The 144,179-nt window shown below is 38.2% G+C and overlaps 2 protein-coding genes across 2 annotated transcripts; both read left to right on the top strand.

The window, feature by feature from the left end:
• The first annotated feature begins 44,456 nt into the window (after nt 1-44,456).
• LOC128357166 (E3 ubiquitin/ISG15 ligase TRIM25-like) lies at nt 44,457-47,836 on the top strand. Its single transcript, XM_053317419.1, has 4 exons — nt 44,457-45,149; nt 45,765-45,904; nt 46,761-46,928; nt 47,054-47,836. Exons 1-4 carry the CDS (start codon nt 44,532-44,534, stop codon nt 47,760-47,762), a joined length of 1,635 nt encoding a protein of 544 aa, XP_053173394.1. The 5' UTR covers nt 44,457-44,531; the 3' UTR covers nt 47,763-47,836.
• An 878-nt stretch (nt 47,837-48,714) lies between these two features.
• chchd6a (coiled-coil-helix-coiled-coil-helix domain containing 6a) lies at nt 48,715-142,107 on the top strand. Its single transcript, XM_053317420.1, has 8 exons — nt 48,715-48,887; nt 50,729-50,855; nt 51,593-51,713; nt 52,612-52,738; nt 95,099-95,182; nt 106,052-106,122; nt 119,009-119,144; nt 141,318-142,107. Exons 1-8 carry the CDS (start codon nt 48,804-48,806, stop codon nt 141,339-141,341), a joined length of 774 nt encoding a protein of 257 aa, XP_053173395.1. The 5' UTR covers nt 48,715-48,803; the 3' UTR covers nt 141,342-142,107.
• The last annotated feature ends 2,072 nt before the right edge of the window (nt 142,108-144,179 follow it).

Here is a 144,179-nt window from a genome sequence, read left to right as displayed (position 1 = left end):
ACATGCACACACATGCACACACACACAGATGTGGCAGGTACTGAGTCTACATGTTAACACACATGTTCAAAGAGAGCAGAATGGACTTTTATTGTATACAAAATTAAAATGAGCATTAGTTGGTCACTGAAGTGGACATCTTCTGGACATCTGGACTCAAAAAGCACAATGGTGATGCCTAATTAAGAAATTAAGAATAATTCAGCAGAGAATGGTGTGAAATATTCAAAAGAAGAAATATTCAACAATATTCACTGGTTTCACTATACACTGGTTCCCACTGCACCAGCCTGCTCACCTGTTACCAACCACTCCCTAATTGTCCTCACCTTCCTGTTACCTGCCTGTCTTGTCCTGTCTTGAAGTAGCTCATACGTGACAGAAAAAGATTGTTTCATTTTTTGCTTTTACTTTTCCATGTTTCATCCTGCTGTCCTTGAAGTTCTATTCTTTTGTTCAAATTTGGAGAAATACAGTGAAAATCCAACACCTGAATCTGCTGTCATCTTGATGATGTTCATGCAAAGCTTCAATACTCCAACAAGGAAATATCTTAGCTATCATCAACCAAAGGCAACTGTCTGCCAAAAACATGTCACACTTTCTTTGTGTAATGAGTCTGATTTCTTTCTCATAGGCTGTTGTCATGGTGATAAGACTAATGCTATTTTAATACATATTTGTTTAAGGTATGTTAGGGTTAGGGTTAGGGTTATGATTTCTTTGCACTCTATGGATATTTTCAATAAAAATACAGTCACTAATCAGGAAACAACAGGATTAAATTGATAATGTTGGTATCAATGATTCAAGGCTAATTTAATCTCCGTAATAGATGTAGACATCTGCATCTGCAGTGCAGCTCCTGTCCAAAGACTGCGTCCAGATTGTCTGTGAAAGAAACTGTACCATTCATACTCTATGATCTATATCATCACCACATCAGTATACATTAAGAAAAATTCAGCAGAGAATGGATGTGTTTTCTTTCCTTCTGCAGACTCTCTTTTAAATATTCAAAAGAAGAAATATTCAACAATATTCAACCAAATCTGTTCCATAGACTTTGCCATTCTCCACCTGTCCACCAGATGGCCCCATACTCTAATGCCTGGTTCCCAGTATACCAGCCTGCTCACCTGTTACCACTCCCTAATTGTCCTCACCTGCTGTATATATATACCAGTCAACTGTGATTCACTCCCTGCCAGTTTGTCTGTATAGCTTTGATGTAGACGAGCAGTCCAACCACCATGTAGCATGTTCTTGTTCTTCTTGTATCTGTTACCTGTTTTTCTTTGGTGTCTGCAATTGGTTCCTTTTCCTGTTTGCCCCATGCACACACCCGTGACACTCACTCACTCACTGTCTGATTGGTTCATCATATATGAAGTAGTTCACAGATGACAGAAAAAGGTTAGTTCTTGTTTCATTTTCCTCTTTTCTAATGCAGCATAAAAATGAAATAAGATATTATACATTATAATAATATATACACATAACACTAATAAGCACACGCACAAGCCAAGCACATCTCACCAATACTCATGACCACATACACATTCATACCCACACAGATGAACAATCTGATCAGTTTCTACAGAGACTGAACTACAGATTATGGGATTATGGTTGTTGTTGTTTGTGATGTTTTGGATTCTTTACTGAGACACAGTGAGAAATGCTGATGTTCAGGTTCTGAGATGTGGGCTCTTATGAAAGATAACTTTCAGTAACTTCTAGTTCATCACACAGTAGCTGTACTGCAGAGTAACGAGAGCTTTTGACCAGGACTTCGCAAACATTCACTTTAATAGCTATGAAACCTGTTTCTGTGTGAGGCACACAGTGACTAATTATATGGAATTTATATCATTTGTGGATTGAGATGATGGCACAGACTCAGAGTGGTAAGTCAACAAGAAAATGATTTATAGATGATCTCAGAGCACCAGTAATTGTTGAAAACGATCTTTAGTTTTTTTACACTTATTTGACATATAGCTTTAACCAACATGACCTGTACTTTCAAAGAATTATCAAGAAAGATTCACCAACATCTTCACCTGCTTTACAGCTACAGAAACACCAGAGCTTCATCAGTCTGCCATGGAAGAGGACTCAGTGAATCAATCATTTAACAGGTAAGATCAGGAATCTTTATTTAACACATTTATCATACATACAGTATATGCACCAAACAGATTTAAGTTATTATGAGAACAGTATTGTCAGTTTTAGTTTACCTTTGCTATAAATCATTTAAACATGCTTCACTCATCCTTTTTCTTCTTCATTTGTTAATTCCAGTCGTGTGAGGACCCTTTTTTCTTCAGGTAAGATGATTAATTTAATAATGTTTCACTATGTTAAAAAAAATGGCGACATTTACATGAAGTATGTTTTATGTTACATCTTCAAACATAACAATACTGTATGAATACGTAATAAATATCAAACAATCACTAGATTAAAAACTATTGTTGTAGTTTGTGGTAATGTAACACATAGTTTTAAAGGAGCAGTCAGAAAAAAAGAGTCAGAGTAGTGATGGAAAGATTTGAGATGGTAAACAGCTCAAAGAAATGCTGAAACTTCTCAACACAGATGTGACTGAGCTGACTGATAAAACTACTCTACTGATGGCTTCACAGACTGGTTTTGGCTGCTTGTAGAAGATAGATATCGATCATTGTATGAGAGCATTCACTGTGATGTTACATCTTTGCAAATTCATATTTTATATTGAACATGTAACATCTCAAATGTAACCTCCATTTAGGTTGAATAAAATGAAAGAACTACATTGAACGTATTAACTTATATACTTGTATTCATTGTTTATTTATAGCAAAACAAACTATTTATCTGTAAATCTGCATAGCACCTGTTGGCTTTTATTCAGAGTGAGAATGAACTTATATTGCTGAACTTTATATTAATATATTAAAGCTTAATATAAAATTATTTCACATCATATAATATTATAATGTTTTATATGTATTTATTTATATATCTATAATTGGTTAAGTTTAGACATAATTCTAGTGTTTCATCTATGTAAACAGGGAAAATCTACAATCCAAAGAGCATTTGACCTCAGTTCCAAATTCACTTTGTCTTGTGTACTACGACTCTTTTTTTCTGTCAGTCTGGATATCTTTCATTGGAGCTTTAACTGGGATGGTATGTGGAGCTCCAGGAGGACTTCTACTGGGATCACTGGAAGTAGCCACACTCACCTGCCTGGAAAGCAACAACAGTCTGATTCAGCCGTTACCTGAAGATGTTATAGTTGGACTAACAGGAACATTGTACAACTGTATAGTGATTCTGTCATCAGCTTTTGGGATCATTGCAGGAATAATTACCTATGGAGTACTGACTTCAATAAAAGGAGAAGGAGCTGCTGATGAGGCTTTGGCTATATCTGCACCAGTTAGTCTGATGGTTGTCACTGTAACCGGGGCAAGACTCGGAGCCATCCTGTTTAGAGATACATGGATTTGGATTTATATGGTAAATGGGTCTATAATTGCACTGGTTTTAGTATTTTTTACACATATTATTTTTATCTACCTTGAGAGCTGCAAACGATCTTCATCAGTCCCACGAATGTATCCTTTAATCACAGAGGCAGTTTTATTTATCCTATTTAGCTTCATGTGTTCGTCATGTATACGTTTTCAGTCCCACAATCAAACTCTAACACTCCTGCTATCTACAATAATCATAACTATTTTATACCAATCTTTTTCTGTTGTCAAGTTTTTGAGAGCTGATCGAAGTGTACATCTTGAAATAATATCTGTGTACATCATGTTTTTTATCACTGAAACATTACTTACAGTGATTAAACCAGTGACAGCCTTTGACACCGCTGCATCAACGTTCACTGTCATAGCAGAGTTTAATCCAGTTTTTACCTCTCAGCTGTTAATGGTTATTCTTGGGATGTCATTATTCAAGATGTGTCAAACAGATGGTGCAGATAAAGTTTGTTTTGCTGCAGCATTTTCTGGTGGTGCAGCAGTTTTAGGTATCATAAAGGAGGCTCAACCTCTGCTGGGTCCGGCTCCCTTTATTGGAGCTCTGATGGGGGTGGCAGGGGCAGTAGGGGTTTCTCTTGCTGCAGCTGGGGCAGCAGCAGACCGCTATGGATGTGGAGGAAGGTTGGGGGTAGGAGTGGGGGCAGCTGTGGGGGGTTTTGTAGCTTCATATGCCCACAGTGGGCTGTCAGGGGTGTTCATAGGTTTATGTGCAGCTATGATCTCTTTTGTACATGATTGTGAATGTGTTGCTATAATCTGCTACGATTTTTTTCGCCAAAGGCATCACAACAATAATCACTGTTCCATAGTTTTAAAATGTATAATTTCAGAAGCGTTCTATCAGTGGTTACTTTATACAAATGCTATAACGATATGTGATGTGGCAGAGTGAAGATTTTTAGACCTGCTTGAAGCTCAGAAAATATTTCTAAAATAAAAAGAAATAGTTTAACAATTTGTAAGATGTAAAAGGCTGACTTCTTTATTACAAACTGTTGTCATGGTGATTAAGCTATTGCTATTTCAAAGTTAAGCTAATGGAAGTTAACCTTTTTAGATTTTTACACTGTGTATACATTGTCAAGGAAACTGCAGTAACTAATAATGTAAATACAGGGTTATACTGATAACACTATTAATGATTCAACAAAGGAAATGTTTTCCTACAAGGACTGTACTGCAGATTATGATATTTTGTTGTTGTTTGTACAGATACATCAATATTGATACTGATATCCAGTATTGATCTCTGACTCAAATAGCTGGGTTGAGTATCATGACTGCTGTCAGATACCATTATTTTAATAAATAACACTCCAGTAAATTTATATCTGTTGTTGTTATCTGTCTCAACTAGGAATAATGGCCTCACTATGGAGCACCATTTGTTGGATCTAGAGAATCATGGTCTCGCTAAGAGGACCTTAAAATTGTATGGATTTAGTAATGACTAGAAATAATGAACTCACTGCTGAGCACCAAAAGTAAGAATTAGCTCCACTAAGGAGGGACTACTATAATGTTGGTGATAGCTTTGCTACAAGGCTACCATACATGTAAAAGTAGTTGGTTATTACTGTATTAATGACTAAGCCCTTGTTGTTTGTGATGTTTTGGATGCCATACTGGGGCAGAGTCTGAAATGTTGTTGTTCAGGTTCTGAGATGTGGGCAGTTTATGAAAAATCCTTCCAGTAACTTCCAGTTCATCACACAGTAGCTGTACTGTAGAGTGAAAAGAGAGCTTTTTATGAGGACTTATAACGCTTGTCAATTGAGGCAATGGCACGGACTCAGAGTGGTAAGTCATTAAAATAACAACAAGAAAATTCTTTATAGATAATCAGAGCACCATGAATTATGGAGAACATTATGCTCAATCAGTTAATTTGACATAACCAACATTATGACCTATTCACCAACATCTTCACCTGTATTACAGGTACAGAAACACCAGCGCTTCATCAGTCTGCCATGGAGGAGGGTTTATTGAGAGACTCGCCCCATTTTTCAGGTAAGTTGATTATTTTTACTCCAATTGTACTTAAGGCCTCATTTAGGGACCATAACGGCACAAAGAAGCTTAAAGATCAGCAATTGTTATTATTATTATTATCATCATTATTATTATTATTATTATTATTATTATTATGGATGTTCAGTCTTATCAGTCTTTAATCTTTTACAACAAAATATATGAACAAAATATTTTTAATAATATTCACTACTTAACAATATAGTATAAATAAGCAAGAAATTACAGACGACACTAGATTAAAAACTGTTGTTGTGGTTTGTGGTAATGTAACACAGTTTTAAAGGAGCAATCAGAAAAAGTGGAAGTCAGAGCAGTGACAGATATACACCATTGTCTGAGAGTATTCACTGTGTTGTTACATCTTCCCAAATTAATATTTTGTATTATGTGGGAAACATGTAACATCTTAAATATAACCTAATTTAAATAGAAGAAAATGAAAGAAATACATTTAATGTATTAACTTATATACTTGTATTCGATTTTTATTTTAAGCAAAATTATCTATCTGTAAATCTGTACAGCACTTGTTGGTTTTTATTCTGGGTAATTGAGAATGAGCTTATATTATTTAACTTTATATAATATAATATGGCTTAATATAAAATTATATAATATCATATACTATTATAATATTATATTTAATTGTTAAACTTCTCAGCCGTTACCTGAAGATGTTATGGTTGGACTAACAGGAACATTGTACAACTGTATAGTGATACTGTCATCAGCTGTTGGGATCATGGCAGGAATAATTACCTATGGAGTACTGACTTCAATAAAAGGAGAAGGAGCTGCTGATGAGGCTTTGGCTATATCTGCACCAGTTAGTCTGATGGTTGTCACTGTAACCGGTGCAAGACTCAGAGCCATCCTGTTTAGAGATACATGGATTTGGATTTATATAGTATATGGGTCTGTACAGGGCCGTTTCAAGGAATTTGTGGGCCCCAAGCAAAATGGACTTGGAGGCCCCCCCACCACCACCGCCCGCCGACCACAGCAAAAAAACCTACGCCTCACCATCCCATCCCGCCCGCCCAAAGCCTACAGGAACCACAGCATAGACACACTGTTGAAGTTCAACCACACATTATATCAATAAAATATTTCTTAACAGTGCAAATACTGCTTACAAATGTTGCATATAGGCTACTGCACACATAGTATGTTTACTTATTTTATTTGAACATTTGCAAATTCGGTATTAAATATAAAATCCAACATAGATAAAAGTACACACACACATATAAGATTAACCTTTAAAAAATATGCATAATATCTAAATCTGCTGTTTGCGAGCCTTGGCTTCAGCAAAGGCAACCACAATGTCCTCCATGTCCAAAGACCTGCGAACATCACGCTCATTGACGTAACGGTCAGTCCTGTGAGCCTCTCTTGGCTCATGCTGGACCTCATGTATGTCTTTACAGTGTTGCCAACTCCTCAGTAAGAAAAGTAGCTATTGGCTGTCCTAAAAGTCGCTAGAAGTCGCTAAATGACGTCATCGTCTAATTTGCATAATTATCATGTGCATGTTATTGTAATGGACGATGTAGGAGAGAGGAATAACGTCTTGGGAGAGACAAAAAGTGAGTTAAAAAACCCTAAATATGTTAAAAACTACAATTGAGCTTTCTTATGTTGATTCTTGGTTTGTTTGTTTTTTAAAATGTAAATACATTTTGATATTTATTGTTAAATGTTAGAATATCAAATTGAATCAAAAGTATGTTATGCAGGGTGGATGTGGAGTGGTGTGGGACTCCTCTCTGCTCTGACTGCAGCTGTGTGAGGCTACTGTGAACCTGACTGCCTGTGAGTGCTTTGGGACAGGGGAGGGGCTCAGGGCAGCACCCACTACTCATTGAGGACAGTAACGATAGGTGCTTTCACTTCAAAGTCTCCAATAGGCTAACACCAGAAAAAGTCGCTAGATTTGTCGCTAGTCGCTTTTGAGGAAAAAAGTCGCTATGAGGGTTTGGAAAGTCGCCAGATTTAGCGAGAAAGTCGCCAAGTTGGCAACACTGTGTCTTTATCAGCTTCAAAGCTGAAAAGCTCCTCTCACCTGAGGCCACAGTCACAGGGAGAGTCAGGAGCAGCCGCAAGGCAATGCTTAAAATACTGTAAAGATCCAGTAACTTTTCACTATATATGTAGTTCAGCATGTCAAATGGGCAGGTGGCTACATGGTCTGGGAAGCCGAGTTAGCCGCCGAGTTAGCAGATGAGTTAGCCGCTGAGCTAGCCGCCGAGTTAGCCGTCGAGCTAGCAGCCGAGTTAGCCGCTGAGCTAACAGCGGAGTTAGCCGCTGAGCTAGCAACTGTGCAGTGTATGTGCAGCTATGATCTCATTTGTACATGATGATCACAGAGCACCATGAATTATGGAGAACATTATGCTTCACTGCCTTGTTGATGGTATCTTCAATTAGTTAATTTGACATAACCAACATGACTTATTCACCAACATCCTCACCTGTATTACAGCTACAGAAACAACAGAGCTTCATCAGTATGCCATGGAGGAGGACTCAATAAGTACTTCTTCAAACAGGTGAGATCAAGAATATTTATATAATTTAGCCCAGAAACATCTCATTTATCATACATACAGTATATTCACTAAACATCAATAGATTTATGTTATTAGGAACAATGTCCTTAGTTTTAGTTTACCTTTGCTATAAATCATGTAAACAGTCTTCACTGATATTGTTCTACTTCATTTGTTCATTCCAGGCGTGTGAGGAATCTGCCCCTCTTTTCTTCACGTAGGTTGATTCTTTTTAATTCAATGGTACTTCGACCCTCATTTATAGACCATAAAGGCAATTATTATTATTATTATTATTGTTATTATTATTGTGGATTTTCAGTCTTATCATTCTTTACATTTTATAAGTAAATCAACAAAATAAAAAAGGAATAAAGAAGTGTAAGATTTTCTCTTTTTTGTGCTCATTTTTTGTGCATTTTTTATACTTATTAATACATTCTATGTCATGTTTTCAAGCATGTAACAACAGAATAAATAAGCAAATATTAAACAATCACTGCATTAAAAACTGTTGAATAAGCAGTCAGTTGTAGCTGACATGAGAAATCACTGTTGTGGGTTGCAGTAATACTACATGCACCGTTTTAAAGGAGCAGTCAGGATAAAAGAGAGTCAGAGACTTTAAACAGCTCAAAATAATGTTAAAATGAATAAGCTTCTGTGCACATTCAGCACATGCATATGTGATATTATGACTTGGGTGGCTTGGGGTATCATGAAGACTTACAGTAATTCAAGTATTTCATTTAGGTAAACAGGGCAAATGTTCGATGCAGTACTGCTAAAGCTAGAGCATTTGACCTAGTAAACTAACAGAACTTTGTCTTGTGTCCAATCATTTTTATGTCCCCTCAGGTTGGACATCTGTCATTGGAGCAGCGTTAATTACGATGTTACTGGGAGCTCCAGGAGGACTTCTACTGGGATCACTGGAAGTAGCTACACTCACCTGCCTGGAAAGCAGCAACAATCTGACTCACCTCTTCCCTCAAACTAGTTCAATATCACTAATAGCAGGAGCATGGTACGACTGTATAGTGATACTGTCATCAGCTGTTGGGATCACTGCGGGACTTCTTTCATATTCAGCAGTGATCAAAGTAAAAGGAGCTGCTGGTAAGGCTTTGGCTATAGCTGGGCCAGTTAGTCTGATGGTTGTTACAATAACTGGTGCAGCACTTGGAGCTATCCCAATTAGAGATACATGGATTTGGTATATAGCATGTGGGTCTTATATAGCACTTTTGGTTGTATTTTTTGTGTTTTGTGCCTGCGCATGTTTACTCTCAAGTACCTTAGATAGTACTAATTTTATTCCAATCATGGAGGCAACAATGTGTATCCTACTTGGCTTTGTGGTTGAATTTGTTTTACGTATTAAGTTCAAAAGTCAAGTACTAATGCTCGTGTTACTTCAAGTAATGTTGCATGAGCCTGTTTCTGTATTTGTTTATTTAAGAGATCGTCTAAGTCTACATCTTGAAATTATGTCTGTGACCATCATGTGTTTTATCACTGAAACATTACTTACAGTGATTAAACCAGTGACAACCTTTGACACTGCTGCATTAACAGTCACTGTCATAGAAGAACTCAATCCAATTCTGACCTCTCAACTGTTAATGGTTGGTATTGGGATGTCATTATTTGTGTCGTGGCAGACTGGTGGTGCAGGTAAAATCTGTTTTACTGCAGCAGGTTCTGGAACTACAGTAGTTTTAGGTATCATAAAGGCAGCTCTACCAGTGCTGGGTGCAGCTCCATCGTTAGGAGCTCTGATGGGGGTGGCAGGGGCAGTAGGGGTTTCATTTGCTGCAGCTGGGGCAGCAGCAGACCGCTATGGGTGGGGAGGAAGGTTGGGGGTAGCAGTGGGGGCAGCTGTGGGGGGTTTTGCTGCCTCCTGCTTCCACAGTAGGCTGTCAGGGGTGTTCATAGGTTTATGTTCAGCTATGATCGCTTTTGTATATTATTGTGAACTTGTCATTACAATATACTATAAATCATGTTGCAAAGCACATTCTGAGTGTATGATATGTTCATCATTAATATTGATGATATTGTTGCTGTTGTGGTTAGGTTATACAGCATTTTAATTTGTTACATTCTGCTATGAATTAAATTGTATCAAGACAATGATTGCATTTTGATATTTTTTAACATGGACACTTTGTGTATTGTACCTGCTGTGATTAAATTATACAACTTCACCCATCCTAAATCTCCCTAACATTACTCTATACATGCATACATTATTTTTCAGTCTGTGGAAAGAGACACAAAACACAGAGTGAGATAGTGATATGAAATGCAACAAGGGCAGCCAGGGATCATGGATGTTGCAATTGTCATTACTCTTGCCAACATTTCAAGTCATAACCAACCTACTATTACTTTGCATTGCTTTGACAATATTTAGTTTTACAAGTATGTATAACTGCTGATGATTAATAAAGTACTTCAAAATAAAAGGAGAGAAGCTGCTGTTGAGGCTTTGGCTGTATCTGGGTCAGTTTGTTTGATGGTTGTCACTGTAACTAGTTAACACTAGGAGCCATCCTTTTTTGAAATGCATGTTTTTCTAGTTTGTCATTGTGTGATATTTTTGAATCTTTACATCATTTGCATTGTGTGAGTTCTGTGTTGTTATAATCACACTGGCAGTATCTGTCCAATGTGTGTTCCTGGTAGTATTATGTATATGTGTTTTTTTAAACAATCAAACAGTAGCAGTAATAATCTTAAGTTTTTTATACATTAGTGTTGAGCATTCAATAGACACATCTAGTCTACATTTTGAATCTGTATCTGTGTCCATCATGTTTTTAATCACTTAAACATGTCATGGCAAACTATAAATCATGTAAACAGACATTACTCATCCTTTTTCTACCTCATTTGTTCATTCCAGTCGTGTGAGGAATCAGCCCTGGTTGTCTTCAAGTAAGTTGAGTATATTTAATCATTTATGGACCAGAAAGCACAAACAAGCTTAAAGAGCAACATAATAATAATAATAATAATAATGATAATAATAATGATAATAATAATAATAATAATAATGATAATAATGATAAAAATAATTGTATCAAATTTTATTAAATTTTGTATTATGTGGTAAACATGTAACATCTTAAATATAACTGAAAGAAATACATTTAACATATTAACTTATATACTTATGTTCATTGTTTATTTTTAGAAAAATCATTTTTATGGATTTTATTCTGAGTGATTGAGAATTAATTTATATTACTGAACTTTATATTAATAAAATAGAGCTTAATATACAAATAAATAACATCATATAACATTATATTATTATATTTGATTGTTAACTGATAAGCTTCTGTGTACATATAATATATGCAGAAAATATGTTGGGGGGGTTTTGGGTGTGCCGTGACTAAATATTTCTTTCAGGGGGTGGTCTAAGAGGCTTGGGAAGCATTGTGCTACACTTTGAATTTAACTCTTAATATTTGAAACATCCTCTCCTATAATTGCTTCAATTTAGATCTAATTCTAGTGTTTCATCTATGTAAACAGGGCAAATGTACAACCCAATATTACTGAATAACAGTATTGACCTCAGTGACAAGAACTTGTGTCCAATCATTTTTCTGTCAGGTTGGATATCTTTCATTGGAGCTTTAACTGGGATGGTATATGGAGCTCCAGGAGGACTTCTACTGGGATTCCTGGAAGTAGCCACGCTCATCTGCCTCTTTAGTACATGATTGTGAATTTGTCAATACAAAATGCTCTAAATTATATTGCCCTCTAGGAGACAGTATGAATCAAGGTAATCATGACTGTTTGAGGCGTCTAACATTGATCATTTGTGCATATTTCATGCTGTGGTCATATTATACAAACTTACCCCCTGTAGAACACTGTGGTAGTCTGACAGGATACATTCTTAGTTTTTGGAATTTTCACCGTTACTTGTCAGTCAGTGATGACAAGAAACACAAGGAGCTGAGTAATATAGTATTTATGACATCTATGTAAAGCTGCTCTATGACCTGTTTCCTCTGTTATTATTGCACGTTTTTTCTTTATTAGTAGTTCATCACCATCAAAATCAATAAAGATATTTTTTGGGGAAATCCTTCTTATTTGACTCCTGATATACTGTACACTGCTTAGCAGATACTATTGATTTATGAATTTGTACAACAGGGACAAATGTGCAGTTTAAATGTTTAAAGTGTGCAGTATGGGAACGTGATGTGGCAGTGTTGTGTTTTTGGACTTCATTATATAACATTTTGACTGAAAACACAGTCACTGATCAGGTAAATACAGGCTTATACTGATAATACTGGTATTAATGATTCAACAACTGCACATTTTATCTCAATTATATTTGTGGACACTGTAGGTCTGCTCTGTTTCTACAAAGGCTGAACTGCAGATTATGTTTTCTGTTGTTGTTTGTGGAGATCTACCAATATGATAGTCTGATATCAGTCTTACCCTAACTCAAATAATTGAATTGGGTGACAAAGGGCCAATCTGCTATCAGATACCAATATTTTTATAAATGGAAATTCAATAAACTTATATCAGTGTATTTATTTTTTACAATTTGTTTTACAAAGTGAGGAAAGCAATGTTTAAATCAAGTTGATGTTGGCATACACATAAAAGAATGGTTCCAGTCAAACATTGATATTGGATCAGTAGTCACTATCAGCCAGTACAAAGCCCAGGCATTGTTATAGGGACTGAAAAGATCTAATTTGATCATCCCTATTAGTTTGAAGTCTATAGGCTACTGCCCACAGTCAGAAATGATGTTGGTCAGGTTCTGAGAACTGAGCTGTTAAGAAAGATATAACTTCCTGTGTCGTGCAGTTCATCACACAGTAGCTGTACCATAGATTGTCATTAAGATAACAACAAGAACACTCAAGTGTCACGCATTGACCACGAGACACGCATTTCAAGCAGTGTACACACTCTCACACCACACCTATTGTTTCTCTCTCGTCCTTATAGCTCTGTGGGAATGTAAAACAGCACGAACTATATCAACATTGTGAGCATGATGTTTCAGTACACAGTTCCAGCATCTTTGTATAATAAAGAGAGACAAACCTATCTAAAGAAATCCCCTCTGGCTGTCATCCTGCTCCAATTTATGCAGTAAGAGAGGAACAAAGCTGCATTAAGATAAAGTCATCTGTCTGTTCCTAAAATTGAAATTATATTTGCAGATTTACAGTTTTACTGTAAATGTCAGGCTGGATACAGATTTCACCTTAACATCACTTTTATCATACATACAATTAACCAAACATCAGTAGATTGAAGTTATCATAAGAAGATTTTTTTTCAGTTTTGCTCATATTTTTCTACTTGATTTGTTCATTCCGGTTATGTGAGGAATCAGTCCCTTTTTTCTTCAGTCTTAATCCAATTATACTTAGGCCTGCATTTATGGACCATAAAGGCACAAATACGCTTAAAGAGCGTTTATTTATTATCAGTCTTATCATTCTTTATATGCGGTTTGACATAGTAACATAACATACACGGTTTTAAAGGAGCAGTCAGGAAAAAAAGTGAGTATCAAAGCAGTGATTGTAAACAGCTCAGAGAAAAACTGAAACATCTCAACACAGATCTGACTGCTTGTGGAAGAGGAATATATTATATAATATCATATTATATAATTTAATATTATATATTTTCTTTTTATTAGAAAGCACTAGAGTTTTGGATAACAAGCAGCTGATACAGAGAGACATCCTCCCGCTTGCCAAACGTTTGTGTGTGTATGTGTGTGTGTGAGAGAGAGAGAACCAGGGTTAGGGTTAGGAAACTAAGACTAAAACTAAAACTAGCAATGAAAAAATAATTTAGTTAACTGAAATTAAAATAAAAACTACAAATAAAAAAACAACGAAAACTAAATAAAAACTATAATGAACAATGTAAAACTAACTCAAACTAAACTGAATTGCAGATAAATTCAGCTTCGTTTTCTCCCTCGATGACTTCCTGTCCTGAAGCAGCCGTGCTTAAAGAATGAAATTAAAAAGGACTTGATGATAAATCATATTTGGTGTCACTCATTCTTTCATCCTTTTCAGTTTCTACAAGTCAAGGCTTTCTCTTAATACCTGAAACACTAAGACTAAGACTAAGACTAAATAAAAACTAAACTGAAACTAGTCAATTCCTTCAAAATAAAACTAAACTAAAACTACTAAATCACTTGTTGATCTAACTAAAACTAAACTGAAATAAAAAAGCAAACTGAAAAATTAAATAGAAATAAAAACTAAAGAAAATTCCAAACTATAATAACCCTGGTGCGAACAGGTGAGTTAATGTAAATAGTTCCTAACTGATATCACACCTGACAGCAGATTTTTGGAGCATGCAGTATTTCAGTGTCTGTATTGTTTCAATAATATGCACATCCAGCATATGTGGATGTTTTAATGGGGGTTGGGGGTTTTGCATTTGGCTGTGACAAAATATTTCTTTGAAAGCAGGATGTGGTCTAAAGAAGTTTAGAAGCACTGTGCTACACTTTCAATTTCACTCTTAATATTGGAACTCTTAAGTGTAGAGCTAGTGTGTGTTTCATTTAGATAAAAAGGACAAATCCAGTATTGCTGACAAGCAGTGTTTGACCTCAATCACCTTAGTTCCAAAAGAATTTTGTCTTGTGTCCAATCATTTTTATTTCCTGTCAGGCTGGACATCTTTCATTGGAGCAGTTTTAATTGGGATGTTATTGGGAGCTCCAGGAGAAATTTTACTGGGATCACTGGAAGTAGCCACACTCATCTGCCTGGAAAGCAACAACAGTCTGACTCACCCCTTTCCTCAAACTACTTTAATATCACTAATAACATGAACATTGCACATCTCTATTGTGATACTGTCATACTCAGAAGTGATCAAAATTAAGGAGCTCCTGATTGAGGCTTTGGCTCTAGCTGGGCCAGTTTGTCTGATGGTTGTCACTGTTACTAGTGCAGCACTAGAAACATCCTGTTTAGAGATTCATGGATTTGGTATATAGTATGTGGGTCTGTGATAGTACGGTTGTAGGAATTTTTATATGCTTTATTTAGTTTTGTGATATATTTGAATCTTTACAGACGTAATTTGCATCATGTGGCTTATGTGTTTTTGTGCTTTATGTGGGTGTTTTGCATGATCCATGACATATCAGACATATCAGACATATACACATGCATACATACACATATACATATATACGCACACATGCACACATATATGTGTCATAATAGTTATGTGCATCTACTCTGAGAGTAAACAGGATATATAATGCAGTGTGGTCACTTTGGTAAACGTATGTGACATACAGGCCTAGACTACGTGTGAATCAGCAGGATGGAGGCGTGTTGAGTGATGCTGTTACTTTCAGTACAGAAGCATACTTTATTGCTGATAGATGCATGCAACAGTCATTGTTGGGTTTGCCTTATTTGGTGGTATGTATGTATGCATGCAATATTTTTAGGGACCGAGCCGACAGGCAAGAGGGCGAGCACTCCTGAGAACAACGTTAAACTCTCTAGCGCCACCTAGAAGCACTATTTTTCACAATTTTTCAAGACCTACAAATCAAGCGCTGACACCCCTGACCTAAATCCAACAGGAAGTACACAAATTGCTGTTACATGCGGGATTTTCGACGATTCTTGGCCTCCTACAAATGTTATCTTGTCCAAGGGCGTTCATCGTGGCGGCTTCAAACTTAAATAGCTGACTTAGCACACCCTGCTGAACAAAAGTTCTGAACAACTTTGTCATTACTTGTCCGGTTTGGATTTTAGAAGCCCTCAAAGGTCAAGTGCCCAAAAACCCTCGCCAAAACGTGCCAAAACGCTCCCATAGACAATGAATGGGAGGAGAGTCTAATGCCACTTGACCCTAAATTTTACCACCTAAACATGCTCCAGGACAGACCAAATTCACCAAGCACATGAGGCCTGGCCATTGATTTGATAAAATGGAAAGATTAATCCCAAAAGTGCCAAAATGGGCTCTCTAGCGCCACCTAGAAACACTAAAACTGCCACTACGCCTGATAGGAATTTCGTAGAAAGATCAAATCAAAACTCAATTGTTTGTCTTATCAAGACCTACAAATCACGCACTGACACCCCTAACCTAAATCCAACAGGAAGTACACATTTTGCATTTTAAATGTATGATTTTTGACGATTTTTCAGGCATTTCAAAATTTATACATTATTCCTGCATACGTTCAGCTACAGACCTCATTCAAACGTCAAAATGTAGCCACAATTCCAATCTATAGATGTGTGTAATTTGGTCGGGCTATGTTTTATACTTTTTGATCTGCGGACCCACATGTGCACCTTGTTCCTCTCCCATTCAATCCTAAATCTCCATGCTGTCTGTGCATGCTCTGTCCTCATGCTGTCGAGTCGGTAACTACCACAGCGATGACTGTGTGTGTGTGTGTGTCTGCAGCTGGCTCATTTGTTCTCTGCAGTCATCCTGATTCATTCAAAAGGTGCCTCAGTTTTCTGTTTCTAGTTCAAGTTTATTGACTGTATTATTGTGTTTTTAGATATCTGTGCAGTCTGTCAGCTATTTCACTGACATTGCTGTCAAAGTCTAGATCAAACCAAAGTACAAGAGCATGACCTACAAACAGGTTTCACTGGAAATAAATTCCTCTCCTGTTTGACTCAAAGTGTTGGCAGTTAATTTAAGTTAAGTTGCAGTGTCCGATAAATACCCGGGTCTGAAGGCATCTAAATGCCCCTGACAGAAACGTTTCCGCTTCGCCACGGCCCGACGTACGCAAGGGGGCGAGGTCCCGCCCAATGCTGCTTGCAGCTTTAATTTGGTTATGGTTTTGCATGGAGTCTTTATAGAGGGCATTTATAATGAAAATAATGATATTCAGCATGATGTATTACATTGGGATGTAAGTTGCATTCAAATTTGAGCATCACTGTAAAGGTTTGTGAGGCATTTAACATGTTTTGGTTGGGTCCTAACTTTTTCTGTAGTATGTGTGGTAAGCTTGTACTTTAGCTACACGTAACCATACATTTATGGTGTTCATGCCTTTGTAAATTTAACTTTTTTATGTGTGAAGTCAGAGGATGGGGGCACTTCAAGAGTAATAACCCTGGGGCACCATATGGTGTTAATCCAGGCTTTCTGTCAGATTGTTCTTCATATGCAAGACTCATGGTTATGTCTCTGCTCAGCTCTGATCATCCTGTCTCATCTCTGCCCTGGTAAACACCTCAGTCTTCTGTCCCCGACCAGGAGTTCAGCTTCTGTACTTCCAAGTGGCTGCCTGGCCTTCTCCTGCATTGATTACACAGTGTAAGTTTCCCTGCCATCCTGTGGGTTCATCAATATCAGGGATTCTTGTTGTGTCATTTTCTGTCATCGTGGGTGCGTCTGGTCTCCTGAGGCTTCTATCAACCCCCAGCCTGCTTCCTCACGGTACCATTGTAACTAACTTTTGTGTGTAGTTATTTATTACAACTGTTGACACGGTGACAAACCAAATGTTATTTCAATACGTAGTTGTAGAAGTTAAGTTAATAACTTTAGTTAACTTTATATACATTTTCATTGAAAATACAGCAACTCATCAGGTAAACAAGGTTACACTGATAATGATTTGACAAAGGTAAACATTTGTGGACATTGAAAGTCTGATCTGTTTCTACAAAAACTGAACTTCAAATTATGTTTTTTTGTGGTGTACAGATGCACCAATATCAATACTGATATCCAATACTGATCTGATCCTGACTCAAATAGCTGGGTTGTGTATCATGACAAAGGGCCAATCTGCTATCAGATACCATTATTTTAATAAATAACAATCAGTAAATGTCTGTGTATTGATTTGTTACAAATTGAGGAAAGCAATGCTTAAATTAAGTCTGATGTTGCTGTACACATCAAGGAATGAGTTGTTTGTAATGTTTTGGATTCCATACTGAGACATAGTAAGACATGTTGCTTAGCTGTACTGCAGAGTAAGAAAGGAGATTTTGATAAGGTCTTTACAAAAGTTCATTTGGATAGTTTTAAAACCTGTTTCTGTGTGAGGCAAACAACAAGTAGCTTTAACCAACATGACCTATGCCCTCAAAGAATTAAGAAGAAGGATTCACCAACATATTCATCTGCATTACAGCTAACGTTACAGAGACACCAAAGCTTCAGCTGTCTGCCATGGAGGGCTTAGTGAATACATTTTTGAATGGGTAAGATCAGGAATTACATTTATCATACATACAGTAGATTAATCAAACATCAGTAGATTTCATTTATTATAAGAACAGTGTCATCAGTTTTAGTTTAAATGTGTATAAATCATATAAACAGTGTTTTTACTCATCCTTTACTACTTTATTCCAGTTGTGTGAGGAATCCACCCCATTCTTCTTCAAGTAAGTTGGTCATTTTTAATTCAATTTTACTTAGACCCTCATTTATAGACCACAAAGCCTCAAGAGAGCTTAAAGAACAACATTTATCATTATTTCAGTCCTATCATTCTTTAAATGCGGATTGTGATGGTAACAACACACATAGTAAACAGCTCAAAGAAAAACACAGATGTGACTGAAACGTCTGACAAAACTGCAGGTTCTCTTTCAACTTCAACGGCTCACATAACTATTAACTTATACAATAAAATCTTTAAGGTTTTATTTGATTGTTTTTTTAAAAACCTCATTTAAATTGAAGAAAAAGAATTTTTGATCAAATTATTTATCTGTAAATCTGGTGGCTTTTATTCTGAGTGATTTAGAATGAGCTATTACTGATCTTCATATTGATATAATAATCAATATAATTTCCTGTCAGGCTGGACATCTTTCATTACAGCAGTTTTAATTGGGATGATATATGGAGCTCCAGGAGGATTTCTACTGGGATCACTGGACGTAGCCACACTCACCGGCCTGGAAAGAAGCAACAGTCTGTCTCACCCCTTCCCTCAAACTACTTCAATATTACCAATAGCAGGAGCATTGCACAACTCTATAGCTATATTGTCATCAGCTGTTGGGATTATTGCAGGACTTCTTCCATATTCAGAAGTGATCAAAGAAGTAAAGGAAGAAGGAGCTACTGGTGAGGCTTTGGCTACAGCTGGAACAGTTAGTCTGATGGTTGTCACTGTAACTGGTGCAGCACTTGGAGCAATCCTGTTTAGAAATACATGGATTTGGTATATTGTATGTGTAGTGTTGTTGGTAGGTTTTCTAATAGGTACTTGCAGTTTTGAACTTTTACAGAGATTCAGCTTAATAGAGAGATTTTCCTTGTGTAAATTTTGTGTTCCTATACTCCTGTGGACAGTATTAGTCCACTGTTTCCTCCTTGTAATATCATTATTTCATGTTTTTGTCAACAGTCAAACAGTAACAGTAATAATAGTGGGTCTTTTATACCGTTGTCTAGAGGTTGTAATACAAGAAAATCTACCTTTTGAAACTGTATCTGTGGCCATCATGTGTTTTATCACTGAAATATTACTTGCTGTGATTAAACCAGTGACAACATTTGACACTGCTGCATTAACAGTCACTGTCATAGAAGAATTCCATCCAATTCTGACCTCTCAACTGTTAATGGTTCGCGCTGGGATGTCATTATTTGTGTCGTGGCAAATGGGTGGTGCAGGTAAAATCTGTTTTACTGCAGCAGGTTCTGGTGGTGCAACAGTTTTAGGTATCATAAAAGCAGCTCCACCTGTGCTGGGTGCAGCTTCCTCAATAGGAGGTCTAATGGGGGTGGCAGGGGCAGTAGGGCTTTCTCTTGCTGCAGCTGGGGCAGCAGCTGACTTCTATGGATGTGGAGGAAGGCTGGGGGTAGCAGTGGGGGCAACTATGGGGGGGTTTGCAGCTTCATTTGGCCATAGTGGGCTATCAGGGGTGTCCATAGGTTTATGTGCAACTTTGATCTCTTTAGTACATGATTGTGAATTTGTCACTACAATCTGCTCTAAATTATATTGCCCTCTAGGAGACAGTATGCATCAAGGTAATCATGACTGTTTGAGGCGTCTAACATTGATCATTTGTGCATATTTCATGCTGTGGTCATATTATACAAACTTACCCCCTGTAGAACACTGTGGTAGTCTGACAGGATACATTCTTAGTTTTTGGAATTTTCACCGTTACTTGTCAGTCAGTGATGACAAGAAACACAAGGAGCTGAGTAATATAGTATTTATGACATCTATGTAAAGCTGCTCTATGACCTGTTTCCTCTGTTATTATTGCACGTTTTTTCTTTATTAGTAGTTCATCACCATCAAAATCAATAAAGATATTTTTTGGGGAAATCCTTCTTATTTGACTCCTGATATACTGTACACTGCTTAGCAGATACTATTGATTTATGAATTTGTACAACAGGGACAAATGTGCAGTTTAAATGTTTAAAGTGTGCAGTATGGGAACGTGATGTGGCAGTGTTGTGTTTTTGGACTTCATTATATAACATTTTGACTGAAAACACAGTCACTGATCAGGTAAATACAGGCTTATACTGATAATACTGGTATTAATGATTCAACAACTGCACATTTTATCTCAATTATATTTGTGGACACTGTAGGTCTGCTCTGTTTCTACAAAGGCTGAACTGCAGATTATGTTTTCTGTTGTTGTTTGTGCAGATCTACCAATATGATAGGCTATCTGATATCAGTCTTACCCTAACTCAAATAATTGAATTGGGTGACAAAGGGCCAATCTGCTATCAGATACCAATATTTTAATAAATGGAAATTCAATAAACTTATATCAGTGTATTTATTTTTTACAATTTGTTTTACAAAGTGAGGAAAGCAATGTTTAAATCAAGTTGAAGTTGGCATACACATAAAAGAATGGTTCCAGTCCTCTCCACACAGTGCAGCATACAGATTATTAAACATTGATATTGGATCAGTAGTCACTATCAGCCAGTACAAAGCCCAGGCATTGTTATAGGAACTGAAAAGATCTAATTTGATCATCCCTATTAGTTTGAAGTCTATAGGCTACTGCCCACAGTCAGAAATGATGTTGGTCAGGTTCTGAGAACTGAGCTGTTATGAAAGATATAACTTCCTGTGTCGTGCAGTTCATCACACAGTAGCTGTACCACAGGTTGTCATTAAGATAACAAGAACACTCAAGTGTCACGCATTGACCATGAGACACGCATTTCAAGCAGTTCACACGCTCTCACACCACACCTATTGTTTCTCACGCTGAGAAGTGATAGATCCGACCGTACAGAAATTATACCATATCCATACATCCCAACTCTCCCGCATATTGATAGCGGAATGTAAAACAGCACGAACTATATCAACATTGTGAGCATGATGTTTCAGTACACAGTTCCAGCATCTTTGTATAATAAAGAGAAACAAACCTATCTGAAGAAATCCCCTCTGGCTGTCATCCTGCTCCAATTTATGCAGTAAGAGAGGAACAAAGCTGCATTAAGATAAAGTCATCTGTCTGTTTCCAAAATTGAAATTATATTTACAGATTTACAGTTTTATTGTAAATGTCAGGCTGGATACAGATTTCGCCTTAACATCACTTTTATCATACTTACAATTAACCAAACATCAGTAGATTGAAGTTATCATAAGAACATTTTTTTTCAGTTTTGCTCATATTTTTCTACTTGATTTGTTCATTCCGGTTATGTGAGGAATCACAAATACGCTTAAAGAGCGTTTATTTATTATCAGTCTTATCATTCTTTATATGCGGTTTGACATAGTAACATAACATACACGGTTTTAAAGGAGCAGTCAGGAAAAAAAGTGAGTATCAAAGCAGTGATTGTAAACAGCTCAGAGAAAAACTGAAACATCTCAACACAGATCTGACTGCTTATGGAAGAGGAATATATTACATAATATCATATAATATTCTATAATTTAATATTATATATTTTCTTTTTATTAGAAAGCACTAGAGTTTTGGATAACAAGCAGCTGATACAGAGAGACATCCTCCCGCTTGCCAAACGTTTGTGTGTATGTGTGTGTGTGTGAGAGAGAGAACCAGGGTTAGGGTTAGGAAATTAAGACTAAAACTAAAACTAGCAATGAAAAAAAATTTTGTTAACTGAAATTAAAATAAAAACTACAAATAAAAAAACAACGAAAACTAAATAAAAACTATAATGAACAATGTAAAACTAACTCAAACTAAACTGAATTGCAGATAAATTCAGCTTCGTTTTCTCCCTCGATGACTTCCTGTCCTGCAGCAGCCGTGCTTAAAGAATGAAATTAAAAAGGACTTGATGATAAATCATATTTGGTGTCACTCATTCTTTCATCCTTTTCAGTTTCTACAAGTCAAGGCTTTCTCTTAATACCTGAAACACTAAGACTAAGACTAACCTGAAAGACTAAGACTAAATAAAAACTAAACTGAAACTAGTCAATTCCTTCAAAATAAAACTCAACTAAAACTACTAAATCACTTGTTGATCTAACTAAAACTAAACTGAAATAAAAAAGCAAACTGAAAAATTAAATAGAAATAAAAACTAAAGAAAATTTCAAAACTATAATAACCCTGGAGCAAACAGGTGAGTTAATGTAAATAGTTCCTAACTGATATCACACCTGACAGCAGATTTTTGGAGCTTGCAGTATTTCAGTGTCTGTATTGTTTCAATAATATGCACATCCAGCATATGTGGATGTTCTAATGGGGGTTATGTGTTTTGCATTTGGCTGTGACAAAATCTTTCTTTGAAAGGAGGATGTGGTCTAAAGAAGTTTAGAAGCACTGTGCTACACTTTCAATTTCACTCTTAATATTGGAACTCTTAAGTGTAGAGCTAGTGTGTGTTTCATTTAGATAAAAAGGACACATCCAGTATTGCTGACAAGCAGGATTTGACCTCAATCACCTTAGTTCCAAAAGAATTTTGTCTTGTGTCCAATCATTTTTATTTCCTGTCAGGCTGGACATCTTTCATTGGAGCAGTTTTAATTGGGATGTTATTGGGAGCTCCAGGAGAAATTTTACTGGGATCACTGGAAGTAGCCACGCTCATCTGCCTGGAAAGCAACAACAGTCTGACTCACCCCTTTCCTCAAACTACTTTAATATCACTAATAACATGAACATTGCACATCTCTATTGTGATACTGTCATACTCAGAAGTGATCAAAATTAAGGAGCTGCTGGTGAGGCTTTGGCTCTAGCTGGGCCAGTTTGTCTGATGGTTGTCACTGTTACTAGTGCAGCACTAGAAACATCCTGTTTAGAGATTCATGGATTTGGTATATAGTATGTGGGTATGTGATAGTACGGTTGTAGGAATTTTTATATGCTTGGTTTTGTTTTGTGATATATTTGAATCTTTACAGACGTTATTAGCATCATGTGCTTATGTGTTTTTGTGCTTTATGTGGGTGTTTTGCATGATCCATGACATATCAGACACATATACATACATATATACGCACGCATGCACACATATGTGTCATCATAGTTGTGTGCATCTACTTGTCCTTTAGTGAGAGTAAACATGGTATATAATGCAGTGTGGTCACTTTGGTAAACGTATGTGACATACAGGCCTAGACTACGTCTGAATCAGCAGGATGGAGGCGTGTTGAGTGAAGTTGTTAATTTCAGTACAGAAGCATACTTTATTGCTGATAGATGCATGCAACAGTCATTGTTGGGTTTGTCTTATTTTTAATCATTTATAGACCTCCAAGATACTCAGGAAAATTCATTGTTGAGTTTGCTGAACTGCTGTCAGTTATCTGCACTGACTACAACTTTTTTATCATAACAGGGGATTTTAACATTCATGTAGACAATAACATGGACAGCGCCAAAGAACTCTCTGCTCTACTTGACACTTTTGGCCTCTTGCAACATGTGAAAGGGCCCACACACACTCGAGGCCACACTCTGGATCTGGTTATCTCTAAAGGTGTTGATATTTCTTCTGTTGATGTTAAGGACTTGGCTATTTCTGATCATTTCTGTGTATTCTTTGACTTACAAATCATTCCAAATGTTCAGTTAACCTCTGTGTCTGTTAGGAGAAGGTACATAAATGAGAATACCAGTGCAAAGTTTATGGAGGCTATAGCTATGTCACCAACTATGAGTGCAGAGTCAGTTGATGAACTCCTGGATAAATTTAACTGGAAAATCTCAAATGTCATGGATGCTGTTGCACCTATTAAAACTAAGACAACCTTGAGCAGAAAGTAAACACCATGGAGGAACACTATGATGGTAAAGGCTTTAAAAACAGAATGCAGGAAAGCAGAGCGTAAGTGGAGAAAAACTAAACTTCAAATTCACCTTGACCTCTACAAACAAAGTCTTTGTAATTTTAAATATGAGTTACTCAAAGCTAGACAGCAACACTTTTCTGAAATAATTAATAAGAACATTAACAACACTCGTACTCTGTTTGCTACAGTTGATAAGCTTACAATCCCCCTAAACAGATAGCTCCAGAACTCCTTTCCACAGAAAAATGCAATGAATTGGCTTTTTCAGTGAAAAAATCCAGTCCATAATAAATATCAACACAAATCAACAAAACAATAAAATGATGCAATCCCTAAGACCTCCCAGGAATAACTCAACTGCAATGTCAGAATTTAAAACAGTTGACCAAAAAACCATAGAGGAAACAGTGCAGCATCTAAAACCATCAACATGCTGTCTTGACACAATGCCATCAGATTTCTTTAAAACTATTGTGAACTCTGTCCAAACAGATTTGCGACAAGTAATAAATAGCTCACTTAAATCAGGTGTGTTTCCTAAACTCCTAAAAGTAGCTGCCATTAAGCCACTCTTAAAAAAGAGAACGCTGGATGCTTCCATGTTAACCAACTACAGACCTATATCAAATCTTCCTTTTATAGCCAAGATTGTTGAGAAAGTGGTTTTTAATCAACTCAGCAATTTCTTGAACTCCAGTGGCCTTTTTGACAAATTTCAATTAGGCTTCCAACCTAACCACAGTATAGAAACAGCTCTTATTAGAGTGTTAAATGACATAAGGTTGAACACTGACTCAGGCAAGGTGTCAGTTCTGGTCCTGTTGGATCTCAGTGCTGCGTTTGACACTGTGGATCACAGTATACTGTTGAACAGGTTGGAAACTTGGGCAGGACTCAGCTGAACAGTCCTAGACTGGTTCAGGTCCTACTTGGAAGAGCGGAGTTATTTTGTGACCATTGGAAGTTATGAATCTGATCGAGTGGCTATGACATGTGGAGTTCCTCAGGGGTCAGTTCTTGGACCCCTTCTGTTCAGTCTATATATGCCCTTGGGTCAAATTCTGCAGAACTCTAAAGTAGACTATCACAGTTATGCAGATGACACACAGATGTACCTAGCACTGTCCCCAGATGACTACAGTCCAATACAGTCATTGTGTCACTGTTTAGAGCAAGTAACTAATTGGATGAACCAAAATTTCCTTCAATTAAATTAGGACAAAACTGAGGTCATTGTTTTTGGTAATAAAGAGAAGAGGATTGCTGTCAGTAAACATCTCGAGTCACTCTTTCTATTTTTCTGTACTTTGTTTTTATTATGGAGGGGTGTGGGGGGGGGGGGGGGGGTAATTGTTTTAAGTTTCTCAAATTACATGTTTTTCTGTTTTATGTAAAGCACATTGAGTTGCCATTGTGTATGAAATGCGCTATATAAATAAAACTGCCTTGCCTTGCCTTGCCTGGTATGTATGCATGGCGTCTTTATAGAGGGCATTTAAAATAGAGATAATGATATTCAGCATGATGTATTGCATTGGGATGTAAGTTGCATTCAAATTTGAGCATCACTGTAAAGGCTTGTGAGGCATTTAACGTGTTTTGGTTGGGTCCTAACTTTTTCTGTAGTATGTGTGGTAAGCTTGTACTTTAGCTACACGTAACCATACATTTATGGTGTTCATGCCTTTGTAAATTTAACTTTTTTATGTGTGAAGTCAGAGGATGGGGGCATTTCAAGAGTAGTCACCCTGGGGCACCATATGGTGTTAATCCAGGCTTTCTGTCAGATTGTTCTTCATATGCAAGACTCATGGTTACGTCTCTGCTCAGCTCTGATCATCCTGTCTCATCTCTGCCCTGGTAAACGCCTCAGTCTTCTGTCCCCGACCAGGAGTTCAGCTTCTGCACTTCCAAGTGGCTGCCTGGCATTCTCCTGCATTGATTACACAGTGTAAGTTTCCCTGCCATCCTGTGGGTTCATCAATATCAGGGATTCCTGCTGTATCATTGCCTCTGTCATCGTGGGTGCGTCTGGTCTCCTGAGGCTTCTACTCAGCTTCTCCTGAGCCTGCTTCCTTACGGTACGGTTTTTCGAGGTAATTATTTCTGTTTTTCTGCGTAATTTTTTCTCTCCTGTTCTTCTGACTAATATTTTTTCCTGTTTTTCTGGCTATTTTTTCGCCTGTTTTTTGTGGTAATTTTTTTCTCTGAATTATCGAGATACTTCGCGAGAACAGCCAACCTGCAAGTGACTCCCATCTATGGTGACTAGTGCTCCGCAAATATGCCCAGTTTCTGAGCTTTTTGGTGGGGCTTTGTCTTTTGACCAATATATGCAATTAGAGAGAGAAAAGGCAAAGAGGGAGAAATATATATAATAATAGTAATACCATCTATATGACTTAAAGACAGGACAATCTCCCAGTGTCTTAAACCCAAAAGTACCTCAAAGTAAAAGTTGATTAAACTAAACAAGCAGGTCATGTTTACTTCCATTGCATCGAGCTCTCAATAAAGAGTGAATGTGTCCAATGTTTTGAATGCCCTCTAAATTTGCCCGAAAAAAAGAAAAGAAAGAAATTACTCAGAAAATCTGAAAAAATTCATCCGAAAAACCAAGGATAAAAATAAATTAGTCAGAAAAAACAGATTTTTTAAAATTTTTATTCAAGTGAATGCAATACGCTTCCATAAATTGCAAGTCTGATCTGTTTCTACAAAAACTGAACTTTTGAACATAACTGAATTATGTTTTTTTCTTGTGTACAGATGCACCAATATCAATACTGATATCTAGTACTGATCTGATCCTGACTCAAATAGCTGGGTTGTGTATCATGACAAAGGGCCAATCTGCTATCAGATACCATTATTTTAATAAATAACAAAAAAAGATCAAAGAAGTAAAGGAAGAAGGAGCTGCTGGTGAGGCTTTGGCTCTAGCTGGAGCAGTTCGTCTGATGGTTGTCACTGTAACTGGTGCAGCACTTGGAGCAATCCTGTTTAGAAATACATGGATTTGGTATATTGTATGTGTAGTGTTGTTGGTAGGTTGTGTAATAGGTACTTTCAGCTTCAGATTAAAAGAGGGATTTTCATTGTGTCAATACTGTGTTCTTATACTCCTGTGGACAGGATTAGCCCTCTGTGTCCTCCTTATAGTATCATGGTTTCATGTTATTGTCAACAGTAACAGTAATAATATTGAGTCTTTTCTACCATTTTTTAGAGGTTGTAATACAAGCAAATCTACTTTCTGAAACTGTATCTGTGACCATCATGTGTTTTATCACTGAAATATTACTTGCTGTGATTAAACCAGTGACATCAACAGTCACTGTCATGCGAATTTTATAAGAAATTTTCAAATTTGTTTCTGGATCCCTATTTAGCTATGCTAGAACATTCGGCCACAACAGGAATCCTCCCCCCATCATTAAGGGAGGCCAATATCTCACTTATTCTAAAAAAGGGCAAATGTCCTGAAAAATTGTGCCTCTTACAGGCCTATTGCTTTACTAAACTCTGATTTGAAACTGCTTTCCAAATTGCTGGCTCTACGGCTCGAACGTTTCCTCCCCTGTATCATTAACACAGACCAAACTGGATTTATAAGGGGTCGGAACTCTTCTGACAGTGGGAGGAGGCTCCTCAATATTATCCAGCTTATGCATGAACAGGAGGATGCTGGTCTAGTGCTTTCTCTCGATGCGGAGAAGGCATTCGACCGCGTCAAATGGCCCTATCTTTTCCATACAATGAATGCTTTCGATCTCGGTGATACATTTATTAATTGGGTTAGGATCCTCTATAATGACCCACAAGCAGCGGTCATTACAAATGGCTTAAGATCCAAAAGTTTCTCTCTGCAGCGTGGGAATCGCCAGGGCTGCCCGCTGAGCCCGCTTCTCTTTGCAGTGGCCATAGAGCCGCTGGCCCAGGCTATACGCCAATCACCCACAATATCTGGAATCTTTGTTGGAGAAAGAGAGCATAAGATTAATTTATATGCAGATGATCTGTTATTGTTTTTAACGAAACCGACCCAATCAGTCCCCAGTGTTGTAGACATCTTTTCTAGGTTCAGTTCCTTTTCAGGTTATAAGATAAACTTCTCTAAATCTGAAGCTATGCCACTTGGCTCTCTTAATGCAGTTCCTCAAACCCCTGACCCATTTCCATTCACTTGGTCCCCCTCAGGTTTTGTATACCTTGGTATACATATAACCCCCTCATTTGCCCAAATGTACAGTGCAAACTTTACCCCTCTCTTAGACATCATAAAAGGAGATCTGGACCGCTGGGCGCTCCTGCCACTCTCATGGCTTGGTAGAGTAGCACTCATCAAAATGAATATCTTGCCAAGACTTTTATATCCACTCCAGATGGTCAACTTTAATAACTCACACAGAAACCTCTCCAATCGAGAAGGCTCTCCTACTCAGCCCTAGACGAGGTCTGACTGGTTTTTGTTACGGCATATTGAGGTCCTGCACTAATGTTAGGACTGTGGCCACTAAGCAGGTGTGGGAAAGAGATTTCGGAGCGGAAATTCCTGCTGAGGACTGGGGTGCAATTTTTAGGGCTGCCAAGAGAATTTCTATTTGCAACAGAACTTGGTCAACTCAGCTGAGAATCATACATAGGTTGCAAATCTCACCCAGCCTTCGTCATAAAATGAACTCCAGCTTGTCTCCTCTCTGCCTTAAATGCAAAACTGAAGTGGGTGATTATATCCATTGTATGTGGTCATGTCCTAAAATAGAACGATACTGGTGTGGTGTAATAGAACAGTTGAGTGTGATATTTAACGTGGAAGTTGACCCAGATCCTATACGCCTTATTCTTGGCCTCCCTGACAAGAATATAGTTAACAGAGACCACATGCGATTATTTAATCTCTTAACTTTTGCTGCTAGGAAAAATATCTTGTTGTCTTGGATTAAGGAGAAGCCTCCGACGAGGAAAAACTGGCATAAAATTATTATGCAATGTATGCCAATGGAGTTTCTCACATGTCTACTGCATTCAACAACTGATACCTTTTACAAAATATGGGAGCTGTATTTGCATTACATTGGTTCCAACCTAGCTAATATATTAACTGTTGGATATCTGAAAATGAGTGACACTGCCAACCTTGATGTCTAGGATTATTATACCTCATTATACTTTTTACCCCAGTCTAACTGTGCTGGGTGTGGTTTTGAACAAGGGATTATTAACCAATAACTTGTCAATGTTTATTTTATTTATTTTTTCTATGTCCACCTGTATCGGATATGTATAATTCAATCTGTATGCCTTTCCGACTCCCCTTTCAACCAAGCTAGAACTGTCTGCCTGTATAATGTCTGAGCTGTCCCTTTGTTTGTTGTCCTTGTTCCTGTTTGTTTCTTGTAACTTGGAAAAACTCAAATAAAAATATTATGGAAAAAAAAACAAAAAACAGTCACTGTCATAGAAGAGTTGCATCCAATTCTGACCTCTCAACTGTTAATGGTTGGTATTGGGATGTCATTATTTGTGTCATGGCAAATGGGTGGTGCAGGTAAAATCTGTTTTGCTGCAGCAGCTTCTGGTGGTGCAGCAGTTTTAGGTATCATAAAGGAGGCTCAACCTGTGCTGGGTGCAGCTCCCTCAATAGGAGCTCTGATGGGGGTGGCAGGGGCAGTAGGGGTTTCTCTTGAAAATTGACAAGGAGAATTGGGGAGGAAGGTTGGGGGTAGCGGTGGGGGCAGCTGTGGGGGGGTTTGCTGCTTCATGTGCCCACAGTGGGCTGTCAGGGATGTTCATAGGTTTACATGCAGCTTTGATCTCTTTTGTACATGATTATATATCCATACCAGTCTGCCTTGTCTCATATAACTATGTGAGAAACAATACATGCTTTCAGGTACTTCTATCACTGGCAGTTTTTTTAAAATATTTTTGTGAGATACTATTTTGGTTTAGTAAGGCTATCTAACATTGAGAATTTGTAATACGAAAGAAAACAAGAAAGAAAAATGTAGAGTAACATCGTGAGCACAATAACAAACACAACTAAACAGTATATGATGTACAAGGCGATTGATTATATGTTTTAAGTTTCTCAAATAACATGTTTTTCTGTTTTATGTAAAGCACATTGAGTTGCCATTGTGTATGAAATACGCTATATAAATAAAACTGCCTTGCCTTGCCTTGCCTATAAAATCTGCCATTGAGTGGTATGAGTGTGGATCATTTCTATGCAAGTGTGATATATTTCATAATCAAAACAAAATTCATAAAAAAGGATGATAAACTGTAATATAATAAACAAAGTACAAAATAAAAGTCTCAATGTCTGATTTATTATAAAACTACCAAATTATGAGAATGTCCATTTTTCAATCCTCTAAACAAAGGTCTTTGAAATAGACTTCAGGTTTGTAAAAGAAAAATAAATGACAACATTTTCAGGAAGTTTCAAGAGTTGGATGTGGACCTCTGTTGGTGTTAATACCACTGCTGTGGTATTAAAATCACAGCAATGAGCCACACTGCTGCACTGTGGAACATGTCCCTTCACCATGAAGAGTTTACGGTCTCCAAAGACTAATAACAGTGAACTTAGTCTCTGGAGAGTAGTTTCTTGTAAGGCAGACACCACTGAGCATGTGCAGGAATGTGAAAGGAGGATCCACAGTGTGCTGACGCCACCTCACACAGATCAGGTGTTTAGCAGCCAAATAGTCAACACTGATGTATTCTTCCAATACACTGTACAAAGTTCAAGCATTTTTAACCTTTTGATCATTTTGCACAGTGAGGAATGCTGATGTTCTATCAATTATAATGATTTAATTAACTAAAACTAATATATTCTTATTATTTACTTAACCTTTCATCATTCATCATTAATAGATGTAAAAATAACAAGTAATTTATTGTACTCAATAAAAAACATTGTTAATAATAATAATAATAACAATACCAACAACAACAACAGCAACAATAATAATGATAATAATAATAACAATTAACCATTCAGAGTTTAAGGCAAGGCAAGGCAAGGCAGTTTTATTTATATAGCGCATTTCATACACAATGGCAACTCAATGTGCTTTACATAAAACAGACCCCCCCCCCCCCCCACACACACACACACACACACACACACACACACCCCATAATAAAAATGACAGCACTGAAAATGCAGTTTTTACCTCTCAACTGTTAATGGTTGGTATTGGGATGTCATTATTTGTGTCGTGGCAAATGGGTGGTGCAGGTAAAATTAGTTTTACTGCAGCAGCTTCTGGTGGTGCAGCAGTTTTAGGTATCATAAAGACAGCTCCACCTGTGCTGGGTGCAGCTTCCTCAATAGGAGCTCTGATGGGGGTGGCAGGCGGAGTAGGGGTTTCTCTTGCTGCAGCTGGGGCAGCTGCTGACTGCTATGGATGTGGAGGAAGGTTGGGGGTAGCAGTAGGGTTCAGCTGTGGGGAGGTCTGGAGCTTCATTTGGCCATAGTGGGCTGCCAGGGGTGTCCATAGGTTTATGTGCAGCTATGACCTCTTTAGTACATGATTGTGAATTTGTCACTACAATCTGCTCTAAATTATATTGTCCTCTAGGAGACAGTATGCATAAAGGTAATCATGACTGTTTGAGGCGTTTAACATTTATAATTTATGCATATTTCATGCTGTGGTCATATTATACAAACCTACCCCCTCTAGAACACTGTAGTAGTCTGACAGCATACATTCTTAGTAATACTTAAAGATTAGTTTTTTGGCATTTTGGCCTTTACTTGTCAGTCAGTGAAGACAGGAAACACAAGGAGAAAGAGATGAGGATTATAGTATTTATGACATGTATGTATAGCCGCAAAGATTGAACTGCAGATTATGTTTTCTGTTGTTGTTTGTGCAGATCTACCAATGTGATAGGCTATCTGATATCAGCCTTACCCTAATTCAAATAATTGAATTGGGTGACAAAGGGCCAATCTGCTATCAGATACCATTATTTGAATAAATAGCAATTCAATAAACTTATATCAGTGTATTTATTTTTTACAATTTGTTTTACAAAGTGAGGAAAGCAATGTTTAAATCAAGTTGAAGTTGGCATACACATAAAAGAATGGTTCCAGTCCTCTCCACACAGTGCAGCATACAGATTATTAAACACTGATATTGGATCAGTAGTCGCTATCAGCCAGTACAAAGCCCAGGTATTGTTATAGGAACTGAAAAGATCTAATTAGTTTGTGATGTTCTGAAGTCTATACTGCCCACAGTCAGAAATGATGTTGTTCAGATTCTGAGAACTGAGCTGTTAAGAAAGATATAACTTCCTGTGTCGTGCAGTTCATCACACAGTAGCTGTACCACAGGTTGTCATTAAGATAAAAAGAACACTCAAGTGTCACGCATTGACCATGAGACACGCATTTCAAGCAGTTCACACGCTCTCACACCACACCTATTGTTTCTCACGCTGACAAGTGATCGATCCCACCGCACAGAAATGAATATATTATATACAGAATGTAATCCATACATCCCAACTCTCCCGCATATTGATGGCGGCTCCCTGACGACTGACGCCCGCATATGAGGTCCAATCTCCCGGAATCTGGACCGAACGAGAGAGAGTGCGCGCCAGAGAGTGACTGCGCGCGTGTGTGTTTGTGTGACTATGCAGCGCGTGTGAGAACGCAACGTCCTTATAACTCTGTGGGAATGTAAAACAGCACGAACTATATCAACATTGTGAGCATGATGTTTCAGTACACAGTTCCAGCATCTTTGTATAATAAAGAGAAACAAACCTATCTGAAGAAATCCCCTCTGGCTGTCATCCTGCTCCAATTTATGCAGTAAGAGAGGAACAAAGCTGCATTAAGATAAAGTCATCTGTCTGTTCCCAAAATTGAAATTATATTTACAGATTTACAGTTTTACTGTAAATGTCAGGCTGGATACAGATTTCGCCTTAACATCACTTTTATCATACATGCAATTAACCAAACATCAGTAGATTGAAGTTATCATAAGAAAAAAAATTTCAGTTTTGCTCATATTTTTCTACTTGATTTGTTCATTCCAGTTATGTGAGGAATCAGTCCCTTTTTTCTTCAGTCTTAATCCAATTATACTTAGGCCTGCATTTATGGACCATAAAGGCACAAATACGCTTAAAGAGCGTTTATTTATTATCAGTCTTATCATTCTTTATATGCGGTTTGACATAGTAACATAACATACACGGTTTTAAAGGAGCAGTCAGGAAAAAAAGTGAGTATCAAAGCAGTGATTGTAAACAGCTCAGAGAAAAACTGAAACATCTCAACACAGATCTGACTGCTTACGGAAGAGGAATATAAAATATAATATCATATTATATAATTTATTATTATATATGCCAAACGTTTGTGTGTGTATGTGTGTGTGTGAGAGAGAGAGAACCAGGGTTAGGGTTAGGAAACTAAGACTAAAACTAAAACTAGCAATGAAAAAATAATGTAGTTAACTGAAATTAAAATAAAAACTACAAATAAAAAAACAACGAAAACTAAATAAAAACTACAATGAACAATGTAAAACTAACTCAAACTAAACTGAATTGCAGATACATTCAGCTTCGTTTTCTCCCTCGATGACTTCCTGTCCTGCAGCAGCCGTGCTTAAAGAATGAAATTAAAAAGGACTTGATGATAAATCATATTTGGTGTCACTCATTCTTTCATCCTTTTCAGTTTCTACAAGTCAAGGCTTTCTCTTAATACCTGAAACACTAAGACTAAGACTAAGACTAAATAAAAACTAAACGGAAACTAGTCAATTCCTTCAAAATAAAACTAAACTAAAACTACTAAATCACTTGTTGATCTAACTAAAACTAAACTGAAATAAAAAAGCAAACTGAAAAATTAAATAGAAATAAAAACTAAAGAAAATTCCAAACTATAATAACCCTGGTGCGAACAGGTGACTTACTGTAATGTAAATAGTTCCTAACTGATATCACACCTGACAGCAGATTTTTGGAGCATGCAGTATTTCAGTGTCTGTATTGTTTCAATAATATGCACATCCATCATATGTGGATGTTCTAATGGGGGTTATGTGTTTTGCATTTGGCTGTGACAAAATCTTTCTTTGAAATAAGGATGTGGTCTAAAGAAGTTTAGAAGCACTGTGCTACACTTTCAATTTCACTCTTAATATTGGAACTCTTAAGTGTAGAGCTAGTGTGTGTTTCATTTAGATAAAAAGGACAAATCCAGTATTGCTGACAAGCAGTGTTTGACCTCAATCACCTTAGTTCCAAAAAAACTTTGTCTTGTATCCAATCATTTTTATTTCCTGTCAGGCTGGACATCTTTCATTGGAGCAGTTTTAATTGGGATGTTATTGGGAGCTCCAGGAGAAATTTTACTGGGATCACTGGAAGTAGCCACACTCATCTGCCTGGAAAGCAACAACAGTCTGACTCACCCCTTTCCTCAAACTACTTTAATATCACTAATAACATGAACATTGCACATCTCTATTGTGATACTGTCATACTCAGAAGTGATCAAAATTAAGGAGCTCCTGATTGAGGCTTTGGCTCTAGCTGGGCCAGTTTGTCTGATGGTTGTCACTGTTACTAGTGCAGCACTAGAAACATCCTGTTTAGAGATTCATGGATTTGGTATATAGTATGTGGGTATGTGATAGTATGGTTGTAGGAATTTTTATATGCTTGGTTTTGTTTTGTGATATATTTGAATCTTTACAGACGTTATTAGCATCATGTGCTTATGTGTTTTTGTGCTTTATGTGGGTGTTTTGCATGGGCCATGACATATCAGACACATATACATACATATATACGCACACATGCACACATATGTGTCATCATAGTTGTGTGCATCTACTTTTCCTTTGGTGAGAGTAAACATGGTATATAATGCAGTGTGGTCACTTTGGTAAACGTATGTGACATACAGGCCTAGACTACGTCTGAATCAGCAGGATGGAGGCGTGTTGAGTGATGCTGTTACTATAAGTACAGAAGCATACTTTATTGCTGATAGATGCGTGCAACAGTCATTGTTGGGTTTGTCTTATTTGGTGGTATGTATGCATGGCGTCTTTATAGAGGGCATTTAAAATAGAGATAATGATATTCAGCATGATGTATTGCATTGGGATGTAAGTTGCATTCAAATTTGAGCATCACTGTAAAGGCTTGTGAGGCATTTAACGTGTTTTGGTTGGGTCCTAACTTTTTCTGTAGTATGTGTGGTAAGCTTGTACTTTAGCTACACGTAACCATACATTTATGGTGTTCATGCCTTTGTAAATTTAACTTTTTTATGTGTGAAGTCAGAGGATGGGGGCATTTCAAGAGAAATAACCCTGGGGCACCATATGGTGTTAATCCAGGCTTTCTGTCAGATTGTTCTTCATATGCAAGATGGTTATGTCTCTACTCAGCTCTGATCATCCTGTCTCATCTCTGCCCTGGTAAACACCTCAGTCTTCTGTCCCCGACCAGGAGTTCAGCTTCTGTACTTCCAAGTGGCTGCCTGGCATTCTCCTGCATTGATTACACAGTGTAAGTTTCCCTGCCATCCTGTGGGTTCATCAATATCAGGGATTCCTGCTGTGTCATTGCCTCTGTCGTCGTGGGTGCGTCTGGTCTCCTGAGGCTTCTATCAACCCCCAGCCTGCTTCCTCACAGTACCATTGCCATTTTTTGGTCTATTTTTCGAGGTAATTATTTCTGTTTTTCTGCGTAATTTTTTCTCTCCTGTCCTTCTGAATAATCATTTTTCCTGTTTTTCGGGGTAATTATTTTTCAGTTTTTCGTGGTAATTTTTTTCTCATAATTATTGAGATACTTCGCGAGAACAGCCAACCTGCAAGTGACTCCCATCTATGGTGACTAGTGCTCCGCACATATGCCCAGTTTCTGAGCTTTTTGGTGGGGCTTTGTCTTTTGACCAATATATGCAATTAGAGAGAGAAAAGGCAAAGAGGGAGAAAGATATATAATAATAGTAATACCATCTATATGACTTAAAGACAGGACAATCTCCCAGTGTCTTAAACCCAAAAGTACCTCAAAGTAAAACTTGATTAAAAGAAACAAGCAGATCATGTTTACTTCCATTACATCGAGCTCTCAATAAAGAGTGGATGTGTCCAATGTTTTGAATGCCCTCTAAATTTGCCCGAAAAACAGTAAAGAAAGAAATTACTCAGAAAATCAGAAAAAAATTCATCCGAAAAACCAAGCATGAAAATAAATTACTCAGAAAAAAATGATTTTTTTTTTTTTATTCAAGTGAATGCAATACGCTTCCATAAATTGCAAGTCTGATCTGTTTCTACAAAAACTGAACTTTTGAACATAACTGAATTATGTTTTTTTCTTGTGTACAAATGCACCAATATCAATACTGATATCTAGTACTGATCTGATCCTGACTCAAATAGCTGGGTTGTGTATCATGACAAAGGGCCAATCTGCTATCAGATACCATTATTTTAATAAATAACAATTCAGTAAATGTATGTGTATTGATTTGTTACATTTTATTTTACAAATTGAGGAAAGCAATGTTTAAATTAAGTCTGATGTTGCTGTCCACATCAAGGAATGAGTTGTTTGTGATGTTTTGGATTCCATACTGAGACATAGTAAGACATGTTCTGAGATGTGGGCTGTTATGAAAGATATATAACTTCCAGTAACTTCCAGTTCATCACACAGTAGCTGTACTATAGAGTAACAAGAGAGCTTGTGATAAGGTCTTTACAAAAGTTCATTTGGATAGTTTTAAAACCAGTTTCTGTGTGAGGCAAACAACAAGTAGCTTGAACCAACATGACCTATGCTCTCAAAGAATTAAGAAGAAGGATTCACCAACATATTCATCTGCATTACAGCTAACGTTACAGAGACACCAAAGCTTCAGCTGTCTGCCATGGAGGACTTAGTGAATGCAATTTTGAATGGGTAAGATCAGGAATTACATTTATCATACATACAGTAGATTAATCAAACATCAGTAGATTTCATTTATTATAAGAACAGTGTCCTCAGTTTTAGTTTAAATGTGTATAAATCATATAAACAGTGTTTTTACTCATCTTTTACTACTTTATTCCAGTCGTATGAGGAATCCACCCCATTCTTCTTCAAGTAAGTTGATCATTTTTAATTCAATTTTACTTAGACCCTCATTCATGGACCACAAAGCCTCAAGAGAGCTTAAAGAGCAACATTTATCATTATTTCAGTTCTGTCATTCTTTAAATGCGGATTGTGATGGTAACAACACACATACAGCTCAAAGAAAAACACAGATGTGACTAAAACGTCTGACAAAACTGCAGCTCACATAACTATTAACTTATACAATAAAATCTTTAAAGTTTTATTTGATTTTTTTAAAACCTCATTTAAATTGAAGAAAATGAAATAAATTCATTTAACGTATTGATCTATTTACTTCACTGTTCATTCATTGTTTATTTTTGATCAAATTATTTATCTGTAAATCTGGTGGCTTTTATTCTGAGTGATTTAGAATGAGCTTATATTATTGATCTTCATATTGATATAATAATCAATATAATTTCCTGTCAGGCTGGATATATTTCATTGGAGCAGTTATAATTGGGATGGTATTTGGAGCTCCAGGAGGATTTCTACTGGGATCACTGGAAGTAGCTACACTCACCTGCCTGGAAAGAAGCAACAGTCTGACTCATCCCTTCCCTCAAACTACTTTAATATCACCAATAGCAGGAGCGTTGCACAACTGTGTAGTGATACTGTCATCGGGTGCTGGGATCATCACAGGACTTATTTCATATTCAGTAGTGATCTCAACACAAGGAGAAGGAGCTGCTGGTAAGGCTTTGGCTACAGCTGGGACAGTTAGTCTGATGGTTGTCACTGTAACTGGGGCAACACTTGGAGAAATCCTGTTTAGGGATACATGGATTTGGTATATTGTATGTGTAGTGTTGTTGGTAGGTTTTCTAATAGGTACTTGCAGTTTTGAACTTTTACAGAGATTCAGATTAATAGAGAGATTTTCATTGGGTCAATACTGTGTTCTTATACTCTGTGTCCTCCTTGTAGTATCATGGGTAAATGTTATTGTCAACAGTCAAACAGTAACTGTAATAATATTGAGTCTTTTATACCATCGTGTAGAGGTTTTAATACAAGCAAATCGACCTTCTAAAACTGCATCTCTGTCCATCCTGTGTTTTATCACTGAAACATTACTTACAGTGTTTAAACCAGTGACAGCCTTTGACACTGCTGCATCAACAGTCACTGTCGTAACAGGTTTCATTCCAGCTTTTTCTTCTCAGCTGTTAATGATTTTTATTGGATTGTTATTATTTAAGTTGCGGCAAACGGATGATGCACATAAAATCTGTTTTGCTGCAGCAGCGTCTGGAACTACAGTAGTTGTAGGTATCATAGAGACAGGTGTACCTGTGTTGGGTGCAGCTCCGTCGATAGGAGCTCTGATGGGGGTGGCAGGGGCAGTAGGGGTTTCTCTTGCTGCGGCTGGGGCAGCTGCTGACTGCTATGGGTGGGCAGGAAGGTTGGGGGTAGCAGTGGGGGCAGCTGTGGGGGCAGTTGCAGCTTCATGTGCCCACAGTGGGCTGTCAGGGATGTTCATAGGTTTATGTGCAGCTTTGATCTCTTTTGTATATGATTATGAATTCATACCAGTCTGCCTTGACTTATATAACTATGTGAGAAATAATAGATGCTTTCAGGTACTTCTAGCACTATATATTATAGTTTATTTTTTTGTGAGAATCTTTTTTGGTTTAGTAAGGCTATCTATTATTTGAGGAATAAATGAGTAGATCCTTTTTGTATTTCACAATACAATGAATGGAGGGGGGGGGGGGGGGATTAATTGTATATTTTAAGTTTCTCAAATTACATGTTTTTCTGTTTTATGTAAAGCACATTAAGTTGCCATTGTGTGTGAAATGCGCTATATAAATAAAACTGCCTTGCCTTGCCTTGCCTATAAAATCTGCCATTGAGTGGTATGAGTGTGATATATTGCATAATTAAAACAAAATTCATAAAAAAGGATGATACACTGTAATATAATAAACAAAGTACAAAATAAAAGTCTCAATATCTGATTTATTATAAAACTACCAAATTATGAGAATGTCCGTTTTTCAATCCTCTAAACAAAGGTCTTTGAAATAGACTTCAGGTTTGGAAAGAGAAAAATAAATGACAACATTTTCAGGAAGTTTCAAGAGTTGGATGTGGACCTCTGTTGGTGTTCAAAAACTATTGAAAACACATCAGTGAGCCACACTGCTGCACTGTGGAACATGTTCCTTCACCATGAAGAGTTTAGGTTTGATAGTTTGTTTAGAACAGTCTCCAAAGACTAATAACAGTGAACTTAGTCTCTGGAGAGTAGTTCCTTTAAGGCAGACACCACTGAGCATGTGCAGGAATGTGAAAGGAGGATCCACAGTGTGCTGACGCCACCTCACACAGATCAGGTGTTTAGCAGCCAAATAGTCAACACTGATGTATTCTTCCAATATACTGTACAAAGTTCAAGCATTTTTAACCTTTTGATCATTTTGCACAGTGAGGAATGCTGATGTTCTATCAATTATAATTATTTAATTAACTAAAACTAATATATTCTTATTATTTACTTAACCTATCATCATTCATCATTAATACTGTAGATAATAATAATAATGATGATAATAATAACAATAATGATAATAACAATTAACCTTTCAGAGCATCTGTATTGCCCAAACACCCCCGTCTTTTTACATGAAATGGTCCAGTCCTGAATCCAAACCAGGTGCAGCAAGTGAGGAGGAATATTAGGTTGGCACAATACCTCAACAGCTTCATAAAATACAGTCAGGGTTCCAAGTTAAGCTTTATCCATCGTGAAACAAGCTGTTAGTTTTGCTTTACAAACATTATTTAGTGTGTGTTTGGAGTTCACTCCTCTTTTGTCTGACATTCAATCAGTGTAGGTAAGCTTTTAGCAAGCTGTTCATAATAACTCACTTGTCCCTGCCTCTGTTGCTAGCACCAACAGCCCTGTCCCACCATGAATTAATGATGTCATTAAGATTACATTTAAACTGTAAAAGACAGTCTAAATCAAATCACTTACAGATAGTATCATTCTTGCATCAAATAGTGTATTCCACTGTGTAGACATGCTGCTTACATGTCTACACAGTGTTATATTTTCATAGCTCAATGTCAGTAAATACAGTTAGTTTTGGACTATAAGAGAGTTACAAGCTTGCACAGGTAGTAGTATTTTAATGCTTTGAATGGGTAGGTTGGGTTCTGGAGGTGTGGTTAAGTAAGTGTGCATGGTTGGCGTGGCCTGTGCCTGGTGGTGGGGCCCAATGTGATATCTTTCAAATTGGTATATTTTCTTGGATGTCACTGAGATGACTGGAAAGAGGCATTTGCACCATCCTGGTAAGCTGAACACACATGTTAAACACCTTGTTACTTCAAAAGACTGTCATGCTGTTGACAGGAGAATAGTGTAACTTCATAGTGACACTGCCATCATACGCTTGGATCATTACAGGAGATGTTTTTTATTCTGAGGTGATCAAAGTGAAAGGATATGGAGCTGCAGCTTGGCAACGCTTTAGCTCTGTCTGGTCCAGTTTTGTCTGATGGCTGTCACTGCAACTGGAGCAGCACTTGGATTTGGTGTAGTATGTGGCTATGTATAATACTGTTAGTATTATTTGATGTGTACGTTATCAACACCATCAAAACATACTTTCAATTTTACTCAGTGCAATATATCTCTTATTTTGGTTTCATTATTGCGTAATTTGTTAATTTTTTGATTGACACTTCAATAGTAACCCTTCTGCTATCTATTCATATCAATATCAATATTATTCAGCATTGATTCTCTAATTCTGAAAAAGTGGTGGTGATTTGTTTGACATTATGAATTATAACTTTAATGTATAGCTGTTGTATAAACTGTGGGATCAATTATCACTATATCACATCAATTGATTTGACTGATTTCTTGTTTTTTTGTCACACACAATGAATTTTGTGAATTTAAGGCTCTGTCTCATTTGGTACAAGATGACTGAAGCCTCCAGTAGTGTGACAGTAATGTGTTGATAGCTTTAAGTGCCATCTGGTGGTTGAAGAATAAAACAACAGGTGTCACCTTTGTACATAGGTAGGTACTAGGTAAAATGTATTGATCTTACTGTATTGTGACAGAAGTATTGAATGGAGATGAGCTGTGTACAATCAAGGTGTAACAATAGGGTTACTTATTTGTGTTCTACACACATATTTATTTATCACATTAACATGACTTTCTTATATTAATTTAATGTGTTTCTTTAATATAAAGTATATTCAGCTGTCTCATGTTAAATTAACATGGCTTCTTAATTTAGGGCATTTCTGTCATACCAAGTATATTCAAATGTCATCTGTTAAATTAACTACTTTTGTTTTGCAATGATTTGTTCATGTAACATGTCCAGAAGAAAAATATGAATAAATTATACAGTATACACAAACTGCATATTTGTAAATTTAACAACCTTCCATCATCCAAAAATTATACATACAGTATGAAACAAACTTATGAATTATTATTATACATATGAAACAAACTTAACACAAAATGTATTTATTGTATAGTACCAGTCAAAAGTTTGGACACACTTTTCCATTCTCTTAAATTAGTCATTTTATTACATTATATCATAAATAACTGTTATTTTTTTGTTTTTTATTTGTAACTTCATTCATTCAATCACCATTTCATGGTTGAAAAGCTTAGCCTGGCTTTTAATGTGTGGCTGAAAGTTTCATAAGAAGAGTTCAGAAAACGGTGACCTGAATATCAAATAACTTTACAAATCAATCAATCAATCAATCAATCAATCAATCAATCAATCAATCAATCAATCAATCTTTATTTGTATAGCGCCAAATCACAACAGAGTTATCTCAAGGCACTTTACACATAGAGCAGGTTCTAAACCGAACTCTTCAGGTTTTAACTTTAAAGAGACCCAACATTCCCACATGAGCAACAGAGGCAAGAAAAAACCTTTTAACAGGAAGAAACCTCAGGCAGAACCAGACTCAGAGTGGGTGGCCATCTGCCAGTTGGGGTTGAGAGGAGAGAAAGGAAGGATAGAGGAGAGAAGCACAATGAAAATCAACAATAAAGCTAGAAGGTCTGCTTCTATATATAAACAGATATACACAAATCTATATATCCTAGATGATGTGGCAAGCCATTTGCACTCACAGGAGATGTGAACAGACTCACAGGGGTGAGAAGTGCACAACTTTCAGCTCTGAACTGAAAACTTGGATTTGAGTGAATTGATTCTCAAGTACACAAGGTGGAGCCAAAGACAGCATCTCTGTTTGCTTACTTTTCTAAGTAATGTGGTGTAATTTAACATTGTTAACATTAATATAAGCATTGTATAAAGAAAACGATGGTCAAATCATATTATTGCTTTTTAAAATCAAATCTTTTTTAATCAAACTCAATCTGACATGACAAAACTCCTGAACAAGCATGTACATGGGCCTTAAATTGAGATTGTTTCATCAAGTTTCTACTTAGTTTATACTGATAATTTTAATGATTCATTTGCAAGGTTTTTTGTTACATGCTGTTTGATGCTGGCACCCTGTTCTTTCCCATGCAGGCCCCTGCTTCCTACACCTGCCAACCAGATGTCCTTCCTGATGTCCTTGTCTCAAAGCAGTGCTGGTGTTTGATGTCGCAAACTGTGCTTACGGCACAGTGACAAAACAAGTCAGTAGAACCAGCAATGACACCTCATAATCTCATGTTAACCTACTGTAATGGAAACAAGGGAATGCATGTGAGGAATGATACATGCACATTATAATGAATGTGTGAGAGTTATTAGAAAGGAAGGGTGTTTCTGTTATTGGTTTCAACAGGATGAAAAACAGCTGGAGCGTATGAGAATGTCACATTATCACAATTTTCTGTCAACAAATGTATGCTCAGTCGGTCAGTAAACACTACTGTATCCGCCTGTTTTATGAACCTAATGCTTCCATGCTTCAATATACTACTGTATGTATGAGTTCCTGAGTGTTATGTATCAGTCAAACAAGAACTTAGTATTCAGCGTCTGTAGTTATTTTGTGAAGGGTTGCTTCCACCATTTTCAAACAGAGTGCTCCAAGAACTCTCTTCACTTTTACTTTTTTCCACTTGACTTTTTCCGGTGGAAGGTGACCTTAATCCCTCAACTGAAAAGTGTCTTGAAGTACAGTAAGACCTAGTTTTTGTATTAAAACATAACAACACTGTATGAGGTGGACGTGTTGAGCTTATAGCTCCTGTAGTGTTTACAGTCAACAGTAGATGTCCGCTCATGTGATTTTACCATGTGTAGCAGACCAGGCTCCCTTATTTACCATACATCCATAAAGCAACACATACTGTAGATAAAACCAGTCAATTATCACAAATTGTGTATTCAGCAGCAAACACCATTTCTCACGTGTAAAATGTCCTTATTAAGACCAATTAGACTGCTGCACAGTAGATCACAGGAAAGAGTGAAGAAGGGTCCTGATACTTTGTAATTACTAAAATGAGTTCTGAGGACTTGATCATAATATTGTCATGCAGTTCATATTTTTACCATCAATAGTTCCTATAGGGGTGTGAATTCCTGGCAACATAGCAGACTGGGCCACTTGGAAAGGAATGCAGTCCTGCACACATTTATGGATACACCTCCTGTCATTCCAGTAAACAATAAAGGGTGCTGACTTCCTTGTTGTCTCTGTATACTGCCTGTTGTCTTTGTAGACTCACCTGCGGCTTCATCGAGTAGAAAGAAGAGACGGAGTGAAGAAGAGACAAGAGATAGTTTTAAATACAAAGTTGGAGTGGAGGTAGGATGGATACAAGGTTTTGACAAGAAGAGTGACAAGAGAAGAAAATTAAACTACCAAGCAACGAAAGAAGCTTCCACCACCATCACTTTCACTATGTCTCTGAACAAGCCGGAGGAGCAGCTAGCTCAAGAGCTGACCTGCCCAATCTGTCTTCAGCTGTTCTCTAATCCTTTGGTTCTCCCCTGTGGCCACAACTACTGCCAGGCCTGTCTCCAGAAGACCACTGACAAGACTGGGAAAACTCTGCCACGTTGCCCAGAGTGCCGCGAGGAGTATCACGGTGTGGATACCTTGCAGAAAAACTTCAAACTCTGCAACATCATCCAGGGTTACTTAGCGAGTGCACCACCACTGCTTGATGGGCAGCCTGAGCCACCACAGAGGGCGGAGGTTTACTGCGACCACTGTATAGATGAGCATACACTGGCAGTGAAGACCTGTCTGAAGTGCGAGGTGTCGCTGTGCTCCAGGCACCTTCAGAGACACCACGAGAAGGAGTCATTCAGGGGCCACTCTGTGGTGGAGCCCCTGACTGATCTGGGCTTGAAGGAATGTGCCTTACACAGGCGTCCCCTTGAGTACTTCTGCTCCAATGACATGACCTCGCTGTGCACCACATGCTTCATCGAAGGTTATCACCAGAACCATGACGTTCTCACCTTCAGCGCAGCCGAAGAGGAGATGAGACGAGCGCTGGCGAACCGCAGCAAGGTAGTTTCACTGGCCTCACATACATCATCACTTTTTTCCTACAGTGGTACTGCAACAATACAGCAGCACATTGTCTTGCAGTTTTCCATACAGGCCAGAGGCAGTTAGAGTTCTAATTGGTATACTTTCAAATGCTTACTTCTAGCTAAATGCCAGCATAACCTAGAGATTCTTCAGAACTTGTTTAACTGATTATGCCTACAGCCAAGAATTAAAGTCCATTAGTAAATGAATAATAAATGAATATTTACTTGTCAAGTAACCTCTTCTTTAAAGGGCACTCCTATTTTCCGTATTATTACTATCAAAATAGTGGTCACATAATGATGAGGCTTTACTTTGTCTCTGAGAGAAACAACAATGAAAATATGACACAGACAGGTTTTTTAATCAAGTGGCTGGTGGCCATCTGGCACACAGTCAGCATTCTTAAGATTGGAGAATGATAACAGTCAGTCAGCGATGAGAACAGTGTAATGACTTCTGACAGGGTGTACATGAGTTGTCAATTCCAGGTGTCTGATTCAAATACTTAAATTACATGTTGGAATTTTTTCCCCCTAGTGTATAATGTTTAACACACAAACCTCACATGGATTAAACCTGTGTTTCTAGGTGGTTTCCTGCAGGCTGCAGATGACTGAGACTCTCCTGCAGAAGATAGCAGAGGAGCAGGGAGCGTCTGAAGCCATAGAGAACAAACTGATCAACAAGGCTGTCTCGCTCATGGATGGTATGAATGCACTTGTGAACAGGTAATGTACTGTGCATGTGCTTACTGCCCTAAAAAGACACGTGGTGATCTAAAGCAGATACACAGATGTATCGACAGATGCATTTTAAAAACATATCAATCAACATCTCACTATGAGCAACAGGGTTCTACATGAACATACAATATTCAGCCAAAGGTGGAACAGATTTTTTTTTATTTTCATCAGGTTTACCTAGATATGAATCAAAATCTGATAATAGTTATGGGGTTGTTGGGTAATAGTGTATGCCCAATGCCAAAACTGATAAAGTCACACTCACACAGTCCTGATGAAGCAGATTACCAGAGTTTTGCACAGTTAAATTCTTAATAAATACTACCTAATAGCAAATTTCTTATCATTTCAAAATGTACCATAATATACCAAATACACACAAAAGAAGACAGGAGACGTTTCATGTGGTCTATGATGGTGATGCTTTGTACTATAATGCCCCCTATGGGTGAATGATGAAGTTAAATTAGCAAGATGATGTACTATGTTATAAGGTGGGTTAATGCTTTTAAATGATAGTTGAACATGGATGTGTTGGGCCCTCCTGTATTGTAAATTACAGGTTATTATATGTGTTAAGTCACTGACAGTAAGGTTTCTATTACGTGCATCAGATTACCAGCAGCAGTTGCTCCTTCAGGCTTGAAGAGCAGGAATAGGCAGTGACTGTTGCAGATAAAAATGCATGCCAAAACTCGGTGTACCAAACATTTGATGCGATGAATCCAGTTTATCTGCATTTTCAGCCTTCCGTTAAAAGTGTTCAGATGTCATTTACTGTTAAGGTCGAGATTTATGTGCTACACCATTATAATGACGTCACTGACTGTGTTGTGTTCAGGTACAGCGAGCGTCTGCATCTGCTGTACGAGGAAGAGCGAAGCCAGCGCAGAAAGAGCTGGCAGCTTGGAATGGGTTCACTGGAGGAGCAACAGCAGCAGTTACTGGAGGCCCAACAAAGTACCACAGAGGTCCTCAATGTAAAAGAGTCATGTGTCTTCATACACAGGTGCAGTTTTGTTTTTATGCAGCTTAAACAAGTACAGGCATGTGATGCAGAAGAAAGCAGATCACATGCTACGGTCATATGGTAAAACAATGGAAATCAACTGAGGAAATGTTTCTGTTCTCCAGGTTCATGCTGATTGACCATAAGCTAAGGAAAGTCGTCTCAGGCAACACCCCCCCCAGTATTCCCCCAAAGGCTCCGCTCAACACCAAGCATCTCCAAGCAAGCTTCAAAATCCAAGACTTCCGTTCAGAAATGACCCGCCTCCTGGATTCCTTCTGTCTCCTTCTCAACCCTCTTGACCTCACCTTCAATCTCTGCACTGCACACTCCAGCTTGATAATCTCTAATGATCTGCGCACAGTCAAGTACAGCCCTACCAAGCAGCCGTATCCAGAGCACCCAGAGCGCTTTACAACTGCACCCCAGGTCCTGTGCAGCCAGGGGTTCTCAGGAGGTGAGCACATATGGGTGGTAGAAGTGGGTCCCAACAGCATGTGGTCCTTGGGTGTGTGTTACAAGAGTATCACTCGCCGTGGTGACCACAGTCGCCTAGGACACAACTCTGTGTCCTGGCGACTGCAGTGGAAAAACAGCAAGCTAACAGTGTGTCAGTCTTCCAGCAATGTGGCTCTGGGGGAGATAGCCCAACCTCCCCTGAGGATTGAGGTAGCTCTGAACTATCAGGCGGGGACATTAACGTTCCATAGCACCAAAGGGCGCAGGGAGCACCTTCACACCTTCAGGGCTGTGTTTAGGGAGCCGGTTTACCCAGCATTCAGTATCCACTCAAGCACAACAGAGTCCTGGATCACACTGCACAGTGAAATGTGAACATAATGGCTTTTGTTTAATATTTCCCATGCGTGAATTTATTTGGACATTAATTTTGTATTTACTGATTTCTTTCATGGAAATATTGTAAAAAGCGCAGATTGACACAAAATTCTGCCAGAATGGTGCACTGAAGTGGAAGCATGACTTCCTGGCTCAGAGAGCACTGTGCAATGTTGATTTGTGTCAAGTCCCACAGTTCAGAGCTATGGACTACCTTTTCCACCACTGGGAAACTATGCTGTTTAATAAATACCATTATAGGCGTGTTTATTTGTTGTCTAGCATGACTGCATTACTGACCTAGATCATTTTAGTCGCGTGAAATAATTTGTTTACAAATAATCTTTTTTTTATTTGTGATTCGGATGATTTTTGTGGAGTATATAGATCAATATAAGATTAATGAATTAATTAGTGTATCTGATACAATAATATTATAATATAAGAATATTTAGCATATTTCAGTGTTTGTTTAAAAATAACTGATTGTCTCTTCAATGGTGTGTCGCCTTTATCTCTATATACAGTAAACACTGATGTGCGTGAACTCTGACATTTGGGTGGACTGTGAGACATGCTTTGTGTTTGTGCTTTAAATAAACTCTGGTGATAATGTTTGTGTGTCTCTTGTCTAAATGTCTGTGCATCCATAGTTCATATGGCCTTTTGACCACAGTTCATTCAAGGTCTTTAGTGTGTAACATAAGGGGCGCCAGGTTGGGCTGTATATGGGGGACCAACAGTGATTCACCTGTTTTCATTTTAAGCAAATGTATGTGGAAAAAAACAGGTAGATAAATATATTATTTTAATGAATACTTCAAGTTGCCAACTACACTTCAATGATATAATAAAATCCGAACAAGCTGTGAGATGTTGGATACCTGTAAAGAGGAGGACGGTTTAAGAAGAGTCTGGCAACCCTGATCCCATCTGTCACACACTCTGGCACTCGGCAGGACACTATCATTATCCCATGCTAGTAATAGTATTATACGAAAGGTGATTAGAAAAGCGGTCACGTTTATACCAGAAGGCATGGGCTCGGGGGAGAGTACGACCAGAAAGGTGTCTTTCGGTGTCGATGATGAAGACAGAGTCAGGATTCTTCGGGGAGTCAAGGTAATGCTAATTTAGCTATTGATTGAGCTTTAATGTTAGCTACACCTAGCATTGTACTAGCTGGTAGCATATTACTCATAGTAAATTAGACTACCAGTTTATTCTTACTTGAATAAACAAAAGGACAACATCTAGTATAATGACTGTTCAGCCAGTGAGGAGGATGTGAAGTGATGCAGGGTTGATTTATGACCCAATACGTGCTCTTTCTTCCTCACGCCAAACTCCAGTCATAATTCGCTTAAGGTGGAAGTGTGTCTTGGATATTGGTAAAATAACATGTCCGGCAGATGACCAACGCCTTTCATAAACCTATAGGGTCTTCTGGTAAATTCGGCATGCATTTATTCAACGTAGTAGTAATAAATTAATTTGGAATGCCACATTTTTCATCATAACTAGCTACCGTCTAGCGTTTGCTAACTGTTGTAAACATAAGGTAGCGAAGAGGCTAACCAAGCGTTTGTGTTTGCTAATATTGTGTTTATTCATGTCAACTGCACGTTAGGTGTATTGCTTAATTATATAGAGTCATTCCCTCGTATGTCATGTCTTCTATGTTGTTCTTGTAGCTGTGAGGATAGCTGTTCATAACCAAGTTGAGTTTAAGTGGCCATATTCCCTATGAAGTCTGGCGTGCATTGTTGCCTTCCCGTACCCTTGGAAATGTCGGAATTTTGTCAAGTGCAAGTCATTACCAACCAGTGAAGTGGTAGTGGAATTGTGTGAGTGAACGGAAATTGTGTAATTACATAAGAATGATTTTTGCTGGACTTGCTTTTGCAGAAATATTTGCGTGAATGTTGAATGCTCCTAATTGTATCATGTCACCACATTCGGATCAGTGCATATTCAGGGGGAATGGAAACAAAAGGTGATCATTTATAGTGATGTGCACTGATCCACCCTGTGCCCATCACACCCTGTTGAGTGTGATTACAAGTGCAACTATGATGAGCACACCCAGTAGGAGTGCTGGTTGCGGTGCTTTGCGTGTTCTTTAATCTTTAATTAGGGGATGCTTTCGATTTGAAGGCTTAAAGACATGCACGCACACACATTAATGCTTGTTGAGTGGCTGTAGCATAGTACATTTCTACTTTTTGAGATGTATGAGAACTTTCTTGCACTTATGCTGTAATTTCCAAATTTCTTGTAGGATTTGAAAGCACCATCAGACCTAGTTAACCTCATGCAAATGCAGGCTATTGAAGTATGAATTATCAGTGGAATATACATGATAAGAATATGCAGCTCAAGCATGTTTAGAGTTTATACTTCTGGAAGCTACATGTATCATAATGTTGGTGAAAATGTTTGTAAAAAATGTCTCATAATGCAAAAACGACGAGTTTTACAGTTTATCTTATTTACCCGCCCTGTCTCCACATTCAAATGTTGTGAGTCATAGAAACAGTGAGTCAGTCAATGGTGCTTCTGACTGTGGTTTGTGTTGTAGCTATGTTTAATGATTTCCAAGCAAACACACACATGCACAAACATAAAGTAGAGCTGTAGTGATCCACTGTATTCTGCTACACTTCGCTGGTTCATTTGTTATATCCCAGGCCAAAGTTACTCTGTACTTCCCAAACGATTAAAAAAAGATGCAAGGATGATTTTCATTCAAATCAAGAGGACAACCACACCATGTGCAAAATGGGCTTCATGCTCCAGTTAAACTTGCAGAACGGCTTCTCATTGTTTCTGTTGTAAACAAAACAAAGCAAAAACATTTAGGGCAATCTTATTTTAGTGTCTCCTTATTGTGTGATTCTTTGTACGTCATTCTTTCTTTCCTTTCTTTTTCAAAACTTGCTCATCAACCCATTCGTTGTCAGCTTTCGGAGGATGTTCTACAGAGGATGAAAGGAGTGGCCAACATTGCTCCAGAACGTACACCGTCACCAACACCGTCACCGACACCATCACCAACACCAACCTCAACAAGCCCTAAGAAAGACACAGGTATCCCACATCTCCCATTGTTTTCCTACACAACAAAGTTAGCTGAGAATAGAGGTAAACTTAACTTGGCTGACCTAATTAATGTGCAGTTTACATATTTGTCAGGAACACACACCTGGATATAACACAACCCTGATTTATAAAATGACTCTGTTTCCAACACCTGTTTTTTGGAAGAAATAGAATACTTGTATACTAAAAACTGTCACAAACTGCACTTTTTTAATGTACATGACGGTGCAATATCAGTATCATTTGACACCAATATTATTTTGTACATAATGTTACTATATTTTTACTACTATGTATTGTTTATTATGCTGTCTATTGATGCTCTTCTATTTTATAACCGTCCACTTGCTGCTGTAATGTAATTTTCCACACTGGGGGAATAATAAAGGAATATCTTATCTTTAAATAGCTCTCTCTCTCTCTCTCTCTCCCCCTCCCCCTCTGGAACCTTCTTGTTAAAATTAAATAGGAAATACTCCTATTAAAGCAAAAAGTCAACCTCACATTTGTATACCGCAGAATTATATCATCCTCTATATTTAAGCCAATACACAACCATGTTAAATCCCCAGTCTTTGGATATTAAATTACACTACATAATAAATCTTTCTGTATCAGGGCTATTTTCAACAGCCGTACTGCAAGTAACCAAACTGTCTCTTTTCATAACAGCTTGTTTCCTGTGAGTTTTGCTCTTTTTAATATCCACTCTGTCTCTGCCCCAGGTGCCTCTCGCAGTGCCAGCTCAAGCACTCGACCACAGCAGAGCCCACAGCACCGAGCCCAGCCCAGTTCCCAGTCCAGCAGTAGCAAACCAAGCTCCTACGCCAAAGAAGAACAGAGGAGGTGGGTTGAAGTAACTGTAGGTTTGTGAAACACATTCTGATGATTCCGGCTGATTCATATTTGAGATTATTGGAAAAAATATTGGAAACTTTTTGATAAAGTTGCTGCTACCATACTTATATTTGTTTAAATGGTGTTAAAGAGTTAAATTAGGTTGAGGTGTTAAAACTATACACCACACAAGAAACCCTCAGTCACAATATTAAATTTAGTTGCTGTAGATGCCTCAGGGTAACATATTGCCCATTTCAAAGATATGAATTGGCAACTTTTATATCCAGACATGGTGGAGCTTTCTCTTAAATTCCAGCAAGTTCTCTCAATTTTCTTTGAGCAGGAGTATCATGTATCACTTACAATAAATAAGAGCACAATTTAAAAAAGCAAAACTTGAATAGACTGATTGGTTATGGGATTTTGGTTGGAGCTGAAAAAGAGTCAGTTAATTTTGGGTTGGAGGACTATGTTAAAAAATAGGGAGGTACTGATTGATAAGTCAAAGACAGAGTTTAGATAGGGTGACAGTAAAAATGTTTTGCATATGTTTGTTTTCTTTTTCCCCATCAAACATGCTTCCTTTCAGTAGAGTTAGTCAGGTTATAGGATGAGTAACATTTGGTTGCAGCCGTGAGCATAAGATACATTACTGAATTCGGAAATGGGTTTTAAAAAGTAATAGAAAAGTGTATTAATTTGTCACTTGAATCTTAGATCCAGCACATCTTAAGTAGCACATGAGGTTTGAGAGGTTTGAAATTAAGTGTATGCTGCCCTCTTGTGGAAATAAATATTAAAAGGATTTGGAGACAGTGGAAAGCAGAACCCGATGGTGAAGTGCAATGAATGGAAATATTAAGATGTGTGTGTGTGTGTGTGTGTGTGTGTGTGTGTGTTTCAGGTACGAACGCCAGCAGACACGACTGAAGGAAGAGATGGACAAGATGGCACAGAGAGAGAGGGAAGAGAGGAGTAAAACAATGAGTCGTGAGAGACAACGCCAGGAAGCTGAGAAGGCCAGTCAGCTGGTATGCACACGCACACATACACACACACATATTCAAAAGCATGTGTGCATGGTTGTTCAAACAGATTCTCTATCCAGCATTACATTAACACAGTCACACTGATGCAGAAGCTAGCCAGCATAACTAACTTCTAATTATTAATGGACATTTCAAACTGATTGTAATGCTGTCCATTCAAAGTACACAGTAATTGAAGCCATGAGTCCATCAGTACCTTAATTCAACTGTTGGCCTGTTGCTATAGCGAGTGCCTTACTGTCAGCTCTCGTTTTAATAAAGTACGCCTCTTCTTTAGAGCGTGATTCTTCTCAGCCATTTGTGTTACATGTCATCACCTCTGAAGAAGTGATGATGGACTGAAGTGGTTAAAACTTCAGATTTCACTCCTGGATGATCTGGAGATAACTATGGTTACCGTGGTAACAGCAAGTGTCTGATACTACAGTAAACACTCCCTAAGCAGCTAGAATATTTTGTCTGAAATACACAGAAGAGCAACTGGTGCATCATTTTACAGTGACATATAAGTACTGTGGTAAGACTAATAAAGTTGCATTGGTATCATTGACAGATAAGAAGTGTGTTCTCTATGCAACCTGTTATTATATAATATAATACCTGTTTAACAAACACTGCACATGGATACAGACCTGCCTTCCTACTGTGTACAGTGTCCTGCCCAGAGGCATGTGAACCATTACCACCGGCAGAATGTGTTTATATTATGTATTTATTATTTGCATAACTCAGAGTATGGTCAGGATGTCTTATGAACAGTGAAAGTTGTTTATTAGGCTAAATTAATTTTCTCTAATTAATTAATTAGAGAAAATGGAGATGTTTTACTGCCAGCGCTGGTGTGTGTGTTGTCAGGCTGAGAGACGACCATAGGCACATTAAGATTGGTTACTGTGTACTTTCAGCTAACGGTAATGTTAACATTAGACAGTTAACAACAGTAAGCTAACATTGATTGGATAGTCACTGGCCTGTAAAATGTTAATAGGCTATATTTGACTTGGCTGCCAGGCTAGTTAGCTACAAGCTAATTAGCTAGCGTGACTCTATTAAATAATAAATCAGTCAAAACAAGGAGAAAATCTCCTGGCTAAATGTTGAGTAATAAAGTGGTTTATTTTCAAAATTAAAATGAAACTGAGTTTAAAACAAAACAAAACAACTTCTGTGCTCCCAGTCTTGAAAAATTCTTGCGACATGTACAAAATGTATTTCCCAGTGAAATACATTAGTTTCAAAGTCATGCTATGTGACACGAAACAAAATGGAAAATTCGTTTCCATGGGCATGAATCAATAGATTAAATTTCGTGACTAATTTCGTGACAGGCTGTGAGACTGGATTGCTCTGCTGTAGTGCAGAAGCACTTGTGAGTGAGTGTGTGAGCGTTGTGGGAAGGACAGAATGAGAGAAGAGACTTTTACAAACACTGACATAGTTTTACAGTAGAAACAAGTTATGTGTGTAAAGTCAATGTCAGATCATCTCAGTACAAATGGTATTTTCTCATCCTCTTTTTTGGGTGGGGGTGGGGGTGCATATTTGTGTAACATACTCTATTAACATCATAATATATATCAACATCACATATGTATAACTAAATCACACCAACCAAATCTATTTTCTGTTTTTGGCTGATGAGCCAGTTAAAATATACAAGGGGCCAGTAAAACTGTGATCTACTGGCACACTTCCCCAGTTACATTGAGCCCTGAGTTTAAATGAAGATTTGGTTCTATAGGTTGTAATGAAAATATGAAGATGTGTCAGAACCGTGTCTTTTCTAGCACATCGATCCACTGCTGCTTTGGTGATTTTATCAACAGGAGCAAACTAAATACTTCCTCAAGTATTGCTGCTGCGATAACAGATCAATGCTTGAAATACAAATAAGTTAGGTCAAACACTCCCATCCAAATCGGTGAAAATAACATTTTAATATTGTTAAAGCAGGAAAGTCAGTAACCCAGTCTGCATTGATCTTTAAGTAAATGTGGCTGATTCTTACAGTATGTGCTTCATATTGTATTTACTTTCCGTTCATTAGATGCCTGCAGTAGCTGAAGGCAGCAGGACTGATATATTGATAAACCTGCAGCTTCTAATTAAAGATGTAGCAGAGTGGAGTGCCTTTATGCATGGTCATTCACTGCTCACATGTTTACCTTCACTAAATCAGGTTATTACACAATAACCTCACGCACCTCTTCAAACATCATAGTGGTAGGTTAACACTCAATCTGCCTGTTTATGTGGGAGACATCACATTACCATTTCCCACTCTCTTTGAAGCAAGTTTATCATGTTTTATTATTATACATAAATACATTACGGTGCAAATGCAGACAATTTACAACACTAAATACATTAGAAATACAGTGGAAATAGCATTGTATTAACAGCTTAACCAATTATCTGCAGTATTTATTTGTAATATACATTTAATTTGTTATTATAATAACTAACTCTTTAAAAGGATTACAACATCTGTCTTTGGCTGCAGATTAGTTGTGATGTGTCGTCATGTCGTGGCACCCTGAACTAACATTTCCTGAAAAAGCACTTTTCATTGTCATTATTGACTTGAATGGCTCAGCTGTCAGAGCAATGAGACGAGTGATTTGTATGGCTGAGAGAGTATTTAATCTTAACCTTCACCTTTTTACACTTTGCTCTGCTGCACATATTGTATATACAACAAAATAGCAGGGGCGCATGGAGACGCCCACAAGGTTCTACCATCAGGTTCTTTGAGAATTTGACTCCACAACCAACTATACTACAAAATGCAACACCAAAATGCAAGAGTTTATTTTTTTATTTACATATATTTACACATATCAATCAATCAATCTTTATTTGTATAGCGCCAAATCACAACAAAGTTATCTGAAGGCACTTTACACATAGAGCAGGTTCTAAACCGAACTCTTCAGGTTTTAACTTTAAAGAGACCCAACATTCCCACATGAGCAACAGTGGCGAGAAAAAACTCCCTTTTAACAGGAAGAAACCTCAGGCAGAACCAGACTCAGAAGTGGGCGGACATCTGCCTCGACCGGTTGGGGTTGTGAGGATAGAAAGGAAGGATAGAGGAGAGAGAGAGAGGAAACACATATATCTATCTATCTATATATATATTTACATATTCATTTGCGTATTTATACATGTCTATTTTTCTGTATATATGTATGGGTGTGTACAATGTGTGTGTGTGTGTGTGTGTATATATATATATATATATATATATATATTCATTCATTTGCGTATATTTATACATGTATCTGTCTATTTTTCTGTACATATGGATATGTGTGTGTATGTATATATATATATTTTTCTTTCTTTGAGCTTCATATTAGTAAATTGACTGTTGACTGTAAATCCAGATCCAGGTGTCTCCTATTGAAGGCCTGATCCCCCTGCTACTTCTGTGTCCTCCTCCACCTGTTTCTCTGCCTGCTCCTCCACCTGTTCCTCTGCCTGCTCCTCTACCTGTTCCTCTGCCTGCTCAACCACTTGTTCCTGTGCCTGCTCCTTCACCTGTTCCTCTGCCTGCTCCTCCACCTGTTCCTCTGCCTGCTCCTCTACCTGTTCCTCTGCCTGCTCCTCCACCTGTTCCTCTGCCTGCTCCTCCACCTGTTCCTCTGCCTGCTCCTCCACCTGTTCCTCTGCCTGCTCCTTCACCTGTTCCTCTGCCTGCTCCTCCACCTGTTCCTCTACCTGCTCCTCCACCTGCTCCTCTACCTGCTCCTTCACCTGTTCCTCTGCCTGCTCAACCACTTGTTCCTGCGCCTGCTCTCTTGTCCTCTTCCACCTTTCGGGTTTTCTTAACCCCAAAAAGTGGCGAGTTCGTTTCCAAACTGAAGTACTGGGTCCTGGGATCTCTTCATCAGCCTCAAGGCCCTTCTCCTCAGACCCACACACAGTAGAGAGCTTATGCTTCAGCATGTTGAACCCTGTAGGATTGCGGGGGAAACCTTTTAAGTCCTGTATTTCAGCCTTGTATTTGGCGTTTTTCTTCTGGCTTACATGATATGCCAGTTTCAATTCATTATGAATTTTTTGCAAACGTTGGTATTGTTTTTCCTTGTTGTCTCTCCTTGTCCGAAATGCATGAACAAGTCCTGGATCTGGGTGCCTTTTCATGAGCTCTCTATCTAGCATATCCCTCTTTATTTGATAATAGTTGATGTACTTTTCCTTGACTTCTTTTTCCTGAACCAACTGTTTTTCAGTGTTTTGCAGCTGCTGTTCAAGTTGTTGGATTCTCCCCTCTCTCTCAGAGGAATAGTTCATTGTATCTTTGGTCAACAGGTTCTTGAGCCTTTGAACTTCTTCTAGAAGTGTGTTGCGCTCTAACAAAGCCTTGTTGGCATCTGCCTCCATCTGCTTTTTCAGCATTTCTACCTCTTCCTTTGCTTCCTTCTCCCTTTTATTACTCTCAACCTTCAGGCCTACTTGGAACGCAAGCAGCGCCTTTGTGTCTTCCAACTCTTTGATAAGTTGGTCCATCTCATCTTTTGTAGAGTTTTGCCTGAACAGGTAACTGATCTTCTCTACGTCATGCGTTAGTCTCATGCAGTTGGACATAGCCTCCACCAGAGTCATCTGTATTTCTCTGGCATTTTCCCGACCGGTCTGGTTGCCACATTGCAGTTGAGCTGCCATGTCCAAGTCCTGTGTTTGTTGCATTTTCTTTGACTGGTAGTTATACAGATCAGCTGTGTTGTAAAGATGCAATTTATCTCTGATGAACAGGTCTAGTCTGTCTCACTGGTATGCTTGTAATACTTGCAATGCTCTCTTTGTCGCAGAGGTATTAAAGATCAAAAGATTCAAGGTCTATGACATCACAATTTACATCATATCACATATGACATCACATCACATATGACATCATAGTAGAAATTTGTGTTAGGGTTCACAAACAACATACATACACTAAAATACAAATCAGATGTGCAAAGCTGCATTAAAAATGAGTGAGAATCTGTTTGGACTTGTTTGAAATGGATATTGCAGTAAAACCGTAAAACCAAACTAATTTCTAAGCAGAAAAGCAAACACTTGACGTTGTGTAGAAGCATTGATAGTTTGCCCAAAACAGCACACCAGAGTTGATGTCACGGTACTTAAACCCTACTTGAACTTACACAATGTGCACTGTGGAACAATCCTAACGATCTCTCTGTAAAGGCAGTTTGTGGAGACATTTTGATCATTCACAATCTAATATCGTCATATTGCACATTCCTATTTGTATGCACATTTTTGATTTGATAAAATAGTTTTAACCTTCCTTTAATATCAGAAACTCATTATATATATACATATAAATACTAATATTATCATATAATATTATCTGATATAACCTATAAGATATGTTGTCATGACAACAATAACAACAAACTTATGCAAAAGTTTTGTTTCCTTCCGTTTCATTGAGAACTTCACTGAGTATTTGATCATGTCACTGACTGTAGCACTTATAAATCACGCTGCAAATAACTGAATTAAATGTGGAATTCGGACCAGTCAAACATCTAATGTAGAATAATATCTGCATTTAATAATGTGGAGTGATGTGCGTTTCACAGTTATATCCACAGGATCTGTCATGTCCAGCCGGATAGAAGAAAAAGTGGATGGATCACATTCAGACAGTATCATATGCAGCGGTTCACAGCGAGCCGGTGGGCTGTGTTTATAGGCTTACATTAAACCATGATTAATCAGAAAACAGTTTTATTCCTGTCATTCACACATCATCTCACTCCTCTGCCATTCAATCTCACTGGAGCTCTCTCTCTCTGACTTTCTATCTCGTCTTTTTTTAAGTAATTCAGGAAGCCAACAGCGAAGCCTACTACATGTTTTAACTTTATCAAACTAATATAAATATCCTCACCTCATCCAAGTCTTTGTCCTCCCTCACAGCAGCTGGTTGTACAGAGCTCTGACCAGTTTGATCACCGGCTGCCAGCCACAGTGCACACATCACTTAAGTGATCAAATAAAATCTCCAGACACGCTGATGGGACTTAATTAACAACAGCTATTTGTTTGATTTTATCGTAACCTAAACCCTAACCCTAAAACTTTTTACATAAGAAAACTCAGGGTACCCAGCTACAAACTCCTAAACGAAAATTTCAGATGTGGAAAATGTGCTCCATACCATAACACTGTAAAAACAACACATTTTTTATCATCCTCTTACCGGAAAGAAGTCAACTACTCATGTTGTGTTCATGATACACAGTCCATGTGGCCTAGTTCATATGGGTAAAACCACTACAAAAAATGTAAATGGAGTGTAATTGATTGATTGATGAAGTAAAAATTGATACTTTTATTTCTAATTTTTTTTTCTATCGTCCGACAGGTGACGTACACTCTTTATATTAACGTTGTTACTTATCAAAACAAACTTAAGACAACCAGACATTGTGCAGGAGTTTTTCTTTCTTTTTTTTGACATGACAAATTATAAATAGGGACTTATGGGTGCCACCAACGCACAAAATACTAATTCGTGTCCACGAAATAACGTGCGCATGAAATACTAATTCCTGGCCACGAAATAAGTATAAGGTGCGCACGAAATACTAATTGTTGTTAATTTTAACATCAGACAGTTAACAACAGTAAGCTAACATTGATTGAATAGTCACTGGCCTGTAAAATGTTAACAGACTATGTTTGACTTGGCTGCCAGGCTAGTTAGCTACAAGCTAATTAGCTAGCGTGACTCTATTAAATAATAAATAAATCAGTCAAAACAAGGAGAAAATCTCCTGGCTAAATGTTGAGTAATAAAGTGGTTTATTTTCAAAATTAAAATGAAACTGAGTTTAAAACAAAACAAAACAACTTCAGTGCTCCCAGTCTTGCTACATGTACAAAATGTATTTCCCAGTGAAATACATTAGTTTCAAAGTCATGCTGTGTGACACGAAACAAAATGGAAAATTCGTTTCCATGGGCATGAATCAATAGATTAAATTTCGTGACTAATTTCGTGACAGGCTGTGAGACTGGATTGCTCTGCCGTAGTGCAGAAGCACTTGTGAGTGAGTGTGTGAGCGTTGTGGGAAGGACAGAATGAGAGAAGAGACTTACAAACACTGACATAGTTTTACAGTAGAAACAAGTTATGTGTGTAAAGTCAATGTCAGATCATCTCAGTACAAATGGTATTTTCTCATCCTCTTTTTTGGGTGGGGGGGGGGGGGGGCTGCATATTTGTGTAACATACTCTATTAACATCATAATATATCGACATCACATATGTATAACTAAATCACACCAACCAAATCTATTTTCTGTTTTTGGCTGATGAGCCAGTTAAAATATACAAGGGGCCAGTAAAACTGTGATCTACTGGCACTAGGGTTGCAAAATTCCAGGAATTTTCAAACTTGGAAACTTTCCATGGGAATTAACGGGAATAAACCAGGAATTTACTAAACTGAAGGTATGTTCTTATTAGGGAACTTAAATATAGTTGTGTAAAATAATATTTTAGCATAATCCTGACTAAAACAACCAGTAGTGTTGTGTCGTTCGCGAATGTGTCGTTCGAACGAACAAATCTTTTGAGTGAACGAAGTGAACTGAATCACTTCATGAACTGATTCGTTCCTTTCTCAGTTCAGTTCAGTTGAGCTCAGCCGCGAGCATGGCTGCCGGTCGGGAGGGGAACTGCCGTGACTCACTCACTCGTTCATTGCAAACGAATCACTCAGTGAACGACAACACATTGACTGACTCTGAGTGAGTCTGACACAGCGCCACTTTCAGCACAGTACGTGAACGAGATTCATGTCCTCAGCATGTCGTTCAATGATTCGTTCGCGAACGTGATTCGCCGTCATTCAATTCATGATTCAGCCCACTTTCAGCACAGTACGTGAACGAGATTCACGTCCTCAGCATGTCGTTCAATGAATCGTTCGCGAACACTGCTGAAAGTGGCGCTGTGTCATTCACTCACTGACTCAGGGCACTGAGGGCTGAGGAGTTGATTCACGTTCAGTACATGTACTGCTAACATTAGCGCCGTGTTGCTAACATCAGTGTAGCATCATGTTATGTTATTTTACTGTGCACAGAGGACACTTGCACTGTGTAATATTTTTAGTGCATGTATAAGCAGCGCTGCGTCTCCCGCGAATGATTGTATAATATAGTCCTTGAACGCACCGTCCCTCAGTAAGTGAACGTCAACCGCAGGGCTGAATCATGAACTGAATGACGGATTATTTGGCTGTTTATCAGTTCAGGGAGTTGGAGAGCACTGAACGATTCGGTGAACAAATCATTTTAATGAACGGATTCTAAAGATTCAGTACAGTAAAAAGAACTGCCGTTCCCACCACTAACAACCAGATATCATGCAGTACACTTGAATATCTATGCTATCTGAGACCACGCCCCCAGGGATGTGTAGCTTCACTCACACATTGTTGTATTTTTTCAGAGTTGTGTGTGAAACCATTAAGAATAATACCATTTAGTTGTTTTTTTAATATTAAATTATAAATAATTGTATAATTTAATATAACCTCAACAGCTCAGGGACATAAAGCGACATTGTTTGTGAACCTTTTTTCATTGTCATTGTTCTTTTTTTATCCAATTAATCAATCAAATGATGATACCTTTCCACTAAATTACCCTCAGTTGCCAGGAATTCCCATTGAATTCCCATAATTCCCTTAATTCCCATGGAAAGTTTCCAATTTGGAATATTTCCAAAATTCCCCAGCTTAACTTCCCATGGAAATTTTCCACCCCTTTGCAACCCTAACTGGCACACTTCCCCAGTTACATTGAGCCCTGAGTTTAAATGAAGATTTGGTTCTACAGGTTGCAATGAAAATATGAAGATGTGTCAGAGCCGTGTCTTTTCTAGCACATCGATCCACTGCTGCTTTGGTGATTTTATCAACAGGAGCAAACTAAATACTTGCTCAAGTATTGCTGCTGTGATAACAGATCAATGCTTGAAATACAAATAAGTTAGGTCAAACACTCCCATCCAAATCGGTGAAAATAACATTTTAATATTGTTAAAGCAGGAAAGTCAGTAACCCAGTCTGCATTGATCTTTAAGTAAATGTGGCTGATTCTTACAGTATGTGCTTCATATTGTATTTACTTTCTGTTCATTAGATGCCTGCAGTAGCTGAAGGCAGCAGGACTGATATATTGATAAACCTGCAGCTTCTAATTAAACATGTAGAAGAGTGGAGTGCCTTTATGCATGGTCATTCACTGCTCACATGTTTACCTTCACTAAATCAGGTTATTACACAATAACCTCACGCACCTTTTCAAACATCATAGTGGTAGGTTAACACTCAATCTGCCTGTTTATGTGGGAGACATCACATTACCATTTCCCACTCTCTTTGAAGCAAGTTTATCATGTTTTATTATTATACATAAATACATTACAGTGCAAATGCAGACAATTTACAACACTAAATACATTAGAAATACAGTGGAAATAGCATTGTATTAACGGCTTCACCAATTATCTGCAGTATTTATTTGTAATATACATTTAATTTGTTATTATAATAACTAACTCTTTAAAAGGATTACAACATCTGTCTTTGGATGCAGATTTGTTGTGATGTGTCGTCATGTCGTGGCACCCTGAACTAACATTTCCTGAAAAAGCACTTTTCATTGTCATTATTGACTTGAATGGCTCAGCTGTCAGAGCAATGAGACGAGTGATTTGTATGGCTGAGAGAGTATTTAATCTTAACCTTCACCTTTTTACATTTTGCTCTGCTGCACATATTGTATATACAACAAAATAGCAGGGGCGCATGGAGACGCCCACAAGGTTCTACCATCAGGTCCACAACCAACTATACTACAAAATGCAACACCAAAATGCAAGAGTTTATTTTTTTATTTACATATATTTACACATATCAATCAATCAATCTTTATTTGTATAGCGCCAAATCACAACAAAGTTATCTCAAGGCACTTTACACATAGAGCAGGTTCTAAACCAACTCTTCAGGTTTTAACTTTAAAGAGACCCAACATTCCCACATGAGCAACAGTGGCGAGAAAAAACTCCCTTTTAACAGGAAGAAACCTCAGGCAGAACCAGACTCAGAAGTGGGCAGACATCTGCCTCGACCGGTTGGGGTTGTGAGGATAGAAAGGAAGGAGAGAGAGAGAGGAAACACATATATCTATCTATCTATATATATATTTACATATTCATTTGCGTATTTGTACATGTCTATTTTTCTGTATATATGTATGGGTGTGTACAGTATGTGTGTGTGTGTGTGTGTGTATATATATATATATATATTTTCATTCATTTGCGTATATTTATACATGTATCTGTCTTTTTTTCTGTACATATATATATATATATATATATATATATGTATGTGTGTGTGTCTATATGTATTTTTTTTTCTTTCTTTGAGCTTCATATTAGTAAATGGACTGTTGACTGTAGATCCAGGTGTCTCCTATTGAAGGCCTCCCCGCTACTTCTGTGTCCTCCTCCACCTGTTTCTCCACCTGCTCCTCCACCTGTTCCTCTGCCTGCTCCTTCACCTGTTCCTCTGCCTGCTCCTTCACCTGTTCCTCTGCATGCTCCTCCGCCTGTTCCTGTGCCTGCTCCTCCACCTGTTCCTCTGCTTGCTCAACCACCTGTTCCTCTGCCTGCTCAACCACCTGTTCCTCTGCCTGCTCAACCACCTGTTCCTCTGCCTGCTCCTCCACCTGTTCCTCTGCCTGCTCCTCCACCTGTTCCTCTGCCTGCTCCTCTGCCTGCTCCTCCACCTGTTCCTCTGCCTGCTCCTTCACCTGTTCCTCTGCCTGCTCAACCACTTGTTCCTGCGCCTGCTCTCTTGTCCTCTTCCACCTTTCCGGTTTTCTTAACCCCAAAAAGTGGCGAGTTCGTTTCCAAACTGAAGTACTGGGTCCTGGGATCTCTTCATCAGCCTCAAGGCCCTTCTCCTCAGACCCACACACAGTAGAGAGCTTGTGCTTCAGCATGTTGAACCCTGTAGGATTGCGGGGGAAACCTTTTAAATCCTGTATTTCAGCCTTGTATTTGGCGTTTTTCTTCTGGCTTACATGATATGCCAGTTTCAATTCATTATGAATTTTTTGTAAACGTTGGTATTGTTTTTCCTTGTTGTCTCTCCTTGTCCGAAATGCATGAACAAGTCCTGGATCTGGGTGCCTTTTCATGAGCTCTCTATCTAGCATATCCCTCTTTATTTGATAATAGTTGATGTACTTTTCCTTGACTTCTTTTTCCTGAACCAACTGTTTTTCAGTGTTTTGCAGCTGCTGTTCAAGTTGTTGGATTCTCCCCTCTCTCTCAGAGGAATAGTTCATTGTATCTTTGGTCAACAGGTTCTTGAGCCTTTGAACTTCTTCTAGAAGTGTGTTGCGCTCTAACAAAGCCTTGTTGGCATCTGCCTCCATCTGCTTTTTCAGCATTTCTACCTCTTCCTTTGCTTCCTTCTCCCTTTTATTACTCTCAACCTTCAGGCCTACTTGGAACGCAAGCAGCGCCTTTGTGTCTTCCAACTCTTTGATAAGTTGGTCCATCTCATCTTTTGTAGAGTTTTGCCTGAACAGGTAACTGATCTTCTCTACGTCATGCGTTAGTCTCATGCAGTTGGACATAGCCTCCACCAGAGTCATCTGTATTTCTCTGGCATTTTCCCGACCGGTCTGGTTGCCACATTGCAGTTGAGCTGCCATGTCCAAGTCCTGTGTTTGTTGCATTTTCTTAGACTGGTAGTTATACAGATCAGCTGTGTTGTAAAGATGCAATTTATCTCTGATGAACAGGTCTAGTCTGTCTCACTGGTATGCTTGTAATACTTGCAATGCTCTCTTTGTCGCAGAGGTATTAAAGATCAAAAGATTCAAGGTCTATGACATCACAATTTACAACATATCACATATGACATCACATCACATATGACATCATAGTAGAAATTTGGGTTAGGGTTCACAAACAACATAAATACACTAAAATACAAATCAGATTTGCAAAGCTGCATTAAAAATGAGTGAGAGTCTGTTTGGACTTGTTTGAAATGGATATTGCAGTAAAACCGTAAAACCAAACTAATTTCTAAGCAGAAAAGCAAACACTTGACGTTGTGTAGAAGCATTGATAGTTTGCCCAAAACAGCACACCAGAGTTGATGTCACGGTCCTTAAACCCTACTTGAACTTACACAATGTGCACTGTGGAACAATCCTAACGATCTCTCTGTAAAGGCAGTTTGTGGAGACATTTTGATCATTCACAATCTAATATCGTCATATTGCACATTCCTATTTGTATTCACATTTTTGATTTGATAAAATAGTTTTAACCTTCCTTTAATATCAGAAACTCATTAATAACATATTAAATAGTAATATTATCATATAATATTATGTGATAAAACCTATAAAATATGTTGCCATGACAACAATAACAACAAACTTATGCAAAAGTTTTGTTTCCTTCCGTTTCATTGAGAACTTCACTGAGTCTTTTTTTAAGTAATTCAGGAAGCCAACAGCGAAGCCTACTACACGTTTTAACTTTATCAAACTAACATAAATGTCCTCACCTCATCCAAGTCTTTGTCCTCCCTCACAGCAGCTGGTTGTACAGAGCTCTGACTAGTTTGATCACCGGCTGCCAGCCGCAGTGCACACATCACTTAAGTGATCAAATAAAATCTCCAGACACGCTGATGGGACTTAATTAACAACAGCTATTTGTTTGATTTTATCGTTGTAGTCTGTGTTCAGTTCAAACAGTTAGTTTAGAGTGCATTCCTTTGAAAAACTTTTTAATAAAATGTGTTGAATCCAAGCGAAATCAACTAAGGTGACCGCAGTCGTGCAAGTAATGCGATACTTTTATCATTTTGATACTTTTATTTCTAATTTTTTTTTCTATTGTCCGACGGTGACGTACACTCTTTATATTAAATTTGTTACTTATTAAAACAAACATAAGAGAACCAGACATTGTGCAGGAGTTTTTCTTTCTTATTTTTGACATGACAAATTATAAATAGGGATTTATGGGTGCCACTAACGCACAAAATACTAATTTGTGGTCACAAAATAATGTGCACATAAAACATTAATTCGTGGCCATGAAATAAGTATAAGGTGCGCATGAAATACTAATTTGTGGTCACGAAATAAATATGATGTGCGCATGGAATACTAATTCATGGCCACGAAATAAGTATAACATGCGCACGAAATACTAATTCATGGTCACGAAATACTAATTCGTGGTCACGAAATAAATATGATGTGCGCATGGAATACTAATTCATGGCCACGAAATAAGTATAACGTGCGCACGAAATACTAATTCATGGCCACGAAATACTAATTCGTGGTCACGAAATAAATATGATGTGCGCATGGAATACTAATTCATGGCCACGAAATAAGTATAACGTGTGCACGATATACTAATTCGTGGCCACGAAATGAGTATATGGTGCGCACGAAATACTAATTCATGGCCACGAAATACTAATTCGTGGTCACGAAATAAATATGATGTGCGCATGGAATACTAATTCATGGCCACGAAATGAGTATAAGGTGTGCATGAAATACTAATTCATGGTCACGAAATAAATATTCTTTGAAAACTTGACTGCACAATTACCATAAACTACAGAATGAAACACACATTCGGGAGATTTATTTATTTATATATTTATTTATTTGTATATTTACATGTTTTATATTAATATATATTTACATATTTATCTATATTTTTCTTTGTGTGGAGAATTTAGTTTTCCACTTTCAATTACAATCTCTTCAATTAAGGGACCCACTTTCCTCCTCCTCCTCCTCTCTTCTTTTTTTCCATCTCTTTGGCTTTCTTAATCCCAGAAAGTGGCGAGTTCTTTTCCAGGCTGACATTGTGGGTTCTGGGACCTCGTCTTCAACCTCGTCCACAATCTCAGGGTCCCCCTCCTCAGCTCCATTCGTATTGAGCTTACGCTTCATTGTGTTGAGTTGAGTCTTCAGCTTCCTAATCTTATTCTTATATTCCTCCTCCTTCTTTGATGCGTTTTCCTTTAACATTTCTGTTTCTATTGCCATCTTTTCCTGTATGGATTTCTTCTCATTTTTCATTTGTTGGATCATGACGCGTTGACTTTTACATTCGTTAATGGAATCCGTGTATAAATCGTTGAGGTCCTCTAGTTCCTCGCACAGTTCGGTGTGATCGTCAAGTTGAGCCTTTAACTTCTCCTTGACTAATTGATGGACCGCTTTCAATAACTCAAAATTTTTTTGCAGTTGCTGGTGATCTGCCTCGACTAAATGCTTCCTTTTCTGAGCAGCATGGATTTTTTCAGCACTTTCTTTTACTGGACGCTTTTTCAGGATCTCCCTCTCTAGAGCGTCCCTTTTCTCTTTGTACATCTGGATGAATATTTCCGTAACATCCTTTTCTTCGGCCACCTGTTTTTTGGCGTCACTCAACAGGTCCTTGAGCTTCTGAACTTCTTCTTGAAGCATGGTTCGCTCCAAAGCAGCCTTTTTGGCATCTACATCCATCTGCTTTTTCAGTAATTCTACCTCTTCCCTCGCTTCCTCCCTTTCTTTAAGGACTTGATCAAACCCATTTGTTGCAGTAACTAGTCGGTTATTGGTCTCCTCTACATCGTGTTTTAGTCGTATGCAGTTGTATATATCTTCCAGCAGAGTCCCCTGTATTTCTGTGGCATTGGCATTTTCCTGACCGGTCTGGTTGCTGCATTGGAGTTGAGCTGCCATGTCAAAGTCCTGTGTTTGCTGCATTTTCTTTGACTGGTAGTTACAAAGTTCCACTGTCTCCTAAAGACTAAATGTGTCTCTGATGAACAGATCTAGTCTGTGTTATTAGTATGCTTGTGTTATCACTTGCAATTTTCTTATCGCAGTGGTGGTACAGACCAAAAGATTCAGTCCTATTTGAAAACGTATTCCAGGTCTATGACATCACACATGACATCAAAGCATTTTCAAAGCCTTTTTTTTCACTTTTTTCCCAAACTTGATTGACAGGTCAAACCTCAACTATTTCGTACAGCAGAGATTTTGTATTGATCAGTTGAAAATCACAGTATGCACCTTTCATTTATCAGCTCAGTGAAATTCTTACAAAATTACAAAACTTGCATTTGAATTTGTATATTTGTATGTATGTTTTTTATTTGATCACATATTTGAATCTCCCTCTAATGCTAGAGATTCTAGTCAAATTATTTTTTAGGGCTGTCAAAAAAAATCACGATTAATCACAATTTCAATAGTTAGTTTTTATTGAATGTTTAACAGCTTTTAAGTCCATATTAACAATGCGTGTGTGTGTGGTGTGTGTTTAGATTGGGAATCAAATGAATGCAAAGAAAGTTACTTCATGAACTTGACTTTATTTCAAATCAAAAGAAGTGCAGTGAGCCTGAAGTAACACAATGTCTACTTCAAAAACATAGCTTGCCTTAAACAGAAAAGAATATATATGAATTATAACAAATTACTAATAAAAAACAGATATAAAAGTAAATTGCACAAATCCTATACCACGCAAATATACAAACAGAACAAAACATTTATAAACTGTGGCTTATTTGGTAGTGTGACTGATTTTTAAAAAGAAGAAAAAAACATGTTATGCCCAGCTCTTAATTGCATTACGATTAATGCTTTAATGCTGACAACCCTAGTTTTTTGTACCTGGGAGGTTCAGTATGTCAGTGTTTGGAGTAAACATATCATTAAAATAATAAAGTGCACTTTCTAACAATATTAAATTCAGACATATGTATTTTCCTTTCTTTACACATGATATATACCCACAATTTATATATGGAACTCCAATTGATTCAAAATTCAAGTAATAAATAAGTTAATTATTATAAAATATTTATCCATTATTATGGATCTCGTCATAATTTCATTGTCCTTATTTTCTAGCCCACATTTTGTTGGAGTATCACTACAAACAATCAAACCACAGACATAACGTGACAGCCTGTGCTGACAAGTCTTACAGAGGTTTTATTATGAAAACCAGGAGCTACTGACAGGCGGTGGGGCTCACAGGGAGATTCATTTGCATTGTTTTGCACAGTTTTAACAACACAAGGCCCAGAGGGTAACAGAAAGTGGAAATGAAGAGGCAAAATGGAAACACTAAATGATTCAGCAAATCAATTAATGAATAGGACATGTATGTATGAGGAGTAGCAATAAGGAAATGGAAATGCAAATTGAAAAGGGACTTGCCCTTTAAAAATTCCTGATTAAAAGCTACATTCTTAATTCTGTTTCTTTTTAAAACTGCATTTTTTAAATTGACTTTTAAATTCAGTTCTTTTTTTGTGAATTTATGAATTTTTAAAATCGATTTTTCAAGTTGTTTTTGTAAATCCCTTTTCATAATTCCTTGTACAATTAGTTATTGAATATTGAATATTGCAATGCTGCATTATTCTTTCAGTGACCCTTGAGGTCCTCTTTAGCTGACCAATTAAAAGTAATGTAAATGCAAAACAGGTTACGCCAATCTTCCCTTAACAGACTTCAGTCTGACTGGTTTCATCTGTTACTCAACCTCATTAAAAAATAAGAGGCTTCACCACGTACTGTAGCACATTTTCTGACAGTAATACCTCATGTCCTGCTTCTGCTGCATTATCTGTTAATATATTTAAATCGATTTAATTATTAATGGCAATTAACTGATAATTAATTATTAACATCCTTACTTTATATAATCTATTTCTGTACGTGTTGGCCTGTAAAATAGCGAATACAACACTTCTTTAAAACCTAATTGTTGGTGTGGGTGGATGTGTGTTAAGGCACCACAGTTGAATAGGAACAATATTCTTCTTCTTTAAGTATCAGAATGGAACTTATTAATATAGACCCACAAACAAACAAATATATTATTATTTAAATATATTTCCATATAACTTTTTTTTAAATCATGAAATTATGCAAATATGGCTAATTCATGAAATAAATCATTTGTGAAATAATTTTAAGTGTGTTGTCTTCCCTTAATCTTATGTGAATACTAATAATTAAGCAACATGAAGTCACACATGCCATACAACCAAGAGCTGTTTCCATCTACTCTTCACAGTAGTGAGCATTGACTTAGCTATGATGAAGATTGTGTGGAATCATGTTTTATTTTAACATGTCACCCAGTTCAACAGTGTGACTCATTGATTTTTCAGGGTTTTTTTGTGACTGAGAAATACAGTATGTCAGGCTTTGGATACACACTTCTACTTATACGTAGGCTGCAAATTTTCCCCATGCATGAGATTGACCACAGGATCATTTGTGCTTATTCACCTCAAACAGCCAAAATACATTTATAATAGATGTTAAGAGTGAATGGTAGTGAAAAAACATTTCTGTAGGACGGTATGCATGGTACACTACAGGTTATATGAATTGTATAATGGATAACTTATTGGCCAGATTTCAAACAATGAGTTCATTTTGAGAGGAAATCGACAATCTTACAGAATGGTGTACAGGGCACAACCTACTGCTCAACATCAACAAAACCAAGGAGAACAGAGGAGGCAAAGTCACACCAGCTTGTCTACATCAGTTAAGCTGAGGTTGAGCAGGTGACCAGTCAGTATCACACAGAACCTGTCATTGATATCACACTTCTCTACCATAACAAAGAAGCTCATAAACTGCATTTTCTAAAGACACTTCACAATCAGACACAATTCCTGTTCTTAACTTCTACAAAGGAGCAATAGAAAGCATTTTGACTACACACATCAGAAATTGGTTTGGGACGTGCACGGGCCGAGACAGGAATGCTCTGCAGCGGGTGATTACAATCACCTAGAACATCATTGGTACCCATATTGATCATCAGTGATATCTGTGAGCTTAGGTGCCAGAACAGAGCCCAAAGGAGACTCAGATTCAATACCCAGCCCAGCCACAGATTGTTCAGCCTGCTGCAAGAGAGAAGTATCAGCTGTTGTACCACCAGACTACAGAGCAGCATCTTTCCTTAAGCTGTGAGACTCCTCAGTCCATCCTCTGCACTTAAATATATATATATATACATAAATTACTTTCATGACTTATTTATTAATCCATATATGTAGTTTCTGTTATTGTGAGTAGCATAAAGAGACTACTAACTATATTTTGTTATACAACCATGTGTTGTAAAATGATCATACTAAATGGATCTTGATCTTGAATCTTGATATCACATGGTGTGATCTAAGGCTTTTTTGTCTTGACCATCACCTTTTTTCGCTCATCATGAGGAACAAATCTGTTGTCCCTCGTGGTGGAGCATTGCCTTTAGAATTTTAAGACATGGCCATCTTTGCATAGGAGGCAATACTGGAATTAAGCACTTAAATATTTAGTTTTTAGCTCTTTTTCTTATCTGTTAACAAAGTTGCCCTTTTGTGACTGAGAAGGGGCTGTTATCATCATTTAAAGGATAATTATGTAACAATGACCGCAAGCATTTAAAATGAGTAATTCTGTCCAAATTCAAAATATTGGGAGAGTTGTCTCCCCCCACCCCTTGCTCTTGGCATTTTTGGGGGTTTTTTTAGGTCAAATTTATCTCAGTTTGATCCAGTTTGTTTGTTTGCTTCCATGGCTACAACACACTAGCAACCTGGGTTGTTGAAATGGGCGTCAACCTGATCTCACAGAAATATGTGAAACGGCCACAACCTCCTAATGGCACATTAACGGGGCGGCGGCACGTAATGTGTGTTCGGCAGTGGCCAAAACAAAACCAGACTGAAATGTACAGTCTACACATGCAAAAACCTGCTGTGTCGTGTTTGTCGGTCACGTGTCCTTTCGTCAATACTCTGGATGATATGAAAAGTCCTCATCCGTCTGTAAGATCCACTTGTGACACGTTGGTGGAGCTGTTGTAATCTGTGTGATGATACACTACCTTTTTCTTTCAGTTTTTTTATCAGCACTCGTGTTACCACTTTTGACTGAAGGCTTGAAGGTTTTACATGTATTGAGTTCAGTGATAAAGCTATGCAAAAGCGGATTAATTTGAGGGTCTCTAAGTAGAAGGTCTTGAAGGGTCAAGTCGTGATTCATTTTAGGTTTTCTTTGGATAAATCACTTGTTGGAGCATTTCATCATTCCGAAACAAATTGAGTCTTGGGATTGCATTTTTAAATTTCCATGATGTTGCTCCCTCTACCTCCTCCTTTCACCTATTACATCCCTGTTCTTTTTCTCCACCTCTCTTTACTGTTTTCTTCTCCCTCTCTTCCTTGCAGTCTTTCTATGTTCTCTCCCACCCCTCACCATCCCCCTCACCCTCTATCTCCCTCTGCCTTTCTCTCTTTCTATCCCAACCCATCACTCTCTCCCTCTTGCCCTGGGGACGGTATTATCAGTGTAGTGCAAACGGTAAATTGCACCCTGAGAGTTTCCTGGAGTTGGAGATAGGAGCAGTGTTGGGGTTGGAAGTAGTTGTGAGAAGGTAGGAGCTTGTTTTACACATCAGCCAGCACCAGTTTCATGTGACTTCCCCTCTTCTCTCCTTCCACACCTCTTCTACCTACCCCCCCCTCCCCTCCTGTGTTGAGACATGCTGTAGCGCCTGTCTTATCTCCACTCCAACATACTTCCACTGTTAATAGAAAGCCGCTGGAGGGACGTCGTGAGCAGAATGACCAGTCAAGCAAGCCCAGACCTCCTGATGCTGAGGGCTCCTTGTAATTACTGTTTCTTGTGCCATGAATACATATAGGCAGGTGTGCAGCAGATTTACTCACATCCTTAACTCAAATTAGATTATTTTCCAGTTGTGGAATCAGAGAGCACGATCGCCCATCACCTCCAGCTCTTTGTCCTTCTCCTGCAAATCCACTGTGTAGTCGAACAAGTAAAATGACTGCTTTCCCTAACTTTGCAACTATAATACATTTTTATTCTTCGAGCTTTGGGAATGAAAACCTACTTTTTAATTGGAGGTGTTCTCAAGGCCGAACCTGGGGCTCAGTCGAGACTCCAAGTAAAGCTTTTAAGTAGCCTTTTGTTTGCTCTTATGGCTTTCCAGCAAGTCTGTGTTGCCCCCTTAAAGTTGTTGCGCACAACACAGATAAATTTGACAGTATGGAGGGGATGTTTGGAGGGGTGGGAGGATCCAGATTTCTGTATTATTGGCAGACTATGCAACGGTTTTCCTCTTTATAATTACAATATTGCTCCCACTTTAAAGGGGTACTCCAGCAATCTAGTATTACACTTTGATAAAAATGAGGGGACTCACCAATTTGACAAATTTAATAAGGAATTGTCAAAAAGGTTTATAGTATGGTTCAGGCTCCCCAAATTCCATGTACTTCACCAGTTAAATGCTATCACTGAGCACCATTACTTCCTATCTTTTCCCTGTTATTACCCTAATGTTTTCAGCTCATTATTATTTTAGTACTACCATTATATTACTATCAGGATCCTCTTCTTTTTACGAGCTATAACGTTAAGTGCTACCAAAATACCTGGACTATTTGTAAGGAAGCTGACAGTTAAGAGATAATGCTAATTGCTAAAACTAGCAGTAGCACAAGTAGAGAAGAGTTGTTAAGTTTGCAAACTGGCTCATTAATGTCAGTTACACAGCAATATTTATCTAAAGGCGTTAGCCATTATACTGATCATACCATACCAAGTAAAGGGAGGGAGAATGTTATTTTTTAAAGTTACATTGTTTTGTTTTAAAGGAGTGCTAACTGTTTGGCTACAAGAGGACACAGTCTAGATAGAATATGTGTTTCATATATTATCGCCGTATAAAGTTAATATGGATCATTTGTTAGCAAACAATAACCTGCTTACACATCCAGAATATATGGAGCAACATTAACATTTATTTGGAGTCATCAAGTCCAATATTAACTCTCTTTTTAACCCCTGTTTTGATGTTCAGCAAATCCAGAGAAATGTACAGTAACTAGTACAGTACTAGTACTTTCAGCTCCTATAATGTCTTCATGACTTTTTTGCTGGGAAGAATTTATGACAGCTGTGAGAATGAACCAAAGAATAACCATCTAATTCAATAAATAGAGTTGGTCTTAATGTTCACTACTAAAATATTCAGAATTTTTAGGCAGTGTGTATCATAAATATGGATTATTATCACTTGAAAAAATGACTGTAAATTGCCACTTAGTGTCACAAGACTTTATAAACACCTACACAGCAGCCATGTACATCTGCTTTTAAAATGTACTTTATTACCAATAATTCAAATTGATTTTCATATTAGAGCCCCTAGATTATGGCTGGATGCCTGCCAGTATGACTGGTGTCACTTTAAAAAAAAGTGGCTACCTACCTACATTTGGCAGGTGGCCGATGTTAATTTCACACCCTGTGAGGGAAGAGTTTAAAGAGGCGCCAGTGATGCAAGTGATGAAGACTGAACATGTGGGAAGATGAGAAATAAGAGGTGACAGCCTTTACTAAGTAATTGGGAACAAGACAGATGTGCAGATGTAAAAGAAGTGACTGAACATTTTGTGACGATGTTAGGATGAAGAATGAAGAGGAGGTGAGAATGAATGGGAGTGAAAGAGAAGATGACACGCATTTCCTGCTGAACTGAACTGAAGAGGAGGGAATGAGCGAGATGATGAAAAAGGGAGTCTTCACAAGTGACTTTAACCTTTCCTGGAGGATCATGAGATGGTGAAGGAGGAAGAGAGCAACAATGGGAGGATAAAAGGGAATGACAGACTATTACTTAATAATTGTTGGACAATTTTAGAAGGATGAATGAGAGAAAAAAAGAAGGGAAGTACCAATTAAAAAGGTTTAGAAGTAACTACACATTTCCCATTAGAGGTGAGAAAAAGACGCGGAATGATGAGGGAGTGATAAAGAGGGGCTGACAGGAAATACTTATTTTGGTGGATGAGGAGAAGAGCAAGGATGGGGATGAAAGGATAGGAGGAGGAAAGAGAGGATGGATAAGCAGATGTATAAGCGTTGCCAATAGAGAGGAGATGTGTAAAATGGGAGTGAGGTGTCCAGTCATTCTTGAAATAAGAACAACAGGATGAGATTGAGAGTGAGATGCTGTTTGTTAGATGAGTCAACATGAACTGTGGAGTTAGAGCTAAAGGACGAGACTGTAAGGCATACAGGTAAAAAGACTGAAAAGAGTGGAGGAGGAATAACTGTTACTTTAAGAATTGATGTAGGAAAAAGGGTTGATAGTGATAAAGGAAGAATGAATGTAGAATTGTGCCATCATCAGTAGGGTCAAGAAGACAAAGAAGCTAGGTACAGAGTTGAGTGTCGATCTAAGGTGTGAGGAGAATTGGGAGAGGATGCTACAGGTGACGAAGGGCTTCCGGTCTTGTGATGCGTGGTCACAAGTAAGAAAAAGCCAGACAATGATGTGTGGCATCTGCTATTCTGTTTCCTCTTTTCTTTTAACCCGCCTTTAAATCCCCTCGCTCTTTTCCTCTTGTCTTTTGTCCTCTTCCCAGTGAACTGCCTGCTCCCACCGTTCCCCTGGCTCTTTCTTCATCTTTCAGCCAAGGCCTTCACCCCACTACGCTGCGCCCTGTGAATAGTCTTTGTTAATAGCAAATCTTCCGCAGATTAATTTCAGAATGAGAGAGGGGAACGGGAGAATGGAAAGAAAGGAAGCAAGTTGAACTAAAGGGCTAAAAGGGATTTTCTCTTTTTATAATCTATTAATGGCCTTTTGGCGCCTGTTGAAAGCAAAAAAAGGTTATAAGTCACATTAGCATACGGTAAATTTCTCTCTCTCTCTCTCTCTCTCTCTCTCTCTCTCTCTCTCTCTCTCTCTCTCTCTCTCTCTCTCTGTACTCGCAGAACAATTAGGAGGCCTACTTTATTAGCTGCCCTTTAACTTCCTCTGATGGAGCTTTCACTAATACAAAATGCCATCCATGCTTTCGTCATTCTTTTAACAAGCCTGTTAAGCACAGATGAATCAGTCGGGGGTTATGAGAACATGGCAAAGAAAAAATGTATTTGGCTAAAGTTTCTATGTGTAAAACATCTTTCTACTGTCCAGAAGTTGGACCTAATTGATCAGAATCAAATTGGCGCTCCTCCACTGAGTTCTTACACATACACAAGTTGAGTTTACTGGTCATTAGCGGCAGTACGTAGGTTGGGGTTGTATGTGTCCTGTGGTTTTGAAAGGAAGCTTTGTGTTGAAACTGACCGTCATCGTGTAATCTTTGCCTTGTGCTTGGAGACTAGAATGTTTTAACAGAAAGCTTGAAGAACAGTTGCTATCAAGTTACATTTAGACCCATACTGGGGGCTCCAAGTCAGGATACCTCTTTCTCTTTTTAGAATTTGTTCGTGGAAGTTCCTCCAAAATAAGTGCAATGCCAGAAGAATCCTCCTTAACACAACTTATGTACACAAGGATACACCTGTAGCAGTAAACATTCCTTTTAGTTGGATCTTCAAAATGTCTTTATTTTTTCCTGTTTAAACAATGTTGTAGGTCAAAATTAATAGAAAAGGTTACTTGTCTCTGACAGCACCCTAGAGGTAGAGTTTTTGGCATGAATTTCACCTCCACCGGCAGTTCCCAGTTGTATTATAAAGGTATTCAGAGCTTCTACAAGATGCAGTAGAGGTTATATAAGAATGGCTTATAGACTGTATAGAGTGAAAGGCAAAGTTGTTCATTTGCAAAGACAAAATTAGTATGGAGATTCAGTCAGTTTCAATAGAAGTTGAAAATGCTGGGATATGCAATTCCTCCAAGTGACACTAGATGGCAACAAAAGCATATTCCATGTTCCACTGATTTTTACATAACCGTGAAAGCATCCCTCTGTTGCTGTCTCTCTTTATTTCTCTCTTATTCTGTCTTTTGCTTTGTCTCTGTACCCAATGACCATCATGCACAATATCAAGTTAAATTTTGAGTGTGAAATTCTCTTATTGGAAAGTCAGCAACAAATGTTATTGCAAAGGCTGCCCGTGTTAATCTAATCCACCTAATCTCTCCCCCTGCAATGACCTTTCATGTCTCTCATTATTCTTATTACTTCAGCATTGGCTGTATAGTGTGGCACAGTGACAAGGAACATTTCATTGTATTGGTCAAATTACTTGAGTCCTTTAAGTTGTCACATGCCAAGTGCTGTTGAGGTTCTTTGTCTCACCTGCTTTTATAGGGATTGTTAAAAATATCATTTGTTCCACAGAAAGTAATTAGCTTTATTCAAATTCATTAACAATAGAATAGCACATTCTGTGAGTCTAAAAAGATTTCTTTTTAAAGTACTTACTAGGTAATGTGTCATTTTAGTCTTATCTTGTTTAGTATGAAAAACAAACAGCAGTGTTTCATTTAAATTTTATTTGGCTTTAGAGGTTGCAACAGCTGGAAATCGGCTCCTAAAAGGCTTCAAAAAATATAAAAGTGAATGACACTTTATCATTGTGTTGTATTGCTTAGCCCACCATAAAAAACTCTAAAATATATTACACAAAACTGGAGCACCATTGCTTTTTGATTTAAAAAAAAAGTATACAGGTTAGTCTCGGAGAACAGTTTTGAGATAAAACACTAAATAACATGTCCAGCATTGGACCTTAGTCTCAGAATCACAGCTCACTCTTCCTGTCAGTAATAATATTCACAGGATATACTGCATACCCACAGTTGTTGGGAACTTGACATCTTCACTACAGTATAACTTAAACTTAGCTTAAACATTTGCGATGTATCTCACAACTTAGTCTTGTAGGCTTTAAGAGGTTAAGAATCTAAATGTAATAAATGTTAATAATTGTATAATTAATCTCAATGCCCTCATTCAAAATTTTTGTGTAACCTACTTACTACTAATATCATTGTCAGGGAGGTATCATGGGATAGGTAGGTAGATTGATAGGGTCAAACCTCTGAGGATAAGCTTGTGATCAGTATGGACTGTATATACTGATACTATACTTGAATTTAATGGAGGGGTTGGAGAGGTTGTTCAGCAGCTTGGTCAGCATCCTCTGACATCTGACATGTGACAAAAGTCTGCAAAGCTGGAATCAAAGGTGGATGTTGCGGTTATGTTGAATTCACCTTAACCAGTAGGCTACCAGGACACCCACTGACTAGCTTGTTAAGTCTTAAGGCGTCTCCGGCTTTCACACTGCGACCCCAAATTACTGCAGCCTACAAGACTGAAATGCAGCACCTTGCACGCTTTGAAGGAAGTAGAGTTGGCACGGGTCTTTCTGTGTTCCTAGCACGCCCGAGCCTGTCGTCCAGGTGCACTCCAGGGATTGGGAGCAGTTTAGTCCTGTGGCATTCTGCAACCTTGTCTTGCTGATGTTCAGCTGTTGCCCACTGATACACCTCACAACAGCCGATTCTTCAGAGAACTTTAGATGGCGGCAGAGGTACGCCATAACCAAAGCAATAGCACGGAAAACCCATCACATCTCAGTAATACTCCCCTTAACAATATCACCACAACTTCACAACAAACTATTTGTCTCAGATGGTTTTCTGGGGCAGCAGCTCCACTCCAGAGCAAGATAGCGCCAGAATCCCTCTTGTCCGCCTATCTGTTTGCCGAGCAGCTCTGCTGGAATGAGCCAGATGTTGGCTGTGATTGGACAAACCTTCCTCTCTTGTTTATACCTAAACCCATGTAATCAGCAGCAGATTCTTTGCTGATGGAGCATACAGTGCTGCCTCTCTCTCTCTCTCTTTTACACACTCAGGAATCTCATTCAGACTTTGGTAACGGGTCTGAGCGTAACAGCTGTGTTCACGCATACACACACTTCCACATAGGGGAGAAGCAGACTGAGGCAGATGGGGACATGCTTCATTATAGCACTACATATGAGCTGGTGAATTGCTTGATGTTTTATCATGTACTCCTCTGACTGCTTATTTAGTCAGACATATGGTAACTTGCTGCTATTAAGCCATTTAGATGAGTGAAAAACAGGTTAATTGAGTTGCTTTGCTTAGCGCACAGGTTTTGTCTTGAATTTCAATGGATTTAGATCACTCAAGCAGCCAGAGGAAAATTACTGTGAATATATATACAGACATACGCTTTAATTTTATATGAATGCATGTAAAGATATTCACACCGACATGCACTCACACACAGTTGATCACAGCGCTCATGAACGAGAAAGAAGTAAGAGTAAAGGGGAGAAAAGAAGATGTAATGAGAAACAGAGAGGTGAAAAGGAGAGGGAAATCAGAAAAGAGAGAGGAAAGGGATAAGGAACGCTGGGAAATGAGGTGAATGAAGGAGAAGTAGAGGAGGAGGTGGATGGGGGAGGAGGCAGAGGTACAGATAAGCCTGCAGTTGTATCAGTAATTGTAATCTGCAGCAACTGACATGGTTCTGCATGTAAAGCTATTAGGCTGACTGTGCGCTCACACACCAGCCAGCTCACCCCACTACGCTGTCAGATAGTCAGGTGAGATGAGCCCAGCAAGCAACCAGGCAGACAGACACAAGTCAAGTAAATCCTGAATTGAATTGATTACTTTTATCTACAATTACTTGTGAAAGTGCTGCTGCAAAATTGTTGGTCTTTAGCACACTTATAGTGGTCTGTAATTGATATAAAGTAAAAAATTTAAAATAGAAATGAGTAGGATGTACCTTACTAAAGTAATATTGTTTTATTCCACTGCATCATCATGCTAAATACAGTTTTTATCCTTTTTATAAAGCTTGGACATTCCAGGGTGTGATGATATTTTCCATAAAACATTTATTATGGCAAAATCTATATTTCTGGGAGGCCCCTCTCTAAATATCTTGATCTGTTCCTTATATCTCACTGAGAAAGATCATATTGTCGGACTTTCCATTGCAACCAGCCACAACCTAACACCAACTTGGTCCAAGCTCGAAAATCAGTCATAAGCATTATGATTATACAGTAGACTCCTGCATTATGTGTAGTTCTCCACCTGCAGTTCTTCACATGATCACTGTAGATTGCATGTTTTACACAGGGTTTCAGCCATAGGTCTGCTGGCAAATACAATGAGATGCCATCTTATTTTGGGGGCTACCATCAAACCATCATGAATCATGAACAGGTAAAAAATATCAAATCCTGTCAAGTGAGTTTAGTCAATATGAATCTGAATATGTGATGATACAAACGTGCAGGCATGCTGTGTGATTTTATAGACGAAGTGTGTATTTTGGGATTCGTGGCACCAGGCCATTGCATCAAAATCATAGATACATACGCATGCATTAACCCAATGAGTGATCACACTGGTGATTCAGTCTCTCTAGCTAAACTAACCATTGTAAAAGATTAAGTGTATTGACAATAAAATACTGTATTGTGCATGATTTTAACAGATACTCCCTTTGGTTTGACATACATGCACACTTAAAACATAGTATACTTCTATTCAAGACAAACTCCCTGTTTTCAGTCATTTGCATGACCCCACTGAACTACATCTTGTGATTATGTAGAAAGTACTGCGTAACAACTAATTAAAACATGAAAGAGGGATTGCCAGATGAAAGAGTAAAACTATGGATGGAGGAGAGGAGGAAAAGAAAAGAGATGAAGGGCCAGTGGCCCATATTGTCCCACTCCTTCCTCTGCTTAGCTGTCTGGCTGTAATTATCAGTCAGATTATTATTGAGTGCTAATTTATTGCCTTGCTGGGAGCTATGTGTTAAATAAACGCAGCGGAGTAAATAAAGAGAGGGGGGTGAAATAAAGAGGGAACGCGAGAACAGACTGCCGCTCCTATCAGATGGTAACACAGTGCACACAGTGGCCACAGGGGAAGACAGAGCTGTGTGTGTTTATATTTCTACGTTTCTGTCCCAGTCGTTCTTGCGAGCCCAAACAGTGTTCCATGCCCATGTGGAGCGTTGATGATCCGCCGGACTGTTAACATTGGTGCGCTGCCCTCCGATGCTCTTCTTCATGTGTTCCTTCTGTACTGGATCATGGAGTTGGCCCTCCATAGCTGATATTAGTGTGGCGTCTACCCGGCAGACACGCTGGCTGGCAGCTTAGCCAGCCGCCATCTGTTGTCCTTACAGCTTGGCCTCAAAACCTAAAGTACCATACCACTGTTGTCGAGCAGAGCTGTACAACTGTCAAAAAAAAAAAAAAAAGTTCTTGTCTTTGAAAGAGTTTGAGGAGCAGTGGAGTTCAACCACTGAAATGTATGTTGTCAGTTCTTTGCCTGAATTAAATAATGTAAATTAGTTCATATATTATTTAAATCAGGAGCCATCCCATCAAAGTAAAGTCAAAACTGACCAGACATTCGAAAGCAGCTCTTAACAGTTTTAATACTCAATGCCATGGAAACATTAAGTACTGAGGTTCAGCACCCAGCTCTACAAAAGCAGAAAGTGATACATTGGTACTTATGGTTAGGGTGAAACTAAACTAACTGGACGGACAAGTGAATTTATTCATTTGACAGTTTTAATGAGCTGCAATCTTGCGTCAGTAGCACTGCATGGACTCATAGGTTTATTCCTCTGCCTCAACAGCATGTTACACCCATAGACTGTATAAAAGAAATCGACGCCATCTTGAAAATTTCAGGTGTATGCCAGGAAAAAAAGAACACGGATTCTACTTATATGGGCATGAGGCGGAGTCATGGGCGGAAGTATGGGCAGAGCCAACAGCAGAGCGAGGAGGTTGCGATTGGTTACGAGGGCTGGATCTCGAGGACATTGGTCAATCAACCTGTCAATCACAACGTAGCCATGCCCTAATGCATACCCTGCTTTATCGTCAAATATAACATCAGGGAGGCCAAAATTTCACAAATGAACACCAGACTGCATTGAAGAAGGCTTTAAACTAGTGATATTTTTGAAAACGTTTACTGAGGTTAGAAATCAAGTGAGAAATTGATGAATTCTCCATTGACTTGTATAGAGACAGTCGCCCCTTGGTTGCCTTTTGATAGAATGCAGCTCTAAGTTACTTCCGCGTTGACCTCATTTCAGAGGACCAGAACTCCCCACCTGGTTACACCACACTACTGTATTCAAAGGCTGTATGTATGTATGTATGTATGTATGTATGTATGTATGTATGTGTGTTTGGTGGATCTTAACAACGCGGAGCACACAAAGAAACTGTTATATATGAGTATGATTTGAGACAAGGGAACCTCCTCTGCCATGATGATGAGCCTCTAGAAACAGAAGAAATGCACAATATGTAATTTCTCTGCTCAGCCTGTGTTATCTTCTCATCAATAATGAACTGCAGCAGAGTTCCCCTGGAACTGGACAGCTGTCTATCATTTCAGGCCATCTCAATGTGGTTGCTAGGTCCATGGAGCTGTTACATTATAATATAACAATAATACATATGCACATTACAATGGGTGAGATGTAGGTAGGCAGCTGGTAATGACAAACAAGGAATGACCAATGCAGCATTGAAACTAAGGCACTTCTCACATCAATTTTAATAACATGTTTCAATACAGAGTGAGTCAGCAGTGTGTCTGAGAAGCCATACTTTATTTTAGAGATCTATTGATATGATGTAGAGAGAGAGAGAGAGAGAAAAAAATAAAAATATTGCACAGCTTGAACATTTGAACCAGCCAAGAGACAGTGACGATGTCGTCTATGTATATTTGAATGTTTCTCCATTAACACTCTGATTTCTTGATTATATAAATGATGTGTTGATGATCTAGTTTCTAGATTACAGACTTAACCCTATTTGTAGATATTTACTTTATCACCTGAAATGACAAATATACAAATTCTTTTTTTGGGTGGATTTTTCCTTTTAATGAAGGGATAGACCAATGACCAATGTCACTGGACCATTGAGTAAATTCCACCCACCCTATAGTGGAATGGAACAGAGGAGGAAGGTGTGAAATAACACAGGTGATTCCCTGTATGCCCCAGCAATGAAAGTCTTGGGTGGAGTTTTTAGTCACCTGAAAAAAGTTAATTTAAATTCAATCTGAACAGGAGACACAATTTTAAACAGAATTTATACATCTTGTTTGTAGAAACCTGTGTACTTGTCTAACATATGTGCACCATATGCCACTTTTTTTTCTAATGAAGAGCAGCTGCTTTCATGTCTTCATTTGCCTCTGTTCTGATAATCTGTTCAAGCTACTTTTATGCAAACAGGAAACAGAGATGCAGCTATATTATATTTGTATTTTTGCAAGATAATATTTAGTAGGGCTGAACGATTTATCGTTTTCTGATCGAAATTGCGATTTCAGACAGCGCGATCATGTGATCGCCAAAGCTGCGGTTTTTGCAGCGCTCCTGACTGACCCAGGATCTGTTGTGTCAACTATTTTACACATACATGCCGTCTCCCTACCATCCTGCCAAGCTCACCAATCAGAAGCGGCATGCTACTCGTGGACAGGTCACGCTAACCAATCAGTATTAACCGGCTCCTTAATTATAATTATTCAGAAATAGCTTCAGCTGGACCTGAAGTGGAGTTAGGGGATATAACCCCCAAGAAAACCAGCACGTCGGTCATTTGGGAGTGTTTCGGGTTTGAGGCTGCAGACGTGCACCTGAAACAGGTACTGTGCAAAACCTGTCGCGCTAAAGTTGCATATCCAGCGGAAATACAACCAATTTGTAGCGGCATTTGAAAAATCAACACAAGCGTTTGCATGACGAAAAAGTCCGGTGAAAAGTCCGGTGAAAATGATACTCAGGCCCACTGTAGCAAACAGACTACAATTACAGCATGTTCTGCCAGTGTAACTCCGTATGATAAGAGCAGCGGAGACACCGAGAGATTTAAAAACCTCCTCCGCACGCTGGACAGAAGATATATGATTCCCTCCCGCACCTACTTCAACCAGGTTGTCATCCCACAGCTGTACGCAGAGTGTAAATGCTGAGTGATGTAAAGATGTCAGGGAAGCGAGTATTATTGTTGATTTAAGTATTTTTGGGATTTTATTTGTTCAGCACTTCACCCTGACGTGTGGTGTCAGCCTTTGTTTAAAAAAAGATATTTGAGTTTTATTTTATTACCATTACTTGTCAAATTCACTTAAAAAGATAGTCCAGCTTTCTTAATATACAGTAGGGTTGAATAAAGTAAAGAGTTGTTGAATTTAGTTTTTCTTATTACTTATTTAACATTGTTTAGTTTTTTTGGAATTGTGTTGTATTCTATTTAGCTTCTTTTTTTTTTTTAATTAATACAATTAAGGATTTTTTGCCATACTTTTTTTAAGTACTCTTTTAGTTCTTCATTTGTAATAACTGCCATTGGTCTTTAGTTTTTATCCTTGCATTGGAGTAATAGCATTTAATGTTTTAATGTTACTGTACATTGTGAATATTGCACTGAAGCTTGATTTGAAGGAAATCGTGAATCAAATCGAAATCGCAATATCTGCCAGAAAAATCGCAATTAGATCTTTTCCTAAAATCGTTCAGCCCTAATATTTAGCCCTGTGAGTGTCCCCTTTCTCTTCCTATGTGATCCACAAAAAACTACTTTTATTATGATCATCACATGTGACGTGAAGTTTGCTCGCTATTGAAAATGAAGTACAAGGGCTTTGATCTCTTTATTCAACTTGTGTTAAGCATGTGTTTTTCCATTGACACAATATAGATTTTTATTCTTTTTCCCTACATGTAATATACCTTAGATTACAGACTTAACTTGCAGTAGATTGACTGAAGATTTTAAGTGTCACAGCTTTCTCGAAGGTATCCTATAATATTGTGTATAATCCTCTCAGTGTTGCATCTGTTGTGGCAAGAAAGTTCGGACAACCGAGTACAGCTTGCGCTACTTGTGGAGCTTTTCAGTTGTTATCACTTGTGTCTCGTTACAATGGGAACAGTCTAAACCTCTCTGCTAGACCTGAGTCTTGCTTTGAGACGTTTCCACAACAGAGTCTCTCGTCTATCGTTCCCACTCGCTGTGTGATTTTAGTTTTTCCCTTGCATTGTCGTTCTGTGTTTTTGCATTTGTTAGCCATTTAAACCTGTCTCTCTCTCCCCTCCCCTTTATCGTTTTAAGCTCATCTTCCCCTTCTCTCATTCTCGCTTGCCTTTTCTTTCACGCACATTTACACATTTTCTCCCTGTCGGTCGCTTCTAAATAGATGCTTCACACCTCTAGCTGTGTACTGAATTGATTCATATGCAGAAGGCGCCTGGAGCAGGAAGAATATACGATAATACGTTTGTAAGCTAATCTCCTGTTTAGCTCATGGCTAGCAGCTGCCGTATTCAATTATGCACTTTCTTAACTGCAATTGTTTCTCGGCATATGTTTACATTTGTTATATATTTCATCTTCCTCTTGTCGATTTGCTTCCGCTCAATAAGAAGTCAAATGTGAGGTTGAGATCTGTTAGTATTCTGCCACAGTTTGCTTTTTGGGACTTTTAATGGTGCTTTTAAACCTGCATTAATGTATTTGCTGTCTATAAAAATCCATTTGAACTCAGGTGCAGACTAAAATGAATCACCTTTTCTTGATGACAACCGTGCCTATTTTTTTGTGTACGTCTGTGTAACAGAAGTGCTTAATATTCCAGTAATTTTAAACTACTTTGTGACTGAGCATCCCATTGTATTGAATTCCTTTTGTGCGCCTCTGTTCTGATGATACCTCTGATACCATACAAGGGTAAAAAATACAGACAGTACAAAATGAACAAATGCAACAGCTCTAGTATTGAGGTGAGTGGTGTTATAATCCTTATAGAACTCACCCCCACGTGTGTTTGTGAGGCTTGTTCATCATCCTTGAAGCTTTCGGGGTCAAAATCGTTTCTTTGTCTATCAATACTAAAACAAATGCTGCTGCTGTACCATTATTAGACAGACAGGCATATACTTCGTGCTTCGATTGACTTTTTGAACTGTAATGTAAAAGACTGCAGGGTCAGATATCCCTGGGTATCAGACCTGAATCTGTCCATCATACAGATTACAGAAAAAGGTCAAGGACTAAAAGATGGCATTCCTGAGACGAATATTCTTCTTGACTTTTTCTTTAATTATACCATAGATTTCCTGATTTGACTCCTCATATCCATATCCATAGAATGAAGTTCTTGCCAATATTAACATGCTGATACTAAGCAAGAAATGTTGACCATGTCCACTGTGTTTGTTTAGTGTTGAAAGCTAACATTTGCTAATTATCACTAGAAAATACAGGCTGATGGGAATGTCATTAGTTTTAAATCGCAGTATTAGAAACATTAGAATTTCAAAGTTAAGGGATCACTAGAATTACTCAAATTCAGAAGGAGGCAATCCATACTAGATTTGTCAAAAAACTTTTCACTTAAATCCAAAAATGTCTAATGAACCACAAATACTTCAACAGAATTTCACGGCCATAGCTAAAATATTTCAGTCTGGACCAAAGTGATGGAACGACAGTGATGCACAGAGTTTTTTTTGTTATTGTTAACATGACTAGAGAAACATTTCAAACAGTAATATCCATTCAGAGGGTAAAAGCACCATTTGGGGATAATAATGACCTTTTACTATGAGTCAAGGCTACATTAGTTGTGTAAGAGGTGTCATACTGTTTTAGCATCAAGCATCACTGAGGTTACCCAGTACCACTTTTTGATGGATCAGAGCAGTTTCCAAGATGCTAAAGCTGAAGGCTACACAGCAGTATATAATAAAATAAGGAAGGATCTCAGCTCTGTATTCATTTAATCTTCTGTCTCTATTAAGTTAAATTGTAAAGTTACCTGTTTATCTCATCAAGTAATCTCCTAGTCATGTGAGCTTGTATTTAGACTGTCCAGGGCACTGTTGTTGCATTGCGTCGTGAGAAAACCTGAGCCAAGATCAACTTTTTTCTTTCTTTTTTTTGCTGTGTGTTTGTTTTTCCTGAGCCTTCTACATTTGTACTCTGCCTGCACCGACGCAAAGGTTTTATTGAAATACGCAGTGCTAATGTTGATCTAACACACAGCCTAAGACTGTAAGACAGAATTACCGCCGGACTCATTGACACACACATTAACACAAGACGGAACAAGATTGACTGAATGAGTGACAGACACAAACAAGACCATGTCAGGTATCCTAACAGAGAGAGACAGACCAAACAAACATGAGCATGTAAGCCTCAGTCGTACTCTGTGTGAGTGAGTGTGTATGTGTGTGTGTGTGTGTGTGTGTGTGTGTTAAGTCACGCCTGGCTGGTTGTTATCTACCATAGACTCGTAGGTCCCTGGAGGGACACCAGAGGAGCCATCTGATTCACTTGCAGTTTCTTCTCTGACTGCAAATTAAAACAGGACCAACACAGAGAGACACAGATAGGAAAGAGAGCTGTTTTTTTTTTAATTCATTTTTTTAATTAAATCCCTTCTGTTTCTGCTTAATCCCCACCAAACAGATAGATGTCTAACATATAAAATTAGCACCGCAACAATCTTAGTCCCTCTTTTCACCTGCAATAACACGCACCAGCTGCAGTTTTTACGCGACAGTGGAAGTATCTCTCGCATCACAATCCCGCTCGCCTTTTGTCTCCCCTCAGTTAAGGTCTGTTCACGAAACGCAGACGATCAACTCTGATTTGATTTGGCGTTCAGCAGCCCTGATAATTATGATGAATCTTCCTCCCTCTAAATGCGTGTGTGTGTGCGTGCAGACTCTCTTTACCTCAGTTATTCTGCACCGATGCTGCTTTTCAGTGCCACGGTGCCGTTTAGTCACAACGGTGCTTTAAAAATATTGATTGGCATTAATTTGCTGGGTGTAGCAGATGTGTGGGAATTAGCACATTAGGGTTAGTTAAAATAGCGCCCTGACAGACTGTCAATCTCAGAGATACTAGATGTTAGTTCTGTTAGTTATTATTTAAACTTTCCAATGTGACAAACACCCATCTGGCAGCAAAATAAGGTTTATTAACAACGTCTGCTCCAATAGTGGAGTATCTGCAGAAAGTCTGTCACATAGTAAGAGGAAGGAAAAGGCTGTATTAATTATTTCTATTCAAATAACATGAAAAAAACAGCAAATTCACACTTATGGCACATCTTTTTAAAAATATGCTCAGAAGGACTTTTTAGAATGAGAAAATTAGTTTGCATCTTTTTATCTTTTAAAATTGACATGTGCTTTTAAGATGCTCAGTATGCTGAAGATTAGATGACTGTCTCATTAAGTAGGAATACATTTGTGAATTAGTTTTAAAATAAGACTAGAAATGAAATGGAAAATTTCCAATTCCTGATGTTACTGAAATACCATACGCTTTGACACAGGCTACTAAGTTTTTATTCTGAGGAAATGCCGACACTTAAACACTGTGAGCAACTCAGAAGTGCTAATTCAAACAGCGAAAGTCACGTATTTAAAGCCCCCCCCATGCTTCTTTTTATTCTTATTGTTGAGCTCCGCTGTGCAGAATAATGTATTGTGACATATTGTGTAGTTTTGACACTAAAAGACTGTTCTCACAAGCGAATAAAAAGAAGACGTTTCTCTTACATCAGAGTCAAAACTAGTTCGGAACCAATCCTGGTTTGATATAAAACTTAAACAAGTGCACACTCTGGAAAGATCCATTTTCAGTGATCTAGTAGACATCTTGTGTCCAGCAGTTAAACATGACGAATGAAAAATATTTACATATTCATAGATTCTGGGGTTTTGTTCAATGAGGCAAAACAAATAGATCTGATTTTAAAAATGTATGTCTAACAAGATAGTTGAACGATTCTTTTGGGGGGAAAAACAACATTCCAAACGCATTATTATTCAAAGCAGACCATTATAATATGTCTAGGGGGGTGATTTAAGGAGGGAGATGACTGTATGGACTCTTATCTATTAACTACATTGATCACATGACAAGATGTACCAGTATGTGTCTAATTCAGCTCAGCAGGAACATACTGAGCTGTGGACGTTTGCCTGTGTGACAGTGAGCTTTGTACTTCTGTCAAAATGCCTGTGTAGTTTTATATAAAAGTTTTTCAATAGGCTTAACTTCTATGCATTTATTTTTTCTTCTGCTAGCAAATTAATATTTCACAGAAGTACATATTTAGCCCACCACTTCACAGACTTCTCCAAACATATATTAAAATATACATATGAATTTTTTATTAAGTGTTAGGGTTTTTTTTTTAGTATTTAAAGTTTGTTTCATGTTTTACATGCACTGAATAGATCTTTCTGAGGCGCAGAATAAGAGAAGAAGAATGCTAATGGTGTGTGTGTGTGTGTTTTTTTGTGGGAATGTGAGTTTCTCAACCTTGAGTTCAGGATCCCATGAGGAGTTGTTTAATATATAGATGAGGTTGCCGGATATTTCTAAGATTGATGTATAGATAATGTTAAATGTGCAATACGCTGCTTTGAACATACTGTATATGATTGTACTGTAAACCCATGTTGTTTATGGCAATGTGGGATGAAAATAACCACAAAACCGTTAATGTGAGCTTCCTCTGTGTGTGTGTGTTGGAAGAGATGATTTAATATATGTATTCATTTGGAATGACATCATTTCCATAGAATCCCTCTGAGATCTCTCTATGATCTTAAAAGTACAGAAAAATGTCTCACATTGATACTTCTACTAATTTGTGCTTCTCTCTACCTCCTTCTTGTTTCTCCACCTACTCTTCTCGTCCTCTTTCTCTTTCTACTCCCTATTTCTCAACTTTTCTAGTCCGCAGATGAGATAGAGGTGATGGTAAGCTTCACAATAACCTTCAGGCTTTGTCCATTCCACCCATCCCTCCCTCCGCTTTCCCACATTGTTTTCTTTCACCGCCGTCCTCTCGCACAGACTGAGGGTAATTTCTGAAACGTTTAAACTACATTTAATCTTCTGATTAGACTTATTCTCAATTATTTCTATCAAAACTGAATTTCTTGACAATTGAAAAAGTAAAATATCTCTAAATTGCTGCGTCTCGAGAGAAACCCCCTCCCTCCCCCCTCCACTTAGATTTGATTGAATTGAAAGCAAATCGAACCCCCTCCCAGCTCCCTTCAGTCTTATACTCACATTTATCTTTTTCTTTCAGTTCATCCCTGTCTTGAGCACTTCTCTTCTCTCTACTGGTTCTGCACTCCCTTCTGCTCCCTCCATCCAAATAATTACATCTACTCCTCCTGCCTTTACGTATTTCATATCCTTTCATCAGTCCTCACTATTCCCTCTTTCATCTTTCCACAACTTTCCATACATCTTTCCCAACTGCTGTTTGTCTATTTTATCTATTGACTCAGCATTTATTAACCCCTAAGACTTTCAAGATGGAAGTTAAAGGAGGTAGCATGAAAAATCGGTGAAAATTCAAAGTTGCACCACTCAATATTGTGTCATTGTTCAACTATAAATCAAACTGTGCACCAAGGACATATTTGCGAGTATTAACAAAATGTCTCCACCTATATTACAATTAATACAATATAAAAATAATATAATATAAAAATATCTGTTAATTGTAATGTCCATCAGTTGTAATGTCCAGTCACACCAGTAGGGGGTATAGTGAAATTCAGTCTTTGTGAACTGCTGTAGATTGTGGGCCTAAGAAATGCTAATATGCAAAAAAAATTTGGATCAATGTCACATCTGAAGTAGTGTGTAATGATGTAACAGCAACCCAAAGATATACTGATGAAGGTATATTTATTTAACTTGTTTCTTTAACTAGTGAATAAATGAGGCAATCAATACAAACAGAAAACATTGATAATGTCAACTACCGGAAAATAATATCAGGCTAAGTTAATATATATACCAGCTTCTCTAAGATTTTAATTGGAGAGTTCAATTAAAATAACACCAAGTCTTTAATCACAGAAGCAGATGGAGAGTAGAGGACACGTATGTGTTGTCTACAGATCTTGTCCACTTGACAAAAAGTGACAGTGACCTAGCATCCATAATAACACTACATCATATACTTACCTTTTGTAATAAGTTATTTTGTTGATTTAATAAGTACTTAATTTTTTTATATGATCACTTTTTATTGTGGCAGCGAAAAAGTAGTACATAATTTAAAGAATGTGCCATGCTTTACTTGGAACAATATTGAGAATATGAAACTGTGACTGTGAATTATATGTACTTTATCAATAATATTAACAACAACAATACAAATATTTGCCAAAAAACAGGACAAAAATTGTGTTTTTTCTGATTAAACACCATCCTCTTGCTGGAGACTGTCTACCGAACCTTCTGCAAAACCTTCTGTAGTTTTTCTTTTTTTTTTCTCCCACATCTGACAATCCCTCAAGGACCTGTTCCCCTCCTCCTCCTGCTGATGCCTGCAGCAATTAGTCCATGTATTCCTTGTGCCTGTGTGTGGTCAGGCTTGTTAGTATAGAAACAGTCTGTGCTACGGACATTATGGCACATGAAGTCAGAGACTTTCTTGTTGTCCTCGGTGTTGTGCCCCTTTTTTGTTCTGAACAACATTTCGCATAATTGCAGAGAACGTAATAATGATTTTTAAAAAACAATCCATGTATTTATTTTTCGTTTTTCATACACACCTTTTTATTTTTTAATGATGCTTTCAGTTTTCACACATATTCGGATGTAGGGTGTTTTAGACATACTCTAAATATGAACTTAGATAGTCTTCCAAAGCAGTTCTGATTAGGATGAAGTCAATGTCGCCTTTCAGCCTCATGTCCCTCCACAACATTCTCAAACACTGATTCTTATGTGGCCCCTTGGCTTTGGTGAAGAGGAAAGATTTGTTGCAGTTTCCCTTCCTCGTGCTTTGCTTGATGACCGGCCACCTCTGAAACCAGGAGGATTCCTAAGGGTCCAGGAAGAACTGATCCTCACCAAAGGACTTGCGGTCACTGATGTATTATGACACAGAGGAGTAGAGAAGGGAGAGAGCACAGGGAGATTGAAGGGGTTTAATCAGACACCCCCTCTCCATAACCACCAACAAAGCAGGCATCTGTGCAAAAATGCAAATAAATGCAAATATTATCAGAAAATCCTTTGTAAACGTTTAATAGATTTTCGGCCACTTGGCATTACCTAGACCCTGCAGTGAAACATGTGACATGGACAAATCTGTGCACTTGTGACATCAGTGTCCAATGTCATGGTGAAAATTCCCAAAGTTTTGGGTCCTGCTGTCCAATTCCAAAACTTTGCATTCATAATTAAACTATGTGACTTTTTGTAATAACACAGTTACACTTTGATAGTATGTGCTTACGTGGATAAAGTATCCATGGAGCCCACCATGCACCATGGGTCTTTGCCTCCTCCGCTTCTTCCACCCACATATTGGCAAAGACCCCTGGTTTTGGTGCCTAATGACGTAGCTCCAGTTACGTAGCATCAGTTATGATGAGGAATAACCTTTATTAACAACCCTTGTGTGTCATGTTGTCATGAGAACAATTTAAGTGAAAGGAATCCTACTCAGCAACTACAGAATCTTTTTCCTTGCTGCTGACAAACAGGTCAGGATATCCTTCTTCCTTTAAAGGTATCCATCCATAGTTCTTTTAGTGGTCATCTGGTGGACCACCATCTTGCTACTCATGCTTTTGAGGCCCATGCCCGCATCAACTGACCAGTCTGTGGTGGGGTTTGATTTATAAAGTTGATAAAGTTTCAGGTAAAACCCTTCATGCACTGCCCACCCATTGCATTTCCATCTGTTTGTGAGTGTAAGAAAAGAAAATGAGTCACTATATAGAAAATTGAATAGAGGAAATACACATATTACATTCATTATCAATTACTCTATAAACATTAGTAGCTGCGTGAAGTCAAATATTTTTAAAAACCCATTTTCCTATTAGCAGGAAATGATTATCAGAAAAATGGCTATTTCATATTGGAAATTATATTCATAATAACATGATGTAGTCTAAAATGTTGGTAGGTTGCAGGCTGCCTTGTTTAAACAAGGTTAAACCATTTGTATCAGTGAAGTAGCTTTACAACACATCACAATATGATTGGATAATTAAGCCTGATTAAATAATGTTAAATCAGAGGGTAGTTTTATTCTCAATATTCACAAGGCCATCTTCAAAAGTTTAACAGTTGCAACAAAGTATAAACAATTAGGACAAATGGAAAGGCCTCACATATGCAGTACATTTTCAAGATGTGTTTTTCCTTGTATTTTACATTTATGTAAAAGTAATTTTCTATCAATATTGCATATATCTACTATCTAAAATGTTCTAACACATGCAGTGTTCTAACATTCATTATATTTAATGATGGTAATGATTAGTTACGTGAATTATTGACATTATTGAATTAAATTCTAACCAAATAACGGATGAATTATAGCTGTGGACAGTTCTGTTTTTAAAATCAGATCTCACTTTTCTATCTTTCATCGCTTCTTTTTCTTCAGTATTTTTTCGTCTTTATACTGTACTCTTCTTTGTCATTTCTATGTCTGATGTGTAGTTTTGTTACACATGCTGTTATGATTTTCTCTAGTCATTCAGTCAGAATAAATATATAAGCCCTGTTTGTCAGTATGCTTTCAAGCACCTGTCCCTGTGCATGTTTTCTAAACATATGCGTATGTTTGTCACCTTCAGCGCTTCATAAATACTTGAAAATAACATGATGTGTGGCGAGATGTGCGTTGTGATTTTTTCCGCGCCGCCACAAAAGCAGATACAATGGATGGGTAGGTGGCTCGTTGAATTGCGATAGGCAGGTGAAAAGCGAAGATTTTCAAAGAACTGTAATTTGATGGTTGTGGTGTGCTGTTTGTGGCATTTTGGATGGATTTTTTCTATGGTAGGGTGCTGTACTACACTTGTTCACATCATGGACAAAAGAGTGCTTGTGTTGAACCATTTATTCAGGTAGCTTTGGTCTCAAAAGTTCACTTGCTTTACAGAGTTTCAAGCATCTTTCTATCATTATGATGGGGGAAGTAAATGAATCATTAATAACGGTGAAGAATGGATACCCACGACTGAAACAGTAGTTCTTCATCTCAATTAGCTCACCAAAAGATAAATTGTCTCAAGCATTTAAATAATTTACAGACCAGACATTTAAGGTTGAGATCATACAGCCTTTGATACTTTAACTTTGCATCACTCTTGCGTGTTCCACAGATGGACCTATGAAAAAAAAATATAATGAGATCTCCAGGACGATGTCTGACACATCTACAAAATCGTGGCCTTTGTTTTTGTCTCATTAAATCCCAAAACTTACCTCATCCAACACTTTCCTCTACCAGTTTGCTGTGACCTCTTTGTCCTTTTTTGACATCTTCTGTTGGAAACCTGTGTAGAAAATTCAGTTGTTGTTTTTTTAGGCTCTCACATGTTCAATCTAATATAAATATTGTTTTTCCCCCTCAACAACACCTGCAAAACATGATTTAGAAGTTATGTTTGCAATATGTCGAACTGATGTTGGAGCTCCGGGAATTTGATTTTCATTATCTTTCTTTTTTTTTCTTTTGGTAAAACTGACCATTCAAACTAATCTAATTTATTTCTATCTTATGATAAATAATGAATCTCAAAATCTTTACATTTTCTTAATATACAGTTTATAAGTGGCGTATTTAATAAGCAACCTATCATGGAGAACTGTTAGAACTATTATATATTTATCAAACTAATGGTTTGTGCTCATTTAGGAATGACAGAGTGTCCAGTTGTGTGTGTTCTGAGACAGCTGGACAGTCGTCTAATGTGAAAGGAATGTAGAGGATGTAATGTTGGGACAAAGACTAGAGGAAGTCTGAAAAAATGACTTCATTTTGTTTAACAGAACTATTTTGTTTTTCTCTCCTTTCCTATCCTGTTGATAATCTTCTGACCTCACACACTTGACTTCAATTCAAATTTGACACTTGTGAGTGTCAGTACCCCGAGGTTGAGAACTGCTGTGATATTGTACCATATCAGAGTAATATAATAGAATATTATAACTGACATTTAAATAAGATTAAATTAAATTGACTTATTTTATGAAAAAGAACAAAAAGCAAAGTACTTCTGCTGTAGACTTTACCAATCTCCTACTCTGTAGTGTAAGAAAATGCGGCATTTCACAGTGTTTAATCCACCTCTGTGTGTGTGTGTGTGTGTGTGTGTGTGTGTGTGTGTGTGTGTGTGTGTGTGTGTGTGTGTGTGTGTGTGTGTGTGTGTGTGTGTGTGTGTGTGTGTGTGTGTGTGTGTGTGTGTGTGTGTGTGTGTGTGTGTGTGTGTGTGTGTCTTGCAGGCTCAGCAGCTACAGAGGAAAGATTCACAGCTGAAAGCGCTGGATGCCTTCTACAAGGAGCAGCTGGCACAACTGGAGAAGAGGGTACAACATTTGCACACACACACGCACACACTCTCGCACACACAGAAGCACTCAGAAACCTCATTAGAGGCTTTCACAGACGCCCAAAGTTGCAAATACTAAACACACACAAACAAAACACACACATGTCCACACACACAATAATTGTGCATATTCACTCAGGCGCATCAGCATGACAGAAAATGAATGAATATAAATGGCCTGTGTTGGACACTATTATTAGGTGTTCCTACATGAGCAGCTTGAGTCTGGTCCAACAATACTAAAAAGTACAATGACGGTGACAATTGCATCAAAATTGTGCTTGACTACCATAATTCTTTCTTTTTCTCTTCTTGTTCATCTTTTCTCAGACATTTTCAAATAGGACACTTGTTGGTTCTGTTAGTCATTTTGCATTAAATCAAGACAACTCAGTACAATGACATCTTATTAGTGCTGAAGTTAAATACTTGTGTGTACATATGTCAACATGTCTAAAGTGAATTTAAACTAGCTGCCACCAAAGATAACAATAAGAAGGAAAGTACAGTATAGACAAGAATCTGGTCTTGCTAGGTGTGTCTGTAAATGTAATTCAAAAGGGAGCATGGATTTTAGCGAGCCTGAGCATCTCCAGAGAGCCCTTACAAGCCCTTTCATTCCCTTTCATCTGTCTGTCTGACATTTACCAGACAGAAAAAGGTGTGGAAGCCGCTGGTCTCGATTTAAGTTTCAACCTCACCGGGCGCCACACAAGAAGGACCTTTACACGGGCTCTCTGGGGGGAAAGCACTCCTCCATTCTCTCCGATGAAGAAGACCTTTACAGGACTTTATGTGTAAAATCTAAGTATTATGTTCTGTTTACCGTGGCGAATGCGCAGGCCCGTCCTCCGAAGGGAGCAATGGAAGCAGATGGAGTTGCATGGGCCGACCGTAACATCGGAGCACCATCACTACAATGCTTCAGCTGCCCCCCCTGTTGTCCATTCATTTGTAGCTAAGCGACTGCATAAGTCACTCACTAAGCCTTTCATTCACTCCAATGTTCAGTTAGGACATAATTAATTAGAATTTAATCATTTGGTTATTCCTGATTGCTATTATAAAAGCAAGAGAGAAAATCTTATACTGAGTTTAGAATAAAACTTACCATAGCCTGCTAGTTTTAAAATATATGTGTGTGTGTGCTCATGTGAGTAGAGGTTATGTTTAAAGTCTGCAATAAGCTAACATAAGCGGATAGAGTTCTTGGTAGCCACTGACTCGAGCAATAGGCTTTTTTCTGTTTGGTTAAATCTGAAGTTTTGGGGGTTTTTTTTATAAATTAAACGCGTCCAATCCGTAGAAAAAAGGGAGACAAGAAAGAGTTTCTTTGTCTTTCTTTTTTTGTGTTGTTCTCTTCCTCTTTCTACCTTATTTCTGCGGCTGTTTAGTTTAAATAAACAAACAGATGGACAAAACACACACAGCTTTACATCATCATAGCACAAAATCTGTATCTCTAATAACCATGCAGACAGCATAAATAAACATTTATTACCTCAATATGAGTTGGCTTTACACACACACATATACACACACACAAGCGCGGGTCTTGGTGTCAGATGCCTGGCTATTTGTGTTAGCCTCATTAGTAACAGGTTGGGTTTGCACAGGGAATAGAAGACTGGCAGGCTGGCATACGGGTGGCACAAGCTGTGTTTACTGTTGGGCTTAAGATGTTAGTAGACACAACTCTATGTGTGTTTGCGTGACAGAGAGACAGACAGATAGAGAAAAAGAGAGAGATTGTGCATGTGTGTGCGTGCATGCTGTATATTCAGATGCACACGTAACTGTATGTGGAAAAGCGAGAACGTACGTGTCTATCTGTAGGGCGCAGGGTGTTTGCAGACTGCGCCAGAAGCCACGTAATGCCAGAGTTTTTGTCTGTTTGAACTGTTCAAACTGTTCAAAACGCTCAATTCTCGAGGTTTTAGTTTTCTGAGTCAAGCCAAAACTGAGCCAGGCTTATGTCGATGTTGTCTCATCCCACGCGTGAACATACGTCCAGGTTTGGGATGTAACATAAAACTCCTGACATTAAAAAATTTGACAAGGTTGGAAGAAAGGTTTGTAATTTCAGCTGTAGTTCCTGAGAAAACATCAAAGAATCAACAGACAGACTCACTCATGATGGAAAACATTTTGAACCAGTCTTCTTGAATAAAATGTGACTATTCTCTGTTGGATCTCTGTTGGATTTTTCTTTTAGAGGAAAGTTAGAAATTATGTTGGATTGAAATACAGTCCTCAAAAATAGGATATATAGTTCAGTCTTTTACTTTTTGAACAATCCAAAAGTCTACTTGTTTGATCATCAACCTAATCTAACCATCCAGCCACCCACAGAAACGTACCTGCCTTTCAATTTCTTTAAATGTTAACAATATACAAGAAAAACCAGTAGTAACATTTAAATGAGGTGGACCGTATCTTTTCTTAGTTTAATACCATCCTAATTCTTTTCCTCCTCTCGTTTGTCTCCCTCACATCCTCTCTCATGCTCTCTCATTCTCTTTCTCTCTCTCTCTCTCACACACACACACACACACACACACACACACACACTCCTGTCATAATAGAGTATAGTTTGAAGCTGGTGGAAATAGAGCGTACAGAAGGAGATAATAATCCTCCTCTAAGTCTGACAGGTTGCTTGACATGCTGTCAGCAGGGGCCTCCTCGTAGTGCACCAGAAATATCCGCACACTAAACATAAAAACACACACACAGACACACACAAAGCTTTACTCCAAATAACGCCATGGCAATATCTATAATATTTCTGGCCAAACAGAGAGGCACAGGACTTATTTAAGATAACACACATACACACATGCAGTATAAGCATGTTCGCAAATTATATCTTATTCATATACATGCACACACTGACAACATATATGTGTGTGTGTGTGCGTGTTTGTTCATGACATTTCATTGTTGTGCAATCAATCGAGCAAGGTCAGCCTTCTGATCAGATTCAGAATCTACCAAGAGTTTTTTTTTTTCTTGTAAATACTGTATTAAAAAACTCAACTTTTCTGCTGTGTTGCATTTTCTTATGGAAATGCATACACTCTGGGCCCTATGTAGCCCGAGTCAAAGTTAAACGCTTTCATCCTGTGAGGAGCTATCTGCTCAATATGCTGCAGCAAGTGCTTCGGATCTGCTTATTAGTTTAGCTTGTTAGCAGCATTTCCACTGAGGCTGCACCCATCTGGAGATGAAGATATGAGTTTCATAATAAGTTAACGTTACAAAACATTGCAGAGTTGTGGCTAGCATTGCAGTTGCCTCATTATCTTGCCTGAGCAAAATAAAAAAGTGCTTGTGTACAATTTTCAACAGCGATGTACACTCTATAAGTATTCTCCAACCACCTGCATTTGATTTCAGATGAAGGCAGCTGTAACACAGACGGATATGACAACTGATTTTCAAACTGAACTTGAGGTGAACCTGCAGTGACACAAGGTGAACAAACTTGTGTTGAGAACTTCAGCCTGTATGACAAGGGCAGACAATGTTTAGTTTGCAGTGGCGCTGAAGAAAGTCTGAAGGGCAAAACCCAGAAGCAGCAACTTGCTGGTGTCTGCCAGGCAACCAGCAGAGATTCCAATAAGTAATTTCTCCTGCCAAAGAAATAGTCTGGTACATTACCCCTCTTTAAAATACAACACACAACTTGTACTTATTACATATTTCTGTACAGATTGAACAAATGAGATCTAACGAGATACCCATGTACTTATAGCATTGGGCTTTTTTAATATGAGCTCCAGATGTTGTACTAATAGTAACATTTAGAGTATTTTTTAAATTTGGGATCTGGTGAAGAGCATGTAATTCGTCTTATCTGTACTTAGTAAAAATCTAAGTTTAATCAGGGCCTTTTGAATAGCAAAAAGATCTGATTTTATATTAGACAAAGCTTTGTCAATGGAGTGCACACTGAATAAATTACTGTACTGTTCACATATAATAATGAATGTAGCTCTTTCAAACCAATGAGCCCAGATCATTTACATACATACAATGGAAACAGGATAGGATCAAGTATTGAGCCCTGTGGCACCCCTTTTGATGACCATCTGCAGCAACTGCTTGAGTTCTGCCAGCAAGATAATTGTGAAACCAGTTCCATGCATTTGTGTCAAAACCAATTGATCCAAATGAAGAGTGTGATATACTGTGTCAAATGCTTTTGACAAATCAATTAACAGGGCAATACGACACTCCCTCCTAGCCAGAGAAACAAATTATATCATTTACTACCTTACATGCTGCTGTCAGGTTGTCATGTCCAGGTCTGAAACCACACTGATGGGGGTTTAAATTGCAGTGCTCATATGGAAAGTGAGGCATTTGATTATGGATGAGCTTTTCTAAGATTTTGGCTGAACATGACAGTTTGCAGATTGGATGGTAGTTATTTGGATGGTTGGTGTCACCGCCTTTACATATATATATGAGGGTGGTATTGATCGTCTCATCTACAGTAACTCTCAGCCAGAAAGTGAATACGAATATTTTCCAATTGTTGTACTATTCCTATTTGCAGTATTTAAAGTTACATTTTAATGACTTTGTCTACATGCATAGCACGTTTCTCTGTTTACTTAGAGACAGCAACATTTTGACTGGTGAATGAACAGACAACGGGTGTTGTCATGATTTTTTTTCTCCTCAAAAGAAATTACAGGACATGTCATTTATGAAGCAGACCATGTAATGTAATTTGAGTTGGAAGTAAAAAAAATACTGTCCTATGTGCTTTGTGGTCAATCTCAAATATCTAAAGGCTTAAATCAGCTAGCATTTGATGCAGGTCTGGAATAGGGTAAAATGTGGTTGGCTGGTCACAGGCATTGCTGACTCAGGTTGCTTAGAGCATTGCTCATTGGTATGATTTGGCTGACAAGACCAATCAAAAGCAAAGCTCAAAATTTGAGCACAAACTGCCAAATTAATGGAGCCTGTCTAGATGTAGAGATAGCCCATTGTAAGCCATCCTATCCTTGATGGTGTTGCACTCACATTTGTCCCATTGGCTTTGCTGACCCATAGAAAATGCCAAATGAATGCATTCACACCAGACGGGGAGTTCCGGTCCTCTGAAATGAAACCAACACAGAAGTAACTTAGAACTGCATTCTATCAAAAGGCCACCAGGGAGCCTCCCTGATTTTTTATTTTATAATAAAGCAGGGTATGCATTGGGGCGCGGCTACGTCGTGATTGACATGTTAATTGCCCAATGTCCTTGAGATCCAGCCCTTGCAACCTATCACAATCTCCCCGCTCCGCCGTTGGCTCCGCCCATGACCCCGCCCCATGACCATATAAGTAGAATCCATGTTTTTATTTTTCCCAGCATGCACCTGAAATTTTCAAGATGGCACTACCCAGATTCGAAACTATTGGCTTCCGAGCAGCAGTCCACAAACCAATGGGTGACGTCATGGATGTTACGTCCATTTCTTTTATACAGTCTATGATTCATACACAGCTCAAAGATGCAAACTAACAGAATGAATGTTCAGTAACTGTAACAGAAGTTTACATTTATTTCAGAATTTAATAACGCAACCCCATTACATTTAACTAGTTACTTCCCAACACTGGTTATGTAAATATTAGGATTGTAACTCAATAGATCTAACAGTTGGTGGCACTTATTCTCCAGGTTGCTGCCATTAAATCATGGCAGAAGAACAGGGTGCAATGAAGTGAAGCAACAAAAAGAGTGGCAGTCAAACTTCAAACAATGGAAAACTGTGGAAAAGGTTATTTTTGGTATGTATGATTAAGTATTTGAGGACAGTTACATAGTCGCCTAATCAATCCAGATTAGAAGATCAGCTGGCGGTTTAAGTCTTTTCAGTGGAAGCTTAAGTGATGTTAATATGCGTCATATACATCATGATTCCTTCACTGAGTCTGTTCCCATTGCATTTTGTCACTTTTTTTTTAATATACCAACTTCTCCACCTCAGCCGAGTGTTTAAGAGTTTTTGCAACATTTTTTCTTTTTTTGGGGGGGAAAGGGGCCAAATTGAACATGTGCATAAAAACTGGTGGATAGAAACACTCTTTATTTGCGGTTAGGTTGCAGCTACTGTAACGTTAGCAGAGTTGTTTATCAGAACAATTAGCTGACTAGGTTTTCCATTAGTGACCTCCATGACACCTGAATGGCTACAGTACAGGAGAAGAATACAAGACATACACACAAAAGAACAATGCTTAAGTAGATGGGAGTACGTACATTTAAGCATATAGAGCATAGAATATGACCCAGACACATCTTCCCAAGCACACACACACACACATAATGCACACACCCACAGGCCCCCACGGAGTCCAGGGTCAATAGTATGACACCATATAAAATTCTTTTGTGTTGCTCAGTGAATGCCGTTGCCACCATCAGGTCAGACCAAAAGGTTAGATGAAGTGGGAGTATGTGTGGGTTAAAAGACTGCTCCTTTTAACAGCTGGATCAAAGAGTGGCATATGTGTGTGTCTGAGAGTTTTTTTTGCCACCCACCTGCAGACTAATGTTTGTGATTTTTTAAGCAACTATGTGTATTTTCTCATAATACAGTGCATACATGCTTTGTCTGATGTTGTCATGGCACAAACTGCAAGTAATAATAATAAGTCACTACATTAAGTCTGGATAGACCAATCGATGATGCTCTACTAAATCCTGTTCAGCAGCTTGCAAGTTGGATGGAAATAGACAGTCTAAATAAGTCAACCAAGTCAGCCTTCTAGCTTGCATGAAGCCCCAACTGTAAGAAATCTATTCCCATCGTTGTTTGGACACGTGTAGTGTGGGAGAATGGGGTAACTTTACAAAGCTAACACTCAATGGCTCAGTTTGCCCATCTTAAAAAAAGATGAACAGAAAAGATGAAAAGAGAGACTGCGACAACTATGTTCACCAGTTATCCATCATTTACACTCGATAACTGCCTGCTAACCTGCTATAGTACAGTAGCTGCCTGCCTGTGACTAACATGGGGGGAACAAGGATGTCATTGATGTGCAAAAAGACATACTGTCGCAAAAGTTGCAGAAGACTTTCTCGTTGTCCATCATTCCATTGGACAGGGTCGTAAAGATTCTTTCATAATGTACTACTCATTTTAAGTTTCATTTTTAATGAATAGGCTTGTTTAATAGCATTTAATTTCATTATTTAACAACAAACATACAGAACAAGTTTATAGACCATTCATTTATAGACATAGAGAGAAAAGATGAACAGAAACACCAACCATGTGGTCGCTTCTCAAGTCAACACCACACAAAGCAGATTCATATTTTTTTCTTTTTCATTGAGAGCAGAAAACACTGAGGCCATTGTGCCGAAGCAGACAAATGTGAACAATGCACATTTACAAAACATGAACAAACCATTTACAAGAAATGACCTGTGACAAAACATTTTGCTATCTTCGTAATTGTCAGCCACATGAACTCCTGCTCATACTGAGCCTGGTACTCTCTTCTTGACCTCCTCACTGCTGCTTCCTTGCCCTGTAACATCAACCTCCGCTGGGTGATAAACGTTATCAGTCTTACTTGCTTGTCCTTCACCCTCCACCGCATCAATCCCTCTTTATCAACTTTTTAAAGAAAGTTCAGACACTCCGCTTCTCTGACATTTTGCAGTGGTATGTAATGATACCAATGTGATGGATAAAGCCAGCTAGACAACGAGGTCATGCACATGAGATCAAAGACTAGACTAGACAATAGCTTATTAATATGCACACTTGCTACCAACTGGACAGGGGTAGTATATCGCCCTCAGTGCTCTAATCTGTCAAAATGATGGAAAATATTTGGTTAATGCGACCTCAGCTCTGTTGGTCATTTATGAACAGTGAGAAGTCGCAGCCAGCTCCTCATTTTGTGGTTTGTGGTTCATCATCTTGAAAACTACCTTTGACCTAATGCCAAATGTGTAAACATATTCTAGCAACAGCCAATGTTTCTGGCCATTGTGAGATGAACTAATATAGATTTTTGTATCGTTTTGGACTGAAGGCACCAATATTTTGGCTGTAATACTTTATGTTGAGCAGAAGGAAGGGTAGGATGGTGACTGTACAGTGTTAGTATAAAAAACAAAAGAGACAGCAGATGACAGCTGCTAGATCAGAAACTCAGCAAACACCCTATAATTCGGTATGTCTCAGTGGCAACCAATGACGCCACTGTTGTTGCTTCATCCCACTGAATTAGGTAAAAGGAAAGTTCATCCTACAGAGAAATTGACTTCAATTTTTCCATATTAGACTGATACTGGACTGGGTTAGCAATCCTGGGCTAAAAAGCCAAAATTACTGCTCATATCTAGGAAAACAAATAACACTGACACTAGAAATGTATTCTAATATGCCCATGTCTCTTTATTGTCTTTTTGGTAAGAGTTACTCATGTTCACAAAAACTCCTGAGGCCAGATGTATTGTGTAAATTACATAAACCCCCCAAAATGACTTTCTCACACACAAACACGTATCCTTAAAAACAGAATACAGTATGTTTTAAGACTGGTTACATCTCAAAACATACCTCAGGCCAGAAGTAATCTAGTCGCGTAGATGGAAAAATGAGAAACTAGTTGCCAATTTAATCTGTTTTATGATTAGAAAAATGTCAACCAAAGGCAGAAATGTAAACTAAATTTTCATGTATTACCTATGTGTGATGTTTAATGATGGTAATTGAGATATCACAGGTTCAGAACAGCTGGATGTGATGAATTAATGCCGTTACATACATCTACAGTCGTTGATGGTCGTGCATAATGACTAACCTGACGCAGATGGTTTGTTACGCAGAACCATCTGAGAAGCCGTCATGGAAACCGTTGCACTTTCAAAACATACTTGGCAGGTGATTGGATGAATCATCTGTCTATCACATTACCTTGCGAGACAGCTGGGTCTGTGAAGCTGATTGGTCTGAACCATTGACGGTTCCGACACAACAGTTAACTTGAAGCCTGACTAGATGGATTTTCGTGTGACCTCGTGAAACCAGCTGCAATAAAAATCTGCCTGTTCTTTTTACTCATAGATCTAAAGACTAGTGAAGCAGATAGATGTATTGATGTACAAATGAATCTATTCAGGGTTAATTGAGGGAGTAAAAACAAGAGATTCATACAACAGAATGCGTATAAACTGCTTTAAATTCTGACACAATACATCAGACAGCTGTGGTCACTCGCTCAGCACCCATCGCTTTTCCCCTGAGAGAAACACTTAAATAAATGTCCTATTTTCAGCCATCAGGAGCTGTAGTTTTACGTTACGTAATCTTTGTTTCTTTTTCACACTCAAATACATTTAGATTCAACATCCAAGTCATAGCAATAAAGTATACATCTGTTAATTTTTTTTTATCACAGGCAGGGTTGCACCTTTACCTTCATACCTTATACAGGCACACTATTACATACACAGAGCCCAATGCAACTCTAAACTCTAACTCTACTTTAGACTTTTACCCCAAAAATCCCTGTTCACCTCTATTCTCTTGCCGCTGCTGCTTCTCGTTTCTTTATTTCTCTCTTACCTCCCTTCAAGCTTTTTTCTCCCTTCTTCTTCTCCCATCATCCTTCTCTTCCCTCTCCAGCTGGTCCAGTTTGCTGGTTAAATATTTGGGGTGGATACTGGGTGCTGGAAGGCCTAAGCTAGGAGGATCAGGCGAGGAGAGGCTGCAGTTGTTGTGGATTAGCTGCTTGTTTTATCATAATACCACTGCCTGCTTGCCTGGAGTTTGGTGCTCGCCGGGCAAGCTGCACAGTCAGAAATCACAATTTCTTTAAAAAATGTATGAGTAATGCAGCTCATTATTGCTGCGCTTTAGTTACACTAGAAGAAGCTGGAATACAACTTCACAACTTTTTCTTCATACTGCAAGTTTTGTGTGAAAATGGTGTTAGTGAACCAGGGGGCATGGGGTCTCCTGTGTGGTTTGCTTTATGGGTTTTTAAAAGTCTGAATGGCACAAAATACTAAAGAGAAAAATGGGGGAGACAGATGAAGAAATGCAGGACAGAAATAAATCTATTGGTCATGTGTGAGGACTGTCTTTATTATGTTATCAACTCCTATCAGTTTGATTTGATAGGACAGACAGAAGGATGGGATTACTTTTTTACTTTTTCATGACTTAAGTGATTAAGATGTGTCATCACACTGTGTTTTATCACAGTGCAGGATAATGTTAAACATATGTTGTTAATAGAGACCAACCAATATTGGTCAGCTGCTATTACCGGCTGATATTGGCATATGGCAGATATGAGTGTATATGTGGACCAGTATACCTATATATATTTTTTATTTTTTTAAGTTATATAGGCAGCATTTTATGTATATTTCATATTTTTAATTCAAGTTAAATATATCCATACATTTGTAATTCTACTGTATGTGTTTTTTTTATTTATAGTTAGTTATTTATAATTATGAAAATCCCAGTAAAGTTTTTGGATTCAGTGAGCTGATGTCTGTAGAATATCTGTATGAACTATAAAATATCATACCTCCATTACATATCTTTGTCACAAGAGTTTGATAACCACATTTGAGGGATCATTGCTAAAAAAAAAAAACTGTGTGAAAAGCTTTAAGACGTGAAGCCGCTGCTCAAAATCTGATTCTAAGACTCTTTTAAAACTCATTTATGCTGCAAACATATAAAACCATGAATAAACGTTACATATAGAAACACACTTTCTTACTATGCTGAACAACAATTCCTAACTAATGCTCTCTGGTTGTGTCTTCCTGTGTTGTCGTGTGTCTTTTTAGAATTTGGAGAGATTCATATCGAGCAAGGAGCAATTCCACGAAGCTGCCTCCAATACGGAAGTGAACGTGAGGTAAGATGCACACATACACATTCACACACACACACACACACACACACACACACACTCACGCTCACAAACTAATTTGCGATTCCAAAAAGTAAGGACACATTATTCCTTGGGGCCTCTAAAACACACCCACCACCTCACACATCTACATAGGCATGCACACAGCAGACTAATAAGCAGCGATAGATAGGGATCTGCTCCTTTTCGCTCTCTTTTTTTTTTTAACCAGTTAAATGCGTTCATTCTCTAGAGCAAACCTGACTAATGTGATAAGTGTTTTAATTGGCTGCTTTAATTAAGCCGAGTTTAACAATACCCTATTTCCCCATCCTCGCCTCTCACTGTGGACTTGTAATGAGCCACAGCTAGGGAAAAGGTAGCTAATTATTGCCACTGCAGTGCAGTCTGTAAAACACCCAACTGTAATTCAAATTAGAGACCTGGCCTTGACTTACTGTGAAATTCTGTCTCACACCAGCAAACGGGCTTTTTCCCCCTCGCGCTAAATCTCATCAGCACAGCTCACAGAAGTTAGACTTATGTGTTTATGAGTGGAACAAAATAATAATAAACACCACAAAATACTTCACGTCCTTCAGGATGTCCTTATTGCTGAGGGTAGGTTTTAGCTTGAGGAGAGATTTAGTGTGTTTCTGATGTTGAATTTAAAATTTAAATTTATATATATATGAAAATTAAAATCCTGCTTTACTACATTCTGAATCTTGTTTTTGTGGAGTTTGCATCTGTCCTAATGATGATAAGAACGTTGTAGTCAACAAGTGGCTGCAGTGCTGAAACAGAAGTCCAGCTGGGAGAGTCAGAAGCTCATGCAGGTTTTAAACCAACCACTAAGTTAGCCAAACCTCACCTGCAATACAAAACAAAGACAAACACTTAAAAGAGTCCTATTGTAAGTAAAGCCTGACCAATATATCAGTCAGCTGATATTATCAGCCGATATTGACCTATATGTTGTCCAATATGTGCTGACATTTCTTAATTCAAGTTTAATATATGTTCTTATAATTAATTCCTGTAATTAAATCCCCAGAGAAGTTTGCTGTTTCAGTGCACTGATGTCATTTTATACAATAAAGTTTATTGTTAAACTGTGAAATATCATACATTCATTAGATCTGAGTCATCATTACAAAAATGTTTTATCTATGTATATTCTTTACATATATTATCAGCCAATATATCGATATTGGAAGTATTTTACTCCCTGATATCATCAGTATCGGCATCAGCCCCAAAAATACAGTATGGGTCAGACTTCTTGGTTCACCTTTGACCTAATATAGTGGCTGTTGTTGTGCAGTTTTTCTCTACCATGAGGATTTATTACAGACTTTTCGGATGCATTTTCTTTTCTGCTTTACTCCAAAACATAAATCCATCCATTCTCATCTGCTAAGCTGCTAAGACACGGACATTCTTCTCTCTAGCTGCATCCAAACTGCCTGTTGAGCTTACTGTATGTTCCAACTTACCATCACCCATGAAGGAGACAGAGATACTCACAACTTGTTCACGTGTCACTCACAAATACAGAGGTTTGTGCTTGCTGGACTTTATTGTAGCATGTCCTCAAATATCAGCAATTACTTTGTTGAGTATGGATGTTTTCCAAAAGTAAGAAGAAGAAGGTTAGATGAGTTGAGAAAATGAGACCCAATCAATAACATTTATTCCAAAACACAGATGATGGTGAATTTTAAACAGGAATGTTCAGTCAGTTAATTCAACTTGGAAGAATAAAAACTAATAGATCACCTCTTTGACTGCATATACACACAAAACTCTGCACTTCAGTCTCATGCCCATTGAGAATAACATACTTTGGGCTTTCCCCCATGCTCACACGTACCCACTGTACATACGCAGCTCATTGTGTGCCAGCCGTGTAGTTAATTCACCTTTTACATGGTAATCTGGAGCGACTGAACGCTGTTATCAGCAGCTTAGAAATATGAGATCCGCAGTACATTCAGATTTGCAGCTCCGCCAACGTGTTTTTTGATGTCTTGTGATGCTGAAGACCAGGTGATTTTTACCTCTGGGGAATACTGTACAGTAATACCTCTAATCCTCTGCTCTGTTGGGATGGTGCGTATGTGTGTGTACATGTGTGTACGTGTGCGTAAGGGGAAAAAGGGGGTATTCTAAATCCATGTGTGTTTTATCAGAGAAGATGAAACGATCCACGCTTCCTGCAATACCTTTATGGTCAATTATATGCCTCTTTTACAGGTTTTAGAGAGTGGATTACTCTCTCTTTCATTCTGTAATCCAATCTAACCCTAACCTCCGGGGAATGCAGTAGTGTTACTTTAATGAGTGGATTAAGGTGTGAGGTGAAGAGTGTTTCTGTGTGTTTGGTGACAAAGTATGCAAAGTAAACAGGGTGGGCTTGATGTGGATCTGTATACAGCAGAGGTTATATCTTCTTCTGGAGCCCACCAATGCTGCAAATAGATATACTGTAGATATACAGTACCAACATAATACTACTGAATAAATGACACTGCAACCTAACATATGATTCATGCCCCACCTTACAGTTGATGTGAATATGTAGTACTGCTTGAAAGTTTGTGAACCCTTTAGAATTTGCTCTATTTCTGCATAAATATGATCTCAAACATTAACACTAACACTAACACTAACAGTAACCCTAAGCAATTGAGTCAAAAACCTCACATATCTTTGTTTATTTATTTAGAAAAATCATCCAACACAAATACTTATTTAAAGTACAGTATTTTTATATGTAAATCTTATTTTATATATTTTAAAACTTCTCTGTAGGGAATCTTTAAAATCCCCCTCTACTCAAATATATGTATTTTTTGGTCCTAGTACAGGTGAATGTTTGAGCCTCACTGTGTAGAATAATGAATGAGAGAGTTTGACACTAGGAGACTGTTTTTACATTTATCTTCAGAAAGTGGAAAGTTTTTTGAGCTCATTGAAAATCCAATTTTAAGGTGGGGGGCCGACAAGCACAATTTGTGACATCTCAAATAGTTCGGAGACAATTCTGTTCCAATATTAAACTTACACATGTGTAAGTCTCTAGTGAACAAACACTGAGAATGGACTTTACAGTGAAGTAGGAGACATCATGTGTCCAGCAGTTAAACTTCCAAAAAGATAAATATTTGAGTATTCATAGATTTTGGAAAAACATAACAGAAACAACATATTGTTCATAGTAGAGTATTTAATACACATCTTAAAACATATTAGGAGGGGATCTTTGAATCATAACAAATGTGAACATCTCATCCACAGATAGTTGTATTAAATGCATTACTTACTCCTTACATTTCAGCTATGTAACCTAGCTACACAGTTGTTTATAGGTGCAGTATTCAGTAAATTCCTACATGCTTACTGAGTGAAATCATGCATTGTATTACCTAGAGTAATTATTAAGTATTACCTAGAGACTCCAAAAATGAAAAAAAGGATCTCTCAGTATTCTGGCTCTAGTGATTGTTTTGGCATATGAAATTGAAAATGTAATTTTCATCACAGCAGGACCTTTTTGGAAATTGATCAGTGAGATTAGAGCATTGTCCAGCTGTTTTTTTTTTGGATAAGGGTGTTCCAATGTCAGTGAATCAGGCCAAATGCAAGTCACATTAACTACAACAATTGCCAGCTATAGAAAAAGTGTTCTCTTTGTTTACCTCAGAACAAATATAATATATGCATATTGTGTGAGCTTCAGCTGTATCCAGGGTTGTCTGGAAATCATAAAATTCAGCTGGATTTTTAGCTGGAGAGAGGTGAAGATCTGAGAGTAACCGACATGCTAAATAATTAATGTATGTGAAAAGCAACATGTTCAGACCTTTCAGATATCAGAACCATTGAGTAGTCTGTGGGAAACTTCAGACAGACTCTAGTTTTATGTTGTAAACTTTTTTTTTTTTTGCGCAAAGTTTCTCTCGGTGCTCAGCTTGAGAACAAAGCTAGTGTAAAATAAGATGTGGTTGACTCCAAAAACCTCCTGGCTGCACTGTCTGTGTCATTCTGTGTTTTGTACAAGTGTGTGTGTGTGTGTGTGTGTGTGTGTATGTATGTGTGTGTGTGTGTGTGTGTGTGTGTGTGTGTATGCATACTATATGTGTATGAGTGTGTGTGATGTGTTAATCCACAGTTTAATCCTTGGAGCAAAAAGGGCTTTGACTGCCAGCACTCTGGGGGTTTGAAGGAACCGGAGAGCACATGGCCAATGTGTCATCATCCTATGTATGTGTGTGTATATATGTGTGTGTGTGTGTGTGTGTGTGTGTGTGTGTGTGTGTGTGTGTGTATGTGTGTGTGTGTGTAAGAGAGAGAGTGAGAGAAAGATGTTACGAGAGAGGTTGAGAGAAACATAGTGATGGAGAAAGAGAGAGTGACTGCAAATTGTAGTACTCTGAAACATCAAAGTCAATGGGGCATGATAGAACAAGCTCAGTAACTTCCACTATCCATTCTCTTTGTCTCTGTCTATCTTTGCATTGTCCAAACCTTCAAACTTACATTGAATTGTATCTATCAGTGAATTATTCATATATACTGTATTGTACTGTACAGTATAGTTGGCTGTCTAAACCAAGAATGATAACATATATTGTAAAAAACCAAACTTCTATCCAAAAATAATATGAATTTTAAACTGGTAGTAATAGATTTTATTGGCAGCTGAAATGTGTAATGAACACAACATTGACATATCATCACCAATTTAGTTGACATGGCCAAATTTTGCTAGCTCATTTAAATGTCTGGCAGCTATGGAGCAACATTATAATATATTTGGAGTCATGTTTCTGTCTACCTAGTGAATGTTAAGTCTAATAATCAATCTGTTTTATCTCTGGCTAAACCTGACAACCATATCTGGCTCTTTAGCTTTTAAATGCTCCACTCTGTCCTCTAACTAGACGCTTACTATGTCTGTTTGCCGTCTGGTGCTGAGCAGGTGGTGTACAGTGTAGTGTTTTTAGAGCTGTGAGCAGCTGTAAGCAGCTCTTAAAACGATACTATGAGAGCAGTGAGATTGAAAAAAACCAGTAAAGTTGCAGATGGACAAATAATCAATGAGCTGAAACTCACTATAAAGTTCTGCAAATTCGAGGGGAGCTGCAGAGTTGGGTGATAAGCCCTCCCATCTCACAGGTTTGCAAGGTTTGTGATTGATTGGAAATATGGCTTCAAAAGTTAGTTGAGCATTCAGCTGTAATCTTCATCACAGCACCAGGTATAATTTTAAATCTATACTGATATATCTCCCACTTCTATTGTTCAGACAAATGTTGTGAATGCTTTAACACCAGTGGCTGCTCATGATTATTTACCTGGTGGTAACAGTCAGAGTTGATCTGAGATGCAGTTTTTTAATAATGACTTCATGTACAGTAGTTGTCAGATCACACACTCCAATGCATGCTGTTGCCTAGCAACTTAGTCGGTTCTAACATAAACCACGCAAAATATATATATATTGCCCATATACTGTGTAATATGTTTATTTCAGTACATTTTACCTGGATGTGGTTATAGGTGTAAATGCTTGGGTTTTTAATCTGGCTTGGTTGTTACTATTATTAACAACAGGAGGTGCTTCACAGTATTATTTTAGGAGAAGTCAAAGATTCGGGGACATTGATATTTTATTCAAACATAATGACGTTCAGTTGAAAAGCTTCCACAGGTAAATTTTAGCCCATGGCAGTTCTAGTGTTACTAGGCAGTCTTTGTCAGATCTTCCCTGTCTGTGTGAGAGAATACCAGCCTCAGAGATCACTCAGTGATAAGACTGACAAGCCAAGTCCACACTGCAAGTTACAAAATAGACTACTCTGCAGTTGTTGCTGGCTGCGCTCTAAGAGAAAAGCTTGACAAAAAAACAAGATGTGTGCTTCACTGAATTCTGACCCAGTTCAATTTCAAATGTGTACATTACAAGCCACTGAGTTTCCACCTGGCTGTTTTACTGAGAACACTTACATAGCAACCAGGTTTCAACGGCAAGGGGAAATAATATTAAAGCAGGTATGTCACTGACATTATGAAATGCAGCGTCATCTGCTTTTATTTACAGCTGAAGTATTACCTTATACAAGATATTCTTCATGTTAACACAGACCATGACAGGTTATGACCAGGCAAACTTATCTAAGCTCTTCTCATAAATAAGAGAAAGCTGAGTTATATGTTATGTGTTTGTGTGTGTGTATATATAAAATATTCAATATTCAAGTATGTTCAACCCAGTCCAGGTGCCTTTAAAATAATATGAACATTAAGATAAACATATGAATGTCAGTGTATAAGAATGACTGTAAAATGAACTCTGATGCAGTATATCTCCACAGCTGACTGGCAACAAATGTGCAAAAACACACATGAAACAACTAAGTCAAACTATGGGAAAGAAGTCATAGAATATTCTAATTCAATATTTTAAGACACTCCAAATTCAAAGTTAAGTATAAAGAAAATGTAACTTTATGATGTTGGAGAGAATAATGTGGTGAGCAGATGGCAAATCACAGTCAGACATTCTGGTCATGTAAAGCTGTGAGTGGCTTCTGAGAAAATTCAATTAGAGAACTGTTGACACATTTGATATTCCTCTAAATAAAAACCCAATAGTCCTATTTCTTGGAAACATAACAGAAGAGATTAAGAAGAAATATTCTCACTTCTTACTTTTAATAAAGGAAGCAATAATTTTATATTATTATAAGGATTATAAGGAATTAGTGAAAATATGGTTAAGGGTTAAATGAAATATATGGAATAGAAAAAATAACCATGTTGTAGAAAGCAGCCTCTTTACCACTTTGCTACTTTTCAGAGCTGCAAAATAAAACCAACTCTTCAACAAATAACATTTTGAAGGTCATGGAAATGTTCTGATTCATAGAAGCTATGCATATTTATTGTATCTTACTATAGAGCTGTGTCAATCTTTTGAAGAAAGTCAATTCACATATCCGGGGTGAGTAAGAGCGAGAGGCATTGAAGGGAATGAAGTACTCTATGTCCACTTCAGTATTTACAAGAGACAAAGTGAAGTCAGAGAACTAGTACGTATAGGACCCTCTCCGCCTGGTCGCAGGTGCGATAGGAATGGAGAGGGAGAGGACGAGTGAAGGAGCACGATTTAAGATATGGGGGGGAAAAGAGAGGATGTGTGCCCTCAGTCAATTGAAAAGCTGTCAAGGTGCAGGTGCATACAAGCTATAAGGTAGAGATAAGAAGCAACGCTGTCTGTCTCGCTGTTTTCCTCTTCACCTCTCCCACCCCCCCCCCCCCCCCCTCTTTCTCCCTTGTTATCATCTCTCTTTTTCTCTTTACCCCACCAGTATTAATCAAACCGGTAATGGTAAAGTAGTCTGTTCAGGAATTCTGACCCTCCAACATGTCAAATGCCATTTCCTGCCTCACTAGATAAGGATGGACCTGTTTACCTCACCGTCTTGCATTTTTCTGCAGAGCATCAAGGTTCTTCAGGGAGAATGAGAATAGCTTCTCTACTTATTTCCCTCTACGCTGCGGTTTAAACATTTTCTCAGCAAATTACATTTTCTCAGCACTTTACAGAAATGTAAGATTAGGGTGAGTTATGTGCTTTAACTGTTTCTTGTCTTACAGGAGTAACTGTAAGTGGAGTCGTTGTTGTCTCTGTGAGTCCAGGAGGTAGTTTGCTTTGACAAGAAATAGCTCTGGTGCGTTACTCCCCTTAAAACTACAACCAATCTGTCATTTTTTTTACACTCCACCTTTAATGTAGGATATCACTTGCAGAGTCACAGCAGGTAGGGTGTATTAAAATAGCAGTAATAATGTTAAACCTGTCAGTCTAAACTAAAGCAGCTCAGAGCAAAGAGAACCCCTCCAGACTCCAGAAACAGGAGGTAGATAAAGGTAGACAAAAGGTCAAAGTATTTTTAACATTTTTTGTCTGATGCCATCGGATTGATTACGCTGCCAATAAGAGAAACAATGGACTAACTGTATTTTGTGTTGGAATGACAAATAAACATGAGCTTGAAACTCATAAGTGAAGGATTACAGACTTGACAGTAACAAACTAGATCCACCTGGGATTCAATTTAGCAGGAACACAAATGCACCTTGGTTTTAAATGCGATCTAAATATAACTTTTAGTCAGTGACAAAATGCACGAATTCGAGCACAGTAACTCTCAGCTTTCAAAAATTCACTGCTGTTTGTTTAATGAAGTTACTGCAATGTTTCAGTTCTTCCACACATTCATCAGGCATATCACAGGCAGCATTACCACATTTTAATATAGGGGTGTCAGGGGAGCCACATACGGTCCAATTTGATCTTGAGTGGACATGACCAGTAAAACCTTTGCATAATAACCTATAAATAATGTATTACATATATAATCCATACCAGCACTTGACTATAATAAACCATCTAGGGTTACCCTGCTAAGAAATATTGATAAAAATGTGTCCAAGCCCCCCTGAGGAAAAATCTGTCCTTCACATCTGGAGTCAGTTATCAAGCTGCATGTCAACAGGAAGACCAGAAGCCTTGACTGTGAATGATAAGAGAAAATAATATTGAAAAGAAATGTTACTTTTCAGCAATTTTCACACTTTGCAAAGTTAACCAGTGGGGCTGAATTAGACCATTTGGTGGATTGGTTCTATAGATGTCGTATTTATTGATAAAGTGACATCATAGTCCTTAAATGTACTGTGTATCTATTGTTGTATTGTACTTTCTCATTTCCATTCTATCATCTGACTGGTGACATACACTATTTGTATTAACCCAGGTGCTCATCAATTAAACAGTGATCTTTCTACTGTAGTCTCATTGGATGATGATTGTATGTATATATTAAAGTATGGTAATGCTGCCTGTGATATGTCTGATGAACTGAAACACTGCAGTAACTTCATAAAACAAACATAACGGAGGGGTTTTTTCTTCATCTTTTGATTGCACTTTCCTCCTACGCACCTGCCACTACTCCGGTGTGCAGAGATTACTTTCTTTCATTTTTGGCGAAATGTAGGAAACAAAAAAATGTGTTTGATAAATATTGTAATAATAAGTTTAAGATGTTAAATAATGATTTATTGAATTAGCACGTAGCACACATAATGAGGACTGTTGAACTGCTTTAAACTCAACAACATCTTGTTCATGAAGATGGATTGGGCTTTATTGACAGAATTTGCAATAATGCCATAATGAGGCATGTTAGTCGGGTATTTTTTCTTTTGAGTTTTTGTGCAACATTTATTTATTTTCCCCAAAGCCTAATAATTAAACATTGACATGGAAAGCTACGGTAGTTCTGCAGTGCTTTCAGCCCACACAGACGTGGCATTATTTTAAAATGAGACAACACACTACAGTCACAATTTATAATAAAACAAGCAAGATGTCTTAGACTTGAGTTTGGTATTGTGTCCCTCACAGTCAGCCATAAGATTCCTTTCATTTTTTTTTCTTCTTCCTCAGGCACTATTTTGTCTGAGATGTTAACATGATTTTCTAATTACTCGCTTGAAACACAGTGGAGATACTGATGCTTTGTAGTTGACAGGACAGAAATAAAATGGCATGTAGGACAAACTGCTTCACATGTGTAGCCAAAGCTATTAACTAAAACACAAAAAACACAGGCGATAAAAGCATCTTCCTATCAGTCTCGTAGCTTTGCCAGAAGCTTTTGTAGTCGTCGGTGTGTGTGTGTATGTGTGTGTGTGTTTTTTTATGTGTGTGTGTGTGTGTGTGTGTGTGTGTGTGTGTCTTCTCCCATTTTCCAATTTCTGCTCTTTCATTTCTCTCCTTCTTCCGTCTCCGTAAGCTGGTCTGCGCCGTCCACAAGTCGGAGGCCTCCACGTTTCTTCCGCCTCCGCCTTCCGTTTGCCGGAGATTAAAAATAATAGGCAGCGCCATTAATTAACCAACTAATCTTACTGTTTATGTTTTGTCTTATTTACCGCTCACAGATGCATAGAGAAGTCTCCCAAAAAAAGGAGCGCTCCTACACACATTTCAGCGCTTTAACAGCACACATTAACAGCAACAACAACCTTCTACGTGGCTCGACAGGCTGTCAGGGACGCAGCTTTACCTCGTTCCTCCCCCTCTCTCCCTCTCCCTCTCTCTCTCTCTCCCTCTCTCTCTCTTTTTATTTTTATTTATTTATTTTTCGGTAAGCGGCTCAGTTAATATTGTTGATTTAAGACCTCACCTTCAATTTGGTGTAGCATGTGGACAGAGCTTTAGCTTTTGCCGCGGCTGAACCAATTTTCTGCTTCAAGTGCCTTTAATAAACCACGCAGCGCTATCAGGAGGCTTCGGCTTCCCTGATGAAGGCCATTTATTTCAAATTAAAGGAGAGTTCCTTATCTTCGGCGGCCTCGAACAGAGAAGGGAGAGATAAAGATGGTGCGCTTTGGTGTCGTCCTCTCTATGTTGGTAATGTGATGAGAGGAGAAAAAGAAAGAGGGGGTGAAAGAAAAGTAAGAAAATAGACCAAGTTGGAGAGAAGACAGGAAGAAGTCCGATTAAACGGAGGAAAAGATAAACCAATGGAGGTGGTGGGGGTGGGGGACAGAGTAATCTGATAGGCTGTCGTGTTTTTAAAATGGTCTTGGGAGAGAGCGCTAATGGACGCTTTATTTCCTCCCTCCTCTTTTTGATCTTCCTTCCTTCTTATATGTTTTTTTTCCTTCCGTCTCTGTTCGTTTTCCTCTTTAACCCCTATCAACCCAGCTCAGATAAACTCAGTCACCGCATCTTCAATACCGTTGCTGATGATAAAGCGGCCACGCTATGGATATGGATATGCTGTAATTGAAACGCTGGGGTCAGCTCTCCTTTGGGAATTCAAACCCCCCCCCCCTCTAAAAAAAGGAACCTTTAATTTGGCTTTCAATTAAATCGGGTGTTAAATGCTAATCGTGGAGAAAGTGTGTACACATGAGTGCTGTGTAGAGGAGGCCGATATATGTTCCTGGCTTTCTATACCTGCGTGGGTGTACATAACTCGCTTGTCTCTGCTTCAATCAGTCAGAATCCATTACAGTGAGGCACCTAGGCAGCAAGCCTGTCATAGTTAACAATCACACAGATAGACAGTCGGAGACCAATTATAATACAGCCCACATATCAAATTAAGCAGTGCTAATTCAATCTATCAAAGCCCACTTTTCTGCTGTATTTGATCAGGAAGATCCAACCCACTCAATTAAATGTGATTTAGCACTAATTGCATGATTTGTAAGGAAGCACGTACTATACTAACCATAGGTTGTTAAACAGGTTGCAGCGAGTCTAGATGGTAATTGTTTTTTAATTGTCTTTGTCCTGACTCGTTTAATCAGACCTCACCCCTCACAAATGTTTTTTCATCCTCTTTTTTTCAAATTTTATTTTGAAAGTCTTTTCTTTTTGTTCTTTCGTGGCTAACAGTTGTCTACACTCACTGCGTAGTGAAAGCTACCATGTTTATCTACACAGGATGCATTCAGGAACAGTACTGAGTGTAGGTCACCCCTATTCTGACATCCCTCAGACCACAATACGTGATCACAGCAAAGTGTAAAAACACCCATTGAAGCCAATGCCAATACCGATATTAGGAAATTAAAAAAATTCTGATATTGATATATGTACTGAAAATATACATAAACACTTCTTTTCTTTTTTTTCAAATGTAGTTCCCAAGCACTTGTGACAATAATATGTAATGGTGGCTGTGATATTTTACAGTTTAAGAATAATCTTTAAAATGACATCAGCGCTCTGAAACAGCAAATTTGACTGGAATGTATATACTGGAATGTAGATATTAATCTTGAATTAGGAAAAAGTAATAAATATACATAAAATGCAGCCTATATATCTTTAAAATGTAGGCACATATCGGGTGGCATAAACACTGATACGATATATCTGTGATAGGCCAATATCGGCTGATAATATCGGTTGACCGATATATCAGTGGAGCTCCACTGTGTAGCTGTATTGATTGAAACAGAATTGTCTGTTTGGTTAAATGCATGTGAGATAGATGAAACACCTCCTATGTAGTCAAGCTTTAAGCATGCATTCAATAGGAGGAGGTTAACTGCCCCAGATTAAAGGTTTTTAAAGTTATATATGAATACACATTGTAGTTGCTATGGTAACATTTTTGTTAGGCATTCATTGATTTTTGGTCACTTGAGCAGTGTGAACACAACAATGACACATCACATTTTGAGTAGGTGAACATTATCATTATTTTTGAGCCATGTTTGTGGCCACGTCATGAATTTAAGTCAAATATTCAATCTCCTTTTAACTTTGTTTTTGTCTTCACCAACTCCTGAGGGAAATAACTGTCTCTTTAGCTGCTAAATGCCTCAATATGTTCACCAGCCAGTCGCCCAGCTTTGTTTGTCTGTCTCCTGGTTGCTGCCGGGCAGGTTTATCATATGCTGAAAACAGCTGCCTGTTGCTGCCTGTGTGGCACTAAGAAATGTGCTTAAAACATTATTCCTTTGCAACTATATTTCATCCATCTCCAACGAGCTAAGGTACCTGATGACATCATGATGGACTACTTTTTATTAAGACTTATAAGAATCCTCAACAAATCTGAAAGTTAGATCTGCAGTACAGTAGATGATGCTTCTGGCTCAGTCTTCAAACTTTAGATCTGGATACTCATCAGTTGTATTATAGGTTATTTTTTTCTAATTATTTTCAGTGATTATAGTTTTTTCTTCATCGTAGCCCATCTGCATTATGTTTCTGCAAGCCAAACTGTCATTGACTAATGGAGACCGAATATAATACCATCTTTCTCTACATCTGTGTCTCTTTTTGCAGGTCACGCAACACCGAGGCAGTGTGTTCTGGCCTGCAGGCCCAGATCTTATCTTGTTACAGGGAGAACAGAGGGCAGACCCTCAAGTGTGCAGACCTGGCCAAGGAATACATGCAGTGTATCAATGCTGCAAAGAAGGTGAGCGCTTTCTCAAAATCTGGAAGATAGAGGGAGGGAAGATTTGATAAATGGATTAATTAGAGTTAATATGTCTGGAACAGAAGTATAATTGCAATTATTGTGTCAGCACCATAAATAATAATGATAATAATAATATCATATTGTACTTCACTTGAGGAAGTTTGGGACAAAACACTCCAGTATGAGCGGTGGCTTTTGAAGTTTTCCACGGAGAGATATGTTGTTATTTTCAGAGCGCTACTGTCTGATGTAAAAGAAAGAAATCCATTTTTTTCTTATGTTCCTTAGATTATTCTGGGGGAGTTAAGAACCAAAAAAAAACAGTCGGATTGATAGGATTTTGAGTGCTGTCACTTTAGGTTTTACACAGAGAAAAGTCTTGTCATTAGAAACTGCTTTCAGAGTGAATGTCTGATGTAAAAGTACGAAATCCAAGTTCTCCAGCACTACCGAACTTGTTTTCCTACCAATACTGAAAGTGACACCTTTTCAAAGCCAAACACAGTCAAATATGTCTTCAGTCTCTGCAGCCTTCAGCCTTTTGGGTTTTTTTTTTTTTTTAGTTTACAGGCACAAAATAATTCAAAGAAAGTGAAGAAAAGCGGGCTGTCATCAGAAAACAAGCAGTAAAATTGAACGTCTAACCACATATATGGACAGCATTCATTATATTTTTGCTACTTTCTGAATATGACCGTGCACTTGAAGTACATTAACATTGCCCTTGGTATATATTCAAGTTTGATTAGGCTTTGAATTGAAGAAAACTCACTCAAAATTGCAAAAAATCAGGATTCAAGTAAACAAGAGAGGGTCACCCAGTCAGACGCCGATATAATGTCTGCAGTTTCATCATTAAATTTCAAGTAGTGTACACAACCAAATTCTGACTGCTTTTGACTGTAAATAGGATTACATCATCTTCAGAGACTTCATTTGTTTATGTGCTTTGGATGTTTTGCATTGCATTGAGTTTTAACCCCAGACTCCATCAAAAGCAAAAGAGAAGATGCTGATGATAAGGCTCTAAATGCAAGTATTGACATCATTTAGACATTGTATTATAACAACAAAAAGTATATCTTCTAGAGATGGGTATAAAATTTTACAGCATGCAACATATTTTCAGTTTTACTCTCTCTATTTACTCTTTTATCCTCCCGTCCCAGCAGTCACGTCGTTGTCACCTAGAGATTCAGTAATGGAAGAGCAAGTTGCTTTTGAGTTTATAAGAGTAAAATATTTGTCCAATCTCTATTGAGAGTCCTGATTTTCCAAATACCATCTGCCTTCTCTGGTGTCATTTTAGCTGTGATGTGAGATTTGATGAAATCTATTGTACAACATTGCATTGATGTTTAACCTTGTAAAAAGCACAACAGTGTGACGTGAGACTAGACATTTCAAGGCGGACCTAATTATCAATTACTTCATGTTGTTATATTAAGCTTTGTGAATTAGAGATTAAAAACTTCATATAAATTCTGGCAAAGCACAGCAATTAAAGTTCTCCGTCACTACAACAGAACGACATTTGGAGTCAGTAGAGGCAATTTATGAGATGAGTGTTGATCCAAGCAGAAAAAAAGGACAGATAAAACATTCCACATGAATTCCACATGACGGAGTAACAACAGTAAGATTAGTGTTATTGTGGTTGAATGTTAAATCAGTGCAAACAAGTTAATATTAACAATGGCCATATATATAACAGTTTGCTACAGGTGGTAGCTGGCCAGCTAAGGTTAGCCTTGAGCTGGCCATGTTCATGTTAAGCCATTATTTAAAGAAAATAACTTGCAGATAGATTTTTCATTTCATCCCGTAGGCTATAGGCCTAGCTGTAAACCCATGGGCCTGGCAGGTGCATGAACACACTGTAAATAATTATAATCACCTCTGCATACTATATGTATATTTAATATTTATCTCATCACTCTGTGCACTCTTCACTTTATTAAATCACTTCACAGAAGCCGTTTCAGCTGTATAGTCATGGTGTATATTTCTGAAGATAGTTGTGTTGTTATTCTGTGTAACTACACTGAACCAACGTCAAAATGCTTGTATGTATAAACATACATTGCCAATAAATATGATTATAATTTATAGATAACATTATAAATGATTAACTGTTAAAGGCTGTGGCAATTTAGATGATTAAATATTAATTCATTGTTAGACATGTCTAGTCTGATCTTATTTATGTCCTCTAAAGAAGCTGGACGTTATGCAGCTGTTTGCTATGTGTAATACAATGTGGATGTTTGTTGGGCCAGTTGTTGAATAGTGACAGAAGCTCAGTCATTTAAAATCAGTGTTTGTGTTGTTTAATTGATCATTTAAGTAACTTGTGTTCAATTTTATTATTGTTATTTTATTTACAGAGCATGCAATAGAGAAGGTAGTTATGTACAGTTTATTGCTTCTAGTGGTGAGTGAAATATATTGCACATTTTGTATTTTAGACTAAAATAATATATATAATTTGTAGGTCCAGTGTGTTTTGATATAAATGTTATCCCAATCTACCCACAACAGACTTCCAGCCTGACTCGTTTTATATCAAATAATCTGCTGTGTTGACTGTATTTAACGTTAGTCCAGCTGCTGGAAACAGCTGCTCAGCTGGACAGATGTCCTGGTCCAACAACTCTATCTGTCCATGTACTTACACCGCTAAACTGCATTTATACTCAGAGCAGGGGAGTGTCTCTTATACAGTTCATCTTTTGTGTTGATTTTGTCGGAAGCGTGTGTAATTAGAGTCCCGCTGTCTGGCATTCAGCTTTAACCGAGCAGCTGCTTCTCTTCAATATACTAGTTTAGCATTAGCATGAGCCTCAGATAGCTAAACCACACCACTGCCAAGCAACTCAATAAATAACTCAATTTAATTAAAGAGTAAGAGGCTTTACCTGCTGGCACAACTGCATACAACAACAAGTCTGATCAACATTTTCTGACAGTTACTCACGTCCCTCCCCCTCTGCATTATCACTACATATATTTTTAATTGGTTGAATTATTAACAGCAATTAACCAATAATCAATTAATCAGTGACATCCATACTTTATATCATCTAATTCCCTGCACTAGTCGGACCAATTTGCAACATAGCCAAGCCTATGTGAACATTTTTTGGAAGGTGTGGGTGGATTTGTTTTTAAGGCGCCACAGTTTTCAATCACAGCTGTCTTTGTCTTGAGTCGACTCATGTTATCAGCTCCAGAAAGTGTCTACTGAGTCAACATTTCCCGCCTTTTTCTCTTTGCCATTTTTCTTGTATGTTATCCACAGTGAAAAAGCAGCTACCTATTCATGCGCTCAGTAAAATCTAGCCTTTGTACTTCACTTTTCAGCATTCCACATTACTCAGTTGGAGCTCCACTAGCATATGCATCACTGCTGCAGTGTTAAGTTCTAAATGCACAGAAAGTTAGAGAGGAGGAGGAGGAGGAGGAGGAGGTGGTGAAGGACAGAATATTGTAAGCTTGCACTTCCGAAATGTGTACAGTAGAGGCGTTTGAAGCTGTAGCTGCTCATCATGTACCCGGACAACGTATTGCAAAGCCTCATGCTGCTCTCTGCTCACATCCTCGGTGCGTTGATCAGGGCCGCTGAAGCTTCCCCTGGCATACAGTAATACACCATGTGATAATCAGCTCGCTGAAACTTGATTCCTCCCCTCTTGCACTAATGTAGTGTGTGTGCATGGCTGCCTGTACGTGTGCACACTTTCAATAGCGTCTGAAGCTTTTGTATTTGTGTTGTATGACACCTTGCAAACACACACACACACACACACACAATTTTCTAGACACACATCTGAGCATGTGTTTGTGCTCTTGTGTTTTTACACTCATGACAGCTGAATGTCCTCACAAGGATTGGTGTGTGTGTGTGTGTGTGTGTGTATATATATATATGTGTGCATGTGTGTGTACTTGTGTGTGAAAGTTTCTTCCTTGTGTTAGCTGGTATGAGATAACGAGGAGTGAAGTGAAGACTCTTTGAAGACTGTCTTTTAAAGAGATGGTACACAATAGGTGTGTGTGTGTGTGTGTGTGTGTGTGTGTGTGTGTAGTGTGTATAGTGTGTGAGCAGCCTTGCTGTATTGCAGTCTGCTTTAACCTACACATCAAGGTCTTTCCTCTTGATTAGCCCTCGAGGCATCTCTCTGACTTTCACCCCGTGAATCTGAAAGTTTATAAAGTTCCCTCTCCGTGTTGTGTCTTTAACGCCTGTCACTGTGAAATAATAAGAGTTAACAAAAGCTCTGACACACTGTAGTGTAGCTGGGGTTTAAAAACAGACTAGAAACTCATCATGTTGAACATATTTAAACACAAAAGAACCCTTATTTATTTAAATAACTTTTTCTTTTGTGCATTAGTTTTAATTTTTCCTTTTTCTCCTCTCTCCGCGTCATTTGTTCCTTGTTCCTGTTTTTATTCATTTTCTATGTTATTCTTAGTCTACACTTGTTCCGTCTTATTATCAGCTTGTCAATCACATGTGAAGCACTTTGCTTCTATATGAATAATGTTTGATTGATTTGATTCATTGATTTTTACACTGAACCAGTATTAATTGTTTAATACTATGATACTATAATACTACAGGTCTACTAGTACTATAGTATTATTATAAGCTAGTATAATAATAATAATAATAATGATAATAATATAGTAATACATAGTACAGTATTATAGGTGTAAATATATAGTCCAACACATTACCCCCAAAGCGTGTTAATGATAGAGGACACAAAAAAATTAAGTAATATGAATGCATATCATCAGAAGAAAGAAAGAGCCCTGAACTATCTATTCAGGGCTCATACAACAGCTCTACAACCACTCGTGAATTCCACTCGTACCAAACAACAAAAAAATTAATGAATGCCACAAATTGTGTAAAATCACTCATACATGCCTCTTAAGAACAAATGTTTGTACAAGTAGTAGCATCAACCTGAAGCTTCACATTTATATCCTTTGACTTGCAACCCAGTAGTTAAATATACACAGTCAGATCAGTGCTACTGTATAAAACTGTTGATAAGTCATTTTCATTCTCAGCCTTGCAGACGTATTGCTAATTATTGATATGTGCGTTACTGAATTGTTTATGTTGCTAGGTTACCTAAATAGGTTATTATATGCTGAAGTTTAAATGCAGCTCATGGCGTTTTAAAGCCTCACACTCATTCTTACCTTTTCTCTTTCTGCCTGTGTAATGTTATGAGGAAGAAATGCAGCAATAAAAAAACAAAAATTACCATTCATAATTAATTATTTAGTATGTAAATGTTTGATTCCAACAAATGTGGAGGAATTTTGATGCTGTGATCATTTTACTATGTCTCTTCATATTAAATGCCTGCATCTTAAAGACAGTCAGTGTTGTGTGAGCCTAGATATTTGTTCATATTTATAAGCAAAGCTAATGAGTGATGTTTTCCACATTGTGATTGTGAATTTGTGGAGTGACTAAACCACAACTGCTTATTTTGTTAATCAAAGCAGAAAATGAACTGATATAAGAAAAAGCAAACAGATGATTACTTTTTCCATTCCTAATATTTCAAATATGTGAAAGAGGATTTAATTGGGACTGAACTTGGGTCTCGCTCCTATTTTTTTTTTTTTGTGGGGGGGTGGGTTCAGTTTTAACGGAAGAGACTGTGATGTCTTTTTGATCAGTGTCACAGCGGGTCAGTAGGCAGGCCTGCACATCACACACGTCTTCCTGCTGGGCTACACACCATCTATGTGTGTGTGTGTGTGTGTGTGTGTGTGTGTGTGTGTGTGTGTGTGTGTGTGTGTGTGTGTGTGTGTGTGTGTGTGTGTGTGTGTGTGTGTGTGTGTGTGTGTGTGTGTGTGTGTGTGTGTTGTACATGCATGTGTGTTTGATAGCAAATGAGGGGAGGATCCCACAGGCCCTGCAGAGACGGAGCAAACAACCTCTAGTCATTATCCTCTGGGAGACTGCGAGATATAAAACACACACACACACACACACACACACACACACACACACACTGTCTGTATGCCTGGTGGGATTCTCAAGTCATTTAGCGTCAGAGAGAGCCTGGCTCTGATGCTGATCAATGTCAGCAGCTTGGCTCACAATAGAGAGCGGAGAGAAAGAGGAAGAAAATGGACTGAAAAATGACAGATTGTGCAAGACAAGTACAAAAAGGGATTTTTGAAAAAGAAAAATTTTTGAGCGAGACCGACACAAAGTAAAGAGCAGAAATACCAGAGCAGCTTCTATAGAGAGTAAAAAACAGTAAAAGAGAAATATGATTTTACAGCAGCGTGTCCAATCAAGATGTATGTGGAGCTGCAGCAAGGTTGAAGTCTGTCCAGCTGCAAGTTGAGACCTTTGAAACTTTAAATGCTGTTATTTTTCCCCTTCAGCAAGGCCAGCTACTGAAGCGCGCACACACACACACACACACACACACACACACACACATATATCCGGAGCCCTGCTGTGGAGCAGGCTTTGTGTCTAATACCGAGGGAGTTACAGTACTCCTAAAGTTAAAAGCTGCCTGTCAGATGAGAGAGAGATAGAAAGAGCCAAACAGAGAGAGAAGAAAGAAGTAGAATTACAGAGTGGTGCAAAACATGAAGCGAAAAAGTTTAGAGAGTACAGGAGAAAGAGATTTGGAGACACTCCTCTTTCGTTGCACTTTAACATTTTCTTGATACATCTAAGTCTCTCCAGCCCCTTTTTGAAACATGTCACTCTGTCATCTTTTCATGTCAGGTTTTTACTTTGGAAAACAGGTGTTAAAATAAAGGATTGAAGGATATGTTTCCATTTTTACAAGTCTTAGCTTAAACACTCATATTCCATGTGTTATTTGGTCACTGTAATAACTCTTTCTCTCTCTACTGGATATGCAACTACATTACATGAGAAATCTAAAACATACTTCAATCAGATTTTTTTAAAAATGCATTCAGAAGTTCAGCTAAAGCTAATATGAGGATCCAGCAGTCCTTCTGCTCCCCTAGATTGAATGTCCTTGCTGCAGCAGAAGTGTACTTCCAACAGTAAAAATACACACGACTGCCAGGACACTTGATGAACCCTCATGTAAGCTTCAGCTGAACTTGACAATACATTTTTCCTCTGCTGATTTTATTCTCCCTTTTTTTTTTTTTTTTTTTTTTACAGTGTAGTCAGACTAGAAAGGGATCACTTCAGAATGGAGAGGAACTGATACAGTAACTGTTTCAACAAAGCAAATGTGTTGAATCTATCCATTAATGAACATTTGTCTTCCAGAATAACAGAAAAAACTTTGTGGTGCTGGATAGAAGAAAACATACTTTGCATTACAGTGAAAGCCTACCAGCTGACCAGTGGCAGTATATCAAGGTTAATTGCTGGAGAACAAGACAATACAGGGGAATACAGAGAACACTTGTTGACGCAGTAGCTTGACTAGTTTAAGAGCTGCTGTATAGAAATGCATAGATCATGTATGTAATCTCTCTCCTATGTTCTTGCTGTTGAACTCCTCGGTCCCTGACAGACACACTGTGGTACAGAAGGAAGCAGGAGGACTTAATGATGAGATGTCAGTTTTGTCAGTTATCATACTGTGAGACGTTTACTGAAATCACCCAGTGTATTAAGATTGATGGTCACTCTCTGCCATGAGGGGCAATTAGTTACACTTTAGATCCCCCCTCTTTAGCTATTCATTTGGGTTGCTAATTGTTTAGCCATTAATGTTATCCCAACCAGAGCTACAGGCATTATTTTCCCGTGCATATTAAAAACTATTAAAACCTAATAAATATAAATCTTTTTATTAGATGTAAATTTGCTATGGTTAAGGGATTATCATGTTTAAGCACAAAAAACACTTAGTAAGTAAGTACTTGGCTAATGTTGGGGAAACATCATATTTGAAGTTAAAATCTGTACTGAAACCTGCATTAACTGATTTTTTTAGAAACTTGGAAGCAGCAGAGACAAATTGTGGATACAGCGCTTTCATATCTTCACCTTCTAACGTGGACATGGCTAACTAGTTTTCTAATTTCCAGCAGTTACGGAGCAACATTATCATTCATACACAGTCCTGTTCCTGTCCAACTGGTGAATCTAAGTCCAATATTCACTCTCTTTTTGCAACGTTTTTGTTCTCCATCAACTCCTGAGGGAAATGACTGGCTCTTTAGCTGCTAATAGCTCCACTATGTTCACCAGCTAGTTGCTAACTGTGTCTTTTGTAGTTTGGTGCTAGGCAGGTAGCGTAGCAGCTTCATGCTATGGCCGAAAATGACGCTATGAGTGCTGAAAGTGAACCAAAGTTTCAGACAGACAGCTAAACAATGAGCTGAATCTCTGCAGTTGGGTGTAAATATTCTCTAGTTTCAACACTTCAAGCATTACTTTGTTATATTAAGACATTTTAAGGATAGGAGACCTTCGCTGTCACTTTAAAGTCAGATGCTTTGTTGGCTTTCCCACCCACATCTGTCATATTTTAAAATCTAGTTAAAGTTTATTTTCCAAGGTCTAATATCTTCTTATAAATACACCACCTGTAAAGTTAAGCCCTGGTATATGAAGCCAAATACTTTATGTTTTTATTGACACTGTGTCAGATAGGTGTTGATTAAACTCCACCATGGTTAACCCCAGAGTTGAGGTGTTGATGCACTGAATTGGATTATATTGACAGGGGCTTCTAGTCTTGTGTCCCCCTCAGAACATTAAAGCAGGGCAGGATTGGAGTTAATCCACTCGGAGCTATCTTTGAACCCACAGAGAAATGGTACAGCATTTTTTTTAAGGAACACTGTTGTGATTCCAAACGGGCCCGGCTCACCATGCAGGAGCCTGTCTGCTGTTTCCGCGGCTTGCTTAGAGCGCGAGCATGATTCCCTGTGGATAGCACAGCAAAAGATACGGGAAGAAAAGAAAATAGTTTCATCAAGTTTTGATAAGTCCATTCTCAAAGAAAAACCCTACTGACAATACTGATATACTGATTATAAATCTGTATCTATTGCCCATCTGAATGCACACTGACTTTCGCAAAGCCACTGAATCACAGCGGTGTAAAACCCGATATTGATTCCTCTTTTCTTTTACATCCAGTTTTATTGTTGATTGAAAAGGACTCATGCCGGTACAAAGATCTCTCTGGCTCAGCTCGTTCACTAGTAGATAAAAATATAGACAAACAAACTGAAGAAAAACACAATGAGAAGGCTGGAGACAAAGGATTGTATTGAAGAAGAAAAAAAAACTGGTGTGGTAGATGTGGAAAAAACCCAATGAGAAATAAAAGAGACAGGCCACGGAAAAAGACTGGACTTAGACAAAAGAAAAATATACAGGAAGAGGAACAGGCGAACATTAAAGCATGGCAGGAGAGCAATGAGAAAGAAGAGACAATTAGGTATGAAGTGAAAGCTGAGATTAAACGTTCCAAGCAGAAGCCAGAGATCACTTCATGTGAAACAAATAATGGAACAGGCTTCCTCCTCCACAGGCAGCGTTGAGGAGGAAAAATAAGCAAGATTTAGAAAAAAAGGGAGAGATGAACGTCGTGATGAGGACTGAGCGCAAAGCTGTAGAGACATTACAAGAAGATAAACAAGAGAAATGAGGAAAAAGAAAAGGAGGAAATAGAGAGAAAATATGAGTAGACAGAGGAAGAAGAAGAGTTAGTGTGTGGAAAACATGACGAGGGAACACTGAGCGGTTGAAGGAGAGAGGGAAGAAAATGAGGTAGAAAGGAGGAGGGATGATGAAGAGGAGCAGGTGGATAGTTAAAGAAGAGAGGTGGAGGTAAGAGGAGAGATGGAGGAGACACATGAGAGCTAGGAGTGAAAGGAGGAGACATGAAGCGAGAAGGAAGAACACGAGGTAAAAAGGTATCAGGAAGTGAGAAGCAAGAAGGGAAAGATGAGAGGATACTGTCAGGGGAGAAGTGGAGGAAGGGTTAGAGATGGACAGAGGATGAAAAGATACAGAAAGAGAGAGAGAGAGAGGGAGAGAGAGAGACGACAGGCCCCTCAGCAGTCAACACTAATGAAGAAGAATGAGGGGCTTCAGCTGCTTGCTGGACCTGCTACTGACCACACACACACACACACACACACACACACACACACACACACACACATACACACACACAAAAAGTTTCACATACTTTCACTTAAGTATCTACTCTTCAGTTTTTTTGACATAAAGTGTATGAAGTGAACACAGAGTCAAACTCCACATTCACCTCATCGTTATGCGTGAATAAATATTACAAAATGTCTTGTAGCTTCTTTTAAACTTGGCCTAATTAAGGAACAGAAGTTCTGGGTAATTTTTATATTTTTGTTCTGAGAGAAATCATCCTATATTAAAGTCTGAGCTGAGGGAGTTTCACACCAAGCCTCTGAATAAGTATAGGTTGCTTTAATTGGGGCTGTTTTTTGGTGATTTTTTTTTACATCCTCTTTTAAAAGTGCAGAACTTTTCTACAAGGTTGATGTACTGTGGAGCAGATAGCACTCTTTATCCTTTGACGCTCTATACAGTATGTGACTTTACCACAGTGACTTCCTCCACACAAGAGAAAATAGGAATAAAACTCTTAAATCTTAACAAATTGTTCAGTAGTTATTGTCTGTTTTTGCAGAGGTGTTGAATTGATTTTAAAAGGTGACAGTCATTGGAGGCACATTTTTTTGTCAGCTTCTTGTTTCTTTCCTGCTCTGTTGATGGTCTGTTTGTGCCTCATTAGCTGTGACAGCCTACAGACAAAGGGATAAAAAAAAAGTCTTAAGGAAGCCTTGAACTTTTCTTTTTCTACCCAGCTCACAGTGTTGAACAAAAGTTGATAAAGACTTTATGGAACACAGTGGTATAATGGTAGAGCACTAAAAAAAAAGGTGTGTATTGACCAAAAGTTTTTTACTTGCAGTGTTATTATCCTGAAGTTGAATTGTACCAATGAACATGTCTGTTGGATTCTTTAGCTTGACATCAGGCTTTCTGCATTTCATCTTTATTTTAGTTTTTGTTTGTTTGTTTTTTATTTATTACATTATTAGACTTCCTGCTATATATATATAATAAACATAAAGCTTTTTATGTTTTCTCTAGCACTTTGTGACTTATGTCTGTGAAATGTGCTATATAAATACATTTTACTAACTTACATATAGCCTAATATTACACTATGTTCCAAAGGTCAGCAACCTTTTGATGTCCTTTGCCAATTTATAAAAAAAAAATTTTTAGGTAGAAGTGAGAAATCATCAGAATGAGGTGGGTTTTTTTTTTTAATAGTGTATGTTCACCAAATCCAATGGATCCCACAGGCAAGATGACCTGTAGACATGTGTGAAAGTTGTTTTATGGATTTTATAGTCACTGTCCCTGACTTTAAACAAAAAGTAGCAGTCATTTAAAAAATGCTGAGAAAGTTGAAGATGGTGTACAGTGTTGTGCTGCAGCAGATTCACACAACATTTCAAATAGCATTGATTTATCTTTCATGGTGTTTTCTGAGCTCTGCTTGCATTTTGAGAGCATGTTTGTCCCTCATTGAATTTTGGCTGTACGACCTTGAGGCGTGTATGTGTGTGTGTGTGTGTGTGTGTGTGTGTGTGTGTGTGTGTGTGTGTGTGTGTGTGTGTGTGTGTATGTGTGTATGTGTGTATGTGTGTGTATGTTAGGTCTGCTACAGAGTTGGATTCTGGAGTCATGAGTGTCTAACTCACTGAAAAACAGCCAAATGTACTATCAGGGATGGAAGGATACAGTTCAGGATAGTCATTAGCGCCAGTGTAAATACACACACATACTGTACACACACACACACACACAGCAGGACATAAGACTGTTACTCATATGAACCTGTGAGTCCAGTTTCCAGACGCAAGAAAGTCTACAAGCCTAGAAACTTTTTAAACTGCTGCTTTAGACCTGTTTCCTTATTTTTTTTATTTTTGGAATTCACCATTTCCCAGTTACCTGACCATACATGGACACACAACTCACACATGTCCGAGCATCTTTAAACACACATTGACACAGAGGGTTTGTAGAAAAGTTTCTTAGACCTTTTACCAGTTGGTTTATCTGATTGTTCACCAGTTTGTTTTTACCATAGTGTCTCTTTTATCTATCTTTAATGAATCTTCCTTCATCTGTCAATATTGTTTTTCTGCCTCTGCCTCCTTTAAACCAACACCTTTCATCTAGCTTCTATGCCTGTCTGCAACTATTTTTCCCCCTCTTTACTCCTCTCTCTCTTTGTCTCTCTTGTTTTATTCCATCTTGTCTCCTATCTGTTTCTCTTTTTCCAAACCTTCGTCTTACTCTCAACCATTTCTTTCATTTCTCTCTCTCTGTGTGCTCGGCGGTTGACTTATTGATTTCATTTTCATACTGTTGGCAGTTGTTCCCTCCATCATAAACCATCAGCGTTGCCTCCTTTCAAGTTGGCATTGATCATTGTTGAGCCGATCACAACCAATCACCAGCGAGCATCATTATCCGCTCACGCTCTGTCTCTTTTGTTGTTCGTCTGTCTTGTATTGTGTGCTCTGTGGGTTATATTTTTTAATCTAGCTATTCAGCACTGGTGAAATAACAGCCTTGTACGTTTAGGTATTTAGGTGGTGAATAAGGGTTCTCTTTCCTTTTTCCTTTTTTTCCCCCTCAGACTTTCCCCCCCCCCCCCCTCAGTGTTGTGAAAAATAGCTCAATCAGATGGAAAGCTGAATGTTTTTCAAAGAGAACTGCAGCACAAAACTTTCACAAAAAAATAATCAGAACCAAATCATACCTGTTTTTTTTGACAAGGAATTAACGTTAACTATGAGACAACTTAACAGGGTTCATAGCCAGCGTAGTGTAAAACACTTAAAGCGGATATGTGATTGAATTTTATTCTCATTAGCTGCTGTCAAATTTAAGCTGGACTGTTGCGCCACGTGTCCAAACGTAGAATTAAAAATCTTTAATGAGGACGCCTTGTCCTGCTGAAAGTTTAAAGCGTTTCGATTTTTGCCAAAGGTGTCAAGATTGGTCACCGTTGTTGTGACAGTGAAGATGAGGAACAGTACGGACTCTTTAAACCTTCATTAATGAGTATTTTGTGGGTGTTTTAAGGTCAACTTTGCACATTCACGGAGGTGTCAGTTTGATTTCATGACCAGCAGCGGCACAGAGGTGTAGTCACTTTTTTTAAGGTTGTAAGCTGATACATTCCAAGTTTGAAAGGAATAAAGTTTGTTAGAAAAACTGAACTTGTGACAGACAAAAATACCATCCTAATATGATTTTTAAAGGAACTTAGCAATTATTTATAATGAACATTTCTGTCTCAACATATTCCGTTTTAAAGACTTGACAAACTATCCTGACTTACAGATATTCACGGTTAGGTCATCTAACGACTAGTTGATTCATCAATAAGTTGGCAACTATTGAAGAAATTGGCAACTGTTTTGATAATTAGTTGTTTTGTCTATTTTTTAAGAAAAATAATGTCCAAATTCTCTGGTTCCAGCTTCTCAAATGTGAATATTTTCTGGTTCCTATAGTCCTCTATTATAATAAACTGAATATTTTTGGATTGTGGACAAAATAAGACATTTGAAGATGCCACCATGGGTTCATCAATAAAATATTCAACCGCTTAATCAGCAATTAAAATGAATTTTTAATTGCAGCTGTAGTTATCTCATGCAACTATTTCATAGCACATCACGAAAGATTCAGAAAAGTTTTGTTGGTTGTGGTTTTCTGGCAGCAAATCATATGTCGGATTAATATTTAAGTTAAAATCATGAATTAAAATAATTTTAACAGTGAGCTCTTAAAATGAACAAGAAGGCAGCCCTCTCACTGGCCATGAATGGGATGTGCCAGTATGAGTGAATGAAGAAGCCTGGTTGATTCTGGGGGGAAAAAAAACTTTTAAGCACATCTTGATGCAGCAGCATGTGTTAATCTGCAGTGGCTCTGGTGTGTGGGCTTTACATGTAAAACAACATGCGCAGGTTTTTTGACACACATTATATTCCACCGCTGTGTGTTTCCTTTGTGTGTGCATGCTATTCATCTCTCTTTTTCCTACGTGGCAGCTGTTCTGTCCAGCACCTTCCTTCAGTAAAGACATTACATATTCATACCTCCACCACTATTGGCCACTGTTGGGTTACACATAAAACTTTCTCTCAGTCAATCTTTTTTCTTCAAATAATGCTCACTGAGTCTTTATTGGCCACCCCTCTCTGTGTCCCAGTGTTTTCCTTTCTCTTCTAACCTCTCCTGTACTTCCCAGTCTTTTGTTGCGCCGCACCGTGCGATCGAACAGCACATCAAGCCGAATCCACAGCCTCTGTTTCCTCTTTCATCTGCCTCCTGGCCCTCGGCGGCCCTCCGACACCTCAAAGCTTTCAAACCAGGGAAGAGTTGGGGGTGTGGAGACGTGGAGGGAGGGGGTAGAGTTGACGGTACTCACAATTACCTCCCGAGGGAAGCATTTTCACCAGCTTTTGTACCCCTCGCTCGCTGTACCCTGACCTTTCCGAGCACCACCACGGCTGTCGGCTTGCGCCACCAGACCCCCTACTCTGTCCCCCTCTGTCTGCATTCCCGATGGGGGTCCTGATAATGATTCAACACAGCCTCGTATTGTGTTGTGTTGAAAGCCACCGTGGCTGCATAAGCAGTCGACACACTTAGTTGGTTTTTTTTTCTGGGTGCATTTCACACCAATAGTCTGGTCAGCTTTTTATCGCCAGCTCCCTCCCACCCCCACCAACCCACCCTCGCTCGCGCACTCATGAAGAGGTTTTGTGGAACCACGACCACCAGCTGGGATAAGAGAGGACAGCAGCAGGGCTTTTAGGTGGGTTTTTTACCGGCTTTTGTCGCCTCGAAGCAGCCGCAACATTATCGGAATGGTCCACTTTATACCAGCCTCCCTTTTGTGTCCCGTTGTCACTCAATCCATCTGTCTCTCCACCTCCTCTTTCTCTTTATGAGTCGAGGCTTGCCTCTCCTTTTGTGATTGCTCTCCAATTCACACCCTGTACTCCCAAAGAGATCGATTTTTTTTTCTTCTCTGGCCTTTTGTAAATAAATAAATACCATTGTGTTATTGTTTGCTGGCAGAGCTGTGTTGACAAGTTCAATTTCATGTGAAACTTTGAAATAGCTTTTTCATAGTTGCACGGCAGTTATCGACAATGCTTTGTCGAGCAAATGTATCAAAGTTAGCTTATTATTTATATTGTGCTAAAAAGATGACTGGTTTAAACCTCTCTATACGTCAACTTGTTTTTTGTTTCATTTTTTTATTTCGGTCCAGTAAAATCTTACATCTTCATCTAAGCCTCCAATTGGCCTACCACAACATTTTACCCTATCATTAGCCTGAGGGTACTGACTGATCCAGTGTAGTGAGTTTACAGTAACTCCTTCCAAAGCTTTATATCGTGTTCAATGACCAGAGGCTACGGTTGCACACTTGCTTCTTCTCAGTGCTTTAGGCAGTAGGTTCACTGTCAGTCAGATCCTATTGTCTAAGAAGTCAAGATTGTCTAAAACACATCAATTGAGTGCTGCAGTTATTCTGTGTGCTGGTTAACTGTTGAGAAACCTTAACTTCAAGTAAGGAGTTTGTGAGATTCCTGTTTAAACTACGATGCCAGAAGAAGGAAAATTATGCCTGAGTTGTTATACTTCGTGAGCCTCTGAAAGAAACTGAATTTCCTTTATGTTCTTAATTATTAAGTCTGGCATTGTGTTCATGTTAGATTTTCAGTAGTGAGTGGTACATCTAACCCTCCAGTGTGATTTTCAGTCCACACAGTAGTTGCAGTAGCGCAGGAACACTTAAGTTTTTTTTTTTATGTCAGTCAAAGAAATGTCATCCAAGCCTTTCACCACTCATTTTTTTTATTGATTTAGAGGTCTGGCCCTCTCTACCTAGTCTGCACAAGACAATAACAAACACATGACAAAGCCACCAACTTCACCACAGACAAACATTCAAGGAGAGAATGTGAAAAGCTGATGTCAAGGTGAGATGTTTGAAGCCAGACTGTGTGGCTTTTGAAAGAGAATCACAGAATGTCCTATTGCAAATAAACAGTTGGACTTATCAGCAAGAAAACACTCTTGTTCAATTCAGTACTGAGCCTTTTAAATAAAATAACACAAGACAAGTTATGTAAAGTAACTTCACAGGATCAAACAAAAACTTCAGGTCCAATTAATACTCCATAGACAATACAAATCTGTCAACGTATTAATACAATGACTGAACAACATAGCAGGCAAGTATGCAACATTAAGCAACATTTCATGCTCTTGGTCTCTTGTGTAAATTGGCAAGGACGTGCCATGCCATATCCAGCTCTATTTACATTACAAATTCAATGTGCCATTATCATGTAGTTACAACAAGTGGCCATGTGGTGGCACTGTTTCTCAGATTTTACATGATCATGCTTGACGGTCAAAAAGTTGTGTGGTGAGTTTTAAGAAAAGATAGTCTGTAGGGATTGCTTCCACATGAATTTGATGAATAATTACTGATCGTGCTAAAATAATCAGTTTATCAATTAAATATGGATGAACAAAAAATAATTAATCGTGTTTTTAACAAACAAAAATGTTAAACTTGTTGTTCCCTGACTCTCAGATGTGAGGATTAGCTGTTTTTCTCTCCAAGTAAATTAAATGTATTTGTCTGTATTTGACTGTTGGACAAAACAAGCAACAATTTGAAGATGCAGCCTGGGCTCTCGGAAATTCTGATGTGCAATTAACTATTTTCTAACATTTGATAGAGTAAACAGACTAGACTACACTAATGAATCACTCAACAAATTAGCTGATAATTAATTGAATCATTAGGTGCAGTGTTAGTTAATTTATTCTTAACAAAAGCATTGAATATAGCTGATTGTCGAGGTAAACTGATATAAACTTTGTTAGCGGACACAATTTTTGCATCTTCTCCTCCACGTTCCCCTTCATATCCATCCCTCCATCCCCATCCCTCCATCCCTCCATCCCTCAGCAGTGGTGTGGTCAAGCCTATCAACCACAGAGCCTCGGCCTATCACCTAGGAGCCCCAGTTGCCTGCCAGTCATCAAATAAAATGGATTTCCAATTGAGTTAAGGCTCCCAGGCTGGGTTTGGCCGAATGGAGAACAGGCAGACTTCTGCTGCTCATCTGCCATTTGTTTTTCTCTTTCTATGTCCCACTGTGTTCTGGCCCTGTCCCTCTTCTTCTTTCTCCACCCCCCAACTCTACATCTGTGATCTCCCCCGGCCAGAGCCACATGAAATGAAAATAGGCTTGTTGTAAGAGCTCTGATACCAGTGTGCTATCTGCAAGGCTGAGTTGGTGATGTAACCCCCGCATGTCCTCTTAGGCAGAGACTACTTTTAACTCAGGTTGGATCTTCAATTAGAGCCACAGGTGGGAAATCCATTAGTGTGTTACTGGGTGAGTTGTGAGGTTTTACCAGGTTTTTTTTAATACAGTAGAAATGCACAGGTACCATTTAGTAGAATCAATCAGAGTACTAATCTCTTTGTCGTTCATGTCACTGTCAGTAGTACACTTTTTCTTCACAGAGGAAGATGATTATTACCCACTCTTAAAAGCATATAGCATGTAAAGAGGAGATCGAGAGGTAATAGGGGAACATTATAGATGATAGAATAGAGCAGACCGGAGAAGGGAACAGAAGAATGGGACGAGAACAGGGGTGAAAAAAGGAAATCCGTGAGATGAGATGAGAGGGCAGAAAAGGGGAGCCATATTGATCACCCTCCTCTGTGAGTCTCTCTGTGGTTTTAATGGTTTGAGTTTCACAGCTGGAGGGAACTTCACAGTGCTTAGCCCAGATACCATGCCCTCTTCACACACATACACAAATCCCCACGCCTGCACATACATTCATACACACAGTATCTCTACCAACTGGCTTTACGTCAATGCACCCCGAACCTTAACTCAATTTAGCTTGTTGCATAGTTCCACATGGGTTAGTTGAGCTGTAGGAGTTCAGTGGCACCAGAAGTCATTCAGGACCAACTTTCATCCCTGCTACTGCATCAACCAATGAAGCCAAGCAAGACTGAGCATGGTCAATATATGATAGAGAAACCAAAGTGAATTTGCAAGTAATTTTAGCGTTTGCTTGAATTATTAAGAAAAATAACCTTGGACCATAGACACACTCCAATTTGTCCTCCAACTCCCCAAATACAGGCGATGTGATGATGAGATATCAAGGCTAAGAGTCTACAGTGAGACTGAGACTATGCTCTGGCTTTGAGCTAAATGCTAACATCATTATCATGACAAGGTTGCAGTGATAGCATGTTAACAGTCTGATGTTCAGCAGTTTGTATTTACTTTCTTCATCATCTTGGTTTAACACGTGTGCATACTAATTAGAAATAAACAAAAAGTTCAGCTGAGGCTACAGGTGTCTAGTCATAAACAAAAATAATAATGTTGACCTTATGATGGTCTCGATAAAAAGTTTGAGAACTGTGATGGATATCATGGAGGTGGGTAATTTAGAGACACTTCGATACAATGAGAAAAATAATTGATTGACACTTGCACTGTGAAATGTTACCCAAAATCTGAAGGAAGAACTGTAAACAACGCCTAGTTACAGTAATAGTCCAGGTAAGGGTGTGTTTACTAGACAGCCTTGGCTCGAATCATAACATATTCAGAGACCTTGCCATAAGATTTTTTACTGCAGCACTGGTTGTCATGATAATGACCACAAGGAAAAGTCGTCCTGACCCACAGAAGGATCTGGCTGGCTGCTCTCTGTCTGCTGTATGGAAAATTCCTTCACAATTCCACCTCTGTTCATCAATTTACCTCAATATCTGTCAAGGTTAGAGTAATATACACCTGTCTTAATGAATCAAATATCATGTGAATTAAAGTATATAAAGATTAATATAAATTATATTGTAGAACAATTAAGAATTAACCGTGTAATGTGTGAATCAATCAGACATGTCAGTACACAAATAAAAATATAGATATATGAAGGCAATGGGAGACATATACAGTACACCATACCATACTAAGGTAGAAGAATGCTGCTGTGTGTTTGTGATGTCTCTTCTGTGTCTGTGTAATGGAGGCTATAATGTAGATATTTCTATAGGGTCTACTTTCCCAATCAAAGGAATTAGATATGTTAAATAGCACGTACCATCTGATTCATCATAGACACACAACTATAGGCTTTTTCTCTACACACTGAATATACTGTCTTAAGGTAATGGAGATTGGTTCAGAGAGTTTGCTACTATTGCGTTGCAATTATTTTCTCCCATCATTGTCCCTTCCCTTCTCCTTGGAAACAAACGGTAACATTCAGTAATCCATGGAGTCATACAGGGAGTGGGTAAACCAAACAGTCACGTATAGGTGTTCAGTTAGGACCTTATCTAACACCAGCAGGTGCACAGCGGAGCAGCGTAAGGGTCTTTGCTAGTCTAAGACCGACGCAGTTGTCATTTTTCCATCCTGCACCTACATTGTTTAAATAGCAAATGCACTTGCACCTATCGGAGAACCCATGGGCATGTTGGTCTCAAAATGAGATGTGATCAGGCGCATTGTTGGCACATTGCTTTCTTGAGGAAGTGGAAAGCGATTGCACGATTGACCAACAAAAACCTGCTCTACAGTCAGTGGTGCATATTTACCTGTTACACAAACATGCAAAAATTAGAATAAAAGGATTATATCAACATATTTTCTTTTCTTAGTCTTGTTAACTGATACGGTGCATTACTTCAGATATTTTTATGGTGTACTATGTCAGATGTCATTTAGATTTAGCAGAATTAAGGTTCATTCACTCTTTGTAGGTTGTGTAAATCCCATCTTTCCTCTTTTTTTACCCCTGCTTTTCAGAAGCGGTAAATTTTCCATGCAGAACTGACATTTGCTAATGACCGTGATAAATCCAGTGAAATACATAATCATCCTCTGTTACCATGTCTCCTCCTATTATTATTGCAATCATCCCTAAAATTAGTACGTAGTAAGGAGAGAGGCAGATGCTCAAATGACACAAAAACAGCAACTCCAGCCTGGTGCGGCTGCTTGATAAATAAGCTAAATGTGTCTATGGCAGAATGCTTCACATCCACATTTAACCAGGTGCTAAAGCTTAAATAAATCTAGCCCTCTCTTTATTCTGATTCTGTGTGGCGGATGAGGTAGTCAGGGTCAAGCCTCCCCATGGTAATCAGCTTATATTATCATAGCTAGGAGCTGTCTTGTTAGATGCTGTCTCTCTTGGAGAGCATAAGTTATAACTAATAAGGCTTCAAAGAGTTTATTGACCTTAACACGGAAGGCCAATCACCTACTATTAAATGACCATGAGCAGCCCCAATCTCTCTAGAAAGGCACTGTATATCACATACCATTTATTGATCATTTTGATAGGTTTCTCTCCACGGTTGTAGGAATGGATCTTCTTGATGGCAAATTTCAATTCAAAATGGCTTGATAGATTGTGCCTTTACAGCATCATCATGCCAAGATTTCAGGGTGTTGACTGAGAGCACACAATCTGAGTGAAGCTCTTACCATATTTGTGGCTTGGAATCAAAGTGTCATACATGTTGTTCTCTCTCAGGGACAAAGTGTTGTTATGGTTTCAAGGACTTCATTGATGGTTGGAAGTTGGAGGTTGCAGTCCTTGGATTAATTGCATGTTTTCAAATCGAAGCTAGGTAGACAGATAACAGAATACTAGCAAGTACAGAGATTGCAAATGGGAATTTACTTGATCTACTCAAAATGTCCCTGCAGGGTTCCAGGTAGATGTTTTGAGTATCACCCTGAAGGCTGGTTCCCACTATAACCCTTTTACATACACAGGTTTTTTTTCCTGTAACACAAAAAAAAGGTTGGTTTGGAACGTTTGTGAAGAAAATTAAAGGTTCCTCACTGAACCCTTAAGGTGATTCCTTTAGTGATGGTTCTAGTTAGAACCCTCCGATGCTTCAAGTTGTAACGCCCAGTAAGGATTCCTCAGATATAAACAATTCTGACACAAATTCTCCAACTGTAAACTGTCTTTTTCTGCCTGAACAATGTTTATGCATTTATTTTTTCACTCTCAAATACCAATATTGTTATCAGCCCCAAAAATCTAGCATCAGTTGGGCTCTCCTATGATAAGTTATCTACAATTGCACACGTTTATTGAGTGTATCAGTTTTAACAAAATAAAGTTGTTTGTGGACATCATTATGCATGGGGAATACTGTAATTTCAAGGCTTTCTCAATCTTCATTAATGTGATTTTAATTAACAAGGGACTTCATCTACCCTCGAGGCATATTTAGGGTGGAGTGGATATTTTAGCACGTAACAGTTATGCACCTTCCTCGAGGGTTGCCAGCCTAGACTCTCCGTTATGAGACAATTTATATGCCTTGCTGGGGACTGCACTTTATTTGAAAAGAATTGGGAAGACTGTTTGATTGGCCTTGTTTGCTGCCAGCCAATAACTTTGTTACTATGTTTTCTCTCCTCTCTGCCTACCACATGTCCAACTGTGTTGCTTTTAAAAATACCAAATATAAAGGCAAAAATAATACAAATAATGGAAAGAGTCTACACTTATTGAATGTCATCAACAGGATGTATGAGCTCTTAAAGAGCTGTGAAGTAATATAAAATGGCTCATAGAGCTCAGAAATGTCTATTCACAACCTCAAAGGGTTAAAAAACTGCATAATTATTTAATGTGTCAATGGGAACAGTTGTATAAAATTCTAAGTGTCAAACAGACTAACTGCATCAACAAAGACACAACACTCACAAGTTGCAATTTAATACAACAGAAAAACAGCATCTGGAGTGGTGATGTAGACATGAGTAACATCGGTCAACCTGTTCACTCTCCACCATTATTGAGATAATCCCTGCTATTACCAAGTCTGACCTTTCAGTTACTGTCAGTTAAAACCAGGAAAGTTCACAGAAGATGTGGACAATCCTTGCACCTAAGAGCATTTCAAAGGTCAGAGAATGTGTCAGGAGTGCAAACTAATTTTCTACTCTCTCCCCTCTTTTCTCTCTTAGAACTTGCTGGTCAACCACGGATGAAGAGTGGGAGAAAACGGGTAAAACTGTGTATTGATGAAGGGTTTTACTTTGGCTATAAGAGTGGCACCTGTCGCATTCCTGCTTTAAATTATATGATAGTTGATTTGCTGTTAGCATGCACTTGTTTTTAAAACCTTCTTTTTATGCTATTTATCTAGAGTATCATTTGTTAAAGTTGCTCTATTATTCTGCACTGCTATATTCTATGAGGAAAACTTTTGAAGAATGAAAAAGTGTGTGTGTATTACACTAGGTTCACGGTCTGAGTCAGTACACTTTCAGTTCGGTCATTTCACAAGATCGGCAGAAGGCGTTTCTAAGATACGAGCTGTAAAGATGCATTCAGGCTCATTCGTCCATCAGCTGAATGTGAAATTCACCATACGTCCGAACCTCTGCTGCTTTTGTTGGAATGAAAAGGCAAAACAGATATGAGCTGTATCGAGTGCACAGGGACCGTCCGTGTTTTGATATGACTGAAAAAAAAAAACCTGATTTGAGTTATTGCTTTTGCTTCAGGGTTGTCTTTTTTTTTTAATGACACAGGGATCAGCTCAGGTAACCCTGGCCTTGACTTAAATTCATCAGACCTGTGTATGTGTTATATGATTTTATTAAACCATACATATCCTGTGATGATCTTGTTGGGGTCATTCATTTTTCTTTCCTGGATGCTCAGTCTATTTAATCCTTTAAATATTTCTTTTAGTTTTAAAAACTAAATATGTTGCATTAAAATTTTTCTCATTCCTCAAAAGAAAGAAATAATTCCCTTTGAAACCATTTTTCAAACTGAAATGATCGTGCTTCACAGAACAAGTAAAATAAGAAGAAACCTTGATGAGGTAGGTGGATCGTTAGTTAGAGCCTGACAAAAGCTACCCTACACTGTTGAAGCGTCAAAAGGGCAATGCACCAACTGCCATGCGGACATTTCCCAATTAAGCACTTCAGACTGAGCCACACAAGCTCAGATTTTACGTTTAAAATAGTGGCAGTAAAACTCACACTGCAACTTTTAGCCAAAACTTCTCATATACTTTTCAGCATATGAACTTTAATTTTGAGATGGGTGTTTTTGGCGTGGGAGGGATCATGCCCAGGTGTCTTTTGGGGGTACTAAACTGACACGGGAGCTGATGATAATAGAGAGCTCATTATTAAAATACAGATGTGGGTTCATTCAGGACTCTGGTAGACAGATTACCTTTAGGACTAGAGGAGTTTTTGTGTGTGACACAGTGTTAGTGAGTTCCTGCATGAAGATACAAGAAAACAAGAAACAGAAGTACAGTACAAAGTGATGAGAGATCAAATTTCTACAAAGAAAGAAAACATCTACAGTCTGACATTGAAGAAATGAATGAGAAATATTGCTTATTAAATTTGAAACTTGATGACACTAAAATGAAACCTTGTGATTTTGTCCATGAATAAAATATGTGAAATATACTTTATGTATGTCTCTGACCAAGTTTTTTATCTTCACATGATGAGAAGTTACAAAGTGTTATCTCATGCTCATCCATCCTACATTGTACTGACCAGTGGATATTATGTTCTAAGATGGAAACCCATTCACTCCAGTGAAAAAAAAAGTTTGGGGTGTTTATATATACATGTATATATTATTGGTAGGGTCGGCTGTTCCTGAGCATACCCACACATGGAAACAATGTATTGTTACCAGCCTCATTGTTTAGCTTTCACCTTACCTACTGCTGCTGCTTCACATTGAAAGCATTCAACAGTTTATTGTGAAGAGGCCATTAGAAACACAAAGTATTCATCACTGCTGGTAGTGCTGACTGCAAACGTTCCAAAATGTGTCGACAAAAACCACATGGTCATTCTCTGCATTGACGGTGTTGACAGAAGATCAGTTTTAAATGTTGCAAGGAGTAATGGAATAAGAAGGAGCAACCACAGTGAAGAGCTGCAGGCTGCACATACCTCCAACTCCTCTCAACAAGGTAACCAACTAATTATTATGTTTTGATCTGCTGTTATATAGAATACTGCTTGCACTATTTTGCAGCATGAAATCTGGGCTCAGTTGTCATGACATATTGTAAGAAAGCTAATTAGAGTCTCACTTCTTTATATACACACTGTGAGATTGGTTGGCAGAGCTGTAAACGGATGTAACAGTTGCTCTTTGTTGTATGTCTGACAACTTTACCAAGGAGTGTTTGCTGCTCCCAGAATTCTGGGACATGTAGTATTAAAACCATACTCGTTGTTACCTCCGAAGACCAACATCACTGCAGTGTTGTGCTTTTCCTTGGGGACCAGGTCCATTCAGGTTCAACTCATTTTTCTGTCATTCATGGCAAGGGAATACACATTATTATAGAGGGAGTAACAACACCACGTGCAGATAAATATGTATTTTGAATTTCCAGGGTCAAGAGAACGTCCTCATTATCACTATATAGGTGTATGTAGACAGATATTATTCAAAACACAAAATTATAAAGGAAAAACATTCATGTAAATATTTTTTAAAAGTTTATTAAATGTAGTGAAATTGTACTCCAATTCATATTCAAAAATTCTTTTAATTACATTTTCTACAATTAGACAAGCTGTGAGTCGTGAGCCTTTTAGCCTGAGGTAAATGAAATAGTCATAATTAGGAGGATTGTGAAGTACACTGCTATCCTGGTGCCTGAGCTGGATGTTAATTTTTTTTAAAAAGGGGAAGATTGTAGTCAGTTAATGAAAACAAAATAATTGTTTCTCAGTGAATTTGCCTCATTTTGAAGGATTTTCCCCCCCTAACCTGTGTGTATTATTTCCAGGCAGTTGTGTGCAGGAGATGCTGTATCGTGTGTG

Source organism: Scomber japonicus, chromosome 4 (assembly GCF_027409825.1).
Source record: "Scomber japonicus isolate fScoJap1 chromosome 4, fScoJap1.pri, whole genome shotgun sequence".
Taxonomy (NCBI): domain Eukaryota; kingdom Metazoa; phylum Chordata; class Actinopteri; order Scombriformes; family Scombridae; genus Scomber; species Scomber japonicus.
Note: the sequence above shows the minus strand (reverse complement) of the source record. Positions and strands in the feature narration are given on the sequence as shown.

Bases quoted from the DNA above. Each gene is read 5' to 3' on its own strand.
- LOC128357166 (XM_053317419.1), top strand. From the start codon at position 44,532: ATGTCTCTGAACAAGCCGGAGGAGCAGCTAGCTCAAGAGCTGACCTGC. The intron at 45,150-45,764 runs GTAGTTTCACTG...CTGTGTTTCTAG, and splicing joins CGCTGGCGAACCGCAGCAAG to GTGGTTTCCTGCAGGCTGCA. The intron at 45,905-46,760 runs GTAATGTACTGT...TGTTGTGTTCAG, and splicing joins ATGAATGCACTTGTGAACAG to GTACAGCGAGCGTCTGCATC.
- chchd6a (XM_053317420.1), top strand. From the start codon at position 48,804: ATGGGCTCGGGGGAGAGTACGACCAGAAAGGTGTCTTTCGGTGTCGAT. The intron at 95,183-106,051 runs GTACAACATTTG...GTGTCTTTTTAG, and splicing joins TGGCACAACTGGAGAAGAGG to AATTTGGAGAGATTCATATC. The intron at 119,145-141,317 runs GTGAGCGCTTTC...TTTCTCTCTTAG, and splicing joins GTATCAATGCTGCAAAGAAG to AACTTGCTGGTCAACCACGG.